The following is a 144,179-nucleotide window of genomic DNA, read 5'->3' on the forward strand; positions in this document are numbered from 1 at the left end:
AGTTTTTGCTGGCTACAGCTCCTTGGCTTTTTGTAAATTAAGTTCTCAATTTTTGATTTCATAGAGATAGTTAAAAAAGCAGTATAAAAACTGTTCCCTTGATCATACCACTAGCATTTCTTACTAAATGCTCTCTATATGCTCATGAACATAAACCCTAAATGTGTTAAACTTATCTCAAAACTTTCAAAGTCAAGTTCGGCTTTGCAAAACCCTGTAGCAGCTGCAAGCAAATTGTTTTACTGGATGTAACATTGGAATACTGCCCTGGGAAAATATACTTGAGCAAAATAGGTCAATGAAATATTACTGTACAGAAAATAAGAACCGTTGTCCCTGTTTGTTTCTTCCCATTTTATACAAAAATAATGAAAGTAACATGACTTACCACATACTCATTTTTTTTTCTCCCAGGCACACATGTTGGAGTTGATTCCAAATAAGTTAAAGAAGCAGTTTCTCATGTCTGCTCTTCCTCCTTAAACTGTCCCATATGTATTTTGTTGTTGTTAGTGTGACTGACAGATTTGGCGTTCATGGTGGGTGGGAGAAAAACATTCTTAAAGTAAAATGCTAGAATATACTCATAGTCTAAATAAGCCTATAAAGAATGTTGGAAAATGAAGTCTTGCTTACAGCTATCTGTCTAGAAGTTTGATAAAAGTCTTGCTAATTGGTTTTGTTTTTTTCTCTTTTTTTCATTTAACAGGAAATAAAAATAACAACATAATCAACAGAAATCACAGAGTCTGAAAGGGACCTGGAGAGATCTTGGCAGGGCTTCAGCAGAGAGGCAGGATCAAACACAACTAGAAGGAATTGGGTCAGTCTTGGAAATCAGTTTGGTAACCCAATTTTTTAAACTGAGTTCTTGGGGATTTATCAGATTCACCATGTCCTTAAGTGGAACAGTAGGAAGAAGATCTAGAATAAGTTTTTTTTGTTCTACTGCTGGAGGGAGCAAAAGGAAATGTCTGTTTGTAAGGATAATTGCTGTCTAAGCACCAGATGGGCTTGACTAGGACATCCTGCTGTTTCTGAAGGAGCAAAACCAGTTTCATGAGCATTTGTTCATAAGCAGCGCTATGGGAAACTCTTGTTAAGTCTTTTCCCTTTCAGCTTTTCAATTTGGCTGCATTTTACTGAAAAATGATGTGTCTAAACTGGTCTCAATATACTGTTTATCCCATGGAAGTCACTCTCAGTAATATCCTGATAGACTTTAGGACTATGCTTGTTATGCAGCACCCATGTTATTAACAAAATCCTGAATACAGTTAAGACCAGGACAAACTCCTGTGGAACTCTACTTGAAATACTCTTTGTGTTTGGAGGTGATTCACAGGATATGTTGTCAATGAGAGTTGGACAACCTCTTGCAATAAACAGTGCTTTAATCATGTTTCTCTAGTTTATGTGGGGCCTTATTAAAAGCACTGGTGATAAGGGGCTTTGTGCCCCTTATCTAGGTAGCTATCACAATGAGGAAGGAAATGAGACTGGTTTGACACAGTTTGTTCCTGAAAAGTCAGTTTTTACTGCAGAAACAATTTATAGGCATATTGAGGCCCAACATTTGAATTGTATATTCATGAGAATTGAACTTGGGCTAACTATTCTCTAGTTTGCTCTCCTCCTTCCCCCCTGGCATTCAAGGGATGATATTTGCCTTATACATATACAAGGTATGAAAACACAGTTCCAGAGTCTTGAGTTTCCTTTGTGACTGGAGTAGATTGTTTTTTACCATTTTAATAAGTCAATTAAGGAGTTTTTCAGAGGCCAAAGAGAGCCACACCTGCCTAAGAGCTTCATGGATCTATGCCAATCTCCTTTTCTGTCACAGTGTTTTCCTCCATTCTTGTTCCTGTGAGACCATTCAGTGCTGTAGCAGGGGGAATCACAGGACACAATATATCCATGTTTGTCCAAAAGCTGTGAAAATCTTCATGTTATGAAATGGGCACGTGGGTTTTTTCCATGTCTGTTGTTCTAGTTTTGGTATGTGGCATTTCTTGGGATCACAAAAGACTGAGATCCAAAGAAGCCTCAAATAGAAAAAATTTGAAAACAAACCTCAGACCCCCAAAAACTTGCTGAGAATGGTTAGTACCATTGCTACACCAAGCCTGTACACTGATTTGGAACCTATCACCTTTAAATCATGTCCACTATATAGAGTTTGCTCCATACATATCCCCTTTTTCTTTATTTCAGTCATTCTTCAATCCATTTCTGGGGCATGTAGTTTCAACTGAATTTTAATTATTGCCAAATGCTGGGGTATTTTGTTTGCATGTTTTGTCACAGAGGCTGGATGCATGACAAACCCCATTGTCTCAAGGACAATTGCTCTTTGTGTGATCACTCAACCTTTTGAAATCTTTTGATATGGCTTTTCCTTGTTAGTTTGACTTTCCCTTTGGTTCTAGCAATAGATTCAGCTGTTATTCTAGGGAGTTTTACCACAGTGAACCATGCATTAAAAATGTACTCATTCTCATAGGTGTTTGTTTGTAGCCTGGATTTTGCACCTAGTTTTCTTTATCTTTTCAAAAATTCATGTTTTTAACTAGTACAATAAAATATAACAGTAATAAAACCACAACCTGCTACAAAAGTGACATTGTTCATTAGAAATTCTCTTTGATTTTTTTGAAGGCTGGAATTGATGCTGTAGTGCTTGGTTGTGATATCCTTTGCAAGTACTCGGTATTCTTTGCTGTTTAACTGAGCCACTTTTTTGATTATTATTCTTTTGAACACGTTGGTAAAACTTGCTGTCTGTTCCTCTAGATTCATATGCTGCCTTGTATCGTTTGCATTTGGACTTTATGTAGTTTCTTTATAAAACCTTTCCTTTGAAATTCATCTGTGTTGACTCTTCTGATAAAATACGGAAAAATGTGTATGAACAGCTTTCCATCTGGCAACATTTTTATGCACTAAAACCTTGTGAGTAAATTTAAAAACAGAAAATCAGTATTATTTCAATGTCTTGCCTTACTTAAATAAAATTCCTAGGCAACATAAATTTGAAATGCTGTGGCTGATGCTTGTTTTAAATTTGTTTTTAATATTCTCTGATGGATTTTGTTAGTATAATGAATTCTTGTTCAACCACTATTGATTTTTTTTTGAGGCTTGAGCACTGATATATGAAGAAAGTATTTTACCATGCCTATGACTCTTGCTATGAAATAAACGGAAAAATGTCAAAGTAATACTTCAGCTCTTAGTGGGCATCATTGCATGGTATTTTACAGTGGAAGATCTCAGCAAAGTTGACCCTGTTGGTGCAGGTATATTGTATAGTGTGGTGCCATGGTGTGTTATGATACTGTATTATATTATGATATATGTATGATACTGTATTAGAGTGTGTCTGTGATTCTGACATGCAGGTTTCCTTCAAAAACTTGCACCAGGTGAGGTTCTAAAGGTCAGAACTTCAGCTCTCCTACTTATTTAGAACAACTGAGATAAAACTGGACAGGATTGGATGGGGGGAACAGGACACTGCAAATCCAGGACCTTTCTGTAGAACAGAAGGAGGTCTGAGGGAAGCTGACTAAATGTTGTAGAGAGGAGGGAGAGTCTGAGAAAAGAATCTTCAATGTAAAGTTGTTTGGGCAAGGTACTTATTTCTTGTTGCCCCAAAGACAGCATGGGGAAGGAAGGAAGGAAGGAAGGAAGGAAAAGAGCAAGAAGTGATTGTTTTGGGAGGACCAAAGGGTTCAGGGAAGCGTGCTATTCACTATTCAAGAGGGACGCGGTGGAGTGTCCGTGTCAGCTGGCCAGCATCCAGGTATTGTTTGGACCAAAAATAAGCAGACCTCCTTTCTACTTCCAATCAGCAGATCCCTGAAAAAGAAATTGGGAAAATGAAGTTCTGGGCCTGTTAAATAAAGGCAGAGAAAAGGAGGAATTCCAAAGAGGAACAGGAGCTTGAAGATAGATTGAGAAATAGATAGAAGTTAGAGAAATTGAAGAGATTGACAAAGGGAGAGGGTTTTAGAAATGGACGGGTACAAAAAGTAAAGAAAAGGAGAAAGGAGACAAGCTGTACAAATAGAAAATATTTCTCAAGTTTTTGATTCATAAATAGGGCTTTTATATGTCTTATGTTCTTAGCCTGCTGACATAGATAAAATTTAATGAGCAGAGTTTATTTAACAGTCAACAGAGAATATGATAAAATCTCAATAAAAAGGACCTTGAAAGCTGAGAGGTCTATTTTTTTAAAATTTGGACTGTATTTGTGGAGATATCAAAAAGATATTTCAAGAGATACTTTATTTCTGTTTACTAATTGTAAATGAAAAAAACTATCAAGAAGAAAATGACTAGCTGCTTTTGATTTTTTCCCATTTGACTAACAAAACTTAACTCAGTAATTTCAAAACCTTTTATTCTAGATCTGTTTTATTAGCTTGCTTCTATTTATCATTTAGGTAATGGTAATGTAGTTGAACACCTATCACCATGGTATTAAGTGAAATTACATATAGGTAAAATGCTGTCATGATTACAGGAGAGGTATGAAAGGAATGCTCAGTGATGGATTATTTCCCACACCAAATGTGGAGGAATCTTCTATTGTTATATGCTGAATAAAGCCAGAGTTTGGTGTGCTTACATTAGCTCTCTTCTCATTTTTCTTCTGAACTTGCTTTTGTCAACCTTTCTCCTCCCATACCTTTAGTATCTCCAGTTCCGTTGTCAGACAGATACTCAAGAAAAACCATGAGTTTTCTCACAGGTATTTTCTTTGCACAGTGCCAAACTGCCTTGCATGAATCAGGGACAATACAAAGTTGTTTCTGTTTATTCTCTCCTCTTTCCTAAAGCCAGCAGCCATCTGAATAATGTTGGTTTCTTTCCAAGGAAATATGTGTTGCCTATTGGAAAAATGCTGGGGGGGAGACTTTGCTGTACCTGGTGGAATTAGGGTAGTAGTTGACTGCTGCTTATGCTGGCACCATTAAAGTAGAACTCAAGATGTTTTGCTACTCCTGGGGAATGTACTAGGAAATATTGGACCAATATACATTCATACTGGAAACTAATGGAGGACACTCCAGGGGCACTTCTCTTGTGTGTTGTAAACATTCCTCTGATGAGCTTTCTGGGGTCTGGATATGAGGTGTTTGGTATGCATCCATCTACTGACAGCATTATAAATATTGCATTTCTGACCTTCAGATTTTTTCTTTTGATCTCTGGTTAAATGATATATTTGCCAGTTTGACACTGCTGACATTCTGTCTGTTTGGTCTAGCATTGTTATACCACAATTCCTTGTGATCCCACTGTCACGGGAATGATATATCTCAAATGATGAATATACTTTGAAGCAATGTGTGGAATAAACACACTCCCTAAACCGCATTTATAAGAAGAGTTTTTATTGTAAAATTTCCACTTGAGTGTACAGTATAAATTATTTACCTAATGTCAATGTATTTAACACTGCTGTTTTATCAGATAGTTTAAAGGAGGATAAGCTACTATTTGGGTGGATAGCAAGTGTCTTAATTATGGCTTTAAGTATTTTCCCCTTACTTTTGTTTGCCCTTGCACTGTATTGGGCAAATCTGCATTTGCAAGACAATAAACTGAACAGTAGTAGAAACAGAAGCTTCCTGTTTTCCCTTAATGATGAATGCTTCACTTCTCTGGAAATATTCTTTTTTCTAGAACTGGTGAATATTCACTTCTAGAGGAGTGAACTGTAAACCATAGGAAGTAAGAAAGAATAAATGAACACAAAAACTTGCACTGTAGTGTAGTGTTTTTCTTATCTTCTTTTAGGTTTTTGAACACCACAAGAGCAGTCATATCAGAATTCATGTCTGTTTTCAGAAGTTGATTGGAAGTATGATGTGAATAAAAACTTGATAATGTTACCTGTATTCCTGTTAAATTGAAATCTGTTTAGATTCAAGTATTTTATGAAAAGTCAGTGGGAGTTTTTTTACACATAACCTTCATGTCCTCGTTCCTTTGTTATTAAAATGAAATGAGAACTTTAAAAAAAAAAAAAAAGTTGACAATAAATGTCAGGCTGATAAAAACCTTCACCACTGACCTTCAAAGCAATGAGATTTGACTATGATATGGTTATCCACTGAGGCCAGAAGTTACAAATCAGATGATGCAGTGATGACTTTCATCCTCCGGAACGTACACGTTCTGCATAACATCCCATGCCTCATTTGTCAACTCTTTTCCACTGTCCAGAGCATGATCTATTATTTCTCTTTGCAATTTTGCATCTCTCCATTGCTGGCAGACTTCAGCAGACAATTGAATTCCCTGGCAATTCTCTCCTCTAGGTCGGCTGTGCCCCAGTTCATAATGCTTCGTATGCTGTGCTGTACATGTGGTTGGCACATATGAGTGAAAAGTTATGGGAACATACACTGGCCCTGATACACCTGTATCAGCAAAATCAGTTGGAATGGCCCATAGCTTGTAACAGATTAGAAGTTATTTAATGTCCTAGTAAAATTGCTTTTAACTGTATTCATCTCCACTCTTTCCTGTTGGCTAGGGTGGCTGACCTTTAGTTGGAATTTCAGCTGCAGAAATAATTTTATTGTTTAGAGTTAACATACTGTCACAGCATGTGCTGCAGGCACTCTGATCCAGTGTCCCTGCTGTACCACTGACATGATGCCATCAGTGTTGCTTCACTGGCCAGTCCAGCTTTTGGATTCCTACTGACAGTTTGCAGGGTGCTACATCAGCTTCAGGTGTGTCTTTGTCTCCAGTGTTAAAGTAAGCTCAATAACATGTAAGGGACAATAACTATGAAGAAATTTTCAGGTTGCCTCACAATCAGTGACTCATTAAATAATTTATTTTTTTTACAGGGGATCTTACCTCTTTTCCCCCATAATTTTATCTATCAAGACTTCATAAATAATTGCAGATCCAAAAGGGAAGCTTGAATTGAGGTATTGAAAGATTTAAGTGTCTTAAGAACTGAGGTTCTACTCTGGATGGACTGAACTCAGGAACCTCATGATACTATAAGTAATTATTTTCATCTGCCTTTTTGTTCTCCTAACAGATGAATTGCACTCAGCTCTCTTAACTCTTGCTGTTTCTCACAGTGTGCAAACCCCTGCAAGTCAACACTTCTGTAAGAACAGAACAGCAGGAGAGAAAGGCCAGAAAGAATGCAATAATTTTTTTTTGTGAGGGTTTCTTAGATCAGTCTCCTTCAGATTTTTTATCTGTATCTCAGTAGACCTGAGAGCCCAGATATTTGCTTGTCACACTAAACAGGCTGAAACGTCTCACCTGCACAAGTGTGGTTAAGGGTCTCTAGGAAAGGGAGGAACATCCTAGGAGGGATATGGTGGCCAACTTTGGCTGTGTCTCTGAAAGACTGGCTTTCACCCTGCTACCGACACAAACTGGACTGAAAAAAAACCAGACCCCTCTGTTTGATCTGAGCCAATATAAAAATTCATAAGGATTGCCTTCCTGCCTCCTGTTTTTTTCCCCCTGAATTTCTGTCAATTTTTCTGCTTCCAGATTACAAACTGCCAGTGGGAGTGGGGTGTCTCCCCTTCTTGAAAAATTAGAAACACCTCAAAAACAAGGTTGTTGTGGAAAAGCAGCTTTCTGTGTCTGTTCACCCTGTCTGAAAGACAGAGCTTTCATATTTATGGTGTTTAATTCTCTAACGAAAACCTCCTTAACTGAACAGCCTATAACTAGAAAATACATTTACAATTAGTTCCCACTGTGAACTCCAGTTTTAAATCCTCAAGAGTTTTCTGTGCTACTGCATATAGAAGAATCCTAAACCAGCTTCCTTTTAAAAGACGATTCTGTTCAAATATGATCAGTCTCAGAAAGAGCAAAGTTGAAATTTAGCATTTCATATAAAATTTCTGTGCTATTTGTTAGCTTCAGAATAGTAGAATTTAGGAGAATTATTGAATAACCTTGCCTGTTTCAGAAGGTGTCACCTCCTTTAAGACTTAGTTGTAAAATTTTTGCCTAATAGAAGAACTTTAATTTTTGGATTTAACATTATTTGGAAACTTGAAAAGCAAAATCAAGTGAACTTCTTGAATAGAGATGACACCACCCCTTTTGTTCACAGAGGAGATTAAAACAGTACTGGGAATTATTTGTCAAATGTTATATGGAGTTTCAGTATTTACGCTTAATTTTTTGTGAGGGGATTTTAGTAGGATTTTGCTAAGTTCCCCAGTTGTTTTTATTATTTGTATTGTTTGCACACTTTGAGTGTTCTGATAAATGTTCTAAATAATTTATTTTTTTTTACATTAACTCCCTAACTCATAAACAGAATATGCTGCAGAGAATTGTTAATCTGGTTATTGTGTTTAGATATCTAAATTGCAAATCCATTGCAGATGAAGCCATTCATTTTTATAATGGAATAAGCAAAGATAAAAGCACTTTCAGAAAGGTTGCCTTTTAGTGAACTGTTTTATTGGGATGACCCCAGGAGCACTCAGTTAAAGTTCAGGGGAGAAGAACTTGAATCAAATGAAGTGCTGTTTATTTCCAGAGAGGATCTTAATCCTTAATGTGCTTTTCTTAATGTTACAGGATCTTCTGGGGGAATTTGTTGTTCTTTGAAGTTGCCAGCTGAATTCTGAAAACTTTGCAAGAGAACAGAGCTCTTTGCTGGACTGACACAGCACAAAGGAGGTGAAATTATATCACTGTTAATGAATGTTTTTCAGCACATTTTGAGAAGATGAATTGGTGTTAAAAAGAAGTGAGGAGGATCAATGGTAACTATTCATTTTACTGTTTGAGTAACAGTAATTTCAGATTAAAAATATCAACACTTTCTCCTCCTCGATCATGATGAGGACACAGTGAAACAGGGAATGTATACTAACACAAACTGCACTGAAGAATAAGCTATTGCAGTCAGTTATAGAAAGTGAGTGACCCAGTGTGTTTTCAGTCAGTAATAGGGTGAAAACAGAAACCAGGAAAGACTTTCTGAAAGGTGAAAGGCATTTTAAGTTGAATAGATTTTAATCTAGGGAAGCTGATCTTATATAAGGTTTAACTAGTAAAGCTTACTTCTAAAAGATTAGCACAATGAGGTTGCAAATCAATTTTGGAGTGCTTGATTTGAAGAAATGAGTACTGAACCCGGAGATGAAAGTTATTCTCACCAAATATACACAGAGAGTAGGTGCCAGTGGCCACATACACATGCTGTACAATTTTTTCCACTTCTTCAGGAAAATGTAGTGAATACCATTTTAATTAGTTTTAATTTCACTGTTCTACATTTGTTTCTTACAGGGTTAACAAATATGATTTCAGATAAGTCACTGCAGTAGCAGATCTCCTAACAAAAATGCTTAGATGTATTTACTCTTCAGGGTAAAATCCAATAAGAAAAAAACACTACTCAGAAAATCCTGATTTAATCAATTCTCTTCCTATATATTTATTCTATATTCTGAGATTTAATAATGATGATCAAAAATGCCTTTCAAAGCAAAACAATGGATAACAATCCTCAGTTGCAAAAATCTGCGATCACAGATTTACTCAGTGAAATGAATGAGTTTCTATGGGCTGTAATACTCTAGACCTATCTTAACTCTGTTGCTATATCTACAGTGCATGGAGGAGGTGGTAGCGTTTAGTAAAGAGAAATAAATACAAAACACTAGAATGTCATGTTGTAGCAGTCCATAAGGGGGAGTATTCAACTGCATTGAATCCTTAGAGCTCAGGAACAGAGAAGGAAGGAGATCTAATGCAAAGCAGTTGCTCTCCTGTTGACAGAGAAAAGTCATATCCTAAAAGAAGAGTTTGGCAATTCTTTACACTCAAAATAATTTTCACCCCATGTATGCATAAAACCAAATAACAAATGTCTTACTGACGCAGAACTAGTATAATTAAGTTTTCAAAAATGGAGGGGTGGGGTTTTTTTGTTGCTTGGAATAGTTTCTTCTTAACTGGATGGTTAATTTATTAAATTTGTAATATTTATACATACAGAATGAATGTTTAGTTTTCTTTCCCATATTCATGTAGGTTCTACCTGTAATTTTACCATAGGTAGTTGATGTAATTTCACGTTGTTTACAAAAGGACCTTTTATTGTTACTGCTGTAACTGAGATAGGAATCTAGCCCACAGTACACATTCATGCATGAGACATTTGCAGCTGTCAGGGTTGGCAGTTCATTGGCTTGTTTTGAGATCTGTGGATAAACCCAGTGCAGATTAATGACAAGATACAGGATATTTTATTTTTTTTGATAACTGACACTTGGTATCAAGGGGGCTTAACATGACAGTTGACTATTAGTTTATCCTGGCAAATTTTATGTGCGAGACAATTGAGTAAAGCCATGCTTTGGAAAGAAAATGTTGTACCTTGCCTTTTATTTGGGAAACTCCATGTTCTTGAGAAATGCTATTTACACAATTTAAGCAAGTCATAATTATCAAAGTTGGATAGAATTCTTAATGTTCCCCTATTTGTCAGCAGTGAAAATACAGGGAATTCAGAATTTTGTGCTGTACTAATGTGCAACAGCCTCTCACTGAACCTTCATGCACAAAATATTGTACTAATTCTAGAATTATTTTCAAATTCATTTTTATAGTGACCAGCATATGAAAGGCAGATAAGTGTTAAGGTTTTACCTTCTTGTTTGTCTGCCAGGGCTGATATTCCCCATGTGAATACATCATCTTGTAAATGGAAGCTGTGTTATGATACCCCAAGTCTCATGACTTTGATACACTTTCTGGTGAATAGATGTTTGCTGATTATATAACTTCAGGACTTAATGTTTGCTCAGTTTGAAATGAGCTCTTTAGTGAAGATTTTATTTGAAGATGATCTGCAGTCATTGATTGTAAGCCTAATGGATTTTCTCTCCACTTTTGGATTGATTAAACAGTGATTTCTGACTTAGACATTTGGGAGTAAGTGATATTGAACACAGACATTTCATGTATGCTTTTATGCTTTAGTAAGCCAAGTTCAAAAAGTGTCTCAACAGTAATTGGAAACAATACCTTTCTCTTTATCAAACCATTGCTGAAAACGGCCAAAAATACTGAAATTTGTCTTAATGAGCCAGAGATAATAGTTCCATTTTTTGGAAGGATTACTTTTTCTAGAAATCAGTTTGTGTTTAGAGGGAACAAGAAATGTGTTCTCAGTCTGGAACAGTAGTTATCACTCCTTTCTCAGATGAACTGTTTGAGTATTTGATGTTCCTTCCCTTCACCAGCAAAAATAGTGATCACAAGAGCAGGAATTTTAGCTGAGCTGTTCTTAGCACAGAATTGTCCTCATGTAGCAATATTATCCCTTTGTGTTGAAGTAATTAATCTAAATTGTTCACTGAACAATTCCTTCTCCATTTCAGTTTACTGTTCAAATATTTCTGGATAAAATATTGCTAGATAAAACACTGAAATCTGGCTTTAAAAAATGATTAATTTCCCTTTTATGGACAGTATAATCTGCTTACAAGTTTCAATTACATTTATGAGATTAGGTTAGAAGAATTTATGTTTAGAACATATCACATGAAGAAAGAAATGAAACCTCTATGAATAGAACCAAAGTTTATGTGAGGGGTCATAAAGGTCATATGTGCAGTGAGACTGGACTTGTCATGTCTTAAAGACATGTATCATATTCAGCCATTATGCAAAATATTATGGTATAATGTGCTGTACTGGATGGTATAGCAATAAGAAAATGTGCCTTTGGTTAATGTACTCCCTCACTCCCTGAATCCCTCAGGAAAAGTCACTGTCCTGAATCTTTGTTGATATATGACTGCTCTCTCAAATAAAGTCATACCAACTGAATGATAAATGTTTTCAACTTTGAGCATTTGACCTACCCAACACAGACAAAATGTTTTTAACATTCACAGAAGTGAAAAGTGTGTACGTGTGAATACACCAGTATGCAAGTTAAAAGCACATTTCTTCTGCACCAGTTGTAAAGGGCACCACTCTTCCCTAGATCCTACTGAACACTTGTTTACTTATTTAGGCTTCTGAAAACCTTAGATGTGTCTCTTATTGAAACTCAAGCTTTTCCTTGCCATCTATTCAAGTTTCAGTTGTACTAGCTGAAGCAGAAATAATCCAGAAGCTGGCCTTATACTGGGAATGAAAATGAAATGATTTCTACTCAGTGTAAAAATCACATCACTCATCTTGGTCTTCTCTTCCATGAAGTCTTCAAATAGATTTGTAAATTCATAGGTGTTAAGGTTGCAAATGACTAACAGTCATTATAGAGTGTGACTTTTTGCATAACAGAAATTGGTTGATGTAAAAAACCTACAGATTTTATATCCTCTGACTGTGATTGAACTAAAGAATATACTTCATAAAAATATTCAGTTTTGATAAAGAATTTCCAGTGTTTGAAAATTTTCCACCAATGCATCTGCACAGAAACTGATGAAGGTGAATGGATGACATTTACCATGTATTTCTGGTGAGAGCTTGGATATATCAAGGTGGCTGCATGTTGTGTCATACGAGTCTAAATATATCTAAGTGTGAGTATATCTCATTAGGGCTTGTCCTGATGTGTCAAAATATGACTATTAAAAACCAAGATCATAGTTAAAGGAATGCCTGCAACTTACTTAAACTAGAGCATATATTTTAAAAAAACCGAAATCATAGTCAACCCCCACCCCAAACACTGTTCAGTGCTGTTACCAAAATCTGACAAAAGCCAGAGATCTAACACATAAGATATTAAACTGATTGCTCTGGGATTCATTTTGTTTGTGCTTGTACAGGACTCAGTGTTTACAGGACTTAGATAAACCAGTAAATGTCACCAGCAGAATAAGGTGACTTTTTTTTTTTTCTTTTTACTTCTCATTAAAAAAATGATATTTTAAAATAAAAATAGCCCTAAATTTAAAAATAAAATAAGAAATTAGGACAATAAATATTTTGAAATTGCTTTATGTTGCCTGGCTTCACATCAAGCGAAACACATTTTTCAGCCTAAGCTGAATTTGGGTTATTTTTGGATAATTGATACAAGGAGTTTCATTTTTGGTTGAATGAACACTTTCAATCACGGAGAAACATTTTGGTTTCATTTTATGGTCAGTGTCCTGCTTTTCCTGATCAAAAAAGTATTTATTTCAGCAATTGTTCAGAAAATCAATCAAACCCACTTTCTTTACCTGCTCTCACTCCTACTCTGTGTGCTTCTCTGCATTCAGTATAAAGTGCTTGCCCACGTGAATTCACTAATTTGCCCAAGAACTATACTTAATTAGGGGCCTTGTATGATCACTTTACAGGATGAAGAGAAGAGAGAAGATGAAATAGAAGAGAGGTGCAAAAGCTTGGCTTAGAGTTCTGCAGAAGGAATTTATTTCTTGTATGACCACAAAACCAAGCCAGGTGGTTTCTTCTGAATCAGGTCTGACTCCAGTCTGTTGGGCACTGTCAGCCCAAGCACAGCTGTTGCCTCCCCACACCTAACACCCTCACTTGAGCAGGAAGGTTTCTTTACTTGCACAGGAATTAATTGATCATAAACCCATTGGCTAATGTGAATATAGAATCCCAGCAATCCTGATGCCTGCTACCCTAACATTGTCCATATGCCTGAAATTGCTGGCCCTGTAGTACTTTTAGGCCATGGGATCCTATTGAATTCAATGCTTAGCAGTAGAACTCGGAGCTCTAAAGATTTATCTTGTTCATTAATGTTCAAAAATGATTCCTTTTAGCTGAAATCCAAGCACAGTCTTCAGACCCTTGCTCACATCTGTGCTCAATCAATTTTCTCATTTCTAGGCTTTGTCTAAAAGGCAGAAAAATGAGCTTTGTTTCCTTTGAACCTAATGATTATCCTAACCTAATTGTTAATATGGATACCTTGTGTCACACAGCTGAAAAAGATTGAAAAGCAGTGATCTAAATGGAAGGTGGATGAGTTTGGAGCTTCTAGTCACTTATGAAAATAAAAAGCCTGAAGAGTGCCAAGTACGCTTCTTAAGCTTACATATGTGCCTCTTTTGAAATGTGAGGGAGGGGAATAATATTGACTATTTTTCAGGCATGTTCAACACAAATTAGGGAGCAAAGTGATATATAACTGTTCATGTGTGTCTGGTTTATTTGTAGTACTGAAACAACTGTAACAAGGTTGAGTGTTTTTAATGTATCCATTTAAATAGTTGTCAATTAAATGTGGCTTCTTGGGATATACAGCAACAGGAGAAACCTTCAGTCATTGCTGTAAGGCAAAATTAGTCTCAAACATGACAAGAAAAGAACCTGAGTGATCATTGTTTTGATGTGTTGTTAAAATCTTTCTTGCTTGCTCTGGAGATAATTGAGGAGGCTCTACAACCTTTCTTAAAAGTAATTAATGAAGTGACTGGCTCTACTTATATATGAGATGCCTTCTCAGCTGGATCTTCTAACCTCAGTTTGCTCAGGCTTTGCAAGGACAAGGCTTTTCAAATTTTCTTGGATGGTTTACGGAGTCAGGTCAAGCAGTCGACTTCTTTTGGCTCAGACATTTTGGAGAGAGACTGAGTTGTAAGTTTTGATGTCAAATGTACTGTACTGAGTGACAAGGTAGTTACAAATTCTAACTCCATCTGCTGTGTACTGTGTATTTAGTAGTTTTATTTTACTAGTTTACTTTTCCATTATTTTCCTAATTATTTTACTCAATGAACTTGCTATATTCTTGTGCCAAGCTGTGTAACATAGCTTTGGAACACATTATGAATGCAAATACATCAAGTAGAACTGGTCTGAAGAAGTATTGTCAATTGTAACTTCTTTCCTGCTTAGTCCTTTGAAAGAGTTTTCCATAATTTCTGCCCCTCAGCTGTACCCTTTTGTGTTGCACTGCTGCTGGTTTACGCTGGTATTTGTGCTGTAAGCTGATGTGGGTAGCGCAGCTGTGGAGGTGACATGAGGTGATCCTGTTGTGGTTTGCTGTGAAGCAGAGGGAGCACGTGTGATGGCTTCCTATCATGCCACAAAGGCTGCTGGGTTTGTGTTTTGTTGCCTCACGATTTTGACCAGTGAGCAGTGATGACAATATGTCTAAATGGTTGCTAAAAGTGAAGAATATTACTTCCTCTAATATCTTCTCCCTCAAATGTGAGTTTATTCCCTCTCAGAAACATCCACTCTTACAGTCTTATTTAGGTAGTTTCTTTGACCTCTCTTTGCCATTACTCATCAAGAAATATTTATGTTCGGTTCCTTTCACCACACTGTTTACAACCAGAACAGTAACGGCCCTTGAAAAGTTATCTGAGCCCTTTTTTTCCCAACCATCTAAGCTGAGCATAATTGCCCACAATTGTATGCTCTCTCTGTCCCCCATCACGTGTGTGTCCCCATGCCACTCTCCCTCCTTGCTTTTAACACTTGTACAATGTGTAGGAAAGGATAAAGAAGACATTTTAACTCACATAACATGTATACAAGTGAAACAAGGAGCCAGGAAGCCATTGAGTCTGTACAAAAGGAAAGATATACCGTACATATAATTACTTGTGACAAAGAATTTTCAGGATTTACTGAAGTATGAAAATATACATGGATTTTTCCCTCTGCAGGTTGTGCAATATGACACATTTTGTACTGTATTAGATGCCAAGATAATGGAATGATCAGATTTTCTGTAGATACAAACCCATACTGTTAGCAAAATATAATTTTATCAATGTTTACTGCATGGTTCTGTAGTTATGATACATGTGCACACACATCCCCCAACCCCCCTTACAATTCTTTAATTTGACTTGTGTACAGTTTCTAGATCATGTCCCATTTTATTTACATAAAATTTCATTTCTCAGAAGAGACATCTTGGATTTTTTTCTCATACATTTAAAAACCTTAACTACACATTATTTTAGTAGTACTGAGTATCTTCTTGCACAGACTTCTTGACATGATTTTGATATCCATTCACTCACAGCTGTCAAAGCTGTAGTCTGTGTACATTGTTATGGCTTCCTTGTTCTTTGAAGGATATTGTACAGTAGCTGTACACGTTATGTTGAGATATTCAGGTGCTCTCTTTGATGAGTCTGTAGAGCACAGACTGTTGGGTAAGGCCATAAGAGAGAAAAAACACTGTTTTCCTCAGTGCCTCACGTAATTAACTTGGTGGTTTGGCCTAAATATATACAGGAGATTATCTCCAAATTATCTTATTTTATTCAATTGCTTTGGGCAGTGAGAGCTTGGGTGGTAGGCTGGTGTGACTTCTCTGGTGTTTAACTCAAGCTTGCAGAAGAGCAGCCCAGAGCATCAGGAAATGAGCTGTTTTTTGAAAACATGTATGTACTTGCCAAAATATTATTTCTTGGCTATATGATAATTTTGGGATCTACTGGTACCTGCTGTCCATAACCACAGCACAGTCTCAGGATTTAGGCCTTTCTCTCCTCTAACTTGTCCTGCTTTTACATCTTTGTAAAATAATACAGTTGCACAGACAAATTTAGCCCCTGTTTTGTTTTTCATGTTTGTATGGCTGACATTTTGAATTCTAGTGCATTGTAAACTTCATAATGATCTGCCAACAGCAAAATAAAACTAAGATACTGATCTGTGTCCTTAATAACATCACAAAGTGCAAAGTGACTAAAAATAGCATGAATTTTTTTAGTAATTTTTTGAGTAAATTGTAACAGAGCAGCATTTTCAAATATGTTTACCTGCTTTATATCCTTCCTGCTGCCATGCTTCATAAGACACAATAATAATTAGTTTAGCACAGGAGCAGAAAAGCAGAAGGATATAGGAAACCTTATGGAAAGAAAGACATTGAAGTGTTCTGGTAAAATTCTTTATTATGGTGTGTTATTTTGATTTGTCACTTACATATCAAATTACCAGCTTGATTAATAGTTATGTGATAGTATGTTGTGTCTGACTTTTATCTAGAAGAAAATTAATTTCCATTTCTTAAAATTGAATCATCTCTGCAGCAGAAAACACAGAAAAGAGGAGTAAAGCTCATAATGTAGCTGCCTCAGTTAGTTGTAATTGTACAATGTGTCTTTGAAAAGTATAAAAATGTGTCAAAGCTTGTGGTGGAATTTTTTAATAAACAGGTGTGCATGCAATAAAATAATGTCATGATACTTCTACCTATCATTTAAAGAGTCAGAAAGATGATTCAGGGCTGACTTTTCAAACATATTCTGCAGATAGTGCTTTTTTTTTTTTGTTTTAGTGAACACATGCTCACTACTAAGTAAACATGCAGTGCTACACTGGGGCACGGTTTCTAGGGGCTATTGCAACTTTGCCACATAGTAATATTGAGTTTTCTGCAAGATGAAACAATGGAAACAAACTTTGAGATAGCCTGGAAAAGAATTGCTCATAGCTCGGATAAATAATTTTTTATGCAGTTGGATATAAATTAACCTTCACTGTAGTTAAAGGTAGAGCCATCAAATCCATACTGCAAAATAAAAACCATGTAAGTATTTTGTGATACTCCAGGCAGCTGCCAAATTAATAAGTGAAATCAGTAAGAAATGGAAAGTATGCTTTTTGTGGAAATTGTATCAAGAGCTGTTTTGTGTTAAAAAAATCCTGCTGCCTGATGCTAAAATTTTCTGCTATGAATTAATTACTCAGCTAGGTTACTTCTGCTGTAATTAGTTCTGCATTAGTGGAACGCTGCACCTCAATAAATTAAAAAGGCGAGAATTCTGCTCCATTCCACTCTGCTTTTCAGCTTCCTTCAGTTCAAATTTCTAGGGTAAATAAAAAGGCTTCTAATTGATTTTTCCTTCACCTGCAAAATTCACAACACATCACTTGGATGAACATCTGTTTTGTTTTCTCTCTGTAGATAACACAAAGATGTGTCTAACACTCATCAGCAGTTCCTTCAGCTTCTCTGGTGCTGGTTCTGACTTCTTCCTGCAGCTTGTTTCAGTGGAGTGTGCAGAAAGAGCTCTGTCAGGACTCACTGTGCTGTTACCTGTTGCTTTTGCTCAATAGCCAAAAACTGAGATAAATTTTATCTTGGTTTGACTTGCATAAGCTCTTAAGAAGGGGCAATTTTGAATAATATTATTAATGTTTTTCTTCCCTTTGCAACAACATTATCTATGGTACTTACTCATACTTCTCTTATATTAATTGGTCAGATTAGCTCCTCACCTTGATGGTGTGGGAACTTGCCTGTACTACTCAAAATTGAATGTATAGCTGAAAGATTTCTGTGAATCATGGAAATATCCTTTTCCCAGTTTTCATTGTTTTGGCATAGGTACATCTATCTTTATTAAATGTGTCATGCTTTACCTGTAAATGTAGAAGGCATAAATCTCACACATGCTGCTGTTTGTATGTTCTGTAATGTAAGTAGGTCTGGAAATGCTGCAGTGTCACTGCAAGGTGCCTCAGTTCTACCACCTAGTAACTATTGTAACACCTAATTAAAAGAAGATAAATGAACAATTTAGATGTTTTATTTGCAGTGTCCTACTAGAGGAGCAGAAGAGGACATAAATATTCTTTGTAGATAAAGAATGATAAGAATTGCTATTATAACAGTGTTTGTTTCTAGTATTATATGGTTATATAAGAAGTTTCTGAAATGTCCACAGAAATGTTATTGAGTCATTGTTGATATAAATAATATTTACTGCTGCCTAAATTTAGACTGTGCAACCCCATTTGTGTAGCTCCTCATCTCTGGAAGGTTGCTTGGTATTTCTTAGTTAATGGAAATGGCTTTAATACTAGCAGTGAGATAAATGGGACCAGCTAAATAAATGCTGCTCAAAATCCAGGCAGATTTACCTTTGTAAACCATGCTTGGAAGAGATGCATAACTGTCAGAGGAGCTGCCTGGCCATGTACATTGATGGGATTATGTAGATATGTCTCTGCTTGTTGCTAAAGGTTCACATGGCTCTCGTGAGACTAAAGTATAAAGAAAACCATTGATGTACCAGCACAAAAATCAAATAGTCCAATAACAATCACAACAAGGAGAAGCAACTACCATACACAGAGTAACTAAAGAGAACAATTGTAAACCTTGTTATTGAACAGAGAGACTGAAGGATGAGTGAAAATAATAGTTTCCAGGGAATATAGGCATATTGATGTGAGTAGGATCCTGCTAGGATTTGTCACCAATTACTTTTTCCCTAAGCTGTAAGGGAGAACCCTATTGCTCTATTTAATTATTCAGAGCTATGATAATGCTCTTCCCTAGTTTTTTCAGAAGTGGCTCAGAAAAAAACCCTGACCTTTCTAGAATACCTCTGTATGCAGTAAATTAAACAAGCTGTTAGCTCTTGGTATGATTTAAAAGATGTTGCCAAATAAATTATTTTTATTCAGATTTTCATTTTTATTAAGTAGCGAAACCCCCCCCCAAAAAAACCAACCAAAAACCCCCAGCTATTGACCATATATATCAGAAATATTGTACATCTGATGAAAATAGCTACAAAATTTTGTATCCTAAGTATACTTTATATGCCAAATAGCATCACACAGCCAAGCAAGCACATTAAAAACATGTCATCATTTAATAAGTTTTTTGAAATGCTTGGTCATATGGCTTATGGAGTTTATCATCTTTGATGGGAATAATTCCAACACCTATACCTCAGAACTGCCCCCTAAAAATATTCTAGTGGTTCAAGGAATAAAATTACCACAGGATCAATTAGGCTGGAAAATACCTCTGACAGTGAGTCCCACCTTTGACTGAACAACACCTTGTCAACCAGACATGACACCAAGTGCCACATCCAGTCTTCCTTAAACACCTCGAGGGATGGTGACTCCACCCGTGCCCTCATTCCTATGCCTAATGACCCTTTCTGTGAAGAAAGTGCTCCTAATGTCTAACCTGAATCTCCCAGTTTGAGACTATAAAAAGGGATGTGGGAGAATTAATTTTTAAGCCAGGAAAAACACCTGCTGTATGATTTTTAGGCACTGAGGGATTGGTAGGACAGGTATAGATGACAAAGGAAATGCTTAGCAGCCAAGATAGCCAGAATTCAAACAGAAGAACAGTAACAGAAATATCTAGACAAAACACGAATGTGAGAGGCATTAAAAATTTTCCATGAATTGGTTCACTGGAAAATACTGAAGTACTGAAGAAAAATTCCTAAATGAAAAAGGTAAGGAAAATTAACCATTGTGAAACAATACTGCATGAGATGCTGTTAAACCTGTGTGAAATAAGAAAACATCCAATCACTTCTCTGATTTTTATTGTTGTCATCTGAGAGATGCTTTCTCTGAAGGTTAGCAGATTGTAGCTATGTATTAAAAGGAAATTTCACAATTCACCTCATGAAAGCTACATGAATGGACAAGTACTATTTTATAAAATATTTACAATGCAGCTCACATGACAGCAGGGCACTGAAAGACTGACAACAATCAAGAACGTGCAGTGAAAGCATGTGTAAATACTGAAATGCAGAGGAGCTGTACATTGCAGCAGTTTTCCTCTCAAAGAACCTCCCTTTGAAGTTGATCAGTACTCTGCACCTCAGAGGAGTTTGGGATGCTGTTGTTGGCACCTACATCACAAGTGATGAAAAATGTTTACTTAAATGGCCATCAGTATTTGTGTCAAATTCTTAATCTTTGCCTTTGATAGTCTGCAAAAGTGATCCATAGCAAGAACATAAAAGTTTGTTCAGATTTTCCTCAAGGAATGTGCAATACTCTGAACTCCATGAGACTGTAATGAGATGGAAAATTTCTGCAGGTTTCTGTGGTTTTAGGCCACTAATCACATGTGGTATCATGACTCAGATAACAGTATACTATTCCTTTGTCATAAATAAGAGACGTGCTTTTTCTCAGTTGTATTTTCTTTCTATCTAATGCATGTTCTACTTCCTGTAGTACTGTCAAAAATATTATAATATCATAGGAGAGTAAGTAATTCACTCATCTGGGATATGGAAATCCTGTTAATTTTAGAAGGTATATTTAATAAAATTGCATCATTGGCAGAGACTTTTTCATGTTATACTGTGTTTATTAGAGAAAATCTCTTTGCATTAGGTTCAAAGCCAGAAATTGATTTCCAAAGGAGCCGAGTGCCTAGGTTGCTTAGATATTTTGAAAATCCCACTAGGTCTCTGTTTGCAGCTTTTTGGCACCTAAATACCCTCAAAAATCTGGCTTAAGAGTTATAACAGTAACACAAAGGAATAATAACTTGTTATTCATGCCAGAAGGATTTTACTGGCACTGAGCATAATGATGTTACACTGGGGAAAATTATATTTACATGTTTTAGAGCACTGAATTAATTATAACATAAAATAAAACTTTGTTTAACATATGTAAAGAATCTGTTCTCCAATACATTATTCCTTGTAGGTATTGAGATGAAGTGTTTTACCAAGCCTAGGAAAGCTCTAAACAGGGAAGTGACCGGTGTCCAATGGTTGATTAGTGGTCTGAAAAAAAGACATGGAACAACCAAAACAGATTGCTCAGCCTTAATGCTAGATCCATGCCTATTATTTTTTTTGCTTCCTTGCTGATATTCTTTTGCTTAAACCTCTTAAAGTCAGCTTGTCCATTTTCCAGTTCTTATGAAAATATCTCATATAATTTCAAAATAACCTTGAAATGATTTATTTTGACAATTTTAATGTTATAAATCCAAAAGAGGAATATATATTTTGGCTTCTGGGTCATCCCTAGGCAAGGGAAGAAATGAATCCAGTCTAATCTATATACTGCATGATGTATATATTTTTTCATGGCCTCAGGAAGACCCCAGAGCTGAAAGTTCTGTATTAATTTTTGATGGTTACTTTCTATTCTGATGAAAAGTATTTCTTTATATCTGCAATAATACAGTTGAAGCAGCAAGAGCTATAAGGCTCAGAAAATGTCAGCAATACTTTTACAGTTTTATTTTAAACTCAGGGCCATAATTGCAGGAAACAGGTTTTGACTCATTTTCCTGAAACTCAGCTTGTATATTTTATCTCTGATAAAATAACTGAAAATATAATTGATAGATTTGATTTAGGATTTTTTCCACCTTGCTTCACCTCCTGAACATGAGAAATGAGAATTGTAATATTTCTGATGTGTTGTGAAGGACTGGTAAAATCCAAATTCTCTGCTATGTTAAGAAAAAATAAATCCAGCTTGACATGGGAATAGGGATATTTACCACAGAAGTGGATTTGTGCTGAAGTAGATGCAGATGCTGTAAACCTGGATCTTTGTGTTCACCTTGCTCTAATGGTAATTCAGGGAGATCCAGAACTGGATGCAACATGACACTGGCAGAAACTTTGGTGTAGTTCTGCAATGAGCAGTACCCCTCCTCTAGATGAGGAATGTAAGTGGCCTCTATAATTTCCTCTGTAGCTGTCTGGAGGTCTTAAAACCAAAACTGGGTGCTGAAAGCCAAAAAGGTGGAACTGAGCCATTCAATGAGCTGAAGACCTGGTTGAAATTTTGAGGTGATTTGGCTGATCAATTTTATTTGGATAGTTTTTGTCGGCACTGGCTGTTTTAAGGAATGAAGGCATTTTTGCACCTGTCTGGAGCATTTCTGTTGAAGCAGTCCCAGCTGGTAGAGAGCGAGTGATGTTTCTGCTTGTGTAGCACCTGCTTTTGATTTCAGAGGGGAAACAAGAACACTGCTTCAATGGGTGGTGACATTAAATACAGCTGTTGCCTGGCAGAAAGCATGTTACCTCTATTTTACCCAAGTGAAGGCACTTCTACCTTGCATCATGGATAGGTTCAAGACTCCAGCTGTAACTCCCCAGAGAAAGAGACAGAAAGGGTTACATTCCCCAAAACTTTCCTGCAGTTATGAAATAAAGTTCAGTAACTTGGTCATTTTTATTATGCAGAGGAAGATGGGGATGACCAGAAGGATGTTTTTGATGGAACTGGGAAGAAGAAAAGGTTTCAGAGTAGAAAGTGAGCTAAGGTAGGAAAATGTTTATGTGTTTTGAAATAACATCTGATAATGCTGTTTGAAGCATTCTAATTAAATAAATATGGTCATAGAAGTGACTGTGATTGAAGCTTTTGCCCATGTTTTTGGTGGATATAGTTGGCTCTTTCCATTTTAAATGTGTTCCAGGAGTTCAGTGGGTGTTCCTAGTGTGTGGTTTATTTCTGCTCTCTTCTAGACAGAGAGCAGGGAAAGCACAAAACTTAGCAAAATTTCTAATTTTTCACTTTTAAAATGTGCATTTCTAATTTATCTTTAATCTGTCCATTTTTGTATGTCTGCATATAAATCACGTCTTTAGCTCATCTGAATCAGTCATTGCTTTTTTCTCCTTTGAAGTCAGGTTAAGATTAATCTAAATTTTATGGCAAATTTTGAAAATCAAAACAAAGTTAAATATACAGAATGGAAACTGTGATGGGTTGAGGGGGGCATTTGTCTACATCATCTCTGGTATTACAGTATTTAACTTTTTTATCCTGATGTAAGTCTCAAAGTCATGGCTTGTATGTGATACAATCTGGAAGAACACTTTTTGGAGAAAAATCTTAGGAGTAAAATACCACAGATGTGGCATTTGGGAGTGAAAACATACTCCAGATTCAGTTTTGTCTGGTTTCAGTAAACCATCTCATTCTGAGGGAAGCCTTCCTCCCAAAAGTGCTTTACATGAACGCTGGTTATGTCATTATGCAGTTTTCCAAAAGCTGCCTCATTATATAGGTTCTCTGAAAAGCTGGAGGAAAGCCAAGTATTGATCATTTCTCTGGATTTGTACAAAGAGAGTATACAACTGGGTCCTGCCTATAAAAGCTTATTTCTACAGACTTTTTTTCAATCTCATCAACTTTGAAAGTCTGAGGAAGAAGGGAGGGTGAAATAATTTGTAAAGCAAGATTCAAGCAGGTATTGAACAGAAGTAGGCAATTAGCATCTGATACAAAACTAATTGAATTCTTGGGGAAAAAAGAAATGCAGCATGCTGTTCTGGATCCTACATTAATAATCTGTAGAGGATGTGTAAATGCTTTGTCTGTGCTGCTTTGACACACAGGTATTTATTGCCAGTATTTCAGACATTCTGTAAGTTGTATGAGGCAAGTGTTATGTTTAATTTCAGCTTGGCTGCTACTGGATAAAACAAAACTATTTAGCTGTTGATTTTTACTTTTGAAAATGCCAGAGGAAATACTAAATTTGTTATGTTCTGTGCCAAGAAAACAGCACAGCTGTACAGGTATGAAAGGAAACTGGAGCACAGCAGCTAAACTGCTGCTGTGAGCATAGTTATGGCAAAGTTCCCAGCTCTGCAGCTTGGTACAAATACATAACATATGAATATTTTATATGAAGTGAAATAAACCACAGGAAGCAGAAGTTCTATGTCTCTAACTGTTTTGTTTTTTTTTTTAACTCAAGTATAAAGATGTGACAGTTTAATTAAATAGGACCTAGCAGGGTTAAATAATAAAAAACCCAACAGTATTTCATGGAGATTCATTTAATCTGTGTTTGTAATTTTTTAGAAGAAAAAAAATGGGATTTATTGTTTTTCAATGGACTCTGCTCTACAAGTTCCACTATATGGAGAGAAAAAAATTGTACTATATCATAACATGCATTTCTGGAGCACAGTCCTTTATAGTTCCAAAATACAGTATGTTTGTTGCATTGGAGAGTTATTTGATAGCAGTATTCTATGAAGTGATTCCAGGATTTGTCATTGTGATTTCATGACTTAATGAAATTGGGGATTACTCATTTGAATAAGGACCTCAGAGACAGGCCAAGGGGCTTTCTTGGTTTTCTGAAATGAAATTTGCTTTGGAAGGTTGTACAGTCTGCCTTTAACAGCGCACATCATGTTTTGAAGTCCATGCTAACCAGCAATCTCCACCACTGGTCTCCTCTCTGCTTCGGCAGGCTGATGGCTCAACTTCTCCAGCTGTTACAGAGGCTTGCAGAGCAATCTGTCAGGTCCATTGGAAATTTACTGTATATGCAGAAGGCTGTCACCATCGTGGGCTGGCAGAAAAGTCACAGAGACTTTCAAATGGATGTGATTGCCATCACAACAATTTATGTTCCAGCTCTAGCTTTCCTTCTGTAAAAATAGTGTCAAGTAGTGATGCTGCCTGTCTGTGCCTTTCCCACAGGGAGTTTAGGAATCTGTTGCCTGATAGAAATTAATGTTGGAATATATTTTCTAGATTCTTAAGTCCTACAAGTTGATGGAAATGAAGAATTTTCTCCATTTCTCTCATGTTTTTGTTTGAGTGACAGCACTCTTGTTGGATGCATAGGGAGCAGGAACACTCAGAGTTGTTCAAAATTTCCTACCAAGTCTATTTTCCTAAACTTGCTGACAAACATCAGCAGGCCAGATAGAAACTTACAGATCATCCTAAGTATGCATGCAACCTTTTCTTGAAAAGTAACTTTGTACCTGTCCATTATTTTCCTGTGATGGGTACAGAATGTGTCCTTTTAATCTTTAAAATGATCATTTGATCCTTTCCAATGTTGTTCAAGTACAATAACCAAAATTTACTGAAATAACATTTGTGCTATTGTATTTTTAGGCAATGTACACCATATAATGTATTGATTAACAATTCAGGCTGTAAATTTTGTATTCACTAAACCATTAGTTTTGTTATATTGGCTTAGCAGCAAGGAAATGGTGTTTAGATGAAGCACATACTTCATAAGATTTAATTCATGAACATTTGGCAATGCCGTATGTAATGAATGGATTCATATAAGTACAGATAACATAAGTATCCAGAAAGATATTGGGAGCTGTAAAGTTTTAAATACTTGTTGTTAACTGGCTTTTTAATGTTGCAAAGCTTTCACTCATTGATGAGGAATATTGGGAAGAGGCTGTCAGGTGTTGTCAAGCAGCCTTTTATGGTACTGCTTGTGTAAGCTAAATATTTTCGGAATTGCGAAGAATGTGTATTAGGTCAGTGTCTATGGAAGGTAAATGATCCTTCAAGAGAGAAAATGCTGCACTTACAGGAGCTGTCAGACTATAGTCTTTGCTCAAGGCAGAGTCTGTGACCAGAATAAATATATGGTGATATGAAAACTTAAGTGCTTCCCACATCCTAACGTATAATATACACTACGATTTTCAGGAAGTGGATGGTAAGTAAATACAGAAATAACTGCTCTGTATCTGTGTACAGTTGGATTCAGTGAAAAAAGAAAACTTTGTGTGCTTCTTGACAGTGACTCTGTCACTCATATTGTGGCTGAGAACAACTCCTACCTGGAGGTGCTGGACTGGCTGAAAGGACAGGCTGTGGGTGACATCTCTAGGTTTGAACTACTGGACATCTCCTGGTTCACAGCCTGCATGGAAGTGGGAAGACCAGTGGATTCAGAAGTGAAATACCATCTCGTGGTAAGACAGATCCTGCAGTGTGAATAGAGTGATAGCCAAAACAAATGGCTGTGATTTTATTTATTTTTTAACCTAAAATGTATATAATTATTATATATATATAAATGTTATTGTATTTGAATTTAATTTTTTTTTCTGTGAACAAAATTCACACAATTTTAATAGATTAAAAACACTCCCCAAGCCTTCTTTATCAGTGCCTGGTAATGCTGAATTACTGTGTCATTACAGGTTACAAACTGGTAATACAGAATTGCAGAGTGGTTTGGGCTGGAAGGGATCTTAGAGATCATCCACCTTCCACTGCCCTGCCGTGGGCAGGAACACTTTCCACTAGATCATATTGCTCAAAGTCCCAATCAGCCTGGCCTTGAACACTTCCAGGGATGGGGCAGCCACAGTTTCTCTGGACAACCTGTTCCAGTGCCTCAACACCCTCAAAGAAAAGAATTTCTTCCTAATATCTAATTCAAATTTCCCCTCTGCCGGTATAAAGCCATTACACTCTGTCCTATCACTGTGCCCTTGCAACAAGCCTCTCTGCAGCTCTTTTGTAGCCCCTTTAATTACTGGAAGGCTGCTGTCAGGTCTTCCTGGAGCCTTAGGAGGCTGAACACCCCCAGCTCCTCCGCAGTATCCATCAATGAGGCACTTGTTGCTGTTCTGGTACTTGTGGTATTTGCTCAAATACCTCAATATCATGGTAAATACCAGTGAGAGCAGTGCATTTCAATGGGCTGTTGGTGGAATACTTGGCCTCCTCAAAACAACATAAAAATATTACAACTTTGCTGTTGCAGGGTGCTCAGCTAACAGCTGGGCCCTTGAAGGACGTGTGGAAAGAAGACTGATGCAGTATGTGGACATGTGTTTACAGACTTGGCACCATCAAGTAAAATTGTGCTAAGAGAAAAAATAGTTTGATTGTATTTTATTATCTCTCAATGGAAGCTGTAAGTCAGAAGATATTGCAAATGGCAAGCTGATTATTTGATGCATAGTGTTTGACCTTGAAGCAATGGATGACAATGTTTTCCTCTGATCTATATCTGACAAATTATCTGCCAATTTCTCAGACTGGAGTGTAGTGAGCAGCAGTGGTACTCGATACCTCGGCACAGCCCGTGAGTGATGGGGGTTTGGTGGGGATGCCAGGCATGCTGTGCCCAGCTTGTGCCACTGAGCCATGAAATAGGCCCAGCACTGCAGCTGGATGAAGCCGTTCTCTCGTTCTGCGCCCGCCCGAGCCTCGCAGGGATGGGTTTAATGTGCACCAGCGAAGAAATTAATTCATGTGTCAGGAGAACTACAAGTCTGATCTAAAGCTCTCTGAAGTAAAGTGAGGGATTCCTGCTGATTCCTGAGGGTCTGGATTAGGCTCTGTGTGAACTGTGACCACACTGTGACCACGGCAGGATGTGCAGCATGTGCCCTCCTCTGAGGCACAGAATGCCTGAATATTTAACAGCAACGTTGTGCTGTTGGCTGCTTCTTCTTTTTGGTATTTAGATTATGAAGGATGATTCATAAATACTGTCCTTTCCCAAGAAAAACTGTAGCTCCTGATTATTTTTTTCCAGTCATATTGCATTTTCATTGCCAGAAAATATTTTCCAGTTTTTTACATATAAGAATAACTGTTTAATAACAGTTTGGGCTGGGGGGAGGGGGGAGTGAATACACCAGATGGAGCTGTCGCCCTCAGACTCAGCATGATTCCATGACAGAATGTGTGTTTATATTTGAAATCCTTCCAAGGATATATTTTTGCAATAAATTTATAACATTTTTCAGTGAATCGGCTGGAGGGAGAATAGACCAAAGAAATTAATACAAGAAAAAAACAAACCCAAAAGAAAGCCTTATAACTACTGCTTTATTTTATCTTACAGGCCATAAAAATATAAATACAGGGCATGCAAAGAAGTTCTCTAAACAAGTAATGCATCAAAACCATGAGCAAAATCCTGTGAACCTTCCTGAGAGTTTCACATCAGCATTAAAAGTAAACCAAATTGCCTTTTATGTACATTCTTAATTTCAGCAGCATGAGGAGACGTATAGATTCAGATAGCTCAGAAAATATGCTTTGATAATTTTTTTATTTTCTTTTTAAAGAAATGCCTCTGTCTTTCTCCAGAATTCCTCCAATTGTTGTTTTTTTTTTAAAGTTGATGAGAAGGCAACTGCCTTAGTTTTATATAAAACATCCTTTGGAATATTGGTGGAGCGTAAACTTCTGATAAAGGTATCAGCACTATCAGGAGGTCATTATTATATTTTGAGACTGGCTCTGCAAGTAAACGTGTCTGTTTTTATTGAAACATAAAGATTTCATGCTAATAAATGTAGAGTACAATTAGGAAGCCAGTGACAGCTATACTGTTATTTTTAAAGCTTATAGTTAAGACCAATCTTAATTTTATAGTTGCTCCAAAGTAATAAACATTTTGTAAAGCAAACAGGGAGAAAACAAGAATTCTAGGAGCATAGAAAATTTAAAAATAATTTTATTGTTGCAGTGTCACCATGCTAATTCTTTTTTTTTGCCTTGAGAAATGAGGAAAGATTGAAGTAAAGGTTAATTTTCTTTTTAAGTACTAGACCGAACTCATACATAATGTAATTTAATTGGAATTTCACTGAAGACAAATTTGGTTCGTTATGTCAGACTTGTAAAATGTGAAATGAAAGTGAATTAACAAACCTTGAACTCAAGCTAGATCATGAAGGTTTTGAAGTAAAAGGAATGGATAGCAGTGGGGGAATGTTTTGGGTGAAATCTTGTTCCCGTGTAGTTTTGTGGTCAAATTCCCATTAATGTCAATAGCAGTAAGGTTTCATCTTTCAGATCCTACTGTAGCCTGTTTGGAAGGTTATTCTTCATTCAGGACATTTGTTTTACTGCATTAGTAAAAAGAAATGCCCTTCTCCATGCAAAACAAGGGGAATAGAGTCAGAGTTGCAGTCCATTAGCTAACATTCTAATTACAATTGTCATTAAGGTACATCTTTCTGTGGTAGTGAATGATCCAAAAGATGCTCTGATGTTGGTGATTTATAGAGAATAAAAGGTTGGTTGACCAGGTTTAAGATGGACAGAATTATTATTGATTCATTCGGTCACAGTTGGCTTTTAGGTTTAGTAGCCATCATTTAGTTTAATAAGCTTTGGAAATATGGTAGCCAAATATCTGCTTTAAAAGGGAAGCAAAATATTTCTGTGGCAAAGGTCAGCCCTTGTGCAGGGACACCTTTCCTACTACAAGTAGGTATCCTTGACAATAGCAGGACAGGGACAGGAATTAATACACAAGGGCATCCCCACATGCTGGAAAGCACTGTTTGTTTCCTGGGTTATGGAAGAGAAAGAGGCAGAGGGGAGGCTTTCAGAGGGATGAAAAGAGAGGAAGAGATCTGTAAGGGTTGCTGCACACTCAAGCCTTAAGAACTGTGCTGTGCCTGCATCTGTTCTGCCTTTTCCTCAGTAAGAACCTAGAAGTTGTTAGCCAAGTTTTTTTGTTTTGTTTGGTTTTTTGTTTTGATTTTATTTGTTTGTTTTTAGTTTTTTGGGGTTTTTTGTTTGTTTTTCCTAAAAAGGAAAAGAGATTTATTTATTTGAACAAAGGATTTTTCTCCACATTAGGGAAAGAAAGTGCCATCTTTTGATCCTTTGTCTTATCATGTGTCAGGGAAGCATCTCACTGTTTCATTGTGGAAGAGAGAGGCTGTAAGTAATGGAAGAAATCCTTCATACTGACAGTCAGAGTTTCTCAGGAAATAAAAATGAAACTTATCAACTCTCTGCCTTCTCTTCATAAAATGCTGGATATCAGAGGACTTTATTATTTGGTCAGTGCTGCCTGGGCTTTACAGAGCTGCTGGCTGGCTGTCTCTGCACTTCATTCACTGCTGCTTTATTTTCTCCCTGTTATTTCCCTATGCCATTATACTTCGTGGTGTGTTAAAAAATAATTTGACAAAGAGCAAAGTAGTCCCCCACAAGATTAATTCTGCAACCAAGTCTGTCTGCTTTACAAATTGATGCTAGTGGAAAAGGCTGTTTCTCCTGCTTATTCCATGTGGAAAATGTCACTGTGAAAGAGTAGCAAGTGACATTCACTGCAGCCTGGATGTGGGGTGGAAACTGACTAGCTCTAGTGATTAAGTAGCCTACACATTTGGATATTTTTCAGTGATTGTTCCTGTACAGTGGACTGCAATTTCTTTTTAATGTAAAGTTATAAAAAAAAAATGCATTTTTAATGTTTATATTTTTCCATTTTTCTCTTATTTGTAGTTGTTTCTTCTAGTACTAGAAATTATTTTTGCTGTAATGAGTTTCAAGGACTCCTTGTTCTATACTGTAATTACTATTGATGGAAGTTTAGGTTTGTCCTGTAATCTGTACAAACAGTTTTTTTCCCCATCTGGTTTTCCCACCAGATAGAAGTATCAATTCAGCTCATGTTCTGCTGCTGATAGATCATTTCTATAGTTCACATGCAGACATCATGATATACCCTGCAAATCAGACTGTAGCAATTATTTTTTGCCAGATGTTTTTGCTGTTAGTATCTATCCAAAGTTTCTTCTGTTATGTATAATCAAGCCCAGTTAACTAAATGCATAAATTTTACTGATTTAAGGAAAATGCTCAACTATCTTTGCTAAGGCAGGATTAGGATGTTTATATCCCGTCTATCACACTCCTAAATGGATAGATTTTCTGCATTAGCTTTGCCCTACTCCACAGTACCTGCTAATGCTGCACGTAGGGCTCTTGCTCTTTGTGTGTCTGTGTCCTAGTGAAGGTAACAGCTTATTATATATTCTATTCAGTAACATTCTGTTTGTTCACAGTCCTTGCAGCTGGCACTATCATTTCAAGCAGTATATTAGCACTAATCAATCATAGTTTATATGATTTAAAATCAATTTTAAAATATAATTCATGAATGTGTGCAGAAGTGGATGAGTTGTGTTGTTGTCCTAACTGAAACCCATTTTGGTTATTCCCAAGACTGGCCTTACACATAAAATAGCTTTCCTTCTTTCAGGGTATGCTATGAAAACCACCATATAATTCACTGCTCCTTCAATTGTGCAAGCAAATACCTTTTGTGTGTGTGTGAATACTGTTATTTAACTACTTCATATCAAATACGAAGGCAGTTCTGCATAAAATTATAATTGGGGGTATGGTTATGAAGATACACACAGGTTTGCTAGCCTTTTGTCTGTGTGGTTGGATACAGGGGAAAAAGGGTGGAAAATGGCTCATCATTCCATTATTGGTGTGAAAATTTATTTTCTGTATCTTCATGATATTTTTTGTTGTTATTGTTAAACCCTTTCCCTGTGGCTTTTGGATAGTGCAATGCAATAGGTTTTTGACACACCTGCTAAAAGTTTTCAAGCAATAAGACCAAGAACAAAAAATACACAGAAATTCTGAAGGTACTTCATGCTTCTGAAGTATTTCAGATTTGGCACATGAAACAAAGTGAAGGAACTGAAGGACTGGATATATAAAGCAGCAGAAAAACAGTGTGAGATTGCCTTTTCTAGGGGCTTCCTAGTCAGGACATTCACATGGTGAGAACTTGTGCTCAGGAGTGTCTTTTGCCCATGGGGATATGACTCTGAATCCTGCTTTTCAAGAGGATTCCCATCTTTCAGGGTTGGGTTGCCCACAGACCTGTATGAGTTTGGTCTATTTTGCATGGAGCAAAATTAGGTGAGGAGTGAATGAGCATGGAGGCAGCCTGGAGATTAGGAAATGCCCGTTCAGATCTTGGCATCTGCTCCTTTTCCTTGCTTTGGTGAATGTGTAAAAATGATGTCTGGATTGGATCAGCACTGATGGAAATAGGCTAAGGGAGAACCACATTACCAGCTGGCTATTGGGTGAAAAAAGGGTGGTGATTACTCTTCTGCAACTATTTATAAATGTTTCCTTCACTCTAGAGTGCCTCCAAAATTGAACATTTAGCTTAATGAGTTAAATCCAAAAGAAAAAAAAATTCTATCATTTTACCTGCAAGAGAGGAGAAAACTCTCTTTCCAATTAATACAAAAATTTTTCCTCCACTAATGAATTTAGCTACAGACTGAAAAAGTCAGTTGAACATTTCTATTTGGTTTAATATCCCTAATCTTGTATTCAATAATCTATGGTTTTAGAGCTTATCTGCTCTTAAAGCTTTGTAGTTTTTCAGACTTACTGTAATAGTGAGAGTAGTAGAGACACACATTATCTAGAAAGACTTTTTTTTTTAAATGGCAGTGCCATTGAAACTCCTTGCAAGAACTTACTACAGAAAATCCAAAATCCCAGTAATCACCAGATAAACTCTACTGTCAGTCCAACCAATGTGAAATCAACTGTTTTTCATAGGATGATGACAGCAACATTATTATTTTCTTGCTTGCTCTTCAAAGGTTTGTATTTTGGGCTTGTGAAATGTACTTTTTTGTATCTTTAAGCTATTTGCCATGTGTGTCACTAACTCTTTTTTTTTTTTTACCCTTGTTAGGAGCAATGCCAATATCCTCCTTTGAATACACCTGAACTGGAAATGCCAGCATTTATTGCAACAAAAGTATCTCAGTATTCATGCCAGAGAAAGACAACTTTAAATAACTACAACAAGAAATTCACGGTAATATTTATTCTATCCATAAAATAAAAACTAGTGTAATTAGAATAATTACTATAATACTTGCCTCAGTATTTTCTGTAGCACCCTCAGCAAATTCATGAGTAAACAGGCAGCGTAATAACAATTAAAAAAGTTATAAATCTGCCATACTTAAATTAAAATTGAGTGCAAGCTTAATTGCATCCTCTAAGTGTTGCTGAGAGCTTAACACAGTGGATCTTTAAATACATTAATAGCTTGTAAACACATGAATTTTTAAAACAAATGATAGAATAACATTCCAAAAATGTCTTTTTGCCTTTCATCACAGTCTTATTTGACAAGCTGGAAGTATGATAAACAAAAGTTTGGTTTAGGTGAGTCCAAGGTTCTTCACAGTTGCTGTGCTGCCTTTTGGTTTGCCCAAGTGTCCAGTTCCTCAAAGTACATTAAGTATGTTCTAAACTTCAGATTTTCACAGCTGAGCAGTTATGAAAAGAGATTGCATGTTAAATACTTCAACATCACAATACCTCCTTTGAATTGTCTAGTTAAATAGAAATCTTGGAGACTGTCATATATCCTATTTAATGCCCATAAAATTGCACATTTCAGAGGGTATGAAGGGTGTGAGTCCTCTGGTCTAAATTCCTTTGGGGTTATTGTGCTTAATGGTACCTCCTGGCTGACTCTAAATACTCAGTGACCACCATTCAAAAGGAAACATTTCTCAGAGACTCTAATGTAGTGCACTCTAAATATATCTGGCATAGTTGCATGCATATGTTTCAACTATAGCATCAAACACCTCCTCATTTTTCTAAAGCTTTATTATTTATTTTGTTATTATTTACAATTTTTATGATTCTACTTTGTGTGCTCCTGTAAATACAAATATTTCAAGGAAATATTTTTTGTAAGATCCAAATAAAAAGAATAGCAACAGATACCAATTATTTGTGGATATAAACCCTTTAGAAGGTAAACACTAAAACCTCTGGGAATTCAGAACTAAAGATCAACCTACAAGAAACTCAAAAATGTCTTGATCTGGGAACACACAGTTAAAAATTAAACAACCTGAAATTTGTCTTGCAGTTATGCTTTGAAATAATCAGCAATTACATCAAATATATGTTGCTATTTATGGTAGTCAAGTAGGTTAAACTGTTTGCTTATTTACAAAAAGTCTCTTTTTGAGCAATGTGATGGGAGTTGAGTTTTGACCCTGTTTTGATATTGATCTAGAGACCTCCTGGTGCCTTCCAACCCAATGTTTCCAACATTCCCAAAACTGCTTCTTTTGAAATGGCTGCATTTCCCCACCTCCTGCTAGAAAAGCAAGGCTGATTGTAACCATTTAATCTTTTGGAAGCAGCAGCTCTTTTTCAATGTTTATAAGTATCAAATATAAGCTGCTGTAGGGAAAATGTCAGACCAAACATAATATGACAAAACATTATGTAAAATACCAAACCTCTTGGAGAAGTAGGAATTGTCTTAGTTCTACACTTCCTGAAATCAGTAGAATGTGGGACCTGGCTCTTTGATGAATTTTCTGTATTACAACATTTTGTCAGACATTCTAAAGGGAAAAAATTAAAAGAAGTGTGACAGATAATGGCAAAGTAAAGTGCTTGCTCCCAGAAGGCACAAAGTTGTTGATTTAATTGTCATTAGCATTTAGCCCACATTCATTGAGCGGTTTCTATTATACCTTGTGTTTCACAGAGGCAGTCCCTAAATTATTTCCGGGTTTATCAATGCAGCAGTCTTAATGGCAAAGTACAGCTTGTATTTGGTGAGTTTAGCTGAACACAAGTGGAGCAGTTTGATGATGGGAGTACTGAGAGTCCCTTCTGTCACCCATTGTCATCAAACATTTCTGAGTCTGGGTAGACACCGGGTTTTGTGGTGACAAAGGTGTCAGCTTTTCATCTTCAACATATTTTGAGAGTAACTTCTCTGAGTTTATGCTGTGTTTTGTTTCTGGAGGTGAAATTGGGTAAGTTTATATTCCATGAATCTGTCTAGAATCAGCATCTTTACAGTTGCAGTGGAACTCATTTCATTGGAGCTGCTGCTCTTACTGCTCACAGCCAAAGCTGGCAACGACAGCTGAAGGGTTGGGTGTTCATGGACTGCCAGAACTGGCCCATGTCTTGGAGAACTGCCAGTTAGTCTGCCTAATGCCACAGGAGCCTGGTTTTTAGATTTGCTGTTGTTTCGTTGGCTCTGTATTAATCCTGTAATTCACGTTCTCAAATAAAAGTGTTCCAACAGATTTTTCAGTGCAAGCACTTAGCAAATGCACTGAAGCATTGGTATAATTCACTTGTGCATGCTGTGGGCAGCCAACCATTAAATGACAGTTTTTCCCTGGGTCAATACCATACATCCTGAAAATTGGGTCCAAACTATCTTGAGTTATGTGTTGATGGTAGCATTTTGTTATAACAACCTTATTCTGTGAGTCAGGTTTGTTCCCTTTTCTTAGAGATCTTCTGTTTTCTTTGGTTAGTTTGTTTTCTGCTCATGCCCAAAATGGTACAAAGCTATTATTTGCTAATGCATTCTTTGATGAACTATTACTGGACTTTGCCCTGATATGTTGTATCCAGTTCCCCTTTCAAATAAGAAGTAGTTGTGTTGAGAAAGTGTAGTAATTATATTGGGACAGTCACTAATAGGCAGCAATGTGGGTGCAGCAGGATTTGTATGTCCTGGTTTCTTCGGAGAGGCATTTTTGGGGACTTGATTTCTGAAGAAATTGATAATTAATAATCCTTTTTAATCTTGACTCCTGTTCTGCATATATTTCATAATGAAAGACCACATATTAAAAAAAATAGCAGAGATATTTGATGAGAGCTCATGAGAGGAAAAAAGTGGTGGTTTAATATACTAGGTACAATTTCTATGTTCAAATGTCTCATATTTCCTGTCTGTTGTAGTAGCCAGAAAATAACTTGCAGAAAGTTACAACAAACCAGTTTTACACATGGAAGGAGCTACAGAAGGGTTGACAAAAATAGCAGATGCCAAGGTTTCATTATTGTGATCAGTATGGGGCAAATCCCAGTCAAATAATTTATGAGCTGTTGTGTAGTAAGACTTGTTGTGTGAAGAATACACTAAAAATGTCAGATGCCAAGAAGCAGACGGTAGAAGCACGTTTCAGTTGGTGGAGTAGAAATGCAACTGCTTCAGACTTGGTCTTTGCAGTCTCTGGGTCAGTGAGTGCTGTGGCCTCGGGGTGTGCAGGCTGAGAGCCCCTGCCACAGGCTCTGCTGACCTGGGTGGTCCAGGAATGCACCTGAACTCATCACCTGACTCACAGGTGAGCTGTGGCTGCTCAGGTGGGTAAAGCTGCAGTGCAAAAGAGCAGATCCTTTGGGTAGAGTCTGTACCCTAGCAAGTTTCCTTTATGTTCATCTTAAATATTGACATTATTATGGGATATAATATTACAATATTGTTCTCTGGCTTATTTTGGAGCTTCCCTCTCCCACTGAAAATACACACTTGGAGGCTGCATTGTGTTTTCTTGTGCTAAAATAATAGGAGTTGTTCTGCTGTGCCCAGGAGGGGCTGTTGGATTTGAATATTAATATCAGACCGCAATAAAATTTGAAAAGACATTCTTCTGTGAGGAAAATACAATTTAATTCTTGCAGAAGAAACTAATTAAGTCAGAAGCAAATGGTTCTGTGATTCTGGGGCTTTTTGCTAATGCTGCTGGATGTTACTTTGCTTTGGTTGTTACTCATGGTAATGAGAATGTGGAAGTTTAGCACAGGAAAGATGCCTGGTTTCCTATCCACTATGTTAGAGAAAAATAAAAAAGAAATATTTCTTTCATCTTTTGTATCTACAGAAAAATGTATCAGTTATGCTGGTGGCTCAAGCAGCTGTTATTATTATTATTATTTCATTTTAAAACGTACCTCAGAAGATCCTCAATTTTAGTTTTATAATGAACTTGGGAGCTGTGTAGTAGAAAACCACTAACTGAATGAATACTCTTAATAACATATAGTGTCCCACTGACATAGCTTGCTTCAGTAAAAATTGTCCAGACTGCACCTCTGAATTATGATGTGAATGTGTGCCAAGTGCATGCCTATTCAAAATTAATTGACAGTTTGGTCTAAGTATTAAATATGTATTCAGATTTTTAAGATAAATGGGAAGGTGCTTCCTAAAATATGGATTATAAATACATGTTTACTTTTCAGCAGTTTAAATTTGTATGATACAGTAAATCTATGTTGCTTTCTTTGACCATATTAATATCTGTAATCTACATTTTGTATTTCTTATTGCAGAGTGTCTCTATTATGTAGTCCATTTTTATGTGATTAACACTAACTGCATTTCTGTGCTGTGTCAGCAGACCTTTTTTCACATTTGTATTGTTTTCTTTTACATAATGTGGAATAATAAGAGAACTTCTCATGAATTCCATTCTGTTTCAAGAAATGAACTTGTTCATTAATATGAGGAGCAACTGGAACTAATGTATTTATTTCTAGTAATAGTGTTTATGCAGGGACTCTGAGGTCATGCACATTATGCTTTTATTGTTACCTTCTCAACTCCTTTGTTCTTCTAGATGATGTAAAATAATATGATAAAATCTTTGGGTCAGGGAAAGTGCTGGGCTTTTCAGTCCAGATAGAAAACAAAACAAGCTGACTGAACAAAAAGTAATTTCATTTATTTGGAAGTCACTTTAGTCCATATTGCAGGTTAGCCAAAATTGCTTAACTCTTCTTGAAATAATCACCTGGAAGAATTTATTTTCTCTCTCAGCCTATACAAAGGCCATTCATGTGCCAGATATCTCTTCCTAATAAAATACAAGATTGAGATTTACAGTGGTGAGAGGGAGAGAAAAATTATTTGAATGAAAGCTGCATTCTAAAACTTTTGTCAGTTTTGAATGGTGATCAAACACGATGTGACGAGAAGTAGGACCCGTCCTTTGGATTTGCAACCTATTAAATAAACAGATGGAGGAAAATGATTGAGAGAGAAAGTAATTTAATTCAAATTGCCATTCTGAGTGTAAGAGTTTTTCAAGCACATACTACGTAAGATTTTTTGTTTTTTAATCAAAATTTGCTATTTAGCTCTTTGGCAGATTGAACTTACTTGTACAACAGCATGTTAATATTTTTAAAGTTTGTGCTGCAGTAGTGTTTGCAGACTCAAGTAAGATAGGGGCCTTTTTTATGAGAGATGCTGTGACAATGATGCACATTGTGAAAGCATTCAAGCCCTGGAGTGTTCACAGTCCTAACAGAGAGTGAATGGAAGGTGCCAAGAGAAACAATGGTAGGGAGGTGTGAAGCAGCTTTCCGAGGTCTTACAGCAAAGTTGTGACTGTAACACAAGTGCCCTCTCCATGAAGCTGTAAGAAATTATTTTCAAAACAGATTCGATTTAAAATATGTTTTTTTGTGTAATATTTGTGATTTCTGTTCTAGCAGAGTCTTAAACTGAGTTTACTAAAGACTGTTTTGCAAGTGGCAATGGACCTGCTGTGATGTTGTTGACATGACCAGGATAGTATGAAATAGCTCATGGGATCATTAATTTGTTTTGCTTTTCTGCATGACTTGTACTCTGATAACCATGCTGAATGTTATTGGTCAGCAGACAGAGACTAGCACGGTCTTACTGATTATCATTTTTTTCTGAGAATCATTCTCTTATATTAGTTGAGAATCTCTCACTTTTTGTTGGTTTCATGAGTGATTTTTAGCATTTATAGTATTTCAGTCTGCATATTTTTGCATATGTAAGGTGATTACTGATAACTTTGTGTTGTTAATGATATTTTATCTTATTAGTTCTTAAATACCAGTTATTAAATCAATTTCAGAATTCTTCTCTACATCTTTCCCCTTTCTTATTTTTAACACAATTCAGCAAAACCTTAGTGTTCTTTTGGATCTGACCCACTGGCATCTGGAAGTGCATTTAAGCCCCAAATTTTTCCATAGTCCAAGTCTAACCAACAAACATTACACAATTTCAGAGATGGAAGTAAAATTTTCAATAACTGAAGAACTGAAATGTAGCCCAGCTCTGTTCCATATTTCATTAGAGCAGACCCTGCAGAGTACTCTGAAGATAATGAAATTCCCATGTGCTGGAAATCTCTGGAAATTTAGTTTCCTTTTAAACTGGTACTTTTTAAACAGGTAACCTGAATATTGATCTGATTGATAAAGTGAAGGTGAGGTGCTTCATGTAAGACATGAAGTTTAGAGAAAATGTTCAACAATTTTTGATATTGCCAAAAGTAGACTTCACCAGAGATCTATTAGATTGTAGATTTTTCTTAAACACTATTACAGTTTTGTATGCTTTTCCTTTCTAGAATATTACTCAATACAATCCATACTGTTTAATAGACAGCAAGTCCAGTTGTTCTCTTTTTTTAAAGAAATGTTTTATCAAAAAGAATGTTGAAAGTAGTTTTATGTAAAAGACAGATCTGTAATTAGCTGCAGCATTTGCAGGCTATGTGGTATTTTGCACAGAGAATAATGAATATTCAATACTCTTTAATTGTTTATTTTCAACAACTTAATGAGCTTCACAGAGACAGGAAAACACTGAAAAATGTAAACTAGGATCATAAAAATGCTTTGATTATATTTTCTCATTGACTATCAACAGCCTCTAAGTAAAATGCTTCATGTGATTGTATTTTTCAATAGTGATGGTGACACAGCTTTTCTGAGAACTGCCCTCCTGGCAGTGGGAAGGCACTGACACCTCTCTACAGCAGGGTTGGTGCTGGTATATGCAGACACAATTATCACAGTGGCTGATTATTCAGTGTAGAACACTTACTAGATGTGCATGTGAGAGGCTGCCTTTTGGGAGTGGGAAAAAACATCCCACGACTTTTTGAGCACTCCAATCAAAACTGGCTTTGCCAGTCTCTGCCATTATTAACACATGTTGATGAGCAGCTGCTTTTGGGAACCACTTTTCTGGTTATGTTTATCAGTATAGACTATTTAAATAAGAATGAAGCAATTTCATAATTTTAGCTCTGCCCCTGATTAATGCTTTTGGTAGTAACTAGAGTAAGAAATTTCTTGCCAAACACTGCTTTCTTGAGTATTTATGTGTACAAATTATAAAGAAAAAGAAATCAAAAGTAATCTTAATTTTGTGAGTTGACCTATAAATCTCACTTGAAGCAACAATTAGCATATTCTATTCCATAGTAAGAAAGAATCTTTGGGAGAACATCCAGAAAACCCCACAGCACAGGAAAAATCTGACTTCTCTTGTCCCACTTGTAAAATACATTTCCGCATTTGCTTTGAAGCACTGTCTGTGTTGTGTCTTTTCTTCCATATACAAACTGGGATGAATCCATGTTGCTCATGATCTCAAACTGGTAATTTCACCTTTCTCTGCATTAGTTCTCTTTCTAAATGGGAACTATAATGTTCCTGTCTTTTACCAAAAACTGTGTAATTATATACAACATAATCTGTCAACTAAATAAAGATCTTAAATTTGAAAAAAATAAATAGGCAGTTGAATAAATCCAACAATTAGATACTGCAAGAGATTTAGGGACAGATGTTAGGAAGTTAAGGCTTGTGCATAATTTTTCTGATAGATTTTTGTTTGTTTGTTAGTTTTTTTCCCCAAAGGAGCATTCTCTCTCCTCTTTTTGATTCCTTATACCTAAGGGCTGGCTGAATGTAAATGATAGTTGAAACTTCCAGATCAGGCATGTTGCTAAACAGCTGTCCTTCTCATGAGCTCTTTCATGAAATATTATGGAAATGGAATTTCACAGCCCTTACTAATGAGGATAGCTAGTAAATAAATATGCAGCTAAGGGGAGGATTCTTAGAGTGAGGCAGACAACAGGTGACTGACTCTTAGGGAGACCAAGGAGTGAAATTCTACTAATGATATAGTATAAAGCAAATTGTAGCAATCCCTATTTTTATACACCTTAACATATTAGTGCAGGAGAAAAAAAAGGAAAAAAAAGTGGTTTTGTTCAGCTATGGTACCTATTTCCTTCTGAGGAAATACTGTCTAAACAATTAACATCTCATTTTTTGTTTTGTTAAGAGGAATGTTTTGCAAATCGTAGGGTCAGCAAAGACAATGTTTTATTGAAGATTTAGAGTAAAACCTTCATTTTCTTACAATGAGGCTATAATGTTTATTAGATGAACAACACACCATATCAGATGGTCTATTTTTATAGAACTGACCCAACAATGAAATGCAATATGTAAATAACCTACATTCATTGTGAAAAGCATGTTTAATTTTAAAGAATTGTTCTATTTTAGTGATCTAAAACATGGTAGCTCAAGTAAAATCTTGTTGTTGTTTAAATGAGGCTGTATTCATTCAATGCAGGGTATAGCTGCTGTTTTCTATTCCATAGATGTAATAAAGAGCTGACTTCGCTGGATTTTTTTTGTCATATCAGTTAGTGGGCTTGGGACAGATTCACCTGGAGGTATTACACATATAGCACTGAGGATGTACAAGGCCTGCTGGTTTTTACTGGCCTTTATCTTCCAATATAAAGCACACAAAAGAAAAGCTAAAATTATTTTTCTTTAAACTTTATAAACTGTATATTCATTATAAATGAAATAAAATTTGAGACTAAACATGAACAGTGTAGAGAAAGATACTCAATCTTTTTTCTTCCACTGCAGTCATTGCTCTGATAAGCTATTTGTTGTCTCTTGATTTTATTCATACCTATTCCAAAAACATTTCTGAACCTGGCCTACAGCTGTGGGAAGTGGTAATTGCAGGCTGATGCACACTGACAGCCACTTTTCCAGATTCTAGGTAAATATTCTGAGCAGTGAAAGTCTCACTGCTAGAATACTCACCACTCTAGCTGTGGTCCACTCTCACACGTTTCTGAAGAAATCAGTTAATTTTACAGTCTTGAAATTTTTTGGTGTTTGTGCAAGATTTCACTCAGAACTTGATTTTCCAGCTGTTAATCAACTAAAAACCTTCATAAGTACTTAGGTTATTCACAAAATTATTTTGCAGCATTGGCTTTCTCAAAAACTGACATTCTAAAATGACAAACAGCAAAAAAATTCATCTCCACCACTATGTGTTCTGCTCCCTGCATTTAATTTATAAAATTTGTTGCTATTAATATATGTTTTTATATATTTGAGGAAGGAAACAGACCTCATATGGATTGTTTAGAAAAAAAAAATAACTATTTGAACATTCTTCAGGTGTTTTTGAATGCAATATTAACCAAACCATGGGTATCTAAAGAACCACAAAGAAAATGTGTTTCTATTTGCAAGGTTATGCATCTGACAAATGAGGAAATGGAGAGTTTGTTCCCTAAATTACGAAGTAGAAGGGGCTACATGTTCAGAAAGATGAAGGTGGTTTCCAGTATTGCCACAGATTCCTGTTTGGTTGTGTCTGAAAATGCAAATGTTACATGCTGATCTGCTGGATTATGCTTGGGCATAATTCTAAAAATTATGACTCTATTTGACACTGATTTATAAGATCCACACAGAATACAGAAGGCAAATTTCACAAAAGATTTTCAAGCTTGACTCTGCTACAGATCAAAGTATTTTCTTACATTTGTTGCTAAAATACCATTTATATGATACCTGGAAAACTTCAAGTTGCTATAAAATTAGTCTGCTTTTTTTTATGAACTGTCTTTTCACCCTAGTGTAAAGAAATAATTCTAGAATTAGCATACAAAGTAACCTTTCTAAAGAGCATACTGAATATTTTAAGCTTTTATTAAACTTTTTTTTCCTCCACCTCCCCCTGTCCCAGGATGCCTTTGAGGTAATGGCTGAAAATTATGAGTTCAAAGAAAATGAAATACTCTGCCTGGAATTTTTAAGGGCAGCTTCTTTGCTGAAATTTCTTCCATTTTCAGTAGCCAGAATGAAAGATATACAAGGGTTGCCCTGCGTGGGAGACCAAGTCAGAGATATCATTGAGGTAATGTACTTCTGAATTACCTGCCAATTGATTCCTTTACAGACCAATATTTACAGGTCAAGGAGAGGAGCACTGGTACCTGTGTGTATGCACACAACCTCCTGCATTTCCTTAGTAACAATGTGTTGTCCATGGTTCTAAGAATGGAATGATTTTTGGAAACCTTTTGTCATAACGCAAGGCTCTGTCATGGAACCCTCACTCTTAGGAATGAGGGTAACAAGTGAATAAAAACAAGGGAATAAATAAAGCAGTATCAGCTTTGCATGTAATCTCTAAGGGCTCACTCTGATTTGGATGCAAGGGGTTAATTGTTAATAGTTTTGTTCATGTGGCTTCTGCCCTTGGCAACATCACTTTACTCACCTGAATGCTTTATTAGAAATATTATTTTTTGTGAAAGTGGTAAATATTTTAGTACTTTAATGTTAAATCTTACCTTGCTACTTTATAGCAAGTTAAATATAGTTATAGCAGAGCCTTTTATCCAGGTGATGGATGAACTCTACATTCTCTCTGGAACTTGGAGTATTCCCTGCATTTTTCTTTAGTTCTTAGCCTTTTCAGGACCCACATCTTCAGGTGCTGCTGTTCCATCAGGCAGCTGATCAGGGGTCTCAGGTGTTTGGAGAGGTCATTGCTGAGTGTTGTGCTTTGCTCTGCTCCTCGTTTGCCCCGTTCCACCAGCAGCCTCTGAAGTGCTTCTGGTACCTTCTATGTGGGGGGCTGGGATTGCAATCGTGATCCCCCAGAAAATAGGATGGTTTGTTGGGGTTATATTTGTGGTTTTCTTTGTGAGTTTTGTTTTAAATTTTTATCAGAAGAACAGAAAGAATTGTACACTCCAGAAAAATGTATTTGTTCCTACAATGGTCTTAGTTTTGAGAGTAGAAAACTCAACCAAATAATGAAATCTAATTTTCAAGACAAATCATTGAAGGCTTATGATAAATAACTGCTTTCTGGCTGTGACTTTATGAGTAAATAAGTACTATGAAATATATTCCATGGTCCCAGTTTCTACTTCATCCTTGAGTAAATTTATGAGTAAGTAAGTACTGTGAAATTTATTCTGTGGTTCCATTTCTCCTTCATCCTTCAGTAATTTTCTGTCTTTAAAAGGGTTGCAGAATTTGATCCTGAGAGAATAAAATAATCTGCTTGCTAGGGGTTCTCTTTATTGATTGATAAAGATTGATAAAACTTGATTTTAGATTATTTCACTTAATCTTATGATTGTGGTAACATCTTACAATTTATTTTTAAATTTACTTTTTTTAAGCAATATTTTTCTTTGTTTAGGAGATTCTTGAAGAAGGAGAAAGTTCTAGAGTTAAAGAAGTGTTAGATGATGAGCGATACAAAGCATTTAAGGTAAATCCTTTGAGTTTTGTTGCTGTTGTTTAAAATTTCCCTCCCTTTAGTAGAACTTGGACTAAGCCATCAATTTTATTATAAAGGGACAATCAATATCAAGTACAAAGAAAGATCTTGAATAAAAAGAAAGGGAAATCGAGAAACAGTGATAAGGAAAAATGTGAGATAACTTTCTATTTTTAATGTGATGTATACATAGTTGCTCTTAAGTAATGTAAGGCAACTTACTCTTTGCTGTAAGTTTAATGTGATGTTGGGTTTATTTTTGCCTCAGCTGGTTATCATTTTAACACTGCTTGATTTTATTCTGAAATTAAGAAAATACCAGGTAAAGAAGATGACTCAGATCTGTTGTAGTTCTCTTTTGTGTGAGGCAGGAGGACTGGAGCAGTTTAGGAAGATTGTAGAGTCTTTTAGTCACACAACTTCAGAGTTGCAGGGAATCTAAATCACATAAATACTGCAATTACCATTACTGAAATATTTATTGAATTCTCCATTGGAAACATGTAAGATGAACAAACATTATTTTCAATTTTATCTGCATTTTTGATCTCTATAAATACCCTCAGTCTTCAGAAAAATTAAAACAGAGTAAGACAAATGGGACTGTTTAATTGTCCCTGGAATCACTCACTTCTGTTTTAGCTATCCCAAGTCTCCTCCTTTCTCTCTGACCTACAATACAGGTATGGAAGGATGTTCAGCGACAGTAGCTGATGCCATCTCTAGCAATATTCAAAGAGAGGTGCAGATTCACATGTATAGCAAGATTCAAGAAGCAGACTTGCTTATTAATGCATGATTGCATTACAGCATGATTGAGGAACAGCTATTAAATCTTACCCTTCAGAGTTTAAGAAAATCTCTTGGAGATTAGAATAACATTTATCAGGAGACAAATTATCTCAAAAATACTTTATGCCTTGTTTCACATGCAAAATTACAACAAACTTAGGTAGCTCTCTCCTTAGCTGAGCAAACATCTCAACATTTTGTCTAACTTAGATGTAACCAGTTGTTTCCACCATTTTTTTTTATGAGATTCTAAGAAGAATCTCATATGAGTGAATTCCTAGATTTTACTGTTTAGCATACTCCTGGTGCCTGCTGCTTCACTTATCATGGCTTGAAAGATCACTGCTGGCCCCAGGACTATGGTTATCAAATGACTGAATTAAATTAAACTATAATTTAAAACCTAATGTTTTAGGTGTAGGGACATGAATTGACAGGGTCAGTTTGCCTCCTTACAGAAGTGGGTGCTGCAGAGAGCGAGTTCATGTAATTTGTTTCACCAACTGAAAAGAAGCAGTGCCCCCACACACAGCTGAAGAAATGGGCTCCCTGTTACTTGTGCTGCACTGCTGGCAGCATCTGGAGCATCTATAAATATGCTAAATAGCAATGGATCTTAGTACAGAAAGAAAGAAACCCACCACTTTTGGGTTTCAAAAATTTGGGTGCATAGAATCCTTTTCCTTTAGTTCATTGTCTCAGTGTTAATTAAGTCTCCTAGAATAATTTGAAACCCAGTAATAGACCCTTTTGAAAATATTTCAGCACTAGCAAAAACATTAAAAGATAACAATCTAATATTTAAAAAATCGTATCCTTTTATAAGCATCCATAATTCAGACAAAGAGTAGGTAATTTCACTCGTTATATTCAAAATGTAGGGCAAATCCTATTTAATATTATCCATCATTTTAATTTTTTTCTTTTTTTCTTTTAATTATTTCCAAGGAATTAGTATCTTCACAAAAACACAAAATAAAGCTGGCATGCTTGGAATTCAGAGGCTGTAGATTCAATGGAAAAGAGCAGTTATTCATGTCTTACACAGCTACTCATTGAATTCCATAAAAGTGCAAAGAAAGCGTGGAGAGCTACAGTATTGACAAACTGAACATAAAGAACGTGCTCTTAGGCAAGCATGAAAGTTTTCCCTCCTGCTTTCATATCAGTGTTCATCTGAGATCGATCCATCGAATAATGCTTACAACTGTGACATTTTTGCTTTACATCCTTTCATGGGTAGTAAGTCAGTGAACAGCATTACTTTGTAATAGATGGAATATGACTACACAAAAATTTCTGGTGGACTGGTAGATTTTGGGGTGTTTTAGGTTGTTATTTTGTGTGTCAGTTTTTTTGGTTTGTTTGGGGATGTGTGTGTGTGGGGTGTTGGTTTTTATTTTGGGTTTTTTTTGTTTGTTTAGGGTTTTGGGTTGTTTTGATTTTTTTTCTCTTTTTTCTGTTTATTTTTTGGGGTCTTTTTTGTTTTGAGAGCTGGTGGTGCATATAGCACAAAGCCATAATGGCCGTTAAATTATGGAGGTAATCTTGTGACATCTCTTATTCTATCAGGTTAGGGAATTCAGCTACCTAATGTTGCTGTTTGCATTTCTATTAAGAAATGTAGTAAAAATAAAGATTACTACCCTTATTTCAAACCTTAGTTAAAAGTGCACATTTTAGTAAATTACATAAATATGCTGGGACTACCTAGTGTATTTTTGTTTAGATTTCACATTAGTGAGTACTGTCCATGCATAAAACCAGTTCTCTGTTCAATGCAGACATGCAAAGAAGGGAAGCTGAATTTGTATGTTTGTGTCACACTATTTATCTTCAATGTAGGATTAGCTCTGCCCATTGCTTTCCTTGTGAAACCTTGTTGTTACCTACTTATTATTAATTCACTGCTCCTCTAAAAAAGAACACTGAAATGTTTTTCTACTGATCTTAGCAATTTACTTCAGTCTTTGGAGTGGGAGTTAAGACATCTGAGAAATGGTACAGAATGGGTTTGCGAACTGTGGAAGAGGTAAAAGCTGACAAGACCCTGAAGCTGTCAAAAATGCAGAAAGCAGGTAAGGTGAAAGTGTCATAAGAAACTTGTATCTCAGTGCTCCAAGAACTTGATAGCAGAAGCACAGGGGAAGGCAAAGCTCATTTATACATCTGTTCTCTTGCTGCAGTCTTGTGAATACTGAATTATTAGGTGAAAATATTTGGATCAGCTGAACTCCTAATTAAAGATGGTGTCATTCAAAACATAGGAATATGCATATTTTTTAATTGCTTGCACAGATACCAAATGATACACAAAACTATTAATTGTTCATTATTATACAGGTTAAACTCCCACACACAGGTTGTGAAAAAATTACAGAACTGGGAAAACTCAGAACTACTTTTCAGAAGAGATCTGCCTCCCTCAAGGCAGCTCTACTTTACTGATAAATCTAGACTTGTAATAAAGTACTTCTGTATTTTTTTATATAAACCTAGCACATCCTAGCTTTAAAGTGTTAAATGTGATCACATGACTAACATTCCTCACAGATTTTGTGTGTATGCACTGTTTCCCTAAATAAATGAACTAATTTAAACAAAGAAATTAGTTACATTAAGGAAAACATTTTATTATACGGCGTCAAAATACTGTAACTTTATTTTTGCATTAAATTTGTGTGCTCTACATCACCTCAGGATCCCTTGGATCAGCTTTCTTATATTCATGCTCCTTTGTCCCCTTTCCTTGTATGTGTCATATTCAAATGTGAAGCAAGCTGCCATACTGGGTTCTTTCAACACAAGCTCTGTGATCAGAAATAAGATAGCTGGGATATTTCACATACTTCTGAGCTCTGTACTTGTGTAGAACACCATTATTTTGGGAAGACTGCCTTTTGAAACTGTGCATCCAAAAATGCCATTGAAGGGAGCTGGTAGGGAAGTCAGAGTAATTTATAAATATTCAGGTCCTGACAAAGTGGAGCAATTATTGTGACTGCTGTGTTGACAAATTACGTGACAAATTATAATGACAAAAATATAGATAAACTCTATGGACAAAGATTAGGGAAGAAAGAATCTGCCTCTGGCCTGTGACCCCTTGTACCCACACCACCTGTGATTTGGACCTTGAATAATGCTGTGTCGATTTTAATATTTCTGTGGAGTGATCAGCACTTTTTCCTTTTGATTTCCAGGGTTTCTCTACTATGAGGACCTTGTTAGCTGTGTGTCTAAGGCAGAAGCAGATGCAGTAAGCTTGATTGTCAAGAATACTGTGTGTACATTTCTACCAGATGCATTAGTTACCATAACTGGTGGTTTCAGGAGGTGAGTGAAAAAAAAATGAGGTCACTTGGCTGTTTTATACAGGTGCCTTAAAAAAAAGATGTTTGTGTCTTGGAAAAATCAAAGAAGCTTCATGGGAAAGTATCAGAGTTTGTTTACAACGTTTTTGTGGGTTTGTTTATTGGTTTGTTTGTTTTTTTCAAACAGGAGAGCAATTATCTGACAGTCCCAGGTTCCTGTGTTTTGTTGCTGTAGATGGTGATGATGTAGTTTTACTGGATCTGAATTCCTAAGGCTGAGACTATTGTAGGGCCATGCTTGAAGGGAAGATACAATAATCTTAAGTCAGTCTTGGTTTGGTTTTTTGGCGGGGAGAGTTTAATGAGATCTTAGTCAGACGAGTTTGAAGTGAAGAGCTTGTAGTGTTAGAAGCATACTTGGAATAAAGTTACTAAAATGGCAATAAAGAACTGACTAAATTAAATATCTGATAATATCTGTATAGATGGGATGATCCCAGGATTCCTTTCCTGGCTGATTTTTGTTATAAATAATTTTAGTCTTGCTCTGCAGAACGAAACCCAGACCTGTTCAGAACAATTAATTTTTTCATCACTTACTTGAGAGCTTTCTTACAGCCACACAACACAGTGCTGAGTCTGTGTTGAATAGTCTTCAGGAGTTCTGCTTTCCTTGCTCTGTTCTCAGTCCCTCATTTATGTCCTTCTTGTTCTACATGTTATGCTCCTAAAGCAAAAAAAAAGGTAGCGCTATTTAGCTCTTGCTGTTGGATTTGTGACTGTAAAACTTTGACTATATTTAAATATAAAAGTATCTTTCAAAGATACTTATTCTCATGGAACTCAAAACATACAGTTCTGTGACTCTCATGCACCTAAAACTGATATGAGAACAAAAGACAGAAGAATATTAATAATTTATTAATTTTAATGTTGTAAGACTAGATAGGTCACATACTCAGTCCAGTACTAATTAGGACATTATATAATATATAATTTCTACAGTACAGTGATTATGCTGAATTTTTTTCATCTTTGTCCCTTTTCATGATATTTATAATTAGTCCTTGTATATCCCATATTTATTGTAAGAATGTTAGTAGCCTCCAGCTACATAATTTCTATAAAACTGTGTGGTCAATAAGGAGCATTAGGCTTGAGTAGGAGCCCTGACCAGGGGTTTAAGAACAAGATAAAATTTTATGTCCAAAACCTCAAGTGTCATCATTTTGTGAGTCTTTGTTTAAGAGACATGAGATGTCTCTTGAGAATCTCTGTTTAAGGGAGTTTTTAAGAGACTCTCCCCACTGATGCAAATCAGAAATTTCATGTTAATGGTAACTTGGATGTAACTACATCATAATGTGTAAATACATTAACACATGTCTAGATGGGTCAGAGCCTTGCAGGTTATTTACTGAAAAGTCCCAGTTTCTCTAATATAATGTATTTGTGAGCTTTGGTAGCATGGTTTGCAAAGTTTGAATCTCACAAATCAAATATAAACCTTTTGTCTTGCTTATTATTGTGGGGAGATACGATAGTTAGTCATTCTCTTTCTTACTAGGAATAAGCTTTTGTTATCTCCAAATGGTGTATCAAGGCAGAAGAGAAATTATTTAAGTATCTATTGAAGCCTACTACTGGGTAATTCTGTATACTAATTACAGGCCTTTAAATGTACAGGAACATATTAAACTATAAGTTTCAATATGTCAGTCCTAAATGATATTTTACCAGCCCATGGAAAATAAATGCTGCAGTGTAGGATTTGCAGATAACTTGATGGATTGAAATACCTCTTTCAGGCAACTATATTTTAATTGCTGAGTTGCAATAGGGTTGACTACATCTGTTCTTTTCTGCCTGTCTCCTGTAGTGGTGATGCTCTTCAGCAAAAAGCTTGTGAGAACTAAGTAGCTCACAGCTTTCAGTTACCAAATTATATTTTATTCTTTTCATCATTATATAAATATTTTTATAAAATAGGTAAGTTTTATAATTTAAATAATTCCCTCATACTACTCCTTGTACACTGCGAACATAAGAGGAAAAAAAGCTCAGGAAACTGGAGGGGTTTTCCCCTTTTTCCTTTAATTCCATATTCTTATATGGCTTCAGAGCAATTTCAAGAAAAGGTTGCCATGCACTGGAGCATTTTCATGATATTCTGTAAGATCCTGGGTTTTAGCTAACTTGATTTAGCTGCTTATAAGTGGTTTTGCCCCAAGGATGTGATCTAAATTGAGGGTTTCATAAGAGCAGAAATGCTTGGAGGAAGCGTAATATCCTATATGTAGTTTATGGTTTCAGTCTCTTTACTGGTTATTCATATCTCAATACATATACCAAATTTAGCTGGAGAAGTTCAGAAAAGGATTTGAAATAAGAATTGTATAAATTAACAAGAATATTTTATTTATATATAAGAACTGCATTTTCAGAATGGTTTTCTGTGTGCTCTGTCCATATGATTCACAAATTATTTACAAATTAAAGTTCAATTTTATTGTGTTGCATGTAACACAGTTGTGGTTAGCTTGCAGCAGTAGAATTGTATCTCTGTGATGTGAGGACACGGTTACTATATCATCATTAGGCTCTTATTTTTTTGAAAATTATTTAGAGATCCTCTTAGAATTGTAATTTCACTTCTCACTTTCTCAAATATTTACTTAGATACACTTTTGTTGGGTTCTCCTACCTTATGCTTTAGAGAAAGTGAAGTAATTAAGGAGAGGCTTTGTTTTAGGAAAGTTTTCATATTGCAGTTCTTAAGAAGTTGGTCAAGTGTTTTGGGCAGTGCATCATGAAGAATAACTAGTGTATCTTGTTCTTTTTTAATCTTTGTGAGAGGTTAATTTTTCCATGCTGTGCCAGTCCTCAGGGAAGTTTTTTCCAGTCTCTCTTACTGTTAATTCTGTCCCAAGATGAACCTGAGTGTAGATCACTATCTCCTTGCTTGAATTTTCTATTGTCTTTTAGAAATGAGGATTTGATACTCTGTAACATTTGTAGATAAGAATTGTTAATAGGAAAGCAATGAAGAGAGCAAAGGACAGGGTGATTTTGTCAGGCACCACTGCCATACTTTTGTATATTACAATGCAAAAAATTCTTTCCTGTGTGCAGTGACATTTCCTACAAGGCAAAGGAATGCATAAAGTAATAACACAGGACAGGGTTCTGGGCTTTCCTGTTCTGTACCAAGAAAATAATTTAAAGATATCTCTTCTTTCAATCTTGGAGATGAAATGAAATAGCTGAGACAAAGAAACACTTTGAGTGATTATTTTACAGGTTCATGCAGTGATAAATAACCAAGGTTATTATGGCACCCTCATTTCAGAAATAAGACTTCTATATGGCATGTGGAATCACATTTATCTAACTGTACTGGCACACCCTCATAAAGGAGAGACTGTGGGATTGAATGTCTAAAGAATATTACACTTTCCAACCTTTGGAATATATGCAAAACTTTGTGGTTTATTTAATTGAGCTTGTTGTGTGGTTTCTGGCTGAACTTCTTGATAAATCATACAACATCTGATTACAAGTTCTGATCCTGATAAGAAGCTCTATTTGACCTTTTGATATTGGATATTCCTAATGACAGTATTCTTTTGGAGGCTGTAGATGTTTTGCAATGAGGTTAGAATATGAGACATAACACCAAATTTGTTTTAGGTTCTCAGAGTAAATGTCTTTAAAATTGTATTATACAAATTATTTTCTTTATCCTCAGATCTAGGATTAAAATAGTGCTGGACTTGCTAAACTAATAGAATTAATTTTGCAAAAGATTATTGCATTAAGTTTTTAGGCAAACTCCTAAGCAGAGATTGCTTCTTCTACTTACAGTTTGTTGTTGCAGTGTACCTTTGTGTTTACACCATTCTTAGGTACGGTTATTTCTGGTTTTTTTTACTCTGAAACACAAACTGTGGTGAGGGAACATATAAATTGTATCCAAGTACTCAAGTCCAAATACTGTAATTTCTGCTCACTTTTTTGTACAGCTGTTAAAAGATGTAAAATTTTTTATATGCTGCTCTTTTTAATTTTTTTCCCAGGGAGAAATCTGCTATAAAGTAGTTGTGAGGCAAGCTGCCTGCTGAACATTCAAGCTGATGTGGTGGCTTGTACACACTCAAATTTAAGCAGATCCTGGAATAATCTAGCAATTATTCCAGCAACAGACTGGAGAGACTGCTTGGCTATCATTCATGAGCACTGCCTTTCCTCTGATAAGGTGTAGCCTGCTTTGGATGAGAGTTTTAACCTGGAGATGTTCTAATCTGATCTGGCTGTTTTAAAGCTTAGTAAAACAGCTTTGCCTTCCCAAATGCTTAAGATGAGAAATGTTTGAACCTGAGGTATTGATATGCTGCTAGTAAAAATATTCTCTGGAGTGAGTTAAAAGCACTACAACTGTGGAAGAAGGGGGATCATCACAAGTTTCTGCTTCTAATTTTCTGTAATCCATTAAAAATTAAGTTGGGAAAGGAGAAAATCAAATTAAATAGCCAAGTCAATTTAAAAGATAATCTATTGGAGTAATTCAGATACTTCCTTTTGTCATTAGAGCTTTGATTATTTTTCAGTCGTTTCATCTATTATTAGCTACAATGAATCATGAAGTAGGAATGGATGAATAAGGTATTTGGTAGTCATAGACAAAAAGAACTTTGTAAGAACCAATAAAACTTAATAAAATTGGCTTCTCAACAGAGCATATACTCTGAAAGTCTTTCAAACACTTGTTGATTCAAAGTTTTTTACATGCCCTACACTACTTGGCTCTTTCCTACTTTCACAGACTTTTTTTACTCTTTAGAAGGATGCTGTTTAGCTATGTACCTCTCATCTCCAAAACTAGTTCAAGTGGTGGGTCCAGAATGGAGCTGGAAACGGAGGTGTCTGATTTCTCCACAGCCAGAAGTTTTACATTCTGTATGTAGAGCCAGAAGACTCCCTGCCTCAGTCTTACAGTTTCTATCATCACCCTATACCTTCTGGAATGCGTTTGTAAGAGCCTTTACAGTGCTTAGTCTTTTCTGTTTCCTATCTGATGATGACTGCAATGCAACAAATATTATAAAGCAAGATTGAAATCTCAGATTGTATTATTTTGGGACTGTTAAGGAAAGTCTCTTGCATTGGTATTTTCTTTCCTGTTTTCTGGTTTTTTAACTTAATTGGAAAAAATGAGACTGAAAAACAAAACTAGGGTTTCTATTTCCTAGTCAGGTAGTCAGCCTGAAATTTTAGTTATGAAACGTGATCAGATTTGTTACCATTTTAATCCAGTCAAAATATTTATTTGAAACTGATAAAAGTTTTTAAAGTTACTGCATTGATGGATGCTTTGTGGTATTAACAGTATTTATCATTACACTGTACAAGGAATATTGCAGTGGCATTTTCAAACTGCAAAGGCAAACTTGTGGTGACAAAGCAGCATTTTGCAGGTACTCTACTAGAAAACAGGGCATTGTCTTAAAGATGTGGAAAAATAATCTATTTTTATGTCATGTTCATTTGATAGCCAAATGAATTGAAAGTTAAGTGAAAAACAAAGTGAGCAATTACTAGGATAGAAGACAGTTTATATCTGAAGGAAGAACAGAATGACAGCCAATAATGGTATTTGAACAATTTTTCTCCTTTTGCTTTTTTTTCCTGAATTGCCCTGTAAGGTCACTTTCAATCATTTTTGCTATGTAAGGGTCAGCCATTTGGCACTTCTAGGTTTCTAAATTATATGGAAATATTTTTAGAATGCTTGCCACTGCATAAAACCAAATGTTAATGGCTTCACTAAGTCAAATTAAATTTTAATGGCCATGGTTTAATTTTTCTTTTAGCCCATTCGCATCCTTTAAGCAGCATTAAATGTGATTCAGTTGTCTTCTAATATCACAGCTGACCTGAATAGCCTTTTCAATTAGACTTTTAGATGAAGCAGATCTGATACATCCTAAATAAATAAAGATCTCTTTTTATTGGTTAAATGCTGATATTCACAGCTCATTTAATCCATTTATAGAGATGCGATGTCAAAAGAAGAACCTTTTTTTTGTGCAATGCTAGTGATAATGTGCAGAGATGAGACGAAAAATTCACATCTTTGTTTTGTCAGTGGATGGAAATTAAGGAAGAGGAACTCGAAAAGATCTATTTAAGACTTCAAGAAAGATGCGTGACTGAGACGTGATGAAAATTATTTGACAAGAAGTCACACATTAAAAGCATTTTATGAAATGGTGTGAAGAATAGTCAGTTAACAATGCACATTCTCCTCAGAAATTTATTCTGACATCTTCCAAATAATCTAATACCTAAACAGTAGATGTCCAATGTTTTTTAAATTGGTTAATTCTTTTCTAATGGAAAATGTTTAAATTAAATCTTTTCACGGATTTAATGTTTACAACATAGTATGCCTTTTACTTGCGCAAAAAGTAATGGAAATTGTTAGAAATCTACCATCGTTTGTTCAAAAGCATCTTTGATGTTTCGTAATTCTGTTTGATGTTTGTTCTCATTTTTGGATGACAGTGTCTCAAAACTTTCACTCTGTGAGAGAGATGACTCACTGTGATAAACCGTCCCTGTGTACGAGGGCAGGCATGGGGAAAGGGGCTTCTGGGTTCCTGCTGTGTGTGGGGTACACCCAAAGCCATCTGGGGCGTCTGATATTGTAGGAAGCTGGGCTGTGTGATTTGGAGTGTGGGTGGATCCTTTCCAGTGGCTTTGCTTATGGAAATGCAAGCGAATGGTGCTGTCATTAGCTGGAGCAGATTTCAGCAGCGAGTTCGGTTTTGTCGTTCTGGTAGCTTGCGCGAGTGTCAGATTATAACTAACAGCTAACTTGCTTTCTCCTGATGTGAAGTCCCAGCTCTGAAACAAATACCAATCTCTCCTGACGGCTGGCTCATTAGACCCACCTAAGTGGAAAGGAGCAGTGACAGCTGTCAGTACGAATTACCGTACTCCCGGCTCCAAACTGCAGAGCCTTGTGCAGTGCCACTCCTTACGATAATATACCGTTAGAATTCCAAAAATGTAAAAACAGATTTTGCATTATTTACACAATTTTCTGGGCAAGTTTTGCCAAAGAGAATGTTTTGAAAAGTTATAAAAGGAATACGATACAATTATTTGTAGTCCTACTATGAAATGAAATGTACTAAATAATGCATACTCTACTCACCATTCCCATTTTAAAAGGTTAGCAATAAAAATTGTTGTGGTTTTTATTATGTTAGGTTAACTGAAAAGTAGTCATTCATCATTTTAGAACAATTAGCATATGCAGTGGTGGTTACTATTTGCATTATGGAAATTAAACATGTAAATTACTAAGTTCTGGTATGACTTATCTTAAAAACACTCTGGTGTTTTGGGAGGGGAAATGCTTTGCCCTTCCTTGAAGAATAGTTCTTCAATTCATAACAATTCTTCCAATATGCAAGTACATAATTTTCAGTGAGCATGAAACATGTTTTCAATAAATTCAGAAAAGGTCTTTGGCACAGGACACAGGAACTGGTTCTGACTGACACAGTCTGAGTAGGACACCACATCATTAAAAAAAAGTCACATCAAGTCTGAGTGCCCCAGGTATTATTATAACACATAATCTGGGGCTGAGGCAGGAAGACAGGTTGCATGATACAGAGCATATACTAAAATTGATTTATCAGTATAATTTAATAAACTGGAAAACCTGCTTCCTGCATTAAGGTTGAACTGTTGCTCTTTGAATGTTCTGGTAGTTTGGGAATAGATTAGTATGATATGCCATGGGGGAATAAAAGCTCTTGTGATTAAAAAGGAAGCTGTATAAATAATTGGTACCTAACATTAACATGTCCAGAGATTTATTCATAGACTGAAAGAGCTTCATTTTCAAACTCTGTAGAAAGAAGGACAAGCAATTCTTTACGATAAAAAGTCGTGCAAGATCAATGATGGCAACTGTAGAACTATTCTGTAGCAGTCATGTTCTATGTGCTGCAATGAATTTGAGGTGCATAAGAAAGGGCTCAAGCAGTTTTCCAGACTTGCTCTTTCTCATGCTACTGATATTAGACACATTGCATAGAGAATATGATAAAGAGAAAAGAATAAGGAATTTCCACTAAGTTTTGAATTTTATTATATGCTTCATAATGCATATGAGAGTCTCAATTCTGTGGAGATTTGATTCATTCTTTTTGGAATTTTATCTTAGTGGCTTTTCAATGATGTTTGGTTTGTTGGCTTAGTTTTTTTCTTTTTAGTTCTAGAGGGTAGGAGAATTTGTATATTGCTGTTTGGAAAGAGGTATTGCAGGCAAAAATATATCAGTGGGGTTATAGAACAACTCTCTTCCCAGAAATGAAATTAGTGAATGAAGTGAATCATGCATTTATGTTTAGGGTTACCTGTAACATATCTACCAAAATATTTATGAGTATTGTTTATTTTCTGTGAAAATTTCCAATTCTCAATGAAGAACTGTGCAGAAATGTAAATCTTTTCCTGGTAGGGACTATAATTCAAATGCTTTTTTTTTTTTTTTTTTTTTTTTTTCTTTAGCAAAATGAATTTTCTAGTCAGAATTTCTCTTTCATGATTAGCATCAGCTATAGAAATTTCATACTGATGTGGTGTCACATCATCTAAAGACAAGGGTATATGCATCTGGAAGAGGTAGTCAGAGGCACAGAAATATCTGTGAAGCATCACAATGCCTTTGCAAGATCACTGAAATATTTTGATTGAGGTTATGGACAACAAATTGAATTGACAACTTGTATTAAAGTATTAAATATATTTGTCTCATTTATTTTCAACTGTCCACCTAAATCCTTTTGCTTTTTCTCATTTTCTTGACCAGCTCTACTAAATCCCCCCTATGAATTGAGTGATTAGAGAGAGAATAAACCATCAGCTATAATTATCACTCAGAATTTGTAGCAAAACCAAATGTTTCAAGTCATCAGTGAGGATTTTTAAAAATGTCTGTGTTTTTTGCCTTTTACATGGACATTATGGGGAGGCATCATAATTTGAAGTACTGCTCTGAAGAATCACAATAATTGGAGGGTCTCTTATAGACATTTGGCAAGAATTCAGCCAATACCGTGCATTGATTTCTGAAATGCTTAGCCAGTGAATTTAAATGGATCAATTTTAATACTTAGGCCAAGAAGTATGTTCAAGTATAATATTTAAAATATACTACTTGCAAAGTGTTTTCCATATATGGATGAGCACTAAGTATCTTACAAGTTGTCTCACAAATAAATAGCTGTAAAATAAAATATATTCATGATGCTACATAAAACTGGTAAGTAAAAAATCTTCTAAAAGTTATAGAGCATTATGTACAAGGAGGACTATTAAGATACTGGAATATACTTAGGGAGAGGTGAAATAGCAAGATTAAAAAAAGACAGAAGAGATTTCAGATAAAGTAGTAAGATAAAAGAGAAACATAAAGCACAAGAGGTCAAATCAAAGCTAGACATGGCTTTGATGAGATGGAGATGCTTAGCTTGATAGCTCTTTTCCTTATATGTTATCTATAAAGTAGTTTCATTGGGGCTCACCTGCTAAGAAGAGGATGCCTTACAAAATCGAGGCCACTCAAGGTGGGAATGGAATGAAGAGAGACAGAACAATTGTCTTTGTAACATGAAGAGATGTGCAGAAGAGACATCCTTTTAAAGGAAAATCAAATCAGAACTCTGCATAAAGGGTAATTGAAACAAAACTCTGGCAGCAGTCTTAGACTAAGTTCCCAGCAGTAAAGCCAACTGTAAGGTAGCACTAATGGGCCAAGGATAGGGCTTGTCTATGCTTAAGAGGCTTAATTAATGTGCTAAAACAGACGGAAGAGTGCTAATAATGCTTAGCCAGCTTTCTGTTAGACACATCTGGGTATACCAGGAAACAAGATTCTATTTCTTGTTTTGTTTCAGACAATGGTACTTAAGCATCTCTTACCTATGAACTGTAGTCCCTGTGCCGAAGTGATTGAGAACAAAAAGGAATTAATACATTTTTGTCTTGTGCTCAGTCTTTCTTGGATGTGTGTTGTTTGTTCTGAGAAGTTTCTGATGCCTCAATGGTTTTTGAGTATATTTCTTACTATTAATGTGCTTTACTCATAAGTGTCTCAGGGCATCTGTGTCAGAGATTAAGTTGTTCTGAAAATTTTTCATTGTCTTAGTGAACAGTTACTATGTTACACTAAACAACGGTGTTCTGTAGCTCACCATGTGCAAAAGAGGTTTTGCAGGCTCAGATGCCAGGTAGTTCAGAGACTTCAAGATCAAATGCCTGATGTTTTGAGTTAAAAGATCAAAAATCAGTTTTAATTATACTACATGTTGTACTTTGTAATTTTTGCCATGGTTTCATGCCCAGGAACCTGGCTTGAAAACAGGACATTTATAGCAGATTTTACTTATTGCTGATAGACCCTTTAGCAGGAGTCAAAGTTTATTGTAGACTGGTTAGTTGCTGTAAAGATGGTTGACAGCACAAGTCAAGAATGATGTTTTCCTGTCAGATAATCATGAGGAAAGCTGCAAACGTTGGTGACCTTGCGACTAGGGGAGACGTTTTGCAGATCCCTGTGAGCAAGAGTAGCCACAATATTTTAATTAAGTGTGACTTGATCTTGCTGGTGGTGTGGTGACATGATAACAAGGAGGTAGCTGCTGGTTAATTTTTTTTTTTTGTTACAATATGAGTGAAACAGGGTATTTTCTACATGTCAGATAACAAGGAAAAGACTAAAAAGGTGCACAATAAGTCATGTGTCAAAGTCATGAATTAAAAGATGTAGTCAGAAATGGTCCTTTTAGTTGCTTTCAGTTTGGAAGTGGTGGAATATATTATGGATTGTTGCTGTACTGTGGGAGAGGTGGATGGAAATGTTTCAGGCAATCCTTTTGAAGAATGGAAAATCAGCATTAAATAGCAGCAAAACCTGATATGACAGACTTAGTTATAATCATTTGCTATGAGTTCTGTTCTTTCATATCACTAGGGGCTATCTTGGAGGGCAAAAAAACCCAAACCCATTAAAGCCTTGTGGGTTGCTTCTTCTCATATATATACTTATAAACTCATGCTAGTCCATAAAGTAATAACTTTACACACTTTATCTTGTGCTATGAATCAAGGATAGCAGAATATTTTCCTTTTATCTTGGCATATCTTACACCTAGGCACAGGTCTAGTGGAGAAATATTAGAAACACACCTGATTGTTTGGTCCTGTTGCAGTGGTTGATGTGTCCACTTGCACCTAATTTGTTTACCTTAGTGATAACATTGTCACTGGATATGATATCCAATGGGGATGTTGTATATTGGACATAATATCCTTATTTCATTGCTGTTTATGAAATGTCTTGATGTTATACTATGCATTTCTATCACTACAATAAATAGTACTACATCCACACTTAGCCAGTGTAGATTTTATCCTCACCATTCTTATCTTACACATGAAATGTGAACAACTCATCTGTCTGTTCTCACTGAAAGTCGATGCGAGCTTGAACATTGATTTCAGTTGAATCATGACAAAATAGGGGGTCACTTTCAACTGATATTTGAGAAATGGAACTGGCAAGAAATGGTGACCCAGGGAACTTATCTTCACATTTCACCTGAATATTAAAATATGTACTTATGTTAAAGAGACCCTTGAAATGTCTCTTTACCTGAGGTCACAAAACAGTGAAGGTTGAAAAAATCAGGATTGTTTTCAGAAGTCAGAACATGAATACAAGAAATATGACATGAATGGTTCTTTGAAAAAATCTTTGAAAATATATGGCTAGAGCTTTACAATGTCTGGATCAGGAAGAAGGGCACAGAGAGAACTCTAAGAAGCTGCATTCTCAAACAGAGTATTTCCTTGCCATGGTTTGGGAATTGAAGAAGTTGGTTAGAAATAATCAGAGAACTTTTCAATCCAGAATTAAATCAACTAAGTCAACTTCATGGGCTCCTTAGACTGATGGAGAATCACATCTTGAAGCACAGCAAGGGAATTTTGTAAAGGAGGGTAACAAGATTTCACAGTGGAGGGATTTACTCCAATTAGAATTTAGATCTTATGACAAGCTTGTCCACACTTTAAAAGGCTTTTCTGGTATGCCTATACTTGCAGAATATATTGGCAGCCTTTATCTGTGGAGATGCAGTGTTCCTTGGATAGTACAGTTTAAATGATTTTCTCAAAAGCAATAACCTATTTTGGCCCAAAGGGTGTAACTATTTCAGCTTCAGGAAACTGCTGGCAAATGGTGTACATTCACACCACACAGGTATCTTGGCAAACCACTGATGTAAACCAAGTAGACAAGTTTTGAATTTCAGTTTCTTTCTCCATAAAATTCTAGTGTTCTAAGTGTATTCCATAAATTAGGGGTAATGTCCTCTCCTCTCAGACAAAATTAGTAGATTACATAATCCAATTTAGGTATTGAAAGGGATCAATCTTATTTTCTCTGCAATATGCTTCTGTAAAATTCCCTACCTACCTTACTTGCAGTGGGGGTAACTACTACTGCATGTGCAGTTATTGAAAATCTGCATGTCAGCTCAATCCTGGAAAAATTTCACAGCTCACTCTAAAAATTTGAGTGAGCGAGCAATTTTCTTAAATCTAACCAGATTGTACATGTGCCTGAAGTTTAAATTGTGCATATTTTTTTCAGAAGTACTTGAGTAAAACTTGGTAGAAAGGCTAGACTCAAACTCACCATGTTGCAGCTGTCTCCTGGCAACTACACAAATGCTTAAATTGTATTATATCCCCTTTGATGGAATAGATTGATAAAATACCTTAAAGTAATCACAACTAAAGTAGAATCACACATCTTGGCCCAAAAATTCTAGAATACAAAATTTGGATTTTGTCACTATCATCATATCTTTGTCACTAACCCAAATGCTTGAACAATTACCTACACTCCCTGGCCATTACACCATCAGCTCAAACAGAAGTGTTAATCCTATTTCATGTTAGAATTTCTGAGAGATGTCTTATTTCTGGTTTTCTTTTTTTCCCCCACTGTGGATGAAAGCAATCTATTTCTCAGTTCAAGGAATTTTAATAGAAAAACTGTCATGTTTATATAACTTCCAGTACAGCTGAGCAGGAAGCAAATAGAAACCTTTATTTTTATGGTAGGTTGATTCTAGAGATTGTGCCGTCACTGCCAAGTAAGTGAAACCCAGGCTGAACATTTAATATCATTCAGGCATTCTGAAAATGCATGTTTCCTTCCTCACATGAGCATTAATATTGTCTTTTAAATTGTTTAAAGAGAATATTTTTATTTTTAGAAATGCCAAAGAAGACAAGCATGAAAAATAACTTTTTGATGAAAGCTTCTGTGACAAAGGGATATGTTAAAGGAATAAGCTTTTTGAGACACTCAAGCGAATTAGCTAGAGAGAATTAAAAGGGACAGGGTTTGAATTCATGTTTTCAATCTACTGCCAGAAAGCTTCAGGACAGCAAAAATTGTTGCTATAAAGCTGATTGTTAAATATTTTAAAGTATCAGTATAGAAAAGTAACTTTTACCTTCTTTAAAATAAAATTCTGTATCTTAAATATAAGCTTATATATATTTATGAGATTCTGAGTAAGTAAAATAGAAATATAGTTCTAAACCAAACAATTTTGTCTTGGACAAAAAAAAATCTAAACTAGTAAATGGAAACCACCTTAGTTGCAAAATAATCTTTTTACTGGTTGCAAAAAAAAAAAAGGTGTGACAAGTAGTTTAATGAAAGCATGTTTTTAATATGCATATTTCATAATTAATAATGCAGACTTTTGCTTACTTATTTCAGTAAACAATTTGAATGCAGATGACCTTTCTGTGTTTTCTGCTGCATTTATAATGATGTTGAAGAGATCTCTAGGTTATTGTTCTAACAATACATCTCTCACTTAGCTGAGGTTTTGGTTCATGACTAATGCTTTTTGAAATGTGGCACATGAGTGGCTTGTGCACGAGCTGAGATGGAAGCAGAAAACTGGAAAGCTTTCTGACTTTTAAATCTAGAATGTCAATGTATTCCAAGCATTCCATCCTACCTTTAGGTATTGGGAGTACATATGTAATCTATGGTCAGCTCTGGCCAAATTTCTTCTCTGGCAGAATACCAGCAGAATGTGGACAATGCACCTGAATTGGTCTTGAAACAAAATAATAGCTATACATAATGGATAATCCAGATCTGGAAGGGTCCAGTGCTGTCCCAGCTTGTGGGAGTCTGTCCTGGAAAGTGCCAGTCACCAATTATCTCCAGAGACAGAAGTCCTAAGGACCTTAACCTTCTCTTTCATCCTCTCATATTTATTTTTGGATAGAGGTAATTTTCTTTACCTTCCTTTCTTAGTGGTGTTTGTTGATGTTGTTTTGTGTATTTGGTTGGTTTTCTTTTTGTTTGCTTGTTTGTTTGGGGATTTTGGGTTTTTTCCTAAAGTACATCATACTCTCTGATAATTCACCAAAATATCTAGCATCTGAGTACACTGATCTTTTAGTTGTATTCTTTAAAATTGGAGGTAGTTGAATTTTCTTGTCTCCCAGTTTGCACAATTCTAAAGTTGTCTTTAAGGATTTTAATTAGGTCAAAAGAAACTGTGTACTTCAGGATGTCTGAGCAGGTCTAGTCTGAGATGTCTCCTCTTATAAATAATAAAACCATATCTCCTCTCCAGTCAAGTCTGATTCCTCAGTACTTACTACATATTGGAATATGTTCTTTTTTCCTGCAGTTTTCAGAATAATTAAAATCTGTAAAATTACTAGTAACTAAGGATGCTGTACCACTGTCTTACAGGCTGTTCCTTAAGAGTGAGAAAGCTTGTTTCCATGGAGTGTGCTGACAGAAGAGTTCACACATGCAAAACTAGGTAGATGTTTTAAGACTAGATTCATCTGCATACCTCCCATTTTGGCTGAATATATGATATCCTAAATCCACATCGATGCTTATAGGACTGTATGTCTTTTTCCAACAGTGTTGAAATAGTTTTGTTTTGTCATTGATTGGCACTGGGCAAAATCTGTTTATGCAGGAAGTTTCTATGATGTAATTTGAAATGCTTGATTGAAATTAAGTGTAATTTAAAGGATTTGCCAAGACAGCAAAAGCAAAACTTCAGCAATGTATTTCATGACTTTAAATAAAACTGTGACAGATTGGTATGGTACATTTCATAAGCTTTAAAGCTTGAAATTACATGGACAGCTTCCAGGTACAGTTTTGCTATTTATGTGAAATTGAGACAGCACTTGCAATGATTCAAAGCTTAAGCATAGTTTTGTTTTGCTTGGTGAAATAGTGAATTTACTCCAAATAAAGGATTTAGAGAGGCTAAAGCTGTTAACAAAAAAAAGTTGTCTTGTCTGCAAGCCAGCATCAAGGTATAATTGGTGACAGCCACGCTTGGGCATCAATGTCATGGAAGGAAGACAAATATGTTCTCCCCATAGAGGAAGAACTTCTTGTGTGAGTGGCTGTGCACTGGAAAAGATTGCCCAGAGAGGCTGTGGAGTCTCCCTCACTGGAGATATTTAAGAATCATCTGGATGCAATCCTGTGTGAAGTGCTCTGGGATGACCCTGCTTGAACAGGGAGGTTGGACCAGATGACCCACAGGTCACTGTTTGACCCTTCCAACCTGACCCATTCTGTGAAAGACAGGGAACAGCACCATCCAGGCTGGGCAACCATTAAAATCCCTAGAGGGAGCTATACTTTCTAAATAATAAGTAGGTGACTAAATTCTTACGTTGGCCATTATCCTATTGTGTTGTCTTAGTAGAAACCAGACTGGTGGAAGACAACTTTATGAACTATTTTAACTGTGTACAGTAAATTTGGTTGAAATACAATTTTGAAACTGTTTTTAACAGAAATTATTTTTCTATTTTTAACAATTCAGAAGTTAAGGCTGGAGAGAAGTAGTTTCAGCATGTGAATAACAGTTGGTTGTCCTCAAGATAATGCATACAAAAATAGTTGAATCATTTTGTTTTTAATATTTTTGTTTGTGCTCATTTTTTTTTTTATCAGTTCTTCAAATTTTGAGTTCCATTCAGATTTTTATGTTGTTCCATGGCTACAGTTCTCCTAGATGCTAGTGTATAAGAGAATCCTTATACAATTGTATTTTAAACCAAATATGCTTTGAAATAACCATTGGGCTAAAGGTATATAGAGGGCAATACATAAACACACCATTCACCATTCATTGTTTTCACAGGGCAGGGAAATATTTTCAGGGTTTTGCATCACATATGTTTAACACATTAAATAATTGATTAAAATGCAAAGAACTTAAGAGAGATTTCTAAGATCAGTGAATAGCTCTAAGTTTAGCTACACTGGTCATTTAAGTTCCTCAGCTGAATAACTGTTTTCTGATCTTTTTCTTTTATTGCATTAAATTAAGTACCTGTTAAAGCAAAACTTATCATCACGACATGAAGAGGAATACCTGAGTGTCTTGTACTCTGAGAAATGTCTAAGTTTCTTTTGGGTCATAAAGCATACAGTCAAGCATAGCATGACATACTTTGGTCTTTGAAAGTGCATTTAATGAGACAAGGTGAGTACCATGCATTACTCCCCTTTTTTGAGGCAATGTACTCACCGAGGGTGAAATTACGTTTCAAGTAAATTTAAGAGCTATTGCACAGGTTTTTCACTGGTTCTCTTCACTTCAGTGACTTTTACCCTCAGAACAAAACTTGTAGAAATAACCAGTGATGTGGTCCCTTCTGCTGCAGCAGGTAATCCTCCTTTCTCCTGACTTGATACAAAAAGATCTTTTAAGTAATTCATTCTCTCCATTGTTAGGTCTTTCCCTAAAAAATTTCTTGAACAGAAGCTACTGATGCACAATAGCAGCGCTATCCTGCTGAATAAATGAGAAACCAAAAATGCTTGTGTTGTGTATTCTATATTAAAGCTGTATCCGCCTGTCTAATGTATGCTGTCTAATAAGGTTTCTGATCCTAAAGGGAAAGGATTTTTCCCAATGCTGCTTCATTGCAGAGTTGGATTAACTTCAAAATTAAATAAATATGTTCCACAGTCATGGAAAATGGGTTCTGCCTCCAGTGAATTAGAATTACTGTTACACTGGGCAAGAAAAATAGCATTTTAATGAAGTGTCCACCCTCAAGCACTTTTTCCAGAGAAAATACCTGTGAATCTTTGCCAAATACTTACATAGTTCAGCTGGGTTTATGTTGAATTACTTGGCTGGGTGAAGAAGCTACTGTATGCTACCTTTGGCAATTCAAAGCTTTGTAAAAGCCTGATTTATTGCTGCCCAGGGGAACAGTTCTCAGTTTTCACTATGTTTTTATTTCAGAGATAGTGTAACCTAAATAATTCTATTCTTAAGTTAATGGGAAAAGTAATTCTGCAGACAAAGCTATGACAGCAATTTTTTTACCCACAGATTCCCTCAGAATGAATCAGGGTAGTTCTCATAACCGTATGGTATCTTTTCAGTTAAATATATCATTATTTCAGTTTTAATTTTAATTGTCTTTGCTAGTGGCAGAAATTATTTCAGTTGATTTAATTAGATTACTGTTATTTTAGACATTATTCACCATCCTATTAAACCATCTTACAGATATGAACTATACCCCAGAAGAGCCCTGTAATATACAATCAGGGAAGAATTAGCCCTCAAGGGGCAGGGATTCCAGAATTTCCTTTGATATAGAATAAAAACTCTCAGTCAGTTTGGATTTAGAATTATGGAAATATTCAGCTCAAACTTTTTATCAGCTGGTGCAGTAGGGTGATTGAAAGGCTGGGTCTTGAACTCAGAGTCCGGTTATAAAATGTTAGGACAAGTATCTTCCCACACTGGCACTTTTCATCTCCACAGGAGTTTTTTTTTACCACCTATGTAGCATTAGAAAGAAAAGAGAATTAATTTTGACCCTGACTGGGGACCACTAGTGTCAAACTGCCTTCAAAGGCAATCAGGATCTAATTCAAATAACAACCAGGAGAGCAGAAATTATCTGAAAAATCCCAATCCATATCTACCTTGTACAGAGCCCTGATCAAATCTTGGTTTATTGTTCTCCTCATTACTTCAGGCATGTTACTTTATTTCTGAAAAGCAGGTTCTGACTTGGACATTGACTGAATCAGGAGGTAAAACAAACAGCTGCCATAGATACTTGCAGTGTTGAGATGGGGAGGAATCTTCTGGGTTATCATTTTTAAATAACCGTATGCAAAATTGTCATCTAGTAATTGTCATTTTGCATAAAGTAACCTGGTAATCTCTGCAGCTTTGTCTTCCTGTGTACTGCCCTGTCCTGCACTGGAAGGCTTTCCTGAGTTTTAATTCTGGAATCAGAGTGATCTGTGACTCATAAAACTCCATAGGGCAGCATAATATGGCTTCATGTGATAAATGGTATAGATAAGCCTTCTGTCTAATTTGATGAGCTATAAAATGGCATCTTGCTTTAGGCATCCTCTTTGCTCTTATGTCCTTGTCATGTTTAAGGTGGAGCTCAAGAACTGATAGAACAAATGAAGCTGGTGCTAGAGTTTGGCATGTTTGAGAGCCCCTGGTTTATTCTGGCTGAATGTTCCCTCTTCCCCTCTCCCTCGGCTGACAGAGTGGTCACTACACAATGTGAGTCAGGCTTGCCATCACTTACATTTTGTATTCTGCTGTCTCTGCTTTCTCTGTGTCAGTGTTTTTGGATTGTTAACTTTGGTTGAGCTGCTTTTGCACTTCAGTGAGCATTTATCTTCTTGCTACCTACTCTATATGTATGTGAACCACCATGGCATTGACACTGTTGAATCTAAATGTTGTTTTGGAAATGTGGAGCTGACCTGAATATTAAGGAAAACTCCTGAGCTAAAGCTGGAAGTAATTTGAAGAACAACTTAGGTGTGGTGTACAGTGCTTAGCTGGTCATTTGTACCAGCAATGGGCTGGCCCAGTATTATGTTGCTGTTTAGGCTGTTAATACTCTCTACAGTCACAATCTGTCAGAACATCTCTTTGTCAGAATATGTAATTGGGAGTTTCTGAGGGAGTAACATCAAATAAATGTTACAGCATTTTACTGGAATTTGGAAGACACTTTCTGTCACAAACAAAATAACTTTCTAACTTCTTTTAACTATTACCCAGTTCCTGTTGCAAATGAAACAACCATGGTGCAAACATAACAATTTCTTCCATTTAACAAGCTCCTTCAGCATGAAATCAGTGTTTCAGGAATCCTTGCACAGATCTGACTCTGCTCATTTCCTGTCAGTGTACTAATTGTATAAGTAGCAAAGGTTAATGTCCTTCTGAGTCAATAAAGCCACTTACTCTGGGTCCAGATTTCAGATCTGAAAAAGGATAGGGGAAAAATGTACTGGAATAATAACTTGTGGTTAAATTCTGAATCCAGTAAATTCTCTTTAGGCAAAATATTCAGGGAATTTTACTTATTGGTCTGTTTTGTAGACCAGCGCTTTTTATTTTATTAAAACCCTAGTAATTTATATCTGAACAGTATGTAATAAGGTTTTGAAAATCTGTAGTATCAGAGCCAAGAATTATTCTGTAGCTCTTGCAATTGGTAGAATTCCTCTTCTGTCAAACAGCGAGGATTTTACTTTCCATGTAATAGTTGTAGCACTGTCACATTCATGTACTTCAAGCTTAAAGAATGTTTTTTTCTCTTTATAAGGGGTTTATACAAAGAAAATATGCAGTTCTTCATAGTTTGACTGACAGTATCTCAGAATTATTTTAATATCTGGCTGTAAGAAATTGTCTATCCCCTGTTCAATGTCTCAGCAAAGACTGCTTAATAAGCAAATCCACTGGCATGCAGACTACCTGGGATTTGGAATTTAATGTACGTTCCTTTTCCTGAAAGGCACATGTTAGTTGGAGATAGGTTGTAGAAATAACTTAATCAGGACTGCAGTTATTACACAGAATTCCTGTGCCATTTCTATTTGGTCAAACTCAACTGATGTCAAACAGTAATTCTATGCTGCTTTTATAGTGGGAGTTACATGACACCCAGCACAGAGGATGCCTCCCATGAGTAAAATTATGGCATTGATATCAGAAGAAACAGAAAGAAATGTTTACAAAAGAATATCTACTCTGTGTACATTTATGTGCATGTTCCATTGGAGCTGTAATTCCATGTTTTACTGTGCATGCACACTAAGGCTACTGGGGTTCCCTCTCAGAAACATGTATTTTATGGTACTATAAATTATTTGTTTGCTGTTTCTAAAATAAATGATTCTGCTACTTATTCAAGTGTTCTTTTCACTGCTCAAAAAAATCAACAAATCAAACAAAGATCATTGTGCTATATTACAGTATTTTAATTTCTTCAGCTATATGTAACCTTCTGCAACATTTAATTCCTTTTCCATTCCCACACAATCATCACTTCAGCAATTACATTTGTTCTTCTTAGATGTTTATGCATATTACTCATCTATATTCAAGAAAATCTTCAAATGTCCTCATATATATTTTCAAATCATTTGGGGATGTCTGTCTAGAAGCTGTCCTCCCTCCATTTCCCAAAAGAAGAATGTAGAGAAGATGACACTTAATTTAACATATAATGAATTCCCATATTTCCTTCAACAAATAAAGGGCTTGTCATTTCATATATCAACTTCCAGCATCTTAGTTAGCATGCAGCTTGCTGTACAAATGAATTTCAGCTGGATTGCTTTTAATCTGCGCTCTCTGGAAGGGAGAATTAAATCCTCTGATATTCTGTACAGAATCTCCACATGCTGTCTAAGGCCCACTCCTTGTAGTACAGGTCTGAGATGACTTTTACTGATTTTCTTAGCTTTCTCTGTCAAAACACAACTACATAATAAAATGCTCAGGAAAGAGATGAGTAAAAAAATCTTTCCAGTTTTATGGTGAATATTGGCTATATTCCTGATAGCAATTCCTGATGGATTGATTTTTTTCATCATCTTTCCTGATAGAATCGCTCTCCATAACATATTTAAGAGTTATGGGGTTTTTGTTATTCAGTGTATAGGCTGCAAATGTCATGGCTAAAATATTGATTGGCATCTGAATATTATCATAAATATACTGCTTTAGTAAATACAATCCCGTTTCACCAAACAGGTTAGCCTGGAACATTATCCAACAACCAGTATTTGAGAGTTTGTCTTCCTCCACAATTATTATTTTTTCACAATTTTGACAGGAATAAAAAGTTCTGTTGCATAGAAAGAAGCTCAAAATACCTATGCCAAATCTATTTATGTTCACCATTATTTGCACCCACTTCATTGTGCTATATTTTTTACCATTAAATGAGTGTATGGTTTAAAGATTTATAATGTAATTAATTATATGCAATTAATTTGCCAAATTCCAGGAACCCCACAACATTTATGCTTCTTTAGTATTAATTATAGTTGATCAGACACTGGAAATAAGCTCCTGATAGTTGTTAGTCTACCAGGTTCCTAAATATATATGCTTGACTTTGTGCAAACATTTTATGTTCCTGATCATCTGTGGCCGTGTTCTCGTGTGTAAAGTTCAGAGTGCTCATGTAAACACTGAAGTATTTAACACACATTGGAATTTGTTCAACACTTTCAATTTTATCATGCCAACAAGAATTTTCTCTGATTAAGGAATAGGTAGTATTTGCTCAGTAAATGTAGTCATGGCTATGCTGTGACTGTTAAAACACAAAAAACCCCTAAAACCAAACCAAAAATCCCCACAGCAACAACAAATTCCAATAATTTATTCGGAAATTTTCCTTCTGTGTTTTTTGAGAGATAGAAACACTAGTTCTCCAGCTTGTCTCCAGTCCACATTCTGAGACTGCAGAATAAGTGGGACACAGTAATTGCTGATGGCCTTTCAGAACAGCAATGGAAAATCTTCTTCTGAATATTAAGTGAAATCTTTCACAAAGAGAGTGAAGTGCCCTTCTTAAGATGGTTTTGAGAACCAGTTGAATTACACAATATGGCAGCTATGAAGAAACAGTATTTTAGACTGTTCTGGAATGCATGGTACTACATTGGATTCCTGGTACAAAATCCTAGTTGCTTTTCCATTTTTATTCCAAAGTCAGGCAAATTATTTGTTATTTAGCTGACAAGGACAGATCTGAGGTAAATTGCTTAACTGGAGAACTGTTTTCACACAGAAGTGAAGTAAGAGATGGAGAAGGATTTGCAAAAACTATTGTAATCTCACGCTGAATGAAGTGTGAATCTCTGAAACCAGAAAAATGTAATCTGTTAAGCAGGACATCACAGGAGCCCATTTCCAAACAGCCTAAGTAACCCAAAGACAAATCCAGTGTAGTGTTTAAGGTTTTAAATTCGGAAGTAATTTTTCTCATCCAATTGTGAAGTTTTGTGAGTAGTAGGGAAATGTCAGTCCATCTTTCCTCAGCTAAAATAATTTTACCAGAATCACCATTGATGTGTCTTACCCATCATGTACTATTCCAGTATCTCAAAATATTCTGCACACATACAACTATTAAATGTCTAATCACACAGGTGTTGCCATTGTAGATTAAGACTATGATTATCATTTGCCATACATTCATACCTTTAAGCTTTAGTCATAATGATAGTTATATTTGATGACTTGGAATCTAATAACAGCAAGAAAGATAATTCCAACAACTGTAAAGGTAGTTAATTGACTGCTAAGAAATATTTACAGGCTTTATGCAAGCTTAGTCAGCCAAGGAATGAACACAATTAATTGTGCACTGCCTTTTATTGTCTTCAGGCTTGAATAAATTATTAGAACAGAAGGTAAGCTGCACTTTCTATTCTTTAAGGTGCTAGTTTTCTTATAACTTCAGCCCAGCAAAGATTTAGGTTTAAATTTGAAGAGAAGAAAAAGATGTAAGTGGATCTGAATAGGAAATCCAGAACTTGAATATTTTCCTGTTGAAAGCTTCAGAAACCTGAACTCCCCAGCTCTGTTCAGGATTACTTTGCTCCTGGGGTACATCTGTGCTCCTGGTTCACCAGAGCTTCAGCAATTCCAGGTATAAGCAAATAATTTTCCAGGTCCTGCTTATGCCCAGGTAGAATGCAGAAACTAGACAGATTATCACTGCAATCTCTTAGGAGGTCTAGAAAATAGACAAGCTCTGTGCAATTCTTATACATGTTAAGAGGGTGTATATTATTTTTATTAAAATATCATTGCAGCTCTTCTTATTTTAAAAGAAGTACCCACGCTTCATATAAAGTCTTTGTGATTAAAGTACATAAACTGTGGTATGCCAGAATCAAATCCTTGCATTTCCCATCATTCATTAGTGTGCTAAAAACGTGAGCTCAGATGGGTTTATGCCACCCTGAGATATTAAATGGGAGATCTGTAGGTCCAGAGGGAGCATACTGACTAGGATGCCTTTCTAGTGAGGAAAACTCTTAAGACTCTACTCCCTGTACCAAGCTCTGGCACTGTATTTTCTATTTAACAGCCAGTGAATGACAAATAACTTGGCCACTTATGTAACTTTATATGAGTACCCATGATTTTATGCTTGTATGTATGCACACACAAATACATATACATATGTTTATGTGAAAAACCCTACTCTGCTGAAATTATTGGCCACCTTCAGCTTCAGTAGAATAATGATCTGAATCCATGTATTCCTTACTGAACCTTTTTGCATGATTTACAAGCTGTGAATAATATATATCATACATCTTTTAATTAACTATATTGTTTTTCTATTTTACAGAAAATAATACATTTTTCTAGGCTGAAATACAGTGTTTGGTAAAGAGTGCTAGTGGCAGTTAGACTAAATATCTCACTAACAACTTAACAATTTCAGCAGAAATTTGTCCATTGTGAATGAGTCAGAAAGGATCTGAAATTTAACTCTGACAAAAACTAATATTGTGTGCTAATATGAGATTTAAACTCTATAATTTCACCCAAAAAAAACCTGTGAGAACATTTCAATAAATGCTCTCTTTTGAGAAGTAGAGGGTCAATGAAGCACCTTGGATTTCCTGTGATTTTATGGCTTGATTGATGCAGGATTTTGTAAATGTTGTTAACCTAAAATATGTACATGTTGAGAAAGCACTGGGAATCAGCTCCCAATTACATCAGCTTCCAATTTCTTCTTTTGATTTCCTAAAAAATAATTTAAAGCAAATATTCTTATGCCACTCTGCATCTCTAAGAAAGGAATAGTAAATTCCTTCCCTTTGAAAAAATATTTTGAATCATGTTAATAAAAACTGCTATGTAAGAGCTTTGCATTATTATTGTAATTTTAGAGATAATGAATGGCATCCTACAAAATAACTCAGTGTTACATGGAATACTTAATATTTTGTAACTTCTTAAGTTTGAATTGCTGTTCAGTTTCTAAGCCTAGACTGATGCTTTGTTCGAAACATCTTTTGAAATAATTTCCACCTGTTTAAGGAATTTTGACTTTGTTGCAGACACAGCACAATAGTTGCATTATAGTGAGTTAGACTGCTTGTCAAATGCAAACCCCAGACTTTCATCTTCTTACAACTTTGTGCTAATGCTGTTCAACTATCTGTCAGTTAGATGGCTTCCTGTCACACAAATGGCAATTGACAAGTCTGCCTATCAGTTCTGTTCCTACAAATTTCCAAGTTTAAGAAACCAGGTTCAGTTTTAGGCATTATTTTAAGAGAATAAATTAATCAATGAAATAAAATATATATTTTGGGTCACACAGTTTTATTTTCATTGCTTGAATAGCAGTTCACAAGTTCTCTGCTTGACAGAGTGTTGACTGAAACCCTCCTGAGCTATAACATCACATACCCTTGTGAACATCAGCAGAAGCAGACTTTTCCCATAAACACATGAAAACATTTGGAGATGTGCTACACTTAAGTGTCACTACTCCAGATTTTGGGTGCTTACTCCACCAACTCCATAAAGAGGAATTATTCATTGCAGAAATATCTCTGCTCATTTCTCCTTAGGCTGGACTGATTGCACTCAGTAAATATGAATGGAGTTCCTGTTGTAGTACTGAGACCAATACTCAGATGAATTGCACTGTGAGATAAATTTTCATGTGTTCTCAAACATTTTATAATTCTGAAGGGAAACATTCCAATAACATGCTTTTGTCTGTTTTCCAACGGTAGCTATGTCTTAATCAGGTTTAGGTTTAGCACCCCTGGAAAGTAGATGAAAGGCAAGCTGAATGCTTAGACTTAAACAGAAAAAACCAAGAGGTTATGACATAATTTTTCATTAAGAACATTTGCAATTAAATTTTGTGCACATAGATTTAATTAGGAAATTCTTAGTGCATGTAATGAGCAAGCTTTAGTCACATTATGGATAAACTGTCCTCAAAGAAAATCCATCTCAATCTTTCTAAAAAATTGTTATATTTAAAAGAAATGCAAAACAGTCAAAGGATTTATATCTGCTGTTAAAAGAAACAATAACAATGTTCATAATCACAGTTTCGTACATTAAAATGTCCATCAAAAGGAAAGAAAATCTGGTAGTTTGGCAAGTTTATCTGATGTTACTGCACTGGATTCATAATATGTAACATAGTATTTTGATTATGGTTTTTTTTTTAATCCAAAGATGACTGAAATCTTCCTTTCTAGGACTTAAGGAGAAGGAAGAGTGAGATTTAACACCTGCAAATGGATCTGTAGTATCTAGTCGAAAAACAGAGGACATAGATCAAAAAGTGGTAAATACTGTTATATAAAGAACACCAAGAGACTCCATAATAGAAATAAAAGATTCCATTTTGGTCATGCTTTAAGCAACATTGCTATCACTTCATTCTGCAAACTTTTTTTATAATGCAGCAAAAATCCTTTCTTTGAAAACAGAGCAAAATTCAACAGGAACTGAACTCTTAATGTCCATGTTATTTTTTCATTCTAGGGGTAAGAATATTGGACATGACATAGATTTTTTGATCACCAATCCAGGACCAAGAGAAGATGATGAACTTCTGCATAAAGTTACTGACTTATGGAAGAAGCAGGTATGAAATAAAAAGCACTTGGCCAAGAGACGTGTTCTAACTCCTCTGAATTAAGCCTATATACCACTTAAAGAATGTCATGCTCCTTTTAAAAGCCGACTGCAATATTTTGGAGCAGGATATTGCTCTATTTGTTGCTAACTGTGATGATCTAGGTGCATCCTCTAGCTCCAAATGCTAAAGCTGAAGTTATATCAGAAGTGCACACACATTCTGTAATATCTTACCCTAAGAATACGCAGCTAGTCAGAGGTGAGAAATCAAGCTAGGTAGAATTTGAGACAGAATTGTTATACTTTGGAAGACCTGTCTCTTTTTTTAATTTCTCCTTGAGGTGGGAGTAGGTTTTCCCAGGGGAAGCTGCTCCAGGGAGATACAGCTTTAAGTGTGGTGGATTTGGGTGACCTCATGGTGTTCAGTGAGCAAGTCTGAAACTTAGGCACCAAAGCTCTGGAATTCTGGCTACCTTTCAGTCCATTAATTAGTAATTTTCCCAGCTTCCACTGAAATACTGAAAAATTGATGTAGTTTTCCATGATGTCTGTGTTTGGAAGAATGCACACATCTTCAAGGTCCTTTCCAACTCAAACTGCTAGATGATTGTGTCATTTCATGGAGGAATTGCTCATCTAAGTGATGGACTTCTGGTTGTTTCGTTGGGCTTTTTTTATTTTGGGTTGTTTGTTTGTTTGTTTTTCTATCCAGCTCTTCAGTTTCCAGTAGATTTAAAGTTGGAAGTGTCTCAGTTATAACAGGTGCAGGTAGCTAAAATATTCCTGGTCAGGAAAATATACTGTGTTGGGAAAAAAAACCTTTTGTTTTTCTTTTACTTTTCTAGCCAGCTGAGTTATTTTTCAACATTTACTACTAGCACTGCTCAAAGAAATGGAGTACATTTCAACAAGTAAAAGGCCAACACCCTGAGGTGAATCACCAAGTGCCTCACTGCTAAGTCAAGTTAGCTTTCAGTGCAGACAGGCTGCAGAGAATTCTTTTGAATTGTTTCTTGAGCTGCGTACTTTAATTAATGTATAATGGGTTAACACATGAAAGATCAAAACATCCAACTACACAAAAGCTTATGTGACTGTATGAAGTTATCTGTTTCAAGGTGGTCAAAATCTTCTGGCTGGTTTTAATGGAAGGGCTTCAAACTTGGTTTTTTTTCCTGGTAAAATGCAACATTAGCTGAATTCCTCTTCTTCCAGTTGATTTTTGAAGTGTTAACAGACTATTATTAAGTTTTTAGATTTTTCTCATTTCTCTGTGGAAGCTGTATGTGTTGGAGTAAATTGATAGCAGGTACTATTTCGTCAAAAGCAATGAAGCCGTGGCACTTAATGAGTGCTGAGGAAATACTCTGTTTTTATCATTTTATTATTAATGTGTGAGTTCTTTCATGGTTATTATATTCTCTTTACTATGGGAAAAGTTGTCTTTTTCCTTTCTTACACACACTTGAATCCTAGGAAACTATGTATGGATCCTCCCAAAATCATGTTTATTATAGAAGAGCAGAAGGGAAAAGTGACAACAGAGCAAGGCCTGCCCTGAGTGCAGCCTCTCATTCTTTCTTTTCCGCTTACATTACTGAGAAAAATGGCTGAGATCTGAGAAGTCTGACAAGTATTAGAGTTTTTCAGTTCACTTTGAGCTGCTTGCATTAAAAGGAATTGAAAGGAAAGAAACTGAAAATGAATTGTTCTTACTGATTTTCTTGTTAAGGGGGTTATTTGGAGGAAAGGAGTGTGGGCAGAGTGTGGGACATGAAGGGTGGACAAGAGTTTGATAAAAGGATTAAGGTTCCTCTAAAAATCCCAACATGAAGAACATGTCACAAGCACAATGGCATAGAAACCAAACCCAAAGAAGCTGTGTACAGTTTAAAGCTATGGTAAATTGTTTCCTGTGTTCTGTTTGTCCTCCAGATTTTTCATGGTTTATACCACTAGTTACACTACCTGTCTACTGTGGCATTTGTAATATAGAGGTTTTACTGGCACTACTGAAAAACAAGCTGCCAGCAAAATCAAAATGCAAAAAAGAGAGGATTTATACACCTCCTGCCTTTTTATTATCTTTGATTTCTAAGGGAGAGGGGAGGACAGGAAAAAAACCCAAATAAAGCACTTTTTAACTTTTTGTAGTAGTCTGCTTCACAGCTTGCCACTTTTGTGCTACTGCTTCTAAGCCCAAATTAATCGATGTACATCACAGAGGTCATGATGTTGACTTCTTTTTGACAGCTCTGAGTGAAGGATTCCACAATGTTTAACTTCTAAATTATGGACCACAGCTTTAAATAGTTTAAAGGGACTTTTTCTTATCTGAAAAGTTTTGTGTTACAAGATCCTTCCATTGAAAGCTGCTGAAAATGAAGTAGCTAAATCAGCACCATCATGCTCTTTGATGCATCATCACCAGGGATGAACGGGCTGAGGAACAGAGAACACAAAGTCTTCAAAGTAGAGTGGCAAAATGGAAAAAGCTGTGATGCAGTACACAGGTTATGGTCTTAATGGTTCCAAAAAGCCTCATAAAGAAAGTAGGAAATTACTTCTGTGGGTTAGAGCTGGAAAGTCTGTGGGCAAACAGGCTCAGCCATCTGTGTCGATGTAGCTTCATTCACATACTGTGAAAAAATGCTTTCATTTTTTGCTGGAAACCTATATAGCTATATTTAGTTGTGTTCCTGTTATATACATACTTTCCACAATGGAAGAGATAATGCTACTACAGGCACTCCTGCACTCTTCAGTTTTCCCCTTTGTATTCCTGTAAGTTTAATGCTGCATTTTTCTTTCGGCTTTAGGAAAATGAGTAATGGAGGTGCCTGCCTGTGCTTACCTATTTTAATATATTACTGATCTGATTTAAACTCTAGTATTCACCCTTGATGAGGTGATCAGGAAGGGGATGGTTTGATGTCCCATTAAATCGGATGCTGAGGAGCAAGTAATATTTCTTCTTTTGCTGGAAACAGATTTTTGGGAACAGGGTTCACAGGAAAGCCACACATTCATTACTAAGTGACAGTGCTGGATTTTGCCAGTTTATCACACCAGCAACAAAACCTGTTTCTAAGACAAGACACAGAAATGATTAAGAAGCCAGAGGAAAGAACCTTTTGCTTCAGATGAAAAAGTGCATAAGGATGCAGAGATCCTTTGTGAACACATTGTCTCAGCTTTCTTTTCAATTCATTATGATTTTTTTTTTGTTTCACTCTGACATAGATGAGGAAATTCTTACCTAAAATAGGTTATTGCAAGGTGGTTAGAGCCCTGAACATGACAGATCTTGACTTAAATTTCTTTAGAGAGAGTATAGGGCTGAATCTGATTATCCTGCTTGTGAGGTTATTGTATAAAGTAGGCAGAAGTGTTCCATTTCCTGCTATGTTCCACGTGAAGATCCAGGCAATAGTGGCTTTTCTTAAGACGTGTAACCTTTCTGGGGTGTGTGATATAGCTGTATGTGGGTGAGTAGGTACTTGTAAGTCCCTGTCTGTCTCTTTATGTTGCTCAGCAGTGCAAAGCTCATGGCATAGGGCAGTAAACACCTTCATTCATGGATTCCAGTGCTGACCTGTCCATTGCTGTCAAAGCCAGGCTGCTCCAGAAATGGATCTTTCCAACACACAGGGCACTTCAAGATGAAAAAGGGACCAAGGCAGCTGCATGATTATGCAGCAGCTGCTGAGTTTTGCATTGCTGATCAAACCTTTGATGCCATTTTCTAATGATTTCTTATCCTACAAGGCCTGACTTCTCCCAGGCATCAGTTCCTTTAGTTCTTCCTTTATTTATTCTTGTATTCCTTTATTCCTATTTAGCTTTATAGAATTCCATCTGTCTCATCTAGGTTGAGATTTTTCCAAATTAACATACTACATCCTATTTTGGATTAGATATAGGAATTTTACTGAAAAAAAAAAAAAGAAATCCAATTTCACTTTATTAAACTATCTCAGAAGCAAATTTAGAGCAACAACATATACATTTCAGAAGAATATATTGGACTACATTTTCAGATGATATAAAATGATCCTACTTAACTTTAATAGAATTAATCCAGCTAGCAACAATTATGAATAATGACAGCATGTAATACTAAAGATAAAGAATAGGATTCCATTTAATTAAAAATGACTGAGAATGCTAGTGACCATATTTGATGGGTTTTTCAGTGATTGATTTAATATTTTTCTAAGAAGTCATACTTTTCCTCAGTTTGAACACGGATTTACTCCAATATCAATGCTATTGATGTGCCACCACTCAGCATATTTAAATAAAAGTGTGCAGTCATTCTAAAAATGGAAAATTGTTGAGGGTCTTAACATAACTGTCCTAAAAATGCATTTAGTTTTGATTGTGTTGTAAATTTGAGAAATTAAAATGCCCACTTTAAAAGTTGATTGTGTAAACAAGACCTACAGCACTTTATGATGGTGTATAGATCAATCTGAAATGTGTGAAGAACTGCAGATTCCCTGGCACGGAGAAATGTGAAGGCTGCAGCCAGCAGCGGCCAGAACTTCACACAATCTTCACAGCTGACTGCCCCTTCAGGCAATGCTTTTTCCAAATGTGCCTAAGTGCCATTTCACCTTTACTTCATGGAGTGATGGTGACGTCTAATTACACTGGGTTATTTGGAAACACTGTCCCAATGCATATGACCTAGGCTTTGGCTCCTATTTAATGGTGATACCCTGACTTCTGGTATATACTATGTAGTGTCCCAAATCTCCAAGAGCAAAAAGGAAAATGAAGCAAAAGATGAGAAAGTACTGCTAAGTAGCTAACAGATTTTTATAGAAAATGAGAAGAATATTGGTGCTTAATCGAAGTGTGAAGTCATCACGTTAATGGTCAATGATTCATGATATTAAGATTATTTTTATTAGCATTAAAAGCAACAAAATTAACCTGAAGAGAGGATAGTTTCATCAAAAAAGAGCAGGAAAACAAGCAGTTATGCATTAACATTCAACAGCTGTTTTGAGTCTATATTTGGAAAGAGCAAGCATCAGTGCCTCGTGACATTGGGGTAAAATTAAGAAAAAATTGCTGTTTTAAAGATAGATGTTACAGAGCACCTGCTAAATTTAAGCATTTTAAAATCAGCAGACATGGAAACTAGTTATCCAAGATAAAAAGCTATATAAGGAGTTTTCTCATATCACTATAAATCTTCATAATCAGGAAAAATTCCTAACAAGTGAAAGAATGACAATTCAAATAAAATAGTTATCATTGAAAAGGATGACTCATTGACCCACTAAAAAGCCTGTAACTGATTTCCAGTAAAATAATGGGATTGTTAATTTGGAACTATCATCAACAAAAAGCTGGAGGCTAAAAATGTAATAATACCTATCAGAGTCTCTTCATGGAAATCATATCTTATTATGCTTTTTATTTTTTTTTTGCACCAGAATTATAGCTCTGAGTGATAAAAGTAGTTTTATTACTATATAGTAATATATATACACATATATATACATAGTAATGTATCTATACATATACTTAATACTCAAGGCATTTCAGATATTGTCATGTAAAGTTGCCTCATCTGCACTAAACAAAAGGAATAATCAAAATCTGGTTTTTAATACTGAGGTATTTTTCCAAAAATCAGTTCATTGTTGCCTGGGCCATTAAGTGGTCTTATCTGGAGACTATTAGTCCTGGTTTTGGCCGAGATCAGAGAGAAGGGGCATGACCAGACCCTAACATTATTCCATACCACTTTCTGTCGCTGCCAGGAATGGGGGAAAGGGACTTTCTCTCTTCCTAGAAGAAGAACCATTCCTTCCAAAGAGAGAAAGCGTGGTAGTTGAAATGGTCTGGTAATTTACATGTAAATCGCTTCTTTGTCTTATACCTTTTGTTATTAATATTGCTGCTGTTACTGTTTGTTTTCTTACCTCGTTGCTGTTTCCAGGAAATTGTTCTTACACCATGATCTTTACTTTTGTGTTTTCAGCTGGGGGTGGGGAGGAGGGGGAAGCAAGAGGAGTGGTTTTAGCCTGGCTACTAAAAGGGACAATACCATTCCTCAACTACAACACCATTGTAGTTAACAATTGACAGCCATCAAATAAATCCACTTCTAGACTCTCTCAGTTTAACATCACAATTTTAAAAAGCCCCTAATCCAGAGGAAGGAGAATTCATAAACATTTGAGTGATTTCAAAGCAGAAACAATAATTGATCCAAGGATCTAAAGAAATGGGCATTCCCTCTGAGCAAAAAACATGGTCAGGGATCTTCTGTGTCTCTGAAGACTCCAGACCTTGTCAAAAGGAAATCTCATGCAACAGGTACAGTCCAAATGGAACATTCCACTTTGGAATCTGTCAGCAAGACTGTGCACTGGACTAATCATTTTTTTCTAGATGTCTGCCACATGGGAACATATCAATCCTTACTTAGAAATTTCTGATGATGTTAACTAGAAAAAAGGCTTAGGAGAAAAGGAGGGAGAAGAATTACAAATACTATCTGTTTAGTACAGGGCATGACCTCACTACTGTCAGGTATCCACCAGTGCTGATTTCCCTCAAATGTTTTTCCAAAATCTAATGCTGCTTCATGTCTCTCCTTAGCCCAGATTTGGCCTGGCACAGTTCCTTGTTTACTGAAATTACATTTCACATGACTTTTTAAGACAGCTATCTAGAAACTCTGGAATGACAGTAAAACCAGTTCAGCAATTCAATGTGAACTATATCTTCTCTTTAGGGCTTACTCCTTTATTGTGATATCATTGAATCAACATTTGTAAAGGAGCAGCTGCCAAGCAGAAAAGTTGATGCCATGGATCATTTTCAGAAGTGTTTTGCAATTTTAAAATTATATCAGCCAAGAGTAGACAACAGCACTTGCAGCACATCAGAAAAATTGGAAATGGCAGAAGTCAAAGACTGGAAGGCAATCCGTGTGGACCTGGTCATAACCCCCTTTGAACAATACGCATATGCTCTGTTAGGCTGGACAGGCTCCAGGGTAAGTGACCACAACAGGATATGTTTTCTAAGCATTGCAAAAGCATTTTTGTTGTTGAAGGACTATTCAGAGTTCATGGATTTTTAAAAAAAACCTATTACTGATGTCCACACATCACATTTCATGCTGTCATCCACCCCTGATCATGGGTAGGAGCTGATGAATTCATCACTAACATTTATGGATGTCTCTCTAGGAGAGGTAAGACCTATTCTCCTTGAAGCTTAGTGTTTAGGTTTATGAACTGGAGAGCAAGGTTTTTGGTCAGTTGTATTGTCTTTTTACATCATGATTCTGTTAAGAAGCAGTTTAAATGGTTACTGAGTAGAGAGATAATTTGGAAAGTGTCACATAATTTTACAGGAAATTAAACATTTGAGGAAGAGATGTTCCGAATTGGAACTTAATTTGTTTTGTAGGAAATTGAAAATGATTTGACATCTTTCTTTTTGGATTAGATAAAATATTTTGTTTCAGTTGCATTTTAATTGACTTTTAAATTGTGAAAAACTGGAAAAAATTTAAAATTAGACATTAGTTTTGGACTAGAATAAAATATATTTTGATTTATGTTTTAATAAGAAAATTTTAAATGATGGCTACTTTCACAATAGACACTAGTTAGCTGGCATAATAGTAAAAAGTACACTATTTTCAAAACAAAAATTTCTACCTAATGCAAACTCTAAACTCAAATGATTAATCTCTCCAGACAGAATTATTTTTCTATCTGTTCTACATGCTTGCCTTCTGATGTTCATTTTTTTCAGGAGTGTTTACATGGTACAATGGAGATCTCCTGAGCCCACTCTGAATTATCTTTTTGATGTGCTGGAAGCAGTACTGGTGCCTTGCCAACCTGTTCTGCTCAGGTTAATTGGAACCAGGATGGTTTAGACCAGGAAAAATGTTGAAATTGATGTGCCCTCCTGCAGAGATTATGAGTTACTTCAGTCCCTCTTTTGAGATAACAAAATGTATTTATTTGGACTCTGGATTAAGTTCTGCAGACTTTGAGGTCCTTCCTTATCCTGGAAGTGTTTGGCAACTTAAAAGCCCTTCTCTCAACTCTGTAGATTGGTGTCTACGCTAAAAACACACAGTGTGAGGCCCTTTGGATGAGTAGGCAATGACTTCATTTTTCTCTGCCTCACTGAGCTCCTTCTCCCTGTTGAGCTAATTCCCCTGCAGACTGTGGGAGCCCAGCACAGGTTTACCTTCTTACACAGTGCCCAGCTGCTCTCAGAGTAACCGACTGAAATGATGGACGATTCCTTATCAAAACATTTCCTTTCAGATGATTGATTTTATCAAACCATATTCCTTTAATAGAGGTAATTTGTACTCCTTAGTTTATTATTTGGTTTGGTGTTAAAAGGTACAAAGGATAAAAATGATGTTTTGTGCATATGTTTGATATTTGCTCTATCTTTGACAGCAATTTGGACGTGATTTGCGGAGGTATGCGGCACATGAAAGGAAGATGATATTGGATAACCATGCATTATATGACAGGAGAAAGGTACTGTTTGTTCTCAGAAATAAAGCTAAGGTGTTTTTATTTCCGAGTGTGCGTTTCCAGTTAATTTTTTATGCTCAAGTATATAGACTGTTTGAGCTTGGTTATCTGTTTTGTGGTAAACCAGTTCCACCTTCACGTATTCCTTCACTGGAACAGCCTGATTAAATCTGAACAAGTCTGGAAATCCTTATTTTTTAATTTTATTTTTTTTCAAGCGTGAGGTAATTCCTGAAATATAACAAGAAATACAGATTAGACATTTGCATTTGATGGGATCTGGGAGTGTTTGGAAAAGGTGCTTCACTGTCCCATTTCAGGAGGAGAGTTCATTTCTGTGTCCTTGGCACACTTCCAACTCGTACTGGTCTGACATTGCAAAGGAAGAGGGGATATTGAGGCTCAGTTAGAAGGCTTGAGGAAGTTTTTTGCAGGGTGTGACACTAAGTAGGGATTAGGGATCATCCTGCTTTTAAAGGCCTGCATTCAGAAGTCTGTGTGGAATTCTGTTTAGTCAGGCTTGGCAGCCTGGGGAGTAATTGGTATAATTTCTGGTATAAAGGCTCTTGGCTGCACTCATACTGATCTCTGCATTTATCTGGCTTAATGTCTGTATTTGTATTAGGCCATTTAAATAATAAGCAAAAATCAATACTGAAGATGCTTATTGATGTCATTATAGGGAAAGGCAAAAGTACCATGTCAAGATTTTACATTAATCTTTCCCATATATTCCTTATAGAATGGAGACTGCTTTTAGCAACCCTACTTACATGCTGTATGGTCTCATTGTTCTTTCTAAGATGCAGGAGTGATCTAAGCCATGACTCATTTCAGCTGTCTCCATATGTGCTTGTCAGATCCAGATGCTGCTATGGCATCCTCAGTTCACATGGAAACCTGGGGAAATTATCGGGCTAATTATCCATTTAGTCAGATATCCTGTCGCCAGCAATTGTCAATACTAGATGCTTCAGAAGAAAACATAAAATCAATAGAAGATAAATATGCTATCGTGTGTCTGAAGAAGATGTTTCTTCACAGACTCAGGGATTATGTCAGTGTATTTTTTCCTGTCTTTTATATTTTGAAAGTGAACTCTTTTCCTCAACATAATATGGTTGGTGTTATTATCTACAAGTTAATATGTGGTCAGTCCAATAGGTCTTTTGGGTGTAACAGAAAATGGCACTAGAGAAAACCAAAGCATTTGTGGAACGCCAGTGTTGTTTTTTGTAGGCAGCAAAATTTGCTTGCTTGGTGTATGAGTATGTATTATTGTATCTGCTGCTTTTACTCAGAGCCTTGAGGATGCAAATGGACAGGGATGCAAAATGGACACTGTTCTTTCATGAACAACATCAATCAGTATTATTTTTTCTTGATTATGTTTAGGCTTTATAACTGACATACCATTAAAATCTTCCTGGGGAAAAAAAAAGTGAGTTTCCGTGTGTTTTTGACTGGATTAGTCAGGATGATTCACAGATAAATGATGAGTTTATTTTCACAGTGTCCTCTGGGAAGAAAGATGTTCTTGTCAGCCCAAATTTTCAAGTAAAGAGCTGAGGCAGAGAAAGATTTAAGGTCTTAAACATCCATTGATTTCCAAGGCCCTGCATTTGCACTGTCTGGCATTTTTTGTCCTGTTGAGTATCTGCCTTAGAAATTTGAAAAATACAAAGAATGTGTATACCCATATTGTGGTTCCCCAAACCCTCAGCTGTAACTGTAACTTAATCTCCAGACCTTCTACATGTCTGAGTCTCAGCTTCCGTTTCCTCAGTTCCTCAGCTGTACAGCCCAAAACTGAAGAAATGAACCTAAAGAGAGGGCTGAGAAGCAAAACTCAGAAAATTTTCCTTATTCCTTTTCATGAGGCAGGGGTTCTTTAAAAAGGCAAAGAAGAAGAACCAGCAAACCAAAAAACAAACTGAATGAAACCCAAAACACCCAGACCAAATCTTCAGGGAAAATTTCAACTGTTTTGGCCATTAAGTCCTTAATCTATGATTTCCATATATCAAATTAGGCACATGATGAGTCAGCTGTCCCTTTCAGGGAGGGACTTTGCATTCAAATGTCTACCTGCCATCACCCCCTTGTCCCCCAATATCTAGGTTTGCCATTTTTCATTTAATCCTAAACACAGCTACTTTGCTTCCAAATTTTGCTTTTTTACTGTAAACCACAGATGCACTGCAGATTTCAAACACAAGAAGTCGTGTTAATATGTTGACACAGCAGAATGCTGTTCTTGTTTCTGCTGTAGTCTCAGAAATAGCTAAATTACATTAGCTGACTTTTTCCACAAAGAAAGAAACTTCTAAGGCAGATATGCAATATGAAATATTTCTGACCAGGCAGCACTGAATTTATAATCTGCTTAAAACAGGTTCTTTTTTCAAGTAGTGTTATTCTAACAAGAAGCAGGGAGATGACTCTCTGGCAAGTATACTAATATTTATAACCTAATGTGTTAAATTAAAATATATATCAAAATTATTTTTAATTTTAAAATTTTCTATTTATTCCCACAAATGACAGTTTGAACAAAAGCCTTCCATACTGCCACCCAGTGTGTAATAAGATCAGAAATGTGCAGAATACAGCAATGATGTCTGCTTATGAAATCTGATAGTGGAAGAGGAGAAGTTTGCAGTGAGTTGTGTGACTGCCAAGTTTGATTCATTTTTAGGGTCATCAGAGTTGTAAGCTTAAAATAAGTGATAAAAATAATTTTTTTAATTTTACACAAGGGAACATATGCCCAAATTGTAAAATGTTTAAGTTGGTTTGTTCGTTATTTTTTACATTAAACTATGAAGAGCAGAGAATCTACTTTATTGCAATCCTATTGCTTTTCTTTTAAAATTATTTGACTCGTAGGAAACAATAAAACATAGATATTTTATCTGTACTGGCTCATAAAATTGGATTGGAACATGAACACTTATTTCATAAGTATACTTCTCTTTGTGAGAGGAAATCTTCCTTAAAGTTAAAAAAAAATCAGGAAGCAGGTATTCCTTGTGCAAGCTGCTCAAGATCCCTCAACACAACCTTAATTAAGGTTAATTAGGCACCATATGTGGAAACTGAAACAGATATTTTCCATATTTCTCTCCTTGTCTGATGAAGAGAGATTATCTTACAGCACTGGCTCTGTCCAGGCAGAGAAATCTTCACACACAGCTCTAGCAGTCACTGGGGTATTGACTGGGGTAGAATTTGGGAGCCAGACCAAATCCTTTTTGCTTCATTCTTTTTATTTTATTAGTCTGTGGGTACAGCAAAAGGGATAAGAAGATCAGGTAGAGTCAAACTATTTCTTGATCCTGCTGAAGATCAAGTCCTTTCCTTAAAAACCACTTGCCTGTCATCATTTAAAATTTTTCAAGTCATTATAAGAAGTTAATAAACCATGCTCTAGCAAATATTATTTGCTCTTATTTAATTTCTGTTTGGTGGAATGTAAGTGTGCTTGTAAGAGAATGTCATTCATTACAAAAGAAAACAATTTCCTGATTTGCTCTACATTTCAATATATAATTCAGTATACTTTATTCTTCTATATTAATATTTATCAGCCCTTTGGCACAGATGCTTGCACTGTGGCCCACTGCTTGAAACGTGATGTGTGTCACAGAATCCCAGATTCCAGTGTTCAAAGGGTTGCAGCAGGAGAGAGTCCTGCTTACTTTAATGTATTTCCAAAGGGATTCTGCCAGGAATCGGGAGCATTAACGCAGCAGTTAGGAATCAATTACATAGCTTTGCAGATGGGAACAAAAGGAAGAGAAATTTTCTCCAGGGACTCGTTACAAAGTTACACTGTGAAATTATTCCTCAGCCTTGATTTTTTTTTTTTTTTTTTCTTTCTAGTATGAATCTTTTTCATATATTTGTTAGTTGTGGAAGACAGTGTGCAATTATCAAACTAATGATTTTTTCAGTTCTGTAATAAGAAGGGCATTCTGTAGATCCTCCTTTCATAGGAAAATTGTGACCAAAAAAATTTTAAATTTGTGACCAATTATCTGTCAGCCTCTTTTAAGTGAAAAGATGAGTGTATGTTCAAATCCATGTGACTGTAGAACTGTGTACTAAAGGTATGGAAATCAGCACTTGTATATACCAACCTGAGGTATGTGGTTCCTGTGATTTACACCATCTGGAGGTCAAACCTTACTGTGATTCCCACTCTTACAGAATGGAGTTCACTGATCAGTGGCGAGGAAGAAAGGGAAGATGTACATTCCCCATGCCCTATGGTATTATTGCTCTACAAATTGCATGACATTTTTATGAATAGGCAAATAAAATTTTCATTGTAAAAATTTCCCTATTCATGAATGAACAAGCTTTCTAATAAAAATAGAAATGGTTTTGCAAAAAAAAAAAAAAAAAAAAAAATTATTTTTTCTCTATGAAGCATAAGTCAGATCAGCTGAACAGCAGACTCTTCCATAGGAAAATTAAGCTACTTAGTCTGTAAATCAGGGCATCAATAGTTGTTTTGACACTCTGTGTTGGGTTAGGGGGCAATTATTCCTTAACCCACAATAAAACCATTTTGAGTACAATGTGCATTGTCTCTGGACAGTGGTGTGCATATTAGGACATTGTTGAAAAGTTTTGACAACATCCTGACAGCTTTTTACCTGGGTGAAACAGAGAGAAATCTAGTAGATTCTAACTAAAGAAGATATATCTCCAAAGTCTGTTTTATTTTTAAATATCTGTGTTTTAGATCAGCAATAATCATATGTTTATAGGAAAATGCAAGAAATATGTGATTTACTTTCTCTTAATGTTTTATTATTTTGAAAGTAATTTTTAAAGTGGCTGGCAAACCACAGGATTTCTATTCTTAAAGGAGCTGTCTTTGTGGAATGAATGCCCCTTTTCCATATCAGCAAGCCAGAATAAGATTCAGGAGCTACAGAGGTTGTTGGTGGCTTTACCAACTGTGGTGCTGTTAGCTGGAGTAGAATATCTTCCCATGCAGAATGGCCCTGTGGAGAGCATCTGAAGCTGGACTCAGTTACTGGATTTTTGCTCTGGCTGCTAGAATGACAAGGTTGCAGGCAGCCAAAGGGTCACTTACTAGGTCAGATGTGACATCATAGAACACAGTCAACTTTCAGGCTGTCATGTTCTCTATTCTCTGAATGTTTTCTGATCCCTCTTGTAATCCTAATTTGACTTGTGAAAAGGCAGCATGAGAAAGAATTTAGCATTTGACATTTAGCATGAAGGGATGATTGTGTGAGCTTAAGTGTCTACACATTGTTGTGACACAGGCTAAGGAATGAGGATGTTCCAGAGGTTTGACTTTCAGCTTGCAGCTTGTCTCACTCTGTAGCCAAATTTTCTCTGTAGTTTTAAGCAGGTAATTTAGCCTTCCTTGGTCTCACTTCCCAGCAGTAAAACCTAGCTCCCATGATGGAAATGTGCAGTAATGGTAAGTAGTTAACCACTGAAGAAAAAGCTATTGCAGTTTAATGAAGAATTTTGATCATCCAGTGTTTTGTCTTTCTCTATAACTAGAAGTGAGAACAAAGGTTTAATGCAGAATTTTGATTATTCAAAATTTGCTTGGTCTCTAAGAGGGAAAGTCAAAATGTTGGCACTTTCTGCTAAAGGAATTTCTTTCTAAATCCTGGCTTTGTAAACAATCCATGGATCAGACTGTTCCAAAGCTCCAAAGCTCACACAGCTCTTGGGGCTGCAGGCTCTGAGGCATTTGCTTGGGTGGCTGCTCCAGGAGCGAATGAGCTCTGGGGACCCTGGCTCTGAAGTACCTAAAATGGTTTATTTGAACTCAGGCTCCCAGTAGCCTGTCAGGCAGGTTATTGAGAAGATGTGCAAGCTGGCAGGAGCTCAAATAGGCTTAGATTTTTTTTTAAAGTGCCTGGTGAACTAGGTTCTATTGGTTTGTGACATTTTTTCAGGGCAGTGTCATGATAATGACATCATTTTCATGGAACACCCAGGATAAATGAGTAGGAAAATTCCAACAAAGAAAAATTCATTAGTGAGTTGCTGATTAGATCTGCTCAAAAGGCAATGTGATTTATTTTTTTTGTGTGACTACACATGTGTTAGGTAGAAATACTGTTCCCTACAACTCTCTCTTGTCTGGCAATCCTGGGAAGTGACATTCTAGTGATTTTCAGCCAGCCAAATCCATATACCATCTTTCTCAGTACAGCTTGCTGTGAGGATATCCCAAACTTAATTAAAGAAGATGCTTTTGAAAGATCTACTGTTCTGTGCAAAACCCAGCCCTACCACTTATACTGTGGATGAATATAACTTTTTAAAATGCAAGATTTATCAGCCTTTTTCACTATTGTTTCCTAAATAAACTTCCTTATCTGAATTAAATAAAAATAAGCACCATTTCCAAATACTTCAGAATCCATAGGAAAATAAACATCTTTTTGTTTGTTTTTACATTTTGGTAACAATTTGGAAACTATTCCTTGGAGTTACAGTAAGGAATGAGGTTTAAAACTTCCTTACTGTATGTCACATAGTTTCAGCTGCAGTGGGGTTCTCTATTGCTCTTTCCTTTCATTCAGAGTATATTTATTTTTCTTGATGCTGTGTGCTGTTCAGCAGCTACTCAGAACCAGCTCTGCATGAAACAGGAACTAACTTCAACTGTTCCATGCTAGAAATTCTGACTGATCTATTTCCTCAAATTGCTATCTTTTGGGCATGGAAGTGAGCATGGGAGAGTTGAGCTGAGTGAGCAGTGGGATGGGATGCTGCCTCTATTCCCCTATTCTCTTCGCCTCTATTCCCCCTACCTATTCTCTCTATTCCCCTTCCATGCCAGGAGATTTCTAAGGATGGAATGTGGAACAGTTTCCTGGCTGGTTTGTGGCCATGTAGAAAGTGTCTCTCTCCTGCATTTTATACACCACTCACCAATGGAAATTCTCTCAGGTGTGAGATTGGAGGATTGAATTTCTTTTGTAAATTCTGATTTATAACTTGTATAAACCCATATATTTTCACTATATTCCAGAAAATCCCTTTCAAGTCCAATTATTACTTTATGCAATTCACAGCAGAAAAATTAAGTGATGTAAATAATTAGCATTGCTCTTTTTTTGGTGAAAGAACAGATTGAGTTCTTAAGGTATAATAGATTAATTGAATTATTAGCATATGAATGTTCTTGCACTGACATTGCAGGTTGATTTTTTCTTGTAGGAGAAGGATCATGAGCTCAGTGTTATTTTGAAGAGTCATTGAGGCAGAAAGCAATTATTAATTTTATGTCCTATGTAAATTTAAGATGGAAAATAGGACCCTTAATGTTTTCTATTAGAGAAATATTGGAAAAAATATGACACTGTACAGATGACTGATTGATGACAATTTTGCATTTAAAAAACCTTGTATGAATTTGAAGGCATGAAATGTTATTTAGTTGTTGAATAACATGAGAGGTGGTTTATATAACTGTTCTGAATTACAAATTCACAAGATGCTCTGAAAACTTCATAATGGGACCTATCTTTGCAGGCCATTAAGTGCTGTGCAGGTTACACTCAATACAGTAAGATTCTGTGATCCTAGTTTTTTTTAAGAGAAAGTTTACTTTTTCTTGGGAGACCATAATAAGCATGAAAGGGGAAATTTATCCTGGGATTTCTTTCACGCTGAGAAGCTCACATGCACTCAGTTGTCACCACCAATACTGCACAGTCGTTTACCACTTGCCTGCAGAATGAATTCCTGTCTACAAAAAGCCTGTCTGACTCTTCAGGCAGGGCTTGTCCTGCCTGCCTTAGCATGTATCTGTAAAGTGTGATTACAGCCCCAGTGTGTTTACAGCCCCAGTAAATGACTATTTTATGACAGTAATGCTCTGGTGAGCTGGCTTCAGAGCGTCTGAGTTCTGCTACTGCTCATCTTTTGCCCAAGTAGTTGCTTCACAACCTCTGTGTTTGCAGCAGGCAGCCCATCCAGCCATGCCTGGCAACATCCTTGAGCTTCTAGCCTCCCTCATAATATTCTTTTTTTTTTCTGGCTGAGTCTGCATCTGTGTTGTGACTTTTATTTTGAAACGTGGCTTACCTGACAGTGGCCAGGCTGGTGCAAAAAGTCACATTCCTGTTCTCCTGTGGTGGCTTGGCTCAGAGGACAGAAACTGCTCTGAGGAAGCCAGACTGACTGCAGGGGCCTGGGTGGTTACCTGCTCTGCCAGAACTTTCTAAATATGTCACCAAATAAAAAGCCAGCTTTGTTTTCTGAGCAGGTATTCTTACCTTTCACTGCCTAACACATTACTTCTCAAGAATCTGTATCACCAGGAAGAGCTATCTATGATTTTATAACCTCATTCATTACATAAAGTTGTGTAATATTCACAGTCTTTAATTGTGTATTCGGTAGTTACAATCTCTAAGTCAGTTTTTTGGTATCATCTGAGAAAATGTACTGCACACTACCTTTCATTGAAAAATATGCTTGCAGAAGTTTACTTGCACAGTTAAAGAGACATTTTTTATGGCTCTGTAAAAACTGGAAGTTATAATCTTATTTTGGCAGATGCTGCTCTAAAATTATAAAGTTATAATGGTGATATAATCAGCCTTGAGAACATCTTGATGAATTAAACATGCTGCAGCTGCAGAGTTTGCTTTAGACATCTGCAACAATGACTGGATTAAAGCTACAGTAAACATAAAGATCCAAAATTTATAATATCGATTTCCACTGTGCTCCATACAACTGAAAGGGAGTTGTAGCTTTGTGGGGCTTGGCCTTTTCTCCCAGGCAACAGTGACAGGACACAGTCTCAAGCTACATTAGAGGAGATTTAGATTGGACATCAGGAAGAATTTCTTCACAGAAAGGGTGATTAGGTATTGGAATGAGCTGCACAGGGATCTGATGGAGTCACCATCCCTGAAGGTGTTTAAGGAAAGACTGGATGTGGCACTCAGTGCCATGGTCTGGTTGACTTGGTGGTGTTGGGTCATAGATTGGATTTGATGATCTCAGAGGTCTTTTCCAATCTAACAGAGTCTGTGGTTCTAAGATTACTACAGTTAAACACTGAGTCATTGTAAACAGATGCACATACTTTCATTTATGTTTCAATTCTTCACACTCTCACTCAGGAAAGTGAAAATTGCATATGTGATTTGGGTGATTTTTTTTCTTTTTGCACCTTGTCTATTTTTAAAAATTAAGAATTAAAATAATCTGTTTTTCTTACCTCTTGGTAAGTTAAAAAATGATTATGCATTTTCTTACAAAGTGTGCTTTCTCCTCAATGTTCTCTTAGCATTTTAAATTTTTCTCATACAGCATATGATTGGTCATTTTTACAACGTTTGCATGTAATATATATATATATATATATATTTAGCTAAACCTAATCTCTTTGCAATAGTGAGCTGTACATCTAACACAAAGATAAAAGTACCTAATTGTCATTTCCTATGCTTGGTGTGTTTTTGGAGCAGTTCAATGAAACCTGTATTGCTAATGAAAAGACATCCCTCAAAATGCATAAGTAGGAACAGATCCTGAATATTTTGACTATACCTTTTTGCTCATTTTAATTTCTAAACCAGTACAGAACCAATAATTTTCAATTGTTTTAATTCAATTATTCAATCAGTCTCATGGGGTAAGTTATTGGATGTGGGGTAGGTTACCAAGTCTCATGTTTTCTGTCTAAAGAAGAAAGTAATTAATTTGAGAAGCTAGGTAGAGAGGAAGCTGGAAAAGGAAGCAGCTGAGGACCAGAGAGGAAAGTGGCATAGGAAGTGGGAGTCAGAAGGGGATGGTGAATGTACAGATTTGAGAAGTGCAGAGTGGCCAGAAAAAGCAATGGGGAATGGAAAGGGTAGGTTGAATTAGCAGCTCCATTGTGGAAAGGTAAATTGGTTGAAGAGACAACCAAAAAGGGGCACAAAAATAGAATGACAGGGAAGAGATATAAGTGGAAGTTTGATGAAAAATAACTTAAATTCGTCAAGGGCAATGCTCTAAGCTACAAGAGGTAGGTAAAGACTCTGTTGACCCAAATAACCGAGTAAACCATGCATATCTCAGTTCACTCTGGATATGGTGTGAGGAGCCTAGAGTTACATTAGAAACCTGAGAGCAGACATCAACAATTTAGCATAGGGGAGTAACAAAGACAGGGAGCTAGAACAGGTACAGATTATAAAAGCTCAGTTTCCTAAGACTGATTGATCCCACATTGGTCTGCAACTCAAGATTGTGTCCGTGCTGTCAGCAAATATTTGTTAGCCCTGTAGCACAGTACATTTCCTGCATAGTGAACAAAGCCTGAGAGCCTTACAGGATTTGAAGTAAGCAGCATTTCTTTGAACAAATTAAGTCTCTGTGCATAAACATAGGAAAATTGAATTAAGGTCAAAATTCAATCCACCACATTCTGGGATTTCTTAAATTGCAGGTATTTGATTTTGCAATCCCAATAAAGTTCTTCTGAAGTGGTTTGTTTATAGTAATCCCATATGAATTACTCACAACTGAGTTTCATAAAATCCAGGATTCTGCATTTTTCTCATTTCATTCACTTACAAAGCTTTACAAGCTAAAATACAAAATAACCAACAGCATTTGACAAAGCTGCTGTAAATAACACAGGCTTAAAGTGAAATGTAAGCATAGCTAAAGTGAAAAAGGAAATAATCCCTGAGAATATTTTCAGGACTTTGTGGTTGTAGAGAGATTGTCAGAGAACTGCAGGGCCAGTAAATTTGGTATATTTTTGTTTACAACACTGTGCTACTTAACATGTTAAAACTTTTGCCTGTGTTGTCAGATAGGAAGTTCCAAGTTTTCTTTGACTTTGTGTGCCCCAAACTGAAAACATTTTAGTCTGGATGGCAATGTGTTGTGGAATGTATTTAATTTTTAAAATTGTAATGAGAGATTGGATGCATAACAATGTAGTGTTTTGCAACAAAATAACCACAGATCTGTCATTTTTAACAGACAATAGTTCCATTTTATGTACAACATGGTCTTGTTTACAAACTAAATTTTAGCAAGTTCTGTTAAGTCAACAGATAATGTTTTTAATATTTTATTTTTCAAACTGTCAGTATTTCAGCACTGGTCTTTTTCTTTCTCTTTCATCAAAACTACTTGGAGTAAGTAGATTGCATGTAGAAAACATGAAGGTATTTTGTTACACTATGTTATGATATAGTTGGGTAAGTCCCTAGAATATTCTAATATTAGCCTGATTATTCTATTTTACTTGATTAATTTACTTGTTACTGTTCAGAATTTAATATCAATAACCCTGTAATGAGAGCGAGAGATGAGTTTAAGAGAATCATTCCAGTCTGGTGTTTCTGATTAAAAGCACAGGACATGTCCAGTGGTAAAATGAAATGAGAATTTATGATTATGGCTTCTATTACATTCAAAAATTATTCATGCCCAGAATTATTAGAATAAATTCCACTGCATTATTTTGCATCATTACACATGATTTTGCCTGAGGGTATCAAGTCAATGGGTAATGCTTGCAATACTGCTTTTTCAATCATGGTTTGTTGTACTGTCATTTCAAAAAGTAATTCTTTTCTCTCTGATTTATTTATCATCTTATTTGTAGCTGGCTTAGGACAGATTAGATTTTATTTTAAGTCTGGCATGCTGATGTGAATATTACTGCAGAAAATATCAGTAAAACATTAAAATTACATACAGAGATAATATATTGTATGAGGAAGTTCAGGGTATTCCTACTGAAAACTGTTATGATACTGTCAAATGAAAAATGCACAGTGTCTGCCAACGTTGTGGGATATTATTATTGAATTTGTTGACATACTTCACATTTCTAGCACAATTAGTACTTCAGCATTTATGTTCTATAATTATAAATTTGTTTGTGCTGTTGATAGTCTCATTCATAAACATAGCTTAAATATTTAGTAAAATGTTGAATTACAAGCAAAGCAAAAATCACCAATAGCCAGTTTTAAAAACAAACCTCTTAAAAAACAACCAAATTAAAAAGATTGGGAAAAGCACAGAAGGAAAACCACCTGAAAGTTGCTAGTCATGTTTATGAAAGAAGTAGAAAGATTGTCAGATGTTATGATTATCCACAAAGTATAAACAATGTGTGTTGACCATAATGAAGCTAAATTCTGATGGGTAATTACTACACAGTTCCTTGGGGCTTGATTCTGTAATGTTTTTTTCATCAAGCAATGTTTCATGTTGAGAATGTTGTCTGACAGAGTGCTGGTGGAATGAGCTGCTGTCCCTCTCAGGCTGGATAGCAATCTGAATATCAGGACCGTGAGAAGTTTCACTTTTCCACAGTACTTTCTGGCAGTGTTCATACTATGCAAGAGTACAAATTATTGAGTACAATTTTTTGAAAGCACTTACATAATGGCAGGATTGTATGCATTTTTATATGGAAATTGCTTTACTTAGCCTTACTTTCTTCCTCTGATTCCTCCCCACCCTCTCCATAACATCATTTTGCTTGCTGTGAAGGTTACTGAACACAGTGACTCTTGTTAGCATTTTGTCTACCTGATGATCAGCTGGAGATTTCAGAGAAGTAGCCACTATTTTACAGATCAGTGTTATGCTGCATTCCCACACTTTCATTGTTGATTGAAGGCACTCAACCTCCTATCAGTCAGTGCACTGCAGGAATTTATGGATCTTCCATAAAGCTTTCTCTACAGTTGCTTTACAAAATTCTGGGTCTGTAAGTGGTATAAAATTGCAAAGCTATTTGTTTGCTGAAGCTCAGAGCAGATTTATGTTTTCCACCAAAGATGTGCAACATTCATTCTCGTAAAGTTAATGGTAACATAGAGAAGGGAGAGAAAATTGCTGGCTTCTTGCTCAGTGCTTGTTTCCTGCTTTTACCTTGGTCATGGCAGGTCAGTAGAGAGGGAATGGAGATGGCTGTGATGCTGAAGGCAAGGCTGCCTGGCACAACATGACAGACCTGAATGACAGATGGAAATCCTGGTGCAAGAGATGCACCTGGTCATGGAGACATCAAGCAGATTCACATTCATCTGTTAAAAAAAATGGAATCATAGTCTCTGTGGCTTAACCTTGATATCACTAAATTCTGATCCTGATGTCAATAATTTTTAGGTGTTGATGGTGGCTCTGGGCTCCTTTTAGTAATTTTAGTAAAAATCTTTCTCTGTTACTGTATGTTTTCCTTTTTGACATATAGCATGTGAAATACAGCCCACTCTCCTACTTAAGGTGATGCTCAGTGACTCAAGTTCCACATGGTAAGGGTAGAAAATAGCATGGAGGTAGGTATTTAGGGAAGATTTTAAAGAAATATACTTGGGAGAGGCTAGCTTTCACTAACATTATTTGTATTTTTATAAGTCATATAATAATCAATTAAATCAATATAAACCAAGTAATGATGCTTGTCATTAGATTAGCAAACTCAAATATAGAAAAAACCACATGATAATTATGTCAGCAAAATGCTTATTTTCCTTTAAATCAGTTCCTAGCTATTGTTATGAAGAGTAATGATGCTTTTTCTGATAGGTTTCCTCAGGCCTTGTGGCTTACAACTTTTAGAACTCTTATCTGGACCAGCTAATCAACAAAGTAGTCTGTGAAAGATCGCTCCAGAAAGTGATTGCTTTTTGATTATGAGGAAGGTGGGAACATCTTTTTGCAAATAAACAACTTTTGAACAGGGAAAAATTGAAACACTTGAAGTTTGCAACATCCTTTTTCTCTCTTGCAACTGCTCCTTTTGCTGAGTCACTTTTCCACTCACTGCCTGCACCTTCCTCTCAGAAACCCACTAACCCACTTATCCATTCAGATGAGACAAAAGCAGGTTAAGCTTTTTACTCAACCTGCTGCAAGTCTTAACTAAGACCCTATTAAGTTTATCTAGACTACTGCTCTATTCTAGGGTCTCTTGTTTTCTTTTTCGCTGGCTGGTGGTTGGAGTAAATTTTTGTGGTTCTGTAAATTTTGACTTGAGTAAAATGTTCTGAGTCATTATATTAGATATTTTAGTCTGAGTTTGCATCTACCTGAAAGAAAAATCAATTCAGAAATGTCTGATCTCTAGTTCCACTGAAATTTTCACTACTTTATTCAGTTTTACTTTCCTGTCTTGTTATGAGTATTGGGCTCACTCTCAATATGGAAGTGCTGAACTTCAGAAGCTCATCAGCACGTTCAGTCTGGTAAGAGCTGTTAGCATAGGAGGCCCATGAGGGGGTCATGTCAAGTCAATCATTCAATAATAGCTCAACCTGTTATATTAAAGGTTTGGCTTTAGCCTTTTTCTACCCTGTCACTGACATCCTCCCTTCTGTCCTTCTGTCCTACGGATTTTTTTAACTTATTTTTAGAAAATGTTAGTAGCATCTACATATTTATGATTCCAGGATAAATCTAATTGCATTTGATGGGGATCAAGGATATATACAACTCAAAGTGTTTATTCTGGGGCTCGCAATAACTTAATTGTCAATAAATAGGATGTCCTATTAGTTGTGCCGTGGAGTGAATTTGTATAATTTTTCATCAATCAGTCTGTATAATCTGATTACTTTTCTTCTGATTGACCTTTCTTAGAGAAGATGTAAGTGTGAGGCTGAAACAAACATATGCTCTGCCTGTCTCATCTTCTCTTGGGCTTTCATGACTCAGTTGCTTTGACAGTGGTCCTTGTCACAGCCAAGGATTCTTAGACATCTGCATTCAAAACATTCAATGGTTGGCTTTGGAACTCAAGTTTTTGTTTGAAAATTATGTTTCCCTTGCTAGGGGATGACTTTTTTATGACCTCTGTGTTTTCAAGTTTATTTTTCATTGTAAGCTAATTGAGGTATTCAAGCTCTTGAGGCAGCTCAGGCTTCCCAGTGGAAAACAGCATTGAACTTGTATGATTTCATAAGGCTTGTTTGCTAAGGTTCACCAAAAATCCATGCAGCTCACTGTACTCAAATGAAAAACCCTTTGGGATGTCTTTAATTTTGCACTGAGACCTTCCTTCTCACTGGATTTGTGTACTGTCAGTCACAGGCACTTTTAACTCTCAAAAATAGCAAGCAAATACAATTATGTAGGTATAAAGCACTAGGTGGGTGCCTAGACATTTTTAGCTTTGCAAAATTTGAACAGTTGATGGAACAACATATTTTTTGCTTTCCGTTCTCTTTGTTCTTTCCTTCCTTTTTTACCTTTCAGGCAGGCCTAATTTCTATTTTTAAAGAACAATGTAGAGCAAGCCCCAAAACTTTCTTGCAATTCTGATCATACAGTAAATAAAAATGTGACTACTTCAAGCTTCCAAATGTCTTTTTATTTCTTTTCTCCTCAGTATTTTGTGGATTAGAAGAAGTTTCTTGGGGCTGTGGTCACATATTACATTTAATATTCATGTATCAAGTAAAAATTGAATGTACTACATCTACTTGCTTAAAAATGTTTTAACAATAGTTGCTATAGTAGTCTCAGAAATTCTCCCATAAAAGTGTTGATTGTTTGCCCCTATTCTAACCTGTTGGTTTTATTTCAGTGTTTGATTATTTCAGCATTTTCACAGATGAAAATTAACTTTATGCTCTACCCATTTATTGTCAGAACCTTGCACTGAACTCTATAAAATGGGACCACTGAGTACAGAAGATAGCTGCAGTCAATCTAAGAATTGCAGGAAATGTTGAAATAAAAATACTTCACGCATTGTTTTGTGGATATGTGATTGTACACACTTCCTTGATGCAGCACTCAGACTGTCTCACAAGCTGAATATTTTCAGCTTGGTATGCAGGAGTTTAGGTCAAAATAATTCAAAAGTCACAAAGTAATGAAATATATACCCACACCGCCAGGTACACATTATAAAAGGCTGATTTAGTAAACACAGCTTCTTCCTAAAGTTTCTGCAGTGCTGGTGTGACCCATGTGCCCTGGTGGTGCATCAACACCTGAACTGGAGAGCTGGCCCAGGGGCAGAGAACAGGGGGGTAACTCTCAGGTCAGGTAAACACACAGAGTATTCTCACTGGCAATCGTGTGCAAGATATGATGCATTGCTTCTGCTTCTGCCTTCACAATTCTTTCTGTAAGCCCCTTTTGTTAATTATTTTTTCAAGGATACAAATACTGTTTGAGTAAATGGGATCAGAGAAAAAGGGAATGAGACCAATTTAACAGCTTTGTACTTTTAGTCTGATAAGCCATTGAGGTATAGTCTATCAATTGTGGGTCTGACATTTTGGTGCACTGCTTCACTGAGGGCCATGGCCTTTCATATCTAAAGAAACTGTTGCAAGGAATGCAAGCAGCATCCTCTTATCATTTGTCCCATTTATCTTTAATTAAAACTCTTCAATTGACTTAAGTGATGACTTGTGAAGATGTCACTAAAGTGACAAATACATGTGTAAGAAGTTTAAGGTGCATTGTGGTATCTTTGACCATGGCTGATTAAGCAAGTCCTGTTGCTATCATCATTCATCTACAACTGACTTTACCCATAAATCTTATTTTTAGAATGGACTCTGTCCAAACACAATGAACAATTAAGTTCCAAGTTTGCAAATGACAGTCTGTCCTCTTCTTTTCTGTCGTTCATTTATCATTGTCTTGCTTATGGCCACTGTGATAATTTGAGACATAAAGTGATGGGGGTTTAGACTGCTTGGTATTTATCATTCAGTGTACCAGTAGGACTACAAAGTTAGGTATGATCATATTGTCATTGTATCTCCACTTTAATAATTGCAAAAAGAAAAGAAAATATTAAGGTAATTAGACTGATTTGAATATGTGCCACACGTTAAACAATAGGAAAATCAATGATAGAAGACAAAAATTAAAATTCCTAAACATCTTATGAAGATTTTGCCATTTTAAAGCATGCAGCATAATTCTGGACACAAAGAAAAGGTTAGAATAAATGTGTATGTTAATGACATTCCAGGTGCTTGTCCAGAAGCAAAGTTATATCAAAGAGTATTTTGTAAACTGCTAACAAGATACTGTTGGCAATAATCTCTCTGCCCTTCCTCCCGTCCCCGATTTATTTCATGTAACAGTATGTCAGAAGGACTCCAGACAGACCTTAGTGTTTATGGTCCTTCAGGGTCTTTTGCAAAAGGAAGGGATGTGCCTCGTACACAATGTTGTAATTTTCCAAAGGATAATGAAATCTGCTAGAGTGACTGCATTCTTTCTGACTCACGGCTGTAAAGCATATAAAAGTCAGAGCTCTGAAAAGAGTAGGAAAAATGGGATATGGAAGGAAATTACTTGGTCTTTTAGGCCACTGTTTGGCTGTGACTTATTCAAGAACAATTGTTCAAATAGTTTATAAAGCAGAGTTTTGCCAGTAATCAATTAGGAAACTTCATACTTAATTCTTGTTCTTCAGCTAATACCAAGGATTATAAGGATTTGAAGAAAGAAATTAATCAAATTTCCAGCACGTGTCTCATTTTCAGAACAGTGGATTTCACATAGAAACCTGGAGTACTTCACTCTGCAGCAGATTCTGCTGGTTCAGAACCATCAAATCCCATTTCATCAATGATAATATGTGGTACTGACTTCTATTTTTGGGTACTTCAAAGTAATTTTCTAAGTTCATCTTGAGATGGGTTAAATAGTAATGAAATGCTATAGTGACAGGCTAAGATGTTCCTAGTATTACTCAAGCATAATATACTATTTATTTTGGTATTGGGCAATGCACTGTTATTGCCAAATAATTTGGTAATAAACACCAGGACATCAGTCTGCTTCGAATAAAATTAAATGTGTGCCTGTCAAGAAGGCTGGGCTGTTGGCTACTGCTGATGTGGATAACTAAAACCAGATTTCTGCTTTATTAAGTAATGGGTTGTTTTTTTTGCTGGATTCATCATACTAAAATGTGATATGAAACCAAGTACAGGAGAAATACAACATACATGAGCATTGGTCATGATAGGATATCATAAAGCTGTGCTAGCTCTGTGCCTTCAATCTCTGCTTCTCTTTCATCAAAAGTGTTATTGATCATTAATACCAAAAAGAAAAATAGAAAGTAGCAATTCATATAAGAAAACATTTGGATGGCAATTGTTCTACATTAGGTGTAGTTAATGGTCATGTTTACAACCACAAATGTAATATTTACATCCATTGAAATAACAGTATTGATTAAATGGGATAAGGGATAAGGAGTGTACCAGAAGCTCCAGAGCATTTTTTTTGTACATTTGATTGATGTTGAATGGGGCATGTTTTGGATCTGCAGAATATTAGTAAGAAGATGAAATAAAATCACAACTAAGCAAGCAGTTCATTACTTCTCTTGGGCAAAAAGAAAAAAAACAAGAAAGAATGGTAGTGAATGCAATAATCAAATTTGCACCACTGTATAAGCTCTGCATAGATTGACATAGAAGGAAAATCATAGGTTATGATTAACATTAATAACACTTACATTGCTAACACAGTTGGCAGATATCAGCCAGAGATTCATTTAGAAACATTGCTTGTAGCTACTGAGAATGGTATTCAGCATCAAATACTTTGTATTAGAAATTTTCCCTGTCAAGCAAATGAAATGAGTTTAGCTTGCAGGAAAACATAAAGTGACAGAACAAAAGAAATGGAATGCCATTTGGGGTCCCAGAGATATGAGGAGCTTCTATTAAAGAGTGTCTGTAACATCTGTCTACAAGTGTAAGATTTTTTTTTCTTGTTTTACTTTTATTCTTTTTTTTTGCAGTAATGTAGGTGTAGGATTGCCCTTTTTCTTAGTAATACTAAAAGGAAAAAAGGAAATAACAAAAACATCCCTAAAATCCTGTCATCCCAGGAGACACCCGAGGAACAAAATATCCCCAGTATTGTTATTCAGTGGGCAGTTGTTGATATCTTCTTTCCTGTTCTTTCATTCCGTTCAATTTATATTTTCTACCGTTGTTTTCTTCTCTTGTCTTTGTGAGAAAGTTCAGTATTTCTGCTGTTCAGTGTTATTTGTAGGTTCCTGTTATTCCAGAATTTTAAATTTGAACTTCCTAGGTAAAAAAAGGGATGTTGCTTTTCTATGCTTTATAAGCAAACTTACAAAGTCTGCTATTGCAGAGACAACTTCAATCACTCAGTTCTCAGCTGTGAATCTCTGTGTTCCACCATACCATGGGTCTACTCTGATTTAATTATGGGCTCCTCTTCCTGACCCATTCCCATGGGTGTGCTGGATAGCACAGCCCTCCTGGAGGTCTTGCTGACAGAGCAGAGGTGCTGGCATGTTCCTAAACATTGTGGCAGTCAGAGAGTCTCCTTACTTGAAGGAATCTGTCAGAGGGTTCTCCAGACAGCATCTCCTCTTTCACAATAGGGAGTAAATGTAGAAACTCAACCCTGAAGTTTTCACAACACTAGAGCTTGATTTTTCAGAGTTGAACATTGATTTAGACTTGAAATGATTCAGGAATTGCTGAAATATTAACTATTCTTTCTTGCTTCCAGTCTCTAAATTGTGAGGTTTTCACTGTTTTAATATTTTACCTACCTTAGCAGTTTTTAAAATTATTATTGTATTTTAGTGATGAAAGGAATGCATAAGGCAATGTACTTTATTTTATCAGCCATGATATGGGAGGTAGGCTTGTGAGTGTCCCTGTGTAAAAATTATCTCCTGTATTATCAGAAGTGCAGGTAGGAAAAAACTAAACTGCATTTTGCTGTGAAACATTCAGAAGGAGTGTGTGTAAAGGAAAAAAAAAGCTCGGGTTTCAATTTATGCTTTTAATGCTTGGCCATGCACAATTAGTGTCACCACCAAATCAGTTTGAATGCACTTATAGAGAACATTACTATATTAATTTTAAAACATTTATGATTTTTTGAAGGAAGTCAGCTATTGACCTTCATGGAAGGGAAATTTAAGTTGTATTTGAGGGTCTTAAAAAAGTGAATCAAAACAAAGTTGTAAGCTAGTCATTAAAAGTGAAAACATCAAGCAGCATTAAAATTCTTTTTAAACTTGCTTTTGCATTTCAAGGTAGGCACACTGATGAAGACAGTGTATTCTATAGAGGATACAATGGGTAGAGCTGCCAAAAATTAACTCCTTTTCAACAGCAAAAAACATCAATTGAAATTTCTTTGTAACACCCTTATTGACTTTCTTTTTAATTTTTTTTCACAGAGGGTCTTTCTCAAAGCTGGAAGTGAGGAAGAAATCTTTGCACATCTTGGCTTGGATTATGTCGAACCATGGGAAAGGAATGCTTAAAATTATTTGCCAGTGTACATTCATCAGTTGACTGCAATGGTCTTTCTGCCCACCTTGCAGTCTGATTTAGTTATATATACATATATAATGTGTTTCTATGACAACAAAAAAAATTAAATAAGTATTAGAAGCCATTTGCACATGCTTATGTTCCTAGAAGATAAGAGTTCAAGTTTTTCAAAATCTTTTCCAGTTTTTGCTTGTTTTGAAGTTTCTACATGGCAGTGGTAAGACAGATCTTGTTTTGGGGTAACACTTAGAACTGGTGAGATTTTTGCTTATGGTAGGAATTTAACATTAGTATGAACAATACTTGTTTTTTAAAATAGTCAGCTACAACAATACGTAAATAATTCAAAACATTTGAGCTGAGTCAAAACATTACTGAAATGTATGCTGGTCTTTAACTGAATTTCTTACATATTTTGCTGAATCCATGTATAAAATTGCTCTGTATATAAGGCTTAATGACCCAGGCAGTAACTACTTTGCAATCTCAGCAACTGGAGGCTTCAGTTGTAATATTTTCCCAGGTAGTGCACCATTCTACAAAAACTATAAGCAAGCTGAGAATTCAGTGAGAGTTAAAAAACATTTCACAGGAAGGGATTTTGAAAGAAAAAGTGGAATAACTCAGTAGCAATCTCCAACTGTGTAGAAAAATATTATAAATTTAGAATATTGATTTGGACTAAAGAGGATTCTGGTTATGTGGAGTAATGGTTCTCAGTCAGGAATTTGAATCATAACCTGCATAAAAACAATAGTTTTAACTGTCAGGTTGGTGACTGCTCCAAGACAAAAGATTTTAATTATCTGTGCTCAATTTAGCTAGATGGAAATTTTTCAGTAAGTGTGAATGCTTTGGAATTGGATTTTACTTGAGCTGTTGGGCTATTGGCTGCTCTAGAGAGGTATTCCCTCTCTTTAGTCAGAAATTCATCTGGGATGTGAGAGGCTCTCTAATAAAGGCCCTGTGAGATATTTTGGTTTCAGAAAATGTCCAGGTTGCTCTTGTGACCATAATGACAATGAAGGATTTGTTATATGTTTATCCTTTAATAAACAGGGGCATTTGGTGCTTTAGGAAATGAAGCTATTTACTGATCATCATTTCAGAATAAAGGTGATTAACAACTCCAGGATTGGTCACATAATTTTCTTCCTTAAAAATCTGGATTTTTTTCCTCTGTTGAGGTTAAGTACACCTCTTGACATGGTGAGGAAAGAATGGCAATGACAGGGCTGTGCACAACAGTTATTACTGACAGTAAAGGCTTCCCACATTCAGACTGTATTTATTCCTAAAGAAAAGTATGCTTAATTTGTTACTCATTACTTTCAGCTGGGGAATAGACCTTTAGAGGACTGTGTTGCAAACTATTCCAAAACCTCAGTCAGGGTTGCAGAAAAATGTGTTAATGGCAGGAATTTGCTTCTTGTCTGTGTCAATAAAACCACCCTATTTATGTGCATTTTTGCTAACTGAGCTGAAAATACAATGCTACTTCCTAAACTGCTCTAACTAGAAAGCACTGGCATTGCTTCCTGCTTTATCGTGCTGATGATGTATGAAGTATCTTCTCTGTGTTTTGCATCAGGATGCTGACACTTAAGTAGCAGTGACATTTTTCAGTCCTAATGGAAGAAAACAAAAGCTATGGCACCTTGTCTGAACATTCTTTCTACTTGGCCAACATTTATCAGAAATTATACATTCCAGTTGTGCTGTTTCTGCAAACTTCAAGACACACACAAAATACCAAACATTCTGAATTCCACATAAATAAATAACTCACATCTTGGGTGTCTATGCATCACTTATAATTAGGCTACCTGTGAGGGAAAAGATACCAACACAAGTTCTGTCAGCTCCTCCAAGTCTAGAAGAAATCAGCATATGACTTTATTCTTCTATTTCCTTCAAATTTCTGAACTTTACTTAGAATACATGTTACAGATTGCTCACTGAATCAACTATTATAAAAGCTGAATCAACTATTATTTAAAAATGTGGATGTGATGAAGGAGGGGTTGTGTTAAAGGGAAGAACAGCTTAGATGACCAGGATGGTTTGACCATTAAGAAGTTGGCTTCTCTTGTGCACAGCCTTACTGGAGAAGCTGCTACCCCAGTCACTATTGCCGCTCGGTGTGCAGGATCATCCCTGGCAGCACCAGCCAAACCAGTCGGCTGAGAATATAATTATATTAAAATTATAGTTTTAAATATAAAAGTCATATAGGAGAGCTGGGGTGGAACAGGTTAAAGGAAATAAAGCCTTTGTCAGCTGAGCATATCTGGATCCACGTGTGAGTGAAAAGTCCCTCCATGTGATGGAACTGTTGGAGTCAATGGTAGCGAAGCCTCTGAACTCCTGAAGGACAGGTGGGGCCTCAGGGCCTGGAAAGGGCAAACACTTGTAACAAGAACACACCAATGTTTGTAATAGGAGGAAGGGAAGAGAGAATCTCAGATCAGTGCACTTAATATCTCCTAAATTGCTAGAATGATTAATAGACTGCATTTTTAATGCACCTAGAGGAAAATAAAGTGATAAGTTATTGGTAACTTGTTCATCAGAAACAAATCATGTCAAACTAATTCAGTTGTGAAGTCCCTGGAGGCTGTTTTTTCAAAATGTCTGTCCCTCCTCCCCTGCTTCTATACCAAGGCAATTTGGCAAGTAGTGAGTAGAGAAGGATCACTGGTTTAATAAGCATCTACATACTAACTCTGTAAGAATTAATAAGTGATTCTATCTCTGGGGGAAAGTAAAAGGAAAACCACCGTTATGGTTTTGGGTTTTTTTTCATGGATTGAACTAATACATGATTTTATAAACAATCTCTTAAGGCAAAGGCAATGACATGTTTTTAGTTTGGTGGGAAATAATGCAGTTAATGTCTAAAGAACTTATGTACTGAAGGAAAAGCTAATTCTATCTATGCAGCTCTACAAAATTGCAAATCTGGGCAACTTAATACTCATAAAACTGAAGCCACATGGACTTTATGCAAATAACTGCAAACCTGAGAACTGCTGCTACTTTGCATAACTCCAGAATGTTAAAAAAACCCAAACCCAAAGATTTGCAAATGTTATAATCCTCAAATGAAATCTCTTTTCTACAGTTTATGGGGAGAATTGCTTGGCTTTCTCAGGTGAGACCATCTTACTCCTTAGTATGAAATACATTCTTTCTCTTTTTGAATAGCTATTACTTTCTATTATACAGTTTTCTTTGGCAAGTGCAGTTAAAATAACCGTGTCCTGGGTCTAACAGGTTAGTTGAAGTCACATAAACAAATGAAGACAGATAGCTCTGGAAACCCCCCTTAAGAAGAAGACCAAGCAGTCTTTTAGCTCTGTGCAGATCTGCTGTGCAGATGCACAAAGTATCCTTCACTTTAATCAGGATGCATCGAATGTAACTTGTTTTAGTTGAAGAGGCTCCTTAGGTGTACTGCAGGACATCCTTGATAGCACCAGGTATTATGTGGAATACTGTGAAAATGTATGTTGTGTCACCCCTATCTGCATGGGGAGGGAAGGAGGGAGAGCATTTGTTGGGTAAGTACAAAGTCTCCCAGTTTTCTGTGTTTTAGTATGTAAACACACTTACTGAAAACAAGCTACGCTTTTTTTTATGGTTGCAGACTTTTGATTCCAGTTCCTTCACGACTGTGCAAAAAATTAATACTAAAGGGTATATTTCCTTTTGCATTTCATTCTTGCCAAAATCAACATGCTCATTCAAAGGAATTTTTGGAAATGGCAAAACTACCTTTCCTTTACCCTTTCCCACCATTATGAAGTTTTAAGGGAACAATATTTATATGAAACAATCAGGTGCATTTTTATTAAATAAATAAAGCCATTCTAGCAGGAGTAGCATAATTTGTATGTTTGTTGCTATATATACACATACTATGTCCAAATTATTCTAAGTCATCTGTCAGCTTCAGTGTCTTTTCCTCTTAAGGAAGCTATGGATTAATATATAATATAAAATAGCAAGAAAGATCTCCATTTTTTAAAATATTGAAGATTTCTCTGCTGGGGATATGTAGATTATATTCCAGAAACTTGTGGTTGCAATACTTAGGGGGGGAAAAAAAAAAAAAACCAAAGAAAAATCATATCCCAGCACCTTGAAATTAAAATAATGATTTTTATATTTTTCTAACCACTAAAAGAGAAATTAGTTGGAATTTTCTTCACAGCTAGGTAGATCAAACTTCAAAAATGGAGCTTGAGGAGGTTATGTGATTGTGTGGCTGGGTAGGAGTGTTTCTGCAGTTGGAAACTTGCTGATGATACAAGTCTGAAAGTGCTCCATTTTTAGTAGCCTAAGGATGGGTTTAAAGACCACTTGGGCCTGTGGCTTCCAGAAGTGTGCTCTATAAATCCCACTCTTCAACGTGTAATGGCAGGGAAATTTTGCCTTTGCACTCCTCTGACATGTAAAAGATCAAAATATATTCAGAGGATAGGTGGGATCTACTGCTTCTGGTGATCCTGGAATCCTTTCAATCCTATCTGAATTGAGTTTCTGTGTTTTAAACTAATCTAAGATATCAGAGACATAGTTCTCTGCCTTTTGTCCTTTTACAGTGTGCTTTTAAATGTGTTAAGGGCTGCTAGAAAGTATATTTTGTGTTGGCGTTATATGAGTGGGAGGTGGTTGTTTTGCAAACCCTGACAGACTGGTTGCAGGGCTGGAGCTGTTGCAGGGCTCTTGACAAATGATTGATGATTTAATTTGAATCCTTCACAATACCAACACTAAAAAAGAAGCCAAATTCCATAAATATCAGTGTCCTTTCAGACACGATATCACAATCACAGAAGGAATATGGGTGGTTTTCTCTCATTAATCTCACCCCTTACCCCGTTAGATTTGATTTCATGAGTGGACAAGGACACGAATCTGAAGGACTCACTGCCAACCACAGAACAAGTGCTCTCATCCTCTGCTGAAGAGGCTCACAGCCCCTCTCTTTTACTCACCTGAAGGACCCAGAGGTTCCCTTTGACCACATATCACCAGGAAATTGGACATTGAACATCTTCAAGCAAATTTCGATTGGATGCAAATAAAGGGGCATAATGAGCTATGAATTTTTAAAATTCAAGCAAGCCCCACTGGTAAACGTGTGTATACAGGGAAAGATTGTCAAAAACACCCAAGTGAGGAAGAAATTGTAGATGGGTGGGCCACTCCACTTTGAAATTTAGTGACAGATGGTTGCTAAGACAATCTGCACTAGATGACAAATGACTATACATTAAAGCTTTCAAAAGACAAAAAAAAATCCCTCCAAGAAACATTTGAACTGAAGTTTAATGATCATGCAAAATTAGCAGCAAATCAAGGATTGCAAGCTTTTAAAAAGAAGGGCTGAGCAGAGAATAAACATTCTTCTAATGTAAGAGAGGAGGGATGAACAGATATGAAGATTACCAGAGCCATCAGTGATGAACTTAATATTACAATTATTCCAGTCCCTAAGAAGTCAAAAGAATGTCAGTGAGTTGTATTAAATCTCCCTAGGAGCGAATACTTCTTATGCCAAATAAGGTGGGTACCTAAAAATCCCTTAAAAACAAACTTTTATACACAAGGTAGAACAAATTAACCACAGACAAATGGGAGAGAATAACAAAAATGAACAAGGATGAACCCTTATGAGTTACAAGTTTAAGGTAAGGTAATAATATTTGTAAAACAATAATGGAAGCTCACCTGAGAGCTGAAGTATATTACATTAAATGAATAGAGTTCAAGAAAAACAAATGACTTGTAGTATGAGAAACATCTACCTCCGTGGTCTAGTTGTGAAAAACCATTATTATGGGTAATGATTTCTTGCTGTTGGGAAAGGGGAGAAGTATCTTCAAAAGTATCCAGCTTGCAGAATCTGTAATCTCAGCAATTCCTCTTAAAAGAAGCAAAGAGGATTGACAGTTACTCTTATTGCAACAGGAGAACTGTTCATTTTCCTTTTTTAGCTCTTCAAAAAGATCACAGAAACAGCCATATGATGTTGAGTGCTAGTTGAATTTCACTGCAAATAATTCATCTAAAAGAAGACAGAGACAACAATCTCAAATTATGCTGATATATCAATCATAGTATGCCACAAGGTTCTCTAAGGGAACAGAATTTTAAGCTTAAAATTCTTAGCTTTTTATATGTGTGATTCATTTTCTTGCTGCTGTGTGGGTTTCTGGTTGTAAAACGGACAGGTCACATTTTAGCTTTTGAGCCTCATACAAAGCTAATTAAGAAAGCATTATTACAAGTTGCAGTGCCTCATCCAATCAGAGCTCTTTTCACTTCTGTGTCCTTTTTTTGAGATGGGTTTTTTTCATAATTGGGACAACACTTTCTTAGCCCTTAAGAGCTCAATTATACATTTTAGGCATTTCTGTGCAAAACCAGGCAAACTGTGGAAGAGGAAATACCAAGACCCAAGAGCAGCGCAGTATCCTGGTATCCAGCAGTGATGGATTCACATTTATGAGGAGGTGCTTGCTCTCACCCAGCACAAACCAGGCTTTGGGCTTCTGAATCAGGACACCCATTTCACATTGGGCTGGTTTTAAACTGGTGAGAACTCTTGCCCTTAAAGAAGTCTGGGCTTGTTTGTGCCAGTGAAAGAACTGCTTTGTGCCTGCAATGTCTGTGAGGGATGAAACTCATGGAAAAAAAAAGTAATCTGACAATAAATTGCTTATTTTAATCAAGGTAAACTTGTAATCATAGAAAGTAAACAAATAGACAATTTATATGAGAATATAAATTTGGATACTGTAAAAAGAGAATACTGTTTAGACCTGCACATGTTATTATTCTATTTCTTTTAGGAAGTTACTTAGCAGGGCATTCCAGATATTTGTTAGTGACATTCTAGAAAATAATGTAAATTGAGAATAAAATCCGAGATAATTTGGATTATATTTTTTTTTAATTTAGCAGGACCATCATCATGCCCAAGTATAGTGAAATTGCTAACATAATTTTATAATATATTGTTCAACTTACAGTTATTTCACTTTATTAATGACTGTGGGGACTTCATAAAGTAAGTTTATCTAGTTTTGTTAATAAGAACATATTACTCAATATTAGCACGCAGCTTAGAAAATTTGGAATTTTTGCAAAAGTAAGAATTATTTGACTTTGTAGTTTCATATTGAACAATCAAAACCAGAATAAGTATGCACAGATCAGACAAAGGTAATAAAAATTTGTTACCTTTCTGGCCTCTTTCTTTTTATTCTTGGGGTTTTTCTTTCTAAATCTTACCTTTGAATAAGAGAAAAAATCTTATCTTTTTGTGCTACTGAGAAAATAAATTTTTTTGATTGTATTATCAAACAAATTGGTTTATACAGAGATGCTATGGTTTTTGAAAATTTCAAAACAGAAAACTCAGTTTATGGAATATATTAGCATTCATGACTGATAATGCAAATGTGAATTATATCACAGTACACTCAATATACCATCTGCTCCAGAAAGAAAAACATCTGTTTGCAAATGTAAACTGTGGAGCTTATGTGGTATGCAATATGTTCAGATACTGTATGGAATAAATAAATTGGACTTTGACATCTATTCTGTTAGAAGCATTCAACTACTTTCTTATCTTGAAAAGAGGAAAAGCTCAGCTGCAAGTATGTTTTGAGACGGTGGAGGAAACGATTGTGCCATGTCCCATCCAGATGGCTTTTGCTGAAGCCAGTCACTGACAGGCTGCTGCAATCATCATCAACAGTTATGAGATGCTTTAAACCAGCATGAGCATAGATGAATAAACTTCTCTACAGTGGAGCTTTCTGTGCTTGAATTTTCATGATGGTGATGACACTGCAATTTGTGACATTGTTGGAATTGGCTGTATTTTCTGGCTGGTAGGTTGAAAATCATGCACATGAAAAATGTATATTCACATGTATGAATGATAAAACAGACTTTTGCATCTTTAAAAATATAGTTATAATCTTGTGTTGATGCTATTTTTAATTTTTAATGTGCTGCACTCATATAAAAATGGAAAATAGGCACTAGTTTTTAAGTTCTCAGAGCCACGGTAGCCCTTATAAGAGCTAATCTAAACTTAAAAAATCAAGCCCTCGTAAATCTAATGGGTTTTTTTCCCCTGATTTAGAGTATACTGTTTTCACATTCTTTTTTTCAATACATTTTAAGCAATTAGACAAAGCAATTTATTTTTTTTTACCCACAGCTGAATGTGACAGCTGAGGAAGAGGTAAAAGTCTGGGAATGGCACTAGGAAAAGCATCCATATGTAATATACTGTACAACAGAAATTTCCTTGACAACTCTCCTTTCATTCCTTGTCAGCTCATGAAAAGCTCAGAGGTTTTCACATATTTAACAAAGTGTTAAGTATGCAGAAATTCATGTTTGGCCATGTATCTAAAAAGTCAAAAAATTTGTTCAAAATGTTAGGATTTCTACTTCAGTTTAAACTTTTTATTTTCCTCCACATTGTGAGAAGGAAATTATCATAATCTGTTGTTAAACAAGTCAAAATACCATTTGTGCTAGTGATAGGTTGTAAGTTCTGTTTGTTTAAGCATCTTAAAATGCAGTGTTTATTTACAATTGAATATAAGCCCTCCTGTGATTAACACAGCACTGATGTTTCTCCATTGGGGAGTAATCCAAAGTAAAGGGAACCCTTGTTCGAGAAGGTTTGGGCTTCTGTAGTTCTCTGCAAGAACATTCATTTTTGTCTATACATTGCTTTAGGACAGCTTATTAGCTTTTTACTCTGTGCTGTCCTTGCTTGCCATTTCTTCAGTTTTCCAGCATGTTCTCATCCATTTTCAGGCTGCAGATAACAATGGAAGAATGCTGCAGACAAAACACATTTTAACTCTTTGGATTAAACTCATCAGCCTACTGTTCTTTGTGTAGTGCTAACACCTGTGGTACCCTTCACTCCACATATCCATTATCAGAGAGCTTTTTATCCTTAAGAATTGTAACTGACTCAAGCCTCACAAATCTTTTTATTTGCGTTAATACATTTAGTCACCTGCAACAGAGCTGAATGACCCAAAGTGGAAAATCTTTGCAAAAATAAGCACTAAAAAAGGGTAGATGTAGCAGCTCTTGGTGCAACATTACCAGAAAAACATCCTATGTATCAATATTTAAAGCACTAAAAGGGATCAATGCTGGGACTAAACGGCTGCATATGGTTTCCCCAGCTGTACTACCTGTGCAAGAGTACCTTATTTTAACCCATTATGTGTGATATAAGTGAGCCATATATTTTGTCTTAGTAGACCTAGCTTTAAGTCTTGCTTCTGTCAATCTCTCTTAGGACTTGTGGTCTATTTTGTACCCTGTTTTTAAAACTTGGGGTGCAAGAATTTTTTCAAGTCTTCTCTTTACAATCAGAGATTAACTCAGCTGTTGAATATGAATAGTTTAAAATGTTGTCAAGAAAGACACAGGCAACAATACTTTTTTATGAGTTCCAATTTGTCAAAAAAAGTAGGTTTCAAAATATGGACAGTTTCACAGCTATTTTTCTGCAAGAAATAAAAGCACAGCCCAAGATATCAATATCAAGAAAATAAAAGAGCAGTCTATCTTAGCAGAAATAAAGATCAGTTAACTGAATGGACCTAAGCTTTAAATATTAATAACCAGGCTGGCAGCTCTCTTCTCCTTCCATATTTGGAATGAATGTTAGATGCAGGACTGCTTCTGTACTAAAGAGAAGAATAACAGCTTGAGAACCTTTGCCAGTAAAAATAACCTGTTTTCATTTTTTTCGTTGAATTTAGATGGAAAATATTACAGCATGTCTGGTAGTGGAGATCAGACAAATGATCTAAGAACAATAAAAGTGCCTGAGGGATAGAAGGTGTTAAAGAAAGATAAGTGAACAGCAGCATCCATGCAGGGACATGCAAATACTGCCAAAGACTTTGTCCTTTAAGTGCCAGCATAAAGATTAGAAGCAGTACTGGGCCAAGGATGAGATGCTCTGAGAGACATCAGAGCTAAGCTTTATGCTTTGTAAGAAATTTAAAGTCCCAGAACAGCCTAAGATCAGAAACTGACCACTGGTCTCCAAATTACAGCCAGACAAGACTAATGTAGGGAATGTAGGAAAAAAACAGTCCTTTAAATCTCCTCATTAGAGTGCAGTGAATTCTGAAATAACTTCAGGTATATATAAAGGAAATAAAACCTTTGAGTATAAAAGACAACTAATTGAAAGCTTATAAAAGGTATAAAAACATTATCAGCAATAAAGTTTATAAATTATTAAGGCAACACTGCATCATGAGGAAACAAAAATAAAAGTGTAGCTATATGACCAGGGATATTTTTAATACTACTTAATGTAAGTTGCACTCTGTAAACCTGGGACCTTCTTAGACAGGTTTTTACACTTGGCAGGAAGCTTAGAAGTGTGTGTTGAATCGTAGGTGTTGGTGATGCTGTGGAGATGCCAAATACAACTCAATCACTGGGGATCTGTAGAATATGTCAGAAATTTTGTATGACAATCCTTAAAATAAAGGAGGAAAGTATGGGAAAACAGACAAGGGAGTCAAATTCAGGGATCAACGGGGATGTGGGTAGTGAGGCAATAATAGAATTCATAAAAAGTTGCTCTTTCTAGGGAGAGAGTGAAGGTGCTAGCAGTTGACAGGCCAAGATGAAGGGCTGTCTTTATATGCTTGACAACAGTGGGAAATGGACATGGAAGAGCTGGAGAAATGAAAGTTTTTAAAATAATGCTTTAATAAATAAGGCCTGAAGAGGACAAGTTGCTATAAAGCTAAACACAAATAAAAGTATGAAGTTAGGCTTATAAAGAATCAAAAGCAATGGCTGTGATTCTCCAGATGTCAAATCACCAAGCAGTCAACCTGTCTGTTTTGCAGAGCTTCAACAGGCAGGATAGTGTGGGAGTTCTCTTCCAGTGTTGGGTGAGATTTAGGTATGGTGCAGATTGCAATGTCCCTCCAATGTGATCATGAAAGTCCTTCTATTTTCTCAATCTATTGAAAGATTAAAAAGTCACATTGCGAAGTCAAAGTAGATCTAAGATTCCTAAGAACCCTCCACTGTAATGACAAATGCAGCAGTTAAAATGGGATCAAAGGAATTGATAAGCCTTATGCAATTTACCTCTAGTTATGGAGAAGGATTTTCTATAGCTTTCATATTGGTTACATTCTGCACTTGAAAATGCTGAATTACTTATTATATGCATAAAACCTGACTCTCTAAGGTCTGAAAAGTTTTTTTTTTTATTAAAAATAAGTGGCACCAGTTTTTGTTCCTTGGTATCATTCCAACAGCAAACAGTAAAGTCACGAGTGCTGGCTACCTCCCTTGATTTTTATTTAAAATGTGTATTTTTTCTTTTTCAGAAGATCATGGTACTAATAAAGTGTTGGATATTTTAAATGTGAAAGATGACAGGTTGATTACTTTTTGTTTGTACAACTTTTGAAGCTAAGAATGTAACATAAATAATAGAGTATATAAATTTCAGCTGGTGAAGAAACAGAGCAGCAGTTACCTCAGAACATGAATTCCTGTTTACCAAAATATTTTGGGGAAACTGTGTTATTGTGGTGAGTATTACATACAAACTGTGTGTTTATTATAAGCAGTAGTGAAATTTAAATTATTATGAGCTATTTGGCTTTCTATTTGTCACAGGAAATACCATGGCTTCTGGCTTTAAGAATGAAGTAGATTGTACTTCTAACATAGAGAGGTCTCAGTATGGTAAAGTGTTGGAACCCTGGACACAGAGAATTTCATGCTGAGACATCTCTCTCTGTTACTGAACAACTGCTGTGTTCCTGATAAATTTCCATGTATGAGCTTGGAACATGCCTAAAGCATTAACACATATTAAAAGATCATTTTCCTTCCTCTCAAAGTAGTGCTGGCTTCGCAGAGGTGATCCTTTTGACTGTTCAGACTGTACATCATTCCTTAGAGTACACTTAAATGAACAATGACAATGTACCTTAGAGCCACCCCCAATCTTCCACTCCATGTTCACATTCCATTACAATGAGCTCTGGAAGAGTAAGACCCTGGAGTGTAATGTTTTTACAGTCTCATTACCATCTAGTGTATCAGACCATGGCAAAAACATAGCTTGACGAAAAATATATCCTGTTACAGTGAATGATCACTTGGCAGCAATGGTTATTTTAAAACTTTATCTAAGGCCTTTAAACTAAGCTTTCACCATCTGTTCTGCCTTCTAATTATACATGCACAAAGAACATAATTCACAAGTGTATCATAGAAGTGGGTAATGTAATTGATTAAATGATACTGCTGCATGTATCTGTGTTTGGTTATTCAGTGCCTCTGTTTTGCTTTCAGCTCATAAATCACTTCAAATACATTGTAGACTGACTTTTTCTTGGCAGACAGACAAGGATGTACTCTCTCACATTTGAGGGGAGGCAATGAACTGATGATAATGATGGATGGAAAGAGAATACCAGAGAGGTACAAATACTGTCAAACATCAAGTATTCATGCTCCAGTTCTTTGAAGGAGTTGGACCAACGTGCTTGCTCTCTTACACTACTTCAGAAAATCAGGACCTCCTTGGCAACTGTCTTACATTAAATAAAGAGCCGAGAAGAAATTTCTTGCTTAAGTGGCTCCTGACATTCTGTGTATAATTTTTTGCATGATGCTCCTCAATGTGTGCATTGTTGTGATTGGAAACCTTGGAGCTTTGTTTTGCTTAGTCATCCAGGTGCCTATATTACTTTCAAAAATGTTACAATGCATTCCATTTCTATTACATGCTAAATTTAAGTTACGTGCCTAGGGCCTTAGGGAGTAAAAAAATGCCTGTACGTTAAAGCAGCTAGGAAAAGAAAAAAAAGAGCTACAAAAAGAAAGAAAGAAAGAAATATGAGTCATAATTTGTTGCCACAAATAGGAAATTTATGGGTTCACAGATTTCAAATAATAGTAAAACCCAAATAATAGTGTAATCTTTACAATATTTAATTTAGTTAACACTTTATAATTCTTAAAACCAGCAGATTTTAATGAATCCATAGAAAACTCTGGTTGGGAACTGACAACCCAGCAGAAGGTCTGTTTTAATGAAAGTTTCCTTAGGCAAGTTGAAGTAGAAATTTCAAGTTCTTTCTACAAAACTCTAGCAAAACTTTAGATTCCCTTCAGAGTCAACTGTCTGAAGATGTACTTAGTACCATCTGCACTTCCATTTCATTTTTAGTGTTTCTGCACTAACTTTTCTACAGTAATCTACTTTATGTACATTTTGCTACACATGATGTCCCCTAAGTGCATACATAAACCTCATTGCACAAGAATGCATTTGCCTTGATGAAAGAAAATACTAATTTTGAAATCTGTTTTTAAAGATGCTTAAAATTAAGCAGAAGAAAGTTTCATTCTTACATTGCTTTTAACATTTTATCCATTTAGCAGTATCTCCATTTATGCTGTAGATTCTGTGATTCCCACAATGTTTTAGCTGACTTCCTCTCAAAAATCTCTGTTTTTATCTTTGTCTCCTGACTTAAGAAAATAAGGAGAGAGAGTTTTTGTGACATTAAGAAATATTTAATCCAGTTTGTTACTTCAGTAGTTCTGCCTCAATCTTCTTCCAAGGACTACAGTACACTCCCCAGCCATGTCTTGTCATGTCTTCTGCTCTTTCTCTAATGTCTTCTTCCCTCATTCTGACAGGTAATTTAGAAAGCCTGCCACATATCTTCCTTTCATCTGATTCAACTGGATGTGAATGGATTGAAAGATGGAATGTGGTGGAACAAAGCAATCTGCAGTGTGTTTGAGTACTTTAATAAATATTTAAAAATATTTGTATTGACTTCACAAGGATTTCCTGAGTATTAGCAGTGTAATCCAGACAGAGAACTACCATGATTTTGCCAGGAAATAGTATGTGGTTATTTCCTCAAGAGATTTTTTTTTTTTTGCTATCAATAAATAATGCTTTCCCCTTGTACTACTATGTAAAATAGACATTTATGCTTAACATATGTTTGCTTGGAGGTAAAATAAATGTTTGATGGAGTGTTAAAAGCAAACATGAAAACTTAGGGAAGCTTAAAACGCCAGTAAATTTCTAGATGGATAATAGCAGTTACCTATAATATGTGATGATGCATTGCTCAGAAGAACAGACAACACAGGCAGGTATCAAACTTGGCATCTGTATAAATCTATAAACCCCATAAACTGTGGATGGTACTTCATCTTGGGCACCATGGACATATGCAAAATCTCATTTCACAGACCTGAGCTACAACACACGCAAGGAGATCAGAGGCCCAAGCACAGACTGTAAATGGGAGGATTGAAGCTGTAGGATTAGAGCCAAAACCACCCCCATCAGTGGGACCTCTTATGCTTACTTACAGTGGACTGGTAACTGTTCCCTGAATTATTTATTCTGAAATCTGAATAGACATTCCTTAGTTCATCCTGTTGCTTATGAATGTAACTTTTGCAACTGGCCAGTCCTCTGCCACTGGTATACCAGCACATTTCAGTGTTCACAGTTTCATATTTCACATTTTCATTAGCTTCACAAAAGAAACTACTGTCTGAAACCAGAAAAATAACTAATTTTACCAAGTTCAGAGCAGGTTGCTATATTGGGGTTTCATTAAACTGAGTCAAATTGTTAATCCTTTTACATTAGTTGTTAAAATGTCCATATTCTTCTAGAAGTCAATAACAAAGGAGAAGTTTTCTAGGAAAAAAAAAAAAAAAGTAAAACCTAATTATTCCAGATGCAAATATCTCCAGTCTACACAAGTATAAGCAAGATTTAATTTTATCTTCTTTTTCCAACTTTCCAAACTACCATTCTTGTTTCACATGCTCTGTATTCTGCTGATCTAATGTGTTTCTCTCCATTTTTTAAAGGATTTCTTTTATATTCGATTTTCATTCCTTTATATTGTCTTTTTTGTTAATTTTGTTTTTGAACTTTAGAGGAATGTAATTCTTTATTCTAGAATCTGAGTTTAACTTTCAAAATCCCATTTTCCTCTCAAGTTTAAAACTGGGAAAAGTACCAAAAAATCCTTATTATACTTAATCTTTAAAAACTCAGGAGAATCAAGAAGGAAATATCTGAGAGTTCAATGTTTTTAGAAAGAGATTAATTCTTCTCTAAAGCCATGATTTAATATGGCAGATCTTTTGAGTTTTTCTTTAATCAGAGATCAGGCTTTTTTACTTTCTAGCAACCACAGAGATACTGACTCAGCTTGACAATGTTTATAGTGGATGTTATTTAAGCTGTAATATGGTTCTGAGATATGAAATGAGTTGCAGAAAGAATCTAAGAGGCTCTCATCAGCAATGAGAAATTTTCCACAAGATAACTGTAAGTCATCTGCAAAGTGGAGCTCTTTTGACCAGCTACCCAATTCACTTCTTCACATCCTAAAATTTAACTAGACTTTGCAGACTAATGGATTATAAAGCCAAAAGAGACTATTTGGGTCATTCCCACTGACCTCCAGAATGGGCTGGAGACCTTTGCTGAATAAATCACTATTCCAAGGACAAAAGTCCTTTCAGTCAGGTATCCACTGTTGCTGTTAAACTCTGGTTTAAACTCTTGCACCCAAGGTGCCATGGACCTGGTGTTTCATAGCTACCCTGTTTGTTTCATAACTGCCCAGATTGGCCCCTGGTGTTTGGTGTTTTGTTTCATGAAGAAATGGCTGGCTGTGCTCCAGGGGCTGCCACACATGCCTGTGTACCATGACACTGTCATGTGAGCAGAAGGTGTTTTCCTTTTCCCCTGCTCCTCCCTGCCCTTAGAAACAAAGATTTTAGCATTGTCCTTCCTGCCCTGCAAAGTCCCTGTCCTTCCTTTGCCAGGGCTAAGCTGGTGCAGCATTCAGCAGTGTGGGTGGTGTTGACATGGCCATGAATGAATCACTGTCTGGACCTGGCCTGGCCATGGCTCTTCTTTGGAGACCATCTGGAGTCTGTACTCAGCAGCAAAACTGTGCCCATGTGCAGGAGCCAACGAAACAGAGCTCCCATTAAATACCCATGTGGGGACATTGTGGTCTGGCTGGAGCCCAGGAAGGTTGTTGGCCATTGTAAATGTATTTAGGATTTCTGAGTGACCTTTAATTAGTCAGAAACTTAAACAGGTTGTCCCCAAATAGGGGATGTAGTCTATTTTTTAAGTGAGACTGTCAGTTAAATTTAACTGAGTACCTAAAGCATACAGTGGTAGGATGTGATTCCATATAATGGACTGGCTGCTGGTGGACAGACTTGCCACAGGTGCCAAATGAAGTGTGGACTAGCTGTTAATACAAATAACCAAAAGCTAAACTCTTCCATCTCCAAACTCATCTCTAGTAAAGCCCTCTGGTACCTTCCCATCTGGGGAATGTTTTGAGTCACTACCCCATAACACTCCAACCTCTCACATACTTGGCTAACTGTGCAGATATTTGGAAATCAAATTATGTGCACTTCAAGTAATGTAAGAAGCACACTGACAGCTCCCTTTCTGATTCACCAAAATTAAAATTGAGAATGTGTTCTCTATGCCTTGATTCTGTCTTTGGAAGTAATCATGCTCATAATTAATTCTAAAGGGGCTTAATCTTTAGGCAGAAACAATCTGTAAAAACTGAATGAACTGATCTCCAAAAATGAGAACAAGGAAAAACATTCTCAGGTAAGATGAAAACAGAGTACTCCTGGTTGTGGTTGTTTATTGTTTCTGTTTTGTTTAACGTAAGAAGTGAGTAATAGCTTAGAGTTATCTACTTTGCATGCTTGTATATACCTGTCCTTTCAGAAGTTTTAATATTCAGACTTAAAATTGTCATGGTTAAGACTGGTGTGTATACTTGAACCTGATCAGAATTTATGCTCTGCAGCTGATGATGAGAAGACTCCACTGTTGCTTGAAGTTCTGTGAGGGTCGTGATGACCATTTTCTTGGGTTGATAATATATGAATAACCTTAGACTAATACTAATTAACTTTGTACAGTTTCTCCTGTAAATTATTTTCTGAGCCACTTAGGATTGCTCTCAGCCAATTGCATACAAGGCAAAAGGTTAATTGTTTGTGAAAGACAAAGAAAAGGGCACCTCTGTGACTCCCAGTAGAAATTAAGAAAATAATGAAGTCTTTCCCTGGGAATTCATTTGCTTCACATGTGATGTGCCGACTGCAAAACTTGTAAAATATTCAAATATGTACTTTCAAGAGCAGTGTTTGACTGCTCAGAGCATACATTTATATAAAATAATGGCATTAATTTCTGTGTTGTTCAGAAGTCTGACTAGAAAAAGATGTGATAATTTAAATGTGTAATTTTTGAGAGGAATTATATCATGGATACATACAAAATGCATGCATTTCCTATGCTGATCAAGGCATGCTGGGTTCAGATTACCCTACAGAGAGCAGGAAAATGTACTTATATACATGGCAGCCTCTATCAGACAAATAGGGTTTGCATAATTATTGTGGCATGAAATATTTATGTGGTATATTATTACCAGAAGAGATGTGAATTGCCAGTTGCACCCAACAAATGGCAAAAGGAACTGCATGTGATGCCACACAATAATGTAGAACTTGCTTAGATCTGATTTTTAATGCAGACTTTATGAAAACTTCTACATTTATTTTAAGGCATTTGTAATACATTGTCCCTTCTGTTTCTGACTTCCTTTATGAAAAAAAAAAAATTACAGAGGTGTTGGGTGGAGAACTCTGAAAATAAAATAAAAATGATTTGAAAAATTGTGTAAAAAAGCTTTTGAAATTAAAGACATAATTGAGACCTCATCAAGAAATTATTTCTTTAAGAATATCACTTTTCTTCTGCTTGAGAAACTGCTGTTTCCTTCTCCCTCATGTTACTGCTTGGGGTTATACTTCCTCTTCTATTTGGGCATCTAGAGCTAATTGTGTACACAGAGCTGTGATCAATCAGCTTTGATGAGTTTTATGTGTAAAGAGTTCACATGTGAAGGAAAAGACAGGTTTTTGCAATTCAGAATTGTAGATACTTGTGGAATTTTGTTACTTGTGTGTACTTATACATACTATTCTGTAAAAAAAAATAATGTCTGAAACATGTGAAACATAATAAAGAGCAGAAAAAATATGGAAATGTGTATGGGATAGAGAAACAAAAAAAAATTAACATCAGGAAAACCTGATGGTCAAAGTAAGGTAGAAGAGAAAACCTATGTTTTGGTGGTAAAAATTATGCTAATGGTTTCATTTTGCACAGCTGAAATGATTGAGCAGGTTAAAACCTGGGCTTTGGGTAGCTTTTAAGCTGCATTGTGCATTTATCCTGTATAACTTAACACTACTTTGATTTCCTGGTCATCAGTATCTAATCATGTCCTGGGTGAAATGCCAATTTCAATGAATTCAGTGGGTGTTTTTTCGTTATGTTAAAGACAGGCCAGACTTCATTTTTGTACATGTTTATTTCTTTACTAGTGCTGGTTAACCATGAGAAGGAAACAGCTTATAATGGAAAACTCATCTTTCTTTCTCCATTATTACTATTTCCAGCTTTTGCTGGTTCTCTAAATTGGGAGTTGTGACATTTCCTTGTAGGATAGGCCAGAAGTTCCTCCCCTTACCAAGAATGGTAAGGATGGAGGAATCAGCAACATCCATGGCCAGCAGAACTCCATTGCCTTGAAAAATTCTTAGTAAGTGAGTAACATTTGAGTAGATGTTGTTATCACTGTTGTGCAGAAAAATAAAATTCAGTATAAAGAAACATGCTCTATTAAAAAACAAAATGCACACAGAACTTTTAAATAGCTCTTCCATGGCTGGAAAGGAAAAATGAATCATTGTTAAAGTAGAGGCAGCAGAGAGAAGCTGTAAACCCAATCATTTTTACTGAAAATATGACAAGGAATCGTGTCATACCAGTTTGAACTGACAAAGGCATTATTTTCTGAGCAAAGTTTCATTTGAAAAACTGATTTACAGTGATTCTGGAGAATCAAATGGAGAAAACCTTTAGGGTAGTACAGGTGTCTGATTTCCTGGCTGTAACCTATACAAGAACTAGTCTGAAAGAAGTTTCACACCTTTCGGTGTACTGACATTTTTTTATTATATTTGAAGCTCAGTAAATGAAAGTTTCAGTTCTAGGGGTTCTGAAACATGTTTCTGATGATATGGGAGGGCATAATCAGTGCAGGAGAGCTGAATATCACCACTGAATGTTTAGAACGAGCAAAAGAACCAAAGAAATAGTCTCTTCTCATGGAAATGATGGAAATGACCAACTCCCTGAAGAGGGGGGTTGGAGTCCTTTACATTTGGCATCTGTGGAGTCATACTGTAAAGAGGACAGTGTTTAGAGCATTGGTTTTGCTACCATGTAAGTAGAAAGGAAATTAAACTGTTGTTACAGTGAATTGTTACGATTGCAGAGCAATTCTTTTGTAGTTCAAGTTGCATGCAGGAGACGAATTACAAAATAGATGGTGATTTCTTTTTACAGTTGAGACTGGCTACAGATTTTCCCACAGCCTTCTGTTGAAGCATTCAGGTTACACAAAAACAATGAATTTGGCAAGCTGACAGTACTTGGCCTTTTTTTGGCAAATGGTTTCAGTCACACAGTTGTTTTCCTGCCTTCTGCAGACAGGTCTGGCTCACATACCACTGTTTGAAATTTGGTGTGTGAATAATACTATGCTTTAGAGTAGAATAGAAACCATGTGATGAGTATTTTGATTTTTGGCATGTTAGTAGACACATTTTGGCTGTGTCTGTAATAGAATTAAAGGAAGAAGGTACACAAAAACACTCAGAGAGAAAAAAAATACATAAATCTGAAAACTTGGGTGTGTAGCAATTCCTACAGTAAAGATAAATTTAGCATAAATTGGAATAATAAAAAAAGATAAATAATACAGTATTCAATTGTTATGAGTCTAAAAGGTTAAACAAATACCTCTGTGAGAACACCTATTTAATTTCATTTTTTAATTTTTTTTCTTCTTGACAAATTGATGACATTAAAGCTTTCAGCACTTTGTTTCGTATTTATCTCATGAAACTCCAACTAGAGCGGAAACATGAATCTAAAAGACATGCTTTCTTTTAAAATTTTTAAAATGTTCCGGTTTCATTTGTTAGGATGCTTGGAGAAGGTGATTTTTCTGCACCTACTTAGATGCTATTTTGTTCTTTTTTGTTTTACAATTATTATTAAGCCATTGTTGCTTTTTTCAAAGAAAAAATTAGATTTAGAGAAGTCTGTAGATGTGCAGTCTTAAAGATTGTCCTTTTCTGTATTTTCACAGGTTAATTTCCATTGTAAGGTTCCTTTCTAGGGATAATTATAATGCTAATGAGCAATATATTCTAATTCTTCTATAAGAAAGAATAATGACTATTTCTTATCATGAAAATGTAAAAGTATTAGTCAAATAATACCATTTAAAAGAATCATAACCCTTATTTATAAACGCAGATGGAATAAAACATCAATAAAATTGTCATGAAAAAGAACAAAGAGGACATAATAACATTCTTCATTGCATTTGATTAATCTGCTTTCAAAAAATAATGTATTTTAGACTTGGTTTATGTTTAGACTTGGAATATTTTAAGCTGGGAATGTTATATTTTGGTGTATTCTGCTTTTTTACATATGCCAGGTTATTAGGACCACTGCTTTCTTTTTATTAAGACTTTTTAATACAAAGGAAGATATTTTGTAAATATACACCTGCATTAAAATACATTTAACGTTGGCTATCACAACTTCAAAGAAACAAGGACTCTATTTTCTTCTGTTCCTCAGTTTAGGACTCTATAGAAATATTTAAAAAATCTTTCTGGTTTAGGGGCTGATGAGTCACTCCACCAAACATAATTTGAAATTTCTGTTTGTTGTAGAATTTACTTCACTTTATTCTTAGCAGAATTCATTCTTTTATCTGTATTTTCCTTATCAAAGGGAGAATGTTTATGTTTTCAATTTAACTAGCCAGTTTACAACTCCATCATTACAATCATGAGTGCAGCTGGGCCAGTGCAGGGCATTGTGCTCTTACAAAGAGCACAAATCCCAGGGAAATCTGGTGGGTTGAAGGCTTGCAAAGAGCAGTAGTTTTAAAGGTGATTTATATTGGTGTGGCAGTGCCATTTGCACTCATGCCTGAGAACACATGCACAGCACAGGAGGTCAGAGCTGTCAGGACCGGGGTGTTCTGTGCCAGGCTGAAGCGATTGCCAGGCCAGGATGAGGGAGGGGACAGGAGCATTGTCAGTGTGTTGAGGTAAATGTTCAGCACACAGAGTGCCCCAGGAGGGCTGACCCTCGGCAGGGATCTGGCCAAGGGGTGGCCTAGGAGATGTGGAGAAGGCAGGTGGTGACAGTGACAAGCTACAGCCCCTGGCTAAAAGACTGATTCCACTGGGGGCTTCCAGACATCTCATCGCTTCAGGTGTGTCGGGAGATGAACTTCCCAATTCTGTAACTCTGAGTGAATTTAGTTCTCTGTATAAACCCTCATCAGCTCGCTCAGCCACTCCTGTGCATTTGCCTAAAATGTTCTTCTAGTTTCAAACAATCAAAAAAGTATTTCAGGAAATGTTTCTGTAGGTGTTTGTACAGAAATTCAACAAAAGTTTCAACAAAGGTTTATTGTCTAATGGATCAGCTTCTTTAGTCACTTTAATCTACTATAAAAATTATATTAGAATTAAAATTATAATTATGTTAGAATTAAGTTCAGCATTTGAACACTGTATTGGAAACATAAAGTTCATTTGTCAGATTAAAGAAAATGAGATAGGCAAGTTTGCACAAAAAATGCATTTAAGTAATGGAGTTTGTCAAGTTCTGGATGTGTTTAAATATTTTCTTGTCAATTACTTAGTCCAACTTTCTTGTTTGGAGATTAAGCTGGATTTTACAGAGGCTGAATGAATTAATTAATATGTGCACTGGTACAACTTGCATGTCCTGTTATTAATAAAAGTACTGTATTTATGGAGGAAGAAAAATCCTTTGCTGTTTTAAAAAGAATATTTAATATAGCATACACACTATTATTCCTTCCAAGAGCAGCTAAGAAAGATTTGTTGCATCTTGGAAGTTGTATGACATAATTTATGCATGCTTGTTTCTGAAATGCTTGGGCAATTATAAATATAATGTATTTGTCTGTAACTTTGAGTACTCAAATAATGCTTTATTTATAAAAAGAAATTTTATTCTAGAAGTAAAAGCACACAAAAATTATATCAGTAGGTACTCTCAATATTTGGAAATATTGTATGTGAAAAGTAGGTATAAGTAATTTCCTTTGCAGTTGGATGTATGGCTATAAATTGGTTTGTGGGACATTGAAGACTATTTTCTCAACACATGAAAATTCTGTATTCTTGGTAAATATTTAATATTAAAAATCTGTAATACTTCTACCTTTGGCTGAAGTAGATTGAAACATTTCTAAACATCTGTTTCATGAGAGTTATTTTGTTTTTTTAAATTTGCAGATATAAAATCTATATTCTTCATAGCTATGAAAGATTAAGCCTTCTCCCTAGAAATGGCAAATATAATGGCAGGAATCCCTTGTTCACAGACAGATGTGTCTGAGTTTACTCTGTTTGTATTTTAAGTATTCTTCCTGTAATACCAGGGATAGCAGAGTGTTACTGACTTTATTAGTTTCAAAGAAGTGCAGTTTGCCAGTGAACATGCTGAGAAAATCACAGCTTTGATAATGAAAGTTGGAAAGACAAATGCTGTAATTTTCAGTAACACATTTATGGTTTGTATGTGGCTAGAGATTTTCACACATTACAGTTTTTGTAAGTGCTTCACATGTGCCTCTAACATATTTTTGTTAGTGTTCCATATTCAAAGCTTAACATAAGCAGGATAATCCTAAACAGTTGTGGTTGTGTCTTTACATATAAAAACGTAGCTACACAGAATATTTCATATTCTGCCTATCATTGAATATTCTGTATATAGTATATCATTCTGCAGTATACTAAATTATCTGCAAAATATGATTCTTGACTTTTTTCTATATAATCCTATGACTCTTCTAAGAAAGCTAGAATAGTAAGGCTGGCAATGTAAGTATTATAATACTTCACAGTCCCCCATCAACCTAATATCTAATGGGTTGAAATATTTGAATTCAGAACCATATTTGAGCATCCTAACTGCTGGGGGACCTCTTGCTTTCATGAGATTTCATTTCTAATGGCAGAAATCAGTTGTCATCTAATTTTAGGCTTTGCTCAAAATAAAGCTGAACGTTAGATTTTTATTTCTGACTTGTAAAGAACAAACAATTGGAGTGAGCTTTGATCTGCAGAATGGAATTCTCACATGTCTCTGTTTCACCATCTCTGCAATTCACAATACATTTCTCTCACCTGCACATTTTCTTTTTAAATTTATCTGTGTTTACAGATTGTTATGAAGAAATCAAGCAAGAACAGTTCTGACATATGCATTAGGGCTCCTGCTCCTTTGATGTGGTAGGGAGCTGCTTATTTGCTGCAAGGCTGGGTTATTAGTTGAGGTCTAACAAGTGTGGTTTCTAGAACACAACTACAGGAGGAAGTTCACAGGACTAAATAGACCTGGGAAATTCTAAAGGCCAGGGATAAGAGACTACTTGTACCTGGAAAAGAGGCTGAGATAAAAATGGCACATTAGCCAAAACCCATTTATTTCTGGCTGACCAAAGGCAGGGAAAAAAGTATTTGAAACAGTTTCCAAACTCCTCAGGCCAGCCTATGTCTTTGCTGCTTGATCACCAGTTACCTGCACTTCCACCATCTCTAGATTGTTCTTGTAACTGAGATAAGGAGTTGAGAGTGTAAGTCTGCAATGTATATGAATATACTTGACTTCTTAAAACTACTTTTAAACACTTATTTATAATTTCATTAATTTTATAGCTGATTTTTATATATTTAGATGTAAGATGCATTTATTTTTCTGTTTGTGTGCTCAGTGACCCTTTTTATCTGTATTATTCACTTAGAGCAGTTATTACAATGAAAGCCACTATGGATAGAGAAGTTTATGCTTACACAGAGTTTAAATTTAGTTGTGTATGTGTTAAATAGCCATTCCTTCCTTCCTCTGAAACAAGAGAAAAATGGGAATTGGGTTTTTTTGTGATGTTTTACTTTGGCTTTTTCCCCTTGTAATTAGTAATATATTCACTGAAAATGTCAAATACAATTTATAAAAAAACCTGATCTTTCCAAGAATTTTTCTTACTGTGTCTTTTATAATTTTTTGCATAAAAGCAAACAATTTACACAGGCCACTGAAGAAATATTTTGTTCACCCAAGCTAGGATTAGACTCTACTGGTGGCATTGTTTAACAAAAGTATTCAGGAACACAAGCAATTGGGAGATTTTATTTTCAAATTCAAGATATATGAAGCAATCCTCTTTGTGCACTTTGTCTGAATCATTTTATGCTGGAGAGCATATTTTCCCTGTATTAAAGTAGAAACTGCTTATCTCGGTGGTGAGCAAAGTCTGTGCCTCAAATACAAATGAGTAAATAAACTGAATTCTGAGGAATGCTTCCCTGTGCTCATAGTAAAGCCAAGTTCTTGGAGGAATACAGACAGTCAAAGCTAGTGAAGGGGAGTGTTCTAAAACCATTTTTCCTATTTATTTACAGTGCAGATGGTACAGGCATTTATTCTAAACTGAATGTATTGTTAGAATAGTCTAGACATGCTATGATCAAGGGACCACAAATGGAAACAATTTGGTGTTGAAAACTTTTTATCTGATTACAGGGATAACGACTTGAAAATCAACCTGGCAATTTTGTATGATTAGAAAAGTGATGTTCATGTTGATTTCTCATTATGTTTCCAAATAGAAACAGATTTCTGCCACATATCACAGACCATTTTTCTCATAGATGACACTGCATCTAGGTTTCAAAAAACAGTTTCAGCTATTCCACACATGGAGTTGTTCTGCTGTCTTGACAAGCAAAGACACATCAAACTCTTGTATTAGTCACTTTTCCACACCACTGAATCTATATGAAGACCTTGGAAAAATGAAACCAGAAAATAATATTAATTTTTTTAAGGTTTTGGTTTACATCAAATCTGACATTTATGCAAAAATGGTCTCCTTAGAGAGGATATTCATGTTGAACTAAACATGTATTTATTTGAATGCCTAACTAATTTTGAATCTTTAATTTCCAATTTGTGCAAGTTAATTTAAGGTTATAGGGCTGCTTCTGGTCCTAGACACTTTTACTGAAAGGAAATAGGTTGAGACACTCTGATCTATTTTTATATCTTTACTTTCTTACTAAGCACTGTTATGACATCTCATGATTCACAAAGTTGAATGTGGTATGATAAGTTTAATGTGGTATATTATAAATAAAAACTTTCCCCATTATTTTTGTCTTTTTTATACTATTCTCAATGCATTTGATGAAAACATTATACTATAGAGTAGATGAGGTTTGGGGGCTTCTAGTCTTGTTCTGTGAGTAAATTTTAGTCAAGGACTGGTCTCTGTAACATTTTCTCTATCTTGGTCTGAAGGTGCCAGGTGAGTACAGGATTCTGTCTTTTCCCCTTTCCATAAGCTATTTATTCAGATAAGTTTTACTGAGCTTGTTTGTGTTTTCTGTTGAAAATAAGAATGAAAGCACAAATACGAATCAGCATTTGATGGAAAAGCTTACTTGAGTTACAGAGATACGGTGACTTTAAAACATTTTCTTCCATTTAAGTTTTAGCTTGGACTTCAGTCTGGGTCCATCTGAAAATTCACCTGCAGGGGTAGAAATTACTGAAATTATTTCACATTAAAGTCTTCAATTTCTTCAAAAGTTTGTTTGTGCTCTTCTAAAGTGTTCACAAATTGCTTTATGAAAAGGTTCTGTTGGCTTTTTTGGTTTACTGGTTCTTCATGGAATTAAAGAAAAACAGTGATCTATTAAGAAATTTCAGAAGATTATAGCAAGACTAAAAAGCAAAATGATGAAATGCCACCCAGATAAATGTACAATCATGCAAGAAAGTGAAAAGTCCTAATATCACATTCAAAATAATGGGCTCTGAACAGGCCATTGCTACACAGGAGAACTGGGGATTGTGGAAGGTCCATGAATATGTCAGGCCAATGGAGAAGCAGGGAACAAAACAAAGAATATAAAAGTGCTAGGTTCTTCATCTGTTTTTTCACCTTGGTAATTATGTGGCTGTTCTGCACCTATTTCAAAAGCAATGTAGTAGAGCTGGAAAAGGTTCTGAGAGAGACAGACAGGATGCCAAAATAATGGAATAGCTTCCACACAAGGAAATGTAGAGAATTTAGACAAGTGTACACATCGAAATTTGGAACCAGGAAATACTCTACTAACTTTCCTTCACACTTCACTTGTTCTCCTTAGCAGACAAAAGTACTTCATATGGTTTTGATGAGTATTACCACAAGAAGTTATCAGAGCTTCCTCAGGAATACTATTTCTCTCACTGCTGGATTTCATTGTTAGGTGTTCACAACCTTCAGTGTTTGAGGAAGGATATAATTAATTTTTGCTCTTATTTAGTTAAGACTGTGTACTTCATTATTTTATTTCCATTCTCTGTTTCTCCTGCTTATATTTTTCCTTATCATTTTACTTTGTTCTGGATAAAGGAAAGAAAAAAAAAAATCCCATAGGAGAGTGCCTGCAACAGGTAGAGCTGGCAACCACTCCTAACACTGCTTAAGAAGACGTGACATTGTGGAACTGAAGGGTATTGAATCAGTGTAAAAAACCACCATAAATTAGAAAAAGAATTGGGTTCAACCAAATAGCATTTATCAAATAAAGATGGAGGAGAATCCAGGGGATTACAAACAATAAATTCACTCATTCAGGATATTTTTAACTCTGAATTTTTCCTGGTACTCAATCCTTCTGCTTTCCTCGTGCCCATAAATTTGTTGGTCACCAGTATGTAACATTGCCTATTTTGGCCACTGCCTGAACTTGTCTTTCAAATGAATCAATAACTCATGTCCTCTTGTTTCAGCTATGTTCACATCCAAATCTTGTTGCTCTCATCTTCTCAATTTTCCTCTCCTGATAGAAGGAAGCTGTTAGATTTTATGTGTGTGTAAATCTACCAGGCTCTGTCTAAGCACTGTTTGTTTTCTGCTTTGGGTCACTTTGTCTACAATCTTGTCATAATGCCATGGAAGCCAGGAGGACTCATTCAGTAAGTTAGTGGAATATAGCACAAAACCATTTCATTTTATCCACTTATTCTTATTTTAAACCTCATAATTTGAACTAATCGATTTCTGTGTTTTGAAAACTAAATTGTTCCATGCCCATGGTTGAAAGAAGCATTAATTGCAGGAATAATGTTGGATCTGAATTACACGTGTCATCAAGAATGAGGCTGCCATTTCAACATTTCTCTGTTAACTCTGCTAATTCAAAATGCATTTGATTTCCTAAATGCTGACAAAGGATTGTAGACAATATACAGTAATGGGAAAAAAATTTATCACTAAAACTAAGTTGTAAAGCACTGGGCTGATTTTTTGATAGCACTGATAGTCTTTGGGAAATTATGATCACAGCATGCTGCATGTGATTAGTCATTCAAAATGTTTAATACAGTTCCTTTGTCTAATCATAGTTCATCAAATACAACAAAGATGGTGAAGGGTCTGGAGCAGATGAAGGAGTTGGGGATAGTTAACCTGGCAAAAAGGAGCCTTGGGGAAGATCTTATTGCCCTCTACAACTACCTGAAAGGAGGTTGTAGCAAGGTGGGAATCAGTCTCTTTCTCCAATTAACTAGAGATAGGACAAGTGGATATGAACTCAAGCTGTGCCAGGAGAAATTTAGATTGGATGTTAGAAAAGATTTCTTCACCAAAAGCATTGTCAAACACTTGAATAGTATGCCTGGGGAAGTGATTGAGTCACCATCCCTGGAGGGGATTATATTTAAAATACATGTAGATGTGGCACTTAGAACAATGGTTTATTGTTGCATGTTGGACCTGGCAGTGCTGGGTTAACTACTGAATTCATGATTAGAGGCCTTTTCCAATGTAAATTCTTCTATGATTCTACACATTTGGAGCTAAATGGCACAATCTTGGACTCTTATGACCATCTTCCTCAGAACTAGTGACATGAAGAAGCCAACACCCCTCTTTTTGATATAGAAAGGTCATTATATCTTTTCCATCAAACTATAATAGAATGCTGATCTCCTGCCTTCCACCAGTGGGAATTATTAGATTTAGAATGTTTCAAAAGCTTGTTTACCATCGTGAGAAAGAGTAAATTGGAAATGAGATGACCAGTTTATTTCTTCCAAGATTATAAACCTTAAGTCTGTAAAGGTATGTTGTACAGGTAGAGTTCTTGTACTGTGTATGTGTTGTTTTTTTCTGGTAGTGCTAATAAAGGGCTGTGTGTATTGATATTAAGAGTGGTGAGTGCTAAAGCTTAGCACAAGACCTAAGAAATAACAACCACAGTTTGAATGGTATTTTAACACTACAGAGATCTTGCCTAGTTCAAAATATCAGAATCATTTAAGGATGAAAAAATCCACTGCTCATAGTTTGAGACACTCTGATCCTTTGAAAGTGGAAATTAGAAATCTGAGTATGATGTCTTGATCCAGAATGGAGAAATCATCACTCAATAATAACCCTTTACTTGTGGCAAATATGGTAAATTGTTTGAGTTTGCTAAGAAATTAGTTAATTAATTAATTAAATTCTTTAACCATTGCAAACTGAAGCAAATAACCTTCAAGACCCACCTTGTCCTTGAAGTGTGTACTTGTATTGCCTGTCTGTGTAGCCACATAGAATACACTCTTAGAATGCTTTCAGTAAGTTTACTAATCCTTATGCAGGGATAGATGGAAACCAACTTCTAGGCTACTAGCATGCATTTCAACATTTTCTTAGAATTTTGTACATATTTGTTATTAATTCTACTCTTTAAGTTTTGTGTATTTACTTCCTAACAATACATTTCTTCTTTTCATGGTCACTTATCCTTACTTGAAAGCAAGTTCCCTTTTGCATAAGAATGGGAATGTCTTTATTGGAATGACTGTCAGGCTGTTAGGCTGGGTTTTTATTATTCATCCTTTATTTTGTTCCACCCACTACTTTCAAAAACTCTTGGATGGTGACTAAGAAAATGGAACAACTTGTCAGTACCTTTAAGTTAGACATGTGGCACTCTGCCTCTCTATTGAAAAAAACCCAAAACCAAACAATACTCAAAGAGATGGGTGTGTGTGTACAAAATGAAAATGGCTAAATAGCATCCCTAGGTTTAAATTCACAAGATTATTTAATAGGAAAAAAATTCAGTCTCTTTTTCCTTGAATTTTTTAATGTCTTGGAAATAATTACACAGCTTTAGGCTGCCTATGTTGAATTGAGACTGAAGTGAAAACCATGTATTCTTTTTCCATCTTCTCAAAAATTGTAATTTTACCATTGTTAGAATCAATCTTATTTCAAAGATATAATGACATGTTTTTGTCTTATCTACCCTTAAAACATTAAATCTTTTATATGAATTGGTTGACAATTTTTGAAGGATAACCTTTTCAACATCATAAAATAAATGGAAGTGGTGAAGGATTTAGATTCAAAATGCTTTACCAGTGCACTAATAATTTGATGAGCACTGCTATCATTTTTCTAAAATGGCATTAGATTAAATCTTATTCATCCAGCAAATTCTTTTGAAAAGTCTCACCTTTAGAAGCTGATGACACAAACCAGCTTGAAAATGTGATTGTGGTATTTGAAATGCCCTGTCACTAGAGTAAATTTGTTTGTGAAGAATATTTTGTGTGTTTCTTTACAAGTTTTGTTACCTTAGTATTAATATTTTAAAGCAAAACTTACAGGGACTTACACAGTTACTGCTCCATAGTAAGATCTTGTTTCTGGTAACTTAGCACATTTTTCTCCAGGCATTCATGTCAGCAGCACACAACCATGATGTGAAAGGAAATTGCTTCCAACGCCTCTAAAATTGCTTGCTTGGCTTGAATTAATCTTAATCGAATTTCTGTCTGAGATGTTTAAAAGCTTACAGAATCTCATCCTTTGAGCACAGCTTTGCTAATTTGATTCTACATTCCAAAGTGACAAGAAATTTTGAGACCTGCAGGGCTGCTGTTGCTGATAATGTTTCTATGCAGGTGGCATGTACCACACTGTTCATTAATGTTACATACCTTTGTAATGAATGTCCTCAAATAATAGTAGAGAAAACAATGAACTTGCATTCCTATTTAACTGTGTTGTTCCCCTGTCTAAAGTACCAAATGTACATTCAGACTTGAGAAAGAAAAACTAAGAAAAATGTGTATTTTATTTCAGACACTTAAACTGGGAAGAAAACCAAATTATAAACCTTAACAATGTGATTATTTTTTAAATCCAAATCCTAGAATATTACCAGAGTAGAGAAAAAACAGAAGGGGCCAAAAAAACAGAGGATGTGGCCGAAATTTCCTGTAGATTACTTGCTGACACCATTAGAGTCACTCTACAGTACAGTAATTCCAGAGTTTCTAGTCCTACTGGCCATAATGTGACTGCTACCTTCAAACTTCTTTGTGAATAGGAAGGATGAGTCAGATGATCACATTGTCTGAAATACAACGGCAATTTCAATTTAACGGATTGCTCTGAATTCCAGAATGTGGTGAATGCCTCCAACACCAGAGCACAAAATAAATATTTTCTTACAATCCCTTCTTCAGTGCCAGTTGCCTTTCTCTCAGTGTGGTGGGGGTTCCAGACTGGTCTAGTCTCTTCTCTGAAGGAAATCGAGTACCATTTTTAGAGCTGTTATCTTGTGATGCCTGCAGTAGCACTTTGGTCTGACTAACTCTGCTCAGGAACAGGAGCTGAAAGATCTTTCTTTGCAAAATTCTGAGCTGTGGACCAGCTGAGACCATGTGGTTCTTTGTCTGCTTGTGCTCCTCAATCACCAGCTGCTGCTGCCTCCGTGAAGGCAATGACAACAGGCCAGAGAGCATCACCTGGGGTACACCTGGGGGACTGGCAGGACACTTCCATTCCAGCTGCAATGAGATGAGTCATCCATGTTCCTTCAGGAGTTGCATTTCATTGCACTTTTCTCTGCCTGGTCTCAGCCTTCTACTTTTGTTATTCACTCTGCAGTTCCTGGAGCATGGACTGGGGAGTGAAAGGTGTGAATTTTGTTACTTCTTTCTCTTCTGTGCAGATAATTAGCAGCTGTGATGAGATGTGAGAACTGCTTCCAAGTTATTTTGAAATACATAAATAAACATTTGCAACATTAAAAATTTAAATCTTATTGGCTATAATTGTGAATAAAAGAAAAATGCTTCTTTAAGCCTATTACTAATCTCTTTAAAGTTGAAATCTCTGTAAGCAGAAATAAAATATAAGATATTAAAAACCCTTTTGGATTGCATGCTGCTGAAAAGTTCAGCCCAATTATTGGAATTCTACTGCTTTGTATACAAGTTTATAAATTAAGAGGCCCTTATAAATACAAATTTACATCCGTGGTACTCAAGAGCATGAGAAAAAACAGCCTGAGCAGTTATGAACTATTATTAAGTCAGGCTTTCCTTTAATTAGCCAAAATTGTAAAAAATTGTCTGCACCTTACTAAGCTTTCTCACAAAGAATTGCAAGGATGCTGTGCAGGGTTGATAACTCATTTTCCAAACAAATACCAGCGGCTCTAGCTTGTCTCACTTGTCTGTGAGAATTGCCTTTATTGCTTGCTGTGATGCAGTGGCTGGTTGGGCCATGACGAGTAGGCTTGCTTCCTGCTGTTCTGAATAAGGGCTCTGAAGCTCCTTATGTCCCTTTAAAGCTGACAGACCCAATTTTTATTATATTTTTTAAGAGGTCTGGATTTTGTAATATTTTGCATTTAACTCTAAATGCTCTGTTTAGCTGTGTCTCAACCTTTTCATAAATCTGGAGTTTCTTTCAACTCTCCAAAATTCAACAAAAAGCTGCTGTCAGTTTGTTTTATACAGTAGCTTCATCCATGAAATGCATCTCCATCTCCATCTCTTTCTTTTTCTTCTTTTTCTCTTTTTCATTTTATATTGATATTTACTATATATTACTTCCAGAAGTAAACTGACACTGCCACCTGTTTACCTGTTGACTAATACATCTAATGGTCCAAGGGTATTGCCAAGAGTTGTACAGTAAATTTCTACTGACCACAGACCTGCTGAATTTGGCCTACAAGCTTATGGTAGTAAGTATCTTGCATTTACTGTGGAATTTCATACAGGCCAGCTGTCCACCACATTTTCCACATTTCCCAGGGCTATAGTCAGCTCATTTATTTTCCCCCTCTGTGTGCTAGTGGTAAAAGGGCCAGGCTCATAAATTATTTTCACTTTAGAGTTCTTCTTTTCTCCTCTTATGTAGTGCTGGTACTTTCACTACCTGTGTCAAAAATAGCAGGGAAGAAAACATAAAAAAGCATGTAATCAGTGCTGGCTGGAATTTTTCAGATTGTAAATGTTGCTATCACCCACTGATCTAAAGACTGCAATGACATAAATATCAAGTCGAAGCAGTCCACACCTCCTCTCAGAAACTGTGTTACTGGGAAATCATGTCGTCCCTCTTTGGAGACAGCACAACTACTGTGCTCCCTGTATTAGTCATGAGATTGTCTTTAAAATGTAGTCTATCATCTAGATAGAGATTCCACAAATTGCACAATTCAGAGTAAGGTATTTGTTGTAAGAGTGCTTGAAGTTGCAGAAATATTCAAAATACATTTTTCAGTCAGGAGACTGTTTTCATGCTGTCACCCCTTTAGCCCCTAGAGGGGTTTTTTCTCACTTGATGATAGTAATAGTGAAGTCTAAGTCTAACATAACTTAGAACTATGTAAAAACTTGGGCTGTGACTGAAGGTCACCTAGACCCACCTCAGAACAAAGCAGGGCTAAATTACAGGACAGCTTACATTGCACAGCCACTTACCTGGGTGAGTTTAGAGTATCTCCAGGAATTGAGAATTCTACAGCTTTTCTTGGAAACTTTACAGCACTTAAAGAGATAGATAGATAGATAGATAGATAGATAGATAGATAGATAGATAGATAGATAGATAAATAAATAGATATTGTCTCCTATCCTTTCACTGTGCATCTCTGAGGGGAGCTTGTTTCACTCCTAGCTGCACCTCTCTGTAACATATTGGAAGGCAACAACTGTATTCTCCTTTAGCCATTTCCTCTTCAGACTGTAAATCTCAGTTCTCCAAAGCTCTCCTCACTAGCACTTTTTTGATTCCTTCTGTGCATTCACTCATATCAAGAGAAGTCAGAAGAATGAAACAGAGTCAGTCTGTATTTGCTTGATCTAGTATGAAAGTTATGCAACTCTGCTTTATTGGTTTTTTTTCCTGATTCTGAGTGTATGTGAGGTAGAGAGCTCTAAAATGACTCATGACCTACCTGGGGATAAACTCTAGTCTTCTGGCTACTGACTGAAGTTTTCTGACAGATTAGCTATGAGTCTAGGTTTTAATGTCAAGTTTTAATGCTACGTTACCCATTTGGTGGATTTTATTTTATTTATTTTATTTTATTTTAATTTTACAGCAGAGATTTATCATTAAAATTGAGCAACTACGTTGTCATTCTTATCTTTGGATATCTGAGCTGAAGAGTCTGAGAACTGCAAAGTGATGAACCTCTCATCTTCTACCCTGCTAGCTGTGGGTTAGCCAAAGTACTCTTTCTCCCTTTAGGAAAGAAAGGGACACAATTTGTTGAAAAGAAAAAGACAGTAACAGTGGGACTTTCTCATAATTGCTCTTCAAATTGTAAGCAAGTTCTTTTACTATTGCTGACTTAGTCTTATTTTTCATGGTTTTCCAGTTCTGTCCTGAGGAAGATTCGGAATGATTCCCTGTCTGTAATCCAAACATGATTATGATAGCTGTGCATCACTGGTCTTCATAGGGTCTAAAAATTATGTAGCACCATCGTATTAGATACAGCATGTTCCCTTGAGGTCTCCTTCTCACTGTTTATCTGAATGTTTTTCCACATTTCCATACACTTTGGTTGGTATTAACTGTTTGACTGATGGGATACCTCACCTGCATCAGATATTAATTTCAGATAAGTGATGTATGTGAGCTCTTTGTTGTGTTTACTTTAGTGTCCTATTGTAGTTTCACTATGTAATGGTTTTTGGCTCAAAGGATTCAATATTTGCAGGCTTATTCTCACATGTAAGCTTCCACTTTTACCCTTGTACTTGGCCAATTTAAATTCAGTTTTGAACTTTTGTGTTTATATTTGTTTAAATTTATTTATTTAAATTTATTTTTTTCACTCTCTCACTATCCAGTAGTGGCTAAATGTATATAGCACAGAGTGTGTAGAAGGAGAACAATACCCTAAAAGTGAATATTTCTACGATTTATAAGGCATAAATTTAGAGGAAAGAGTTGGTTTGCTGCCTTATTCCTCCCTATCTGCATGTGCGTATGCACAGACACACAGTGTCTTATTCTTACAGTGTCTTTGCCAAGTCTGTCCTTGAGTGAGGGGAGATGAATTGACACAGGCATCATCACAGACATCATGTGCCAGTGATACTCAGAAAATTAATTTAGTGTTAAAAATTCTGTTTAATTTAAAGTCTACAGCAATTTGATACTAATTTTTCATTATTAGCCATACCTCATGTTGTCTCTTTTAGTTAAAGTACCAATTTACCTGTTTAAAACACTTTTCAGCCTCTACATATAATTTTTTTTTGTGTACCCAGCAAGTGCCCTATATTCATTGCTATTTTGTAAGAATGATACTGATTTTGTAAGAATGGGTACTTTAAAATCAGATTCTACTCTGTGTTAACTCAGATGACCTTGCCCTGTCTCCCTTACTTACCCTCAGATTCTTGTGTATATGCTGTAGCTTGTTCACCAGAAAGTTTTCTGTTGGACCATTGTTTTAATTCTTATTTATGTAACTTCTTGTAGTGTGTTTTATTGAAATTCAAAAAAAACCATGAAAAGTCATAGATTGTGAATACTGAGGGGGAAAATTATGTTTCATTGAAATTCATACTTCTATAGTGTCAGTATTAATGGATCCCAGCTTAATAATGTCTAAAATGTATGTTAATCACTCACCAGAATAATGCATGAAGATGATTGGTTTAATGTAGATTTTGATTCTTTTGGAGTAAGACAAATTGTGATTACAGAACAAAAAGTTTTTAGTTGGCATTCCAATTCACTTGCTCTAAGCAGGAACAAAACTGCTTTGAGAACACTTGGTAAAAATAGCTTAGGGAGAATTAACTAGAAATATGAGCAGGAACCTACTGTGCATACTGAGAGATCAGAATAAATATTTAACTTTAAAAATATGTTATTTCTGACAGCACCAAAAGTCCTTTGTGGATGACAGTGATTATTGAGAATGGATTCTGAAGGATGCTCAGATTGCCTTACTGTAGCTTTCTAGCAAGTCACATACTTAATGCTTCTTCACCAGAGGCAAAAATAGGCATCCCAGGAGTAACTCATCCCACCTGCTTTTCAGGTGAAATGCAAGTAGAGGTGCCTGTCTTACTCTGAGTGTAAAGAGAGTCAGTGGGTTGGTTCAGCTGGCTGCCTTCCTTCTGTCTGGTCACTGCAAACGTGCCACTGGCCCTCAGCTAAGGAGAGCTGCACACCTGCCTGTGTGGAACCTTAAAGCTGAGAAAATGTAATTGACAGTCTAATGTGAATGGAAAAACTGCTAGTGGAATCTGGGTGAAATCTTTTACATTTGAGAGCTCTTTTTCCTTTGGTTCCTGGTTGCAAATTTGCTCTTTTCAGGTTATGACCAAAAGTACTGTTGCCATAGCAGCAGGTTTCTGCTTTTGAAGAAAACAAAAGTCAGTTTAACATATACAGAATAAGCATAAACATTTTGGTGGAAAGAGGGTAAAAAAAAGTAAAGGCCTTATAGAAAGTAGATTTATAGATGAAATTACATTGTGTCATTTACTTTCTGCCAAGTGCAATTATAACAATGTGTCTTCTACCAGGGTGGAGCAAGGACCACACCCAAAAGATTTGATTTCATGTACAGGAGATGATGTTCAATACACAGTCCCATTTATAATCCCCAAAGACGGTTTAGCAGAGGTTAGAAGTGGAATAAATGTTAAAATTCAACTACTTGCTATGCTATGCCATGGCTAACTGGTGTTTGTATGGCTGTTCATTTCTACTGTGCTTTCAGTTTCATACCTTCTGTCTCTTGCACAGATGACAGATACTGAGCCTTAAGAGCATTTGGCAAGTATTAGGGAAAGGATATGGTGAAATGGAGGATCTATTCTTTATCTAGAAGAAAAAATCTAATTTAAAACATCTGAGTTTTATGGGGAAAGTGAGTTTTTGAAAAAGGACAATTCCAGCCAAGGCGGAAGGTTGGAAACAGGGGATGGAATGTGTTCTGGAAAGAGAGGAGCCAGGTTGCCATAGTAAACCCTTGGAAGCTGGTAACTCTTGAAATTCAAGTTATAGTTAGGCAGTCACTACACCTATTACTGCATATCAATGCTAGACTGCTATGACCTATTTTATGCTTATTTGCTATTTTCCAGGCATTGCTTTGATCCTCTGTCTTGTAAAATTGCACTAACCTAAAATAAATAACCTTAAATAAATCCTTAGAATAATTTACATTCTGTCCTCAAAATTCATTAGCCACTCAAAGCATTTTCTTCTTTTGCACTGTTTATTGTTACCTGTTAGCTCACATGGTGATGTTGATTTGAAGCATTTGCCTCAGAGCTGACTTCATCAGTCATGTTTCATTACCTTCCCAAGATGTGCTTACCCTGTTATTCCATAATTGGTTTTACTCAAAGTGAGACTTAAAGAAAAACTGGAAAGGAAAATGTAGATGAGAAGAAACCTATCATTAGCAAAGGGAAGTGTACTAGCACATGCTAGTGTGTTACTTCTCTTATTTCAATGCTCAAACTGTAACTTAGCCTATGCCCAGCTCCTACAAAATATCCAGGCACCCACATCTTAATTAGTCTCTTAAAGTTAGTAAGAACAGAGCACACACACAAATCAGTCTTGATTTTGTCCCCATGCCTTGCCCTGGATGACAAGGGGCAGGTGTAAGAGGTTGCCTGTCCAGTTGTGTAGAATATTGTGGTGAAGTTCTTGATGCCTTCACAGCTGTGTCCTTTCTCCCACTCGTGCTTCCCCTGCAACGCCCCGTGGACGAACAGCTGGCAGAGATTAAATACAGCTGGACTTTCACTGGGTCAGTGACACTTCCTCTTCTAAGGCTGTCTGCCACAGGCTGCTTGATATTGTGTGTTTGAGGCCAGCTCTTTACAATTCCACTTTTCTTAATTTCATGGTCTGCTTTTTGCCATGGTAAGCCTTGGCAATCACTGTTAATTATTAAAAGGCATTTCCTGGTTTGTTTTCATAGGTCAAAAGCATTTATTTGGGTTAAAAGTAATGAATAAGGAGATTTGTGCATGTAAGCATTCTTGAGAGTGTAGCATTTTTATTTCATGATCTGCATGCTTAATTGTCTGCAAGACAAGGAGATGCCACCTCAGATATATCTGGGTGCTTTTTATTTATGTGTATGGATCTCCTTCTAGGGAAATGTTCATTTTAGCAAACTGCAAGTTCTATTTAGACATCTTGGTCTTCATTTTTGATGATTTTTATTTTCTCAGAAATAAATACATCTCTGAAACTTATACAAATTTAACCACTTCCCCCCAAATTTTCATATATTCCTGAGATCACTTTGCTCAAGTTAGTGCTTCAGAAGCTCTGGCAGGATTTTGCAAATGATAAATCTAACAACTAGTAAGGGTTTTTTGACTGGATTTGAACAAATACAGTAACACAAAATGTATCTGTATAATTGCTTTTGAACAAATGTATTATTTCAGTCACTAGGAGTTCAAGGGTTTGGGGGTTTTGTTTGGTTTTGTTTGTTTATTTTTGTTTTTCCTGGGTGGTTTTGTTTGGTTTGTTGTTCCTATTTGGTTTTTCCAATCTTGGGGGCTTTTATGATGTGGTGTTGGGTTTTGGAGGGGGAGATTTTCTCTGGTATAAATGACAGGAGAATAAAGGCTGCCTAAAAAAAATCTTATTGGTACCTTATCAGGTATGCTCCCACCACTTTTGATGTTAATCCTACTTCTCAGTCATGTTCATTTTTAATTTTAAAGAACCATATTTTTCTAATTTCCCAGCCCGTAGTTGTGAGTCATTAATGTGCGGGAACTTGGAGAAGGTGTGGATGAATGTCACAGCTTAGCAGTGTTTCACAGTCTGCTTCTGCTCCTCTATCACCTTATGGTGCTTTCTTTCATAAAATGGCAATAATTCTATGACTTTTTCAGACACAACAAACTTTCTGTCTTGTAAAATTTTTTCTGCTACTCAGCAGAAATCTTCTCAAGTTTTCTCCAGCTGAAGCACAGATTTGTGTACATTTGTGCAGTTCTATAAATTGCTTTCTCACCACCTTGTGGTATAATATAATTTATTTTTCCTATACTACTAAATTAGCTTTCCTTTTAAAAACCCAAGAAATTATGTAATTGAATGTGCCTAAATATAACAACATCAAAAAATCTTTGTGTTAGGAGGTTGTTTTTTTCCTGAAACCTCTGTGAAAAGTAGGCAAATGGAAACACCAGCCTTTCCTGCAGTAATTTGCAGAGAACTATGTGGGTAACTGTTCTACTTATGTTTTGAAACCTATCATTTTCACCACCAGTGCCAATCAGAAATCCAAATGACTAAATTACACTTGAATTCAGTTCAGCAAAGCACAAATATGAGGACTAAATAGCAGATAAATGGTCAATAACCTAAGATGAAAGTGGGTAATGTACCATGTACCTTTCAGAAGGAACTGTAGTAATTTTTTTTAACAGCTAATAACATTTTTCTTGTGAGCTGCAAGAAATAAGAACACCAGCTAACAAACAAACAAAAAGAACCCAAACATTTTTTAAAATATTTCCACAATATTAGTATTCTAAGCTAAAAATATTTGCTCTGAAATCACTTTAAATTAGTTTTATGAGTTACCAAAATCACAATAGAAACTTACTAAATAAAACCAGTATTATTAGGATACAAATGGTGTATTTCTCATCTGGTGGACGTATGAAATACATTCTGAAGCTATTTTTTATCTTCTAAAATAATGGACTGTTTATCTTCTTTGCTCTAGCATAAAATCTTGTATTATTTCTGAAAACCTGAACTCTATATAGCTCTAACAACCTTGATGTTTGTAAAGTGGAGAATATAATACCTCTCTCTTGTGATTTTCCACTTTACACTGCTGCAAAGCTTGATATTATTGGTTTCCATTTCAGAGCCAACACCCACTGACAGGGCTGAATCTTGGTTATTTCCCTTCACAAGCTTCTTAAGTCAGCAATTCCGTAGACATTCAGAAGCCAAAAAAAGCACATTGAAAGGTGCAGTTAGTCAAATTACATCCAAGTGCCTCTTAATAATAACTCTTAATAATTTGTGAATTGATAATACAGTACTTTTTGAGAATAAGCCTGTGCTCATAAAGATGTATGTCAGTTTCTCTGACAGTTACTTCGTGTATTGGAAAGTCCTACACTTTCAGAGAAGTAAGAAAAATAATCTTAAAAATGCCTAATTTCATCCTATCCAGGAAATAATATATAAATGGGAAAATTATTCAAGGTGAGGGAATAAAGGAAGCTAGTGCACATTTAAATAATAAAAAGATTTTTTTAAAGCACTACTTTTACCTGATGTATTCTGCAAATTGTTCCATCTAGTGCAGACAATTCTAAATTTCTAGAGGTCTGCTTGGGATCCCAGAAGGTCAGAACAATCCACCAGCACCACAACAAATTTCTAATTTTTTTTTTTTTTTTTTAATGAAGAAACACCTTTTCTCACTTACAGTGTTCAGATAATGCAGTTAATGATGCTTCACTAAATTCTCCTGACAGAAACAAAGCCTTCCAAAGGGATGTGAACTGCACGAGCTTTCACTGTTTATTTATTTATTCATTGATTTATTTAAAGATACCAATTTGACTACTCTAGAAAGACAGCCATAGCTTGACAGAGCAGTTGACTTCTGTTTTTTCCTGTAGTTCTATTCATGGTTACATCAGATATTCCTGAGCTTACTGAGTGTTTTCTTTCTTGTTCCACCACAATGTCAAAGTGTTTTTTGTGGTGTGTGGTTTCTTTTGTTAGGAGTGCTTTCCTTCTTTAGCAGATACTCCTGTCTTCTCTTTTATTTGGCTGGGACACAGACTGCTTGGGTGAAAATCAGTTTTGATGGTGATGCAGGAGCCTTACGTGGTTAAAAGCAATATGTAATTCATCAAATGTCCCAACTAATCTGTTTCTAGATTTTACATTCCTATGTTTTAC

At 35.9% G+C, this 144,179-nt stretch overlaps 1 protein-coding gene across 3 annotated transcripts; it reads left to right on the forward strand.

The window, feature by feature from the left end:
• The first annotated feature begins 694 nt into the window (after nucleotides 1-694).
• DNTT (DNA nucleotidylexotransferase) lies at nucleotides 695-104,699 on the forward strand. Of its 3 annotated transcripts, XM_033515796.1 has the most exons (13): nucleotides 695-823; nucleotides 8,602-8,703; nucleotides 22,929-23,008; nucleotides 26,273-26,447; nucleotides 32,987-33,112; nucleotides 42,944-43,114; nucleotides 44,417-44,488; nucleotides 47,244-47,367; nucleotides 48,493-48,625; nucleotides 74,625-74,727; nucleotides 81,481-81,744; nucleotides 83,183-83,266; nucleotides 103,473-104,699. In XM_033515796.1, exons 3-13 carry the CDS (start codon nucleotides 22,935-22,937, stop codon nucleotides 103,557-103,559), a joined length of 1,413 nt encoding a protein of 470 aa, XP_033371687.1. In that variant the 5' UTR covers nucleotides 695-823; nucleotides 8,602-8,703; nucleotides 22,929-22,934; the 3' UTR covers nucleotides 103,560-104,699. The 3 variants fall into 3 exon arrangements, with proteins under 3 accessions (XP_033371687.1, XP_015488518.1, XP_033371688.1); XM_015633032.2 differs by lacking the exons at nucleotides 695-823; nucleotides 8,602-8,703 and having other exon boundaries at nucleotides 22,797-23,008; XM_033515797.1 differs by lacking the exons at nucleotides 695-823; nucleotides 8,602-8,703; nucleotides 42,944-43,114 and having other exon boundaries at nucleotides 22,797-23,008.
• The last annotated feature ends 39,480 nt before the right edge of the window (nucleotides 104,700-144,179 follow it).

The sequence above is a fragment of the Parus major genome, chromosome 6, assembly GCF_001522545.3.
Source record: "Parus major isolate Abel chromosome 6, Parus_major1.1, whole genome shotgun sequence".
Classification (NCBI taxonomy): Eukaryota; Metazoa; Chordata; class Aves; order Passeriformes; family Paridae; genus Parus; species Parus major.

Excerpts from the sequence above, each read along its gene's own strand:
- DNTT (XM_015633032.2), top strand. The coding sequence starts at position 22,806 with ATGGATAGGTTCAAGACTCCAGCTGTAACTCCCCAGAGAAAGAGACAG. Across the intron at positions 43,115-44,416 it reads AAGTCAGAGATATCATTGAG|GAGATTCTTGAAGAAGGAGA; the intron begins GTAATGTACTTC and ends TTCTTTGTTTAG. Across the intron at positions 44,489-47,243 it reads AGCGATACAAAGCATTTAAG|CAATTTACTTCAGTCTTTGG; the intron begins GTAAATCCTTTG and ends TACTGATCTTAG.